General features: G+C 40.0%; 2 protein-coding genes and 1 long non-coding RNA gene across 12 annotated transcripts in view; all 3 read left to right on the forward strand.

Annotated features, from left to right (window-relative positions):
• Positions 1–4616: 4616 nt before the first annotated feature.
• On the forward strand, positions 4617–36793 carry TC2N (tandem C2 domains, nuclear). 7 transcript variants are annotated; one of them, XM_065685682.1, is made up of 13 exons: positions 4617–4790; positions 5186–5324; positions 20050–20176; positions 20817–21044; positions 24062–24226; positions 27057–27148; positions 27610–27685; positions 28766–28866; positions 29748–29864; positions 30816–31028; positions 32948–33062; positions 33534–33733; positions 36588–36793. In XM_065685682.1, the coding sequence occupies exons 3-13, from the start codon at positions 20110–20112 to the stop codon at positions 36696–36698; spliced, it is 1485 nt and encodes a 494-aa protein (XP_065541754.1). In that variant the 5' UTR covers positions 4617–4790; positions 5186–5324; positions 20050–20109; the 3' UTR covers positions 36699–36793. The 7 variants fall into 7 exon arrangements, with proteins under 7 accessions (XP_065541754.1, XP_065541750.1, XP_065541752.1 ...); XM_065685678.1 differs by having other exon boundaries at positions 4618–4790; positions 20814–21044; XM_065685680.1 differs by having other exon boundaries at positions 4618–4790; positions 5189–5324; positions 20814–21044.
• Positions 36794–55138: 18345 nt separating this feature from the next.
• On the forward strand, positions 55139–71295 carry LOC136017316 (uncharacterized). Its single transcript, XR_010613896.1, has 4 exons — positions 55139–55298; positions 63687–63785; positions 69116–69160; positions 70397–71295. It is a non-coding gene; the product is annotated as an uncharacterized LOC136017316 (long non-coding RNA).
• Positions 71296–100012: 28717 nt separating this feature from the next.
• PPP4R3A (protein phosphatase 4 regulatory subunit 3A) overlaps positions 100013–144179 on the forward strand; it is a 45682-nt gene continuing 1515 nt past the window's right edge. Inside the window, exons 1-15 of one of the 4 annotated variants that reach the window (XM_065685698.1) lie at positions 100013–100491; positions 101243–101392; positions 107811–107866; positions 117749–117847; positions 122063–122680; positions 131365–131442; positions 131546–131662; positions 132148–132264; positions 133545–133676; positions 133772–133874; positions 135120–135278; positions 136573–136742; positions 138526–138668; positions 141225–141415; positions 141943–142169. In XM_065685698.1, coding sequence (XP_065541770.1) covers positions 101251–101392; positions 107811–107866; positions 117749–117847; positions 122063–122680; positions 131365–131442; positions 131546–131662; positions 132148–132264; positions 133545–133676; positions 133772–133874; positions 135120–135278; positions 136573–136742; positions 138526–138668; positions 141225–141415; positions 141943–142169 — 2352 coding nt within the window. In that variant the 5' untranslated portion in view covers positions 100013–100491; positions 101243–101250. Of the gene's footprint in view, positions 101393–107810; positions 107867–111362; positions 111424–116227; positions 116293–117748; positions 117848–122062; positions 122681–126492; positions 126619–131364; positions 131443–131545; positions 131663–132147; positions 132265–133544; positions 133677–133771; positions 133875–135119; positions 135279–136572; positions 136743–138525; positions 138669–141224; positions 141416–141942; positions 142170–144179 lie in introns of those variants that run through there. The other 3 variants (XM_065685697.1, XM_065685699.1, XM_065685700.1) reach the window with 3 other exon arrangements.

Below are 144179 nucleotides of genomic sequence, written 5' to 3' on the forward strand. Positions count from 1 at the left end.
GAAAATACTGGAATTGTTTGGATCCAAATGACAGATTTGATATGCCAAGTGATTTTTGCCCAGAGCGTGCTCATTTTAAAGCAGGGATAGCACATCTACCTACAATTTTGCAAGTGTGAAAGCTCTAGAAAATATTTGAATGTGTCAGGATGCTGATAACATTTAATCTTATTATCTTTTTTCAGAAGGTGTGACAATGTCCTCACAAACCTTTGCTGGTCATTAAGAGCAGCTGGCTCTTAATGAAGCCAGGCAAGAAAAGGATGCAACTGGAAAACACTTCAAGGAGCATGTCTTGGCTCTATTTCATCCTTTGTAAACTGTACGTGAAAGTTTATGTCTCTCGAGTTTACTGGATTCATCATCTTGGATTCCTAGACAGTAGCAGCAGCAAGAAATGCAGCCTAAGGATGAAGCTGAACCGTTTGCTCCTGCATAAATATGCACCGACAGTCACTTCTGTTTCTCAGCCCAGGCTGAAGCTGATGGCCTGAGAAGTCCACTCCAGGTCCAGCACAGCACCCCTGTGCCTCAGTGATTGTCTACCAGGAACCTTAACTTGCCTTGGGCTAGTCTGTGGCTGGCAAACTAGCCAGGTTGAAGGTTGAAGCCTGCTGTGTAGTTCAGAAGCAAATCCTGCAGCCCACACAGATATGGGACTGGCTGTGGAGAGACAGAACCAAAGAGTTCTGGTGCATGAAGGATGAGCCTTCCTTGGATTTATTATCAGAATGTATTGATGTGTGTCTGTACAAAGAAAATCTGCCTTAAAGCATAAGGCAAGGCAACAAGCCAGCAGATGTCTTTTCAAATTCACAGTACATCAAATCTAGATGAGGTGAAGAGGGGGTCTGATTTGGACAACAAAGTGTCTCCACGCAATTGCTCCTCTAGGCACTGTAGCAATGTTTTCAAAAGATGTTGTGCAACAAAGTTGTTCTCAGTGCTTTGGGAGGAGGTAACTGGCTGCAATCGGAGATGGAGGACAGAATTACAGTGGTTGTATCAGGAGAGCGTGATGTTAAACATGCATTCGAAAAAAGCAGAAAACAAAACATAACAGTCACAGATTGAATTACAGCAGATTTCTATAACGAAGTGTGTGGACCCCACCCAGCATCTGTGGCAGAAGAGGGAAGGTGTCTGCTTGACTCAAAGGTTATGATGGGAATGGAAAAAGCCAGGCTCCAGCTGAGAGTAGCACAGGAAGGATGAGGAAACAGTTTCATGTTTCTCCCAGTAAAACCTCAGGGGATAAAGATTACTGCTGCAAAAACTTTAATGGTTGTAAAAGCCTCTGGCTGCAGAAGTTGTTTATAACAAAGGTGTATTAACCACTTAGAGACTTCAGCTGAAAAGGACTCTGTTATTTCACTTACATCTAAGTTGCAAACTCCTTTTTTCTCCTGCAAAAAAACTCCCTATCAGAAACTTAATTTAGTGGCTACACGTAACATATTGTATGCTGTGTGCTGGACTTGTCCTGATAACGCCCTGCTTTTAGGTCCTAACTGCTGAGCTCATCACTTGGCTATTGCAGTATACACTGGATTCTAGCTCTGACGGTAAGTACATCACTTCATGTTAGTTTCTGAAAACTAAAGTATTTCACAAGCAGTAATGTTAGATGCTTGCTTGCTCTGAAGGATTCCAGAGCTGGGGAAGCTCTTTGCAAGTGACGGCTTAATTGCATGTGATCTTTTGCAAACTAGGCAAGAACTACTAAGCAATGATGTTTTCCACTTTCTTGCTTGAAAGATTTCAGTGTGTTCTCTGCAAACATGATTCAACCTCTCTGAGCTGCTAGATCTTTTAACATGGGGGTTGGCATGACTCAGTACATGTGCACAAGTGCTGGGATCAGGGTTCTGATGCAAATGATTGTGAGGGAGAATTCAGGCTTGATTGATGCAAAACTGCAGCCTCTGTCAGCATTCCTGTTTAAAACTTTGTTCACTGGAGTATTTGCACAAAGTGAAGAAAAGAGTCTTAGTCTGTTTGAAAGCTTTTGTAGATAAAAAGGATTACTCAAGAACATTTGTATCTATATTTATACATGGGTGTTTTATTGTGTCATTATTTTACTTCCTAAAGGTTTGAGACCCAAGGACAATAACATGCACTCCTGCTTGCAGCTACTTTCTACAGCCTCCTCTTCTGGCTACTCTTCTTTCACTGAGAAAAACACTGGGAAGTTGTAATCCAATAGCATAAACAACCTCAGCAGCAAGTGAAAAAGTGTGCTGTGCAGAGGCTCAAAACAGATGAGACAAGACCTTGCTGGGGGATATGAGAGGTGAAACATAGCCCAGACTAATAAATTCTCCTCTGTTGGCTCTGCATGGGCCTACTCAAGTGTCTCAGCCCTGCACCTCTGGAGCTCAGTGCTGTGGTTTGGCACAGCCAGTCAAAACCAGGCCAGTTTATTAGCTTGGTCTTAGTACTGAGGGTGCCTTGGGTGGAGGCAGGATGAGGAGACACGAGCAGCTGCAGAGCACCAGAACTAATGAGGATGAGGAGCTGTAGTGACAGTCTGGTGTGGACACAGAGGAGAGGGGCCAAGAGCAGGCACCAGTGAGGCATGGGAACAGCACCAGGTTTCTCAAACGAGGTTTAGCTGCAGAAAGGTTACAAATGCTAGAGCACAACCTGGGGCACTCTATGCTGCCAGGAGGCTGGCAGGGAAGGAAGATAGTATTTGCAGCTGACAGAGAGGTCTAGGAAGCAAAGAACAGTGGCAAATTAATTTCATTCAGACTAGATTTGCTTGGGACAAAAATCTACAGGACGGTGGAGGCTTGTTTCTCACCCCAGCTAAAAAAAACTGCAGCACAGTAACAGAATCATAACTGTAAGATCATTTAGTTCCAACTCCCTTGCCATAGGCAGGGACTCCTCCCACTAGACCCAGTTGCTCAACCAGGCCCTGTCCAACCTGGCCTTGCACACTTCGGGGATGGAGCATTCACAACTTCCTTGGGTAACCCATTCCAGTGCCTCACCACCATCACAGTGAAGAATTTCTCCTTTATGTCTAACCTGAATTTCTCCTGTTTAAGTTTGATATTTAATGTTCTCCCCCTCCATACTAGGTCGAGTTAGTCATACCCCTTACCATGCACAGCTGTATTTTGCACTTACTGAAATGAACTCCCCAGTTTTCAAGTGGCTGAAAGCAGAATGGAAGGTGTGTCCCAAACCATTAAAGGAGCCTCAGTGATGTGAGAAAAGTCCCCCTCAAATTACAGAGGGCAGTCTTGCCTTGAGAAAGAAGGAAGTTGGCCTTACAAACTGCTTGTTCCTTTAACTGCCTTGTCAAAAATACCATTTTTAATGTCCTTTCCTTCATCAGAGAGGCAACCTGCAGTCCCAAAGGCTGGCTGCTACCACACTGCTGGCTCCAGCACCTGGAGAGCCACTCAGGCAGGACTGGAAGTCACTCAAGAGCCTGGAAAAACCCTTGAGCATGAAAATGCTGATGTAACTTGGTAGCAGCAAGCTGCATACAGGGACCTTATTGTAAACAACGCACTTTTGTGAACAGTGAAGATAAAGATGTTCAATCATGTAAATTAATTCAGTAAGACGCCCTGAAATGCTTGCTTAATGTGCGCACCAGGAGGACTCAGACAATTTTGGAAGCATACCAGGTTACTGGTATTTCTTTAGAATAGTGACCACACATAATCTCATGAGCTCCATTAGCAGGAATCAGAGCCACTTTGTTATGTGATACCCCAGCACTGTGTGACTGGCTCTGTGCAGAGATGAACACAGATGCTTTGTCAGCTCAAATATTATAAGTTGGTGCTTTTGGCAAAGCATCTCCCCTTACGGAGGCTCTGGAGCTCAGAGTAGCTGTGTTACACTGCATGATGACAACCACAAAATTTTTAGTTAGCAGCAGGTCCATGGTGCTATTAAATTTGAAATGAAAAATATTGTAATCGAAAAACTGCATTCTTGGTAGATGGGGAATCCACCAATATCTCACTCATATTTGCCTCCTGGGGTATTTTAACACTTCTAGTTCTTTATTAGAAACCGGAATTGAGGAGGAGACGGGAAAGGGACAGGAGAGCACCTTGAGTCTCACAAAACTTTGCTTTCTGCAAGGAAATTTCTGAACCAGAATTTCCTGATGAAGTTTCTGAACCAATCCCCCACATGTGATCCATAAATTACCCCTACAGACGATGCAGTCTGTGGCAGGGGCTTTCTCTCACGTGTCTATGTAAAACCTAACTCCACAGGGATCCATATTCCAGCTGAACATGCCATTTACTAAGAACACTGTAAAAAAAAGTCATTTTTCCTCTCTAAAATATAGGCCTGGTGTTGCTCCTAGCAAAGCAAGGGGCAGCGCTGGCACTGGCTTTGCCGCTGTAACAGTCTAGCAAGTGACGAGGAAAAGTTACTGGCAGCTATGTGGAAATAAATCTGCCCCTGCGTGTTGCTTTGGTGAGGCGGATGAGTCCCAAGTCGTCGGGGAAGTTGTCCCTCGGGATAGGTGAGTAAACGCTGCTGGGCCGCACCTAAGCGGCTATGCGGGTGAGGAGCCCGGCAGTGCCCGGCTGCGAGAGGCAGGCGGAGGCCGGCAGCCACCGGGCGGGAGGAGAGGCCTGGGAGAGAGAGGCGGCGAGTGGCCGGGCAGGAGCCGCGGGGCAGGGCGCAGCCCCGGGGCAGGGCAGGGCAGGGCAGGGCAGCACCGCGCCGCAGGAGCGGCGGGCAGGAGGCGGCCGGCAGCAGCCACGACCGGGCGCAGGAGGGGCTGGGCGCCCTCCCAGCAGGTACCGGGCCTGGGGAGCTGGGCCGGGTGGGAGCGGGGAGTGAGGGCCGGAGCCCCCAGCCGGGCCCCGCGGGCGCGCTGCCCGCCGCCGGCTGTCTGAAGGGAAGGGGGCGGTGGAGAGCGGCGCAAGCAGCGGTGGGCCGGCAGGTGCAGGCAGGGAGCGCCGGCAAGGCTGAGCACCGGCCCGGGCCAGCCGGAGAGCTGCCCCGGCCGCCGTGGGCAGCCCGAAGCCCCGCAGTGGTGGCTGCCGGCGGAGCCCGGAGCCAGGTGAACCGCCCCGAGGTGTCCCCTGCGTCCGGGCCCTCCTCGGACCACCGCGGCGAGTGGTGGAAGTGGCGGCTTGCTCTCCTTGCCTAGTCCTCAATGGAAGCGTAAAGTTGGGCTTTATATTTCCAGCAGAACCACAGCCGATCTCCATCAGGCTCTGTAACTCGTGGCACACCCCCATATAGCAGTGTGGGACGTCGGTCAGAGTAAATGCGAACACCGCAGCCGGGAAGGCTGGCTCGGGCTGTCTTGCTAAAGTTACTCTTCTGTATGTATCACCAACATGACTGAACATACGGTAACTGCCTTGTGTACTGATACTTTAAACATGAGTACATAATGATATTAGTGCTATTTGTAAATTACTACTTTCTCACTGTGCTCTTGAGGAACTAAAGAAGGCTCCTGAGAAACAAAAGTTAATGATCTTTTATACAAACCCTGATGTATTTCCCCCGATGCATACTGATAGGTATATTGAATGGGACAGTGTGTTTTTAAAGTCAGAAATCTTTATGGATGTCAGCATGTTGATCTACGTGGCTTTTCTAAGTAGGCTAAAACTGGACAGACAATTCAACTTGCAGAACATGAGTTGCAAAACGCAGTGTTTGTTATGGGCAGTTTGTGTTAACAGTGATGTGCACATCTATAGTGCCTTGCCACCAGGATACAGCATCAGGGATTTGGAGTGAAGACCTTTCAGTGCCTGCGGTTTGTTTGCTTCTGGCTGTATGAGTGTTAATTTCAGTGTGCTTCCGAGATTTGTCTGAGGACTGTAGTTTCTATCAAGTGACAGACCTGGAGAAATGGAGGGAGGTAGAAAAATAGTCACTATATTGAACTACTACAGAATTAAATCTTCATAGGAATTAGGTCTGAGATTAAATTGTATTTAAAACAGCTTTAAACTGGTATTGCTATAAGAAAATGTCTTTTTAAAATCCTGCTATTCTTGTGAATTAACAGCTAAGCACTTTCATAGATAAGAAACAACTAATTAGGTTATTTCCTTCCCTATGAATACTTCAGGTAATTAGAGGTGTGGTTTACTGAAACTCAGAAGGAAGTTGTGAATATAGCTAGAGAGAGTTTCCCTTCTGTACTTGATGAAATCAGCATCATTAAATACATTATATTTAGTGAAGTTATAACCTGCTGTGTCCAAGAGCACTGTTAAAGCAGCAGTCATGCTCGTAAGCAGTTTCAAACTGTCCTGTTCAAAAGCCACTGTGTATTTTTTTTTTTTAATGCATACCATACAGCTGGATTCCTGGCTGGTTCAGATCACTCTGGTTTTTAAACAGCATTCTGAAATAAATGTCATCTTAAATTAAGAATGTCTGATAACTTTCCTTCAATGTGAAAACATGCCCAATGTCTCATGCAATGCATTTCACTAGATAAGAACAGAAAGGTTGATACGGCCATGCCTAGAAGGTACACTTACAGTCAGTGCCACTTTAATTGTACAGGAAGAGAACTAGATCTCAAGGGATGTATGCTGGGCCACAGCTGGGAAGTGCTTGGGATGATCCTGTGGGCACCCTCACCTCCGAGCTATATCCTTGCAGTCCTAAGTCTCTGATCTGCGCAGGCTGGTTTTTTTTTTTCCAGTAATACTCACTAAGCTCATTGAGATCTGCTGCTTGATGTGCCTTTAGTTTTGACAGTGTTGATTAGTTAGCTGCCCAAGCTGTCCAGGGATCCAGAAGTGAGGTGTTCCTTGACAAGTTGCTCCTGAAGAGCCCAGGTGTCTTCAGGTTACATATCGATGATCAGGACCACTTAAAAGACATGCAGGCAACTATATTGATGTGTTCCCTCCTTACCCCTTTCTTATTCTTTCTAGGCTTTGTGTAGAGGTGTTACCCAGATAAGAAGAGCCAAGTTCTGAATTTGCATCTTTTATTTCTCAAGAGAGTGTTAGAGCCATAAACCTGTGTGTTGTTCTGGGCTGGTGGTCTCTGGCTCCCTACTTACGAAACTTTTTCACCTCGCTTTCAATACAGAAATATTCATTAGGTGAGCTGTGGTCCTACAATTCAGTGGCTAGGGCACAAATCCAGGAGTGGAGAAGTTTGATTTCTGGTCTTTTTTTCCAGCTGTAAATTAAATATTTAACGTATATTTGCAGACTACCTGTGGTCAAGCAATATTGGATTTCAGGAAAAATATTATTAAAGTGTCCCTTGATTCTTGCAAATACCTATAAAAATCACACCTACTAAGAGCACTGCACCCAAAGGGTATGTTGGACTCCACAGAAGTTCCATCAACTCCACTGCCCTTTCCTGCACTTAATTTAGGTGGTGGATCCCCTGGTGATTTAGTTTCCTTATGCTATGGAAAGAGTGAATGTGGGCAGGATCGCTCAGTCAGTTATGTGTCTATAGGCTATTAATTTACAGTGTTGGAGAAAAAACTCAGCCACTGGTCTCTTTTTCTTTGTCCTAACCATTAGGCTCAGTCATTTTACTTGTTTGTCCTGTCATTTCTGTTCTGTTTCATATCAGTTGGTTTGCTTTTCACTCGGCCTCTGTTCATCATACTCGTAGGTGTTATAGTTTCAGATGTACATTACTCTAAATGCACTCCCCAGGGTTGTGGGTTGGCTGTGAAAAGGGCAGTCCAGCAGTGCTCCCCCCCCCCCCCCCCCCCCGATTTCCTCGCAGCACACTGACCCCACTTTGTACACTCAACCACAGGGGGAGCTGGAAAAGTACTTTAAAAAAAAAATATTAAAAAAATGTTCATTTATTTTGGTGATTTAGTTCTGGATCTAATCAATGAGCTGGGCCAACTCATCATGCAGCTGCATGTCTACTACATCCAACAGGAACTGTCCCTCTTGGTAGCAGCCAGCCCTTTAGGCAAGTTCAGGACAGGAGGATGCAGCTGCAATGTGTGGTGGGCAGCCTCTGCTAGGAAGCCAGGATTTGGCTAGCTTAGGCCTGCTGTGTTCCTGTGAATCCTATCCGCTTTGGCTTGTGCCCTTTTGCCTTTGGTGGAAATGTTTATTGAAGTGGTTTGCTTGATTAAAGTGTTATTTATTTCACTTGGTGAATTTTGTGTGATGCATATACTGACCTATTGCCCCCCTTTTTGGACTCTCATTTCATTTTATAAAAGAACGCCTTTGTTTACTCTGAATTTCTGTCTCCCAAGATACCTTAAGTCTGCTAAATACTCTTTCTAGGCTAAGTAGGACAACAGCCATTCTCTGTCAGCAAAGAACCTAAGGTATTTTCACTTGAAGGGGAAAGGCAAAGGGGGCTTTGACTTTAAGTAGGATAGGCTGAGTTTGGGTTAAGCCATGTTGTCATCCTGGTTAGTAATGCTATTCAGGCTCCATCAGAAAGATTGCTTATGCAGAGAAAAAAATGTCGATAGCTTTTTGTGGCTGGGGTGAGTCTTCAGACCTAAACTAAGAAACCTCATGTGGGAAGAGGTTCAAATCTTGGATTTGGTTTGAGCTCATCTCTGTTGCATCATATTTCTTACTCATGTTGATACATCAAACCGTGCAGGATTGGTGAGGACACTTCTCTTAAGCTTAGTACTAGTGTTTGTTTGCCTGTCATCGCAGCTGAAGTTTACATTAACTCCGTGCCAAAATAGAAATAATGTCAGCTATCTCATGCTTCTCTTTCCTGTAAATTGTACACTGGTGATTTTGTTCTGAAGCCTTTTCTCAGTGGTCTAATATCCACACTCAAACTGGAAACAAAAGATGATTAGGCTCCAGACGAAGGTCCTTGGTGTTTGGGGGCTCTTGTGGTCACTATAAAGAGCTTTGGGTCTGGCCTAAAGAGCCAGTTCTGGAGGTGCTGCTTTGGCAGTTAAACTAGCTTTCAAGTCCAGAAAAGATATATAGAAGGAGTATGATCCAGTGGCCTCAAAACCTATACAGCATTTAAATTAATTTTGCACCTGTGCTTAGGAGCCTTGAACTTGGACACTTGCTCAGTGTGCTCCAGCCTGGGCAGAGGGATACCTGGCTCCCTGCCCAGCTCCCCTGGGCCCCTCCAGCCTCATCAACAGAGCGCACTTGTGTTATGCCAATGCACATATGTAGCACCTTGTCTTTGTCTGGAGCATGGAGAGCTAGAAGACTGCTTGGCTTTTGTGGGACAGCGTCATCACCAGAGCTGCAGGAGGGTCCCTTACACCTGAGGAATGAAACCCTTCACTCCCACAGAACCCTCATGCCTCCAGTCTGAGGGGGCTAGATGTGGCCCTGTCCACCCTGCTTGTTGGAGCTGGGCCAGCCTGCACAGCATCAAGTGGTTCATGTGACCAGAAAATAGTCCAACCCTTGACCAGAGCTTGGCAGCGGCTGGAGGGGCAGATAAAGGGGGCTAAGGGTGAGTTCTCTTTACAAAATTAAGGCATCCAGCCCACTGTGTTTGTACATCTTCCAATGAGGAAAGCGCCTGCCATAGAGAGAGGAGGGTTAGTCAGAGAACGAGATTTAAAAGTAACTTGAGCTAGCAGTGCTGCTGTGGGTAGCAGTGAACTGGTACAAAAAACCAGTTATGTGTCCCATTTCCAAGAAATTCATAAAATGTTTAGAACTGATCTTCTAGGTGACAACAAAACAATCCCAGGATCAGTTTCATTTCATAGTAGAGTAAAATTCAAAACATTTTAGTGTTGGGTTTTTGGTGTGGGGTTTCTTTCCCCACACCCCTCCCAATTTACTTTTGCAAAATTGGATTGTCAGCCTCTAGATTGGAAACTGTCTGTCAGTCTCCCATTCAGGTTGTCTGTTTGCTCAGCACTGACTGGAGTAGCTAAAAAGTTTCCTTTGTGAAACCTTGATTAAACACAGAACATCTCCATGAATCATCCTGGCTTTTGTTCAGTTCAGTGATATGTGTACTTCCAGATCTCATTTCACCAATGTGTGAAACCTTGGGTTGAAAATCTTGTGTGAAGAGTGTTGATTTAAACTTAACAGGATAAAACCCCCATACATTCATGGTGTAGCTATTGTTTGCTTTGTTGTTAGGCAAATCTGTCCTGAGGGGAAAAAGGGAATGGTAAGTTCATGCTGTCAGCTTCTGCTCTCAGGACTTCTGTCTTGTCAGAAGGGAGTGGAGCCTCACCACCATGCCCTGTAGTTGTAGCAGCAGTTGGCCAGTAATAAATCGGATATTTGATGCTCCCATCAAATTGAGACAGCTCTGATTTCTGCTGGTTTCTCCCAGTGTTGATGCAAAATTCTTCAAAAATACCTCTTTTCAGCAGTGCATGGTTTCCACTCCTCTGCCTGGGCAACTGCCAACCCCTCCAGACAGGCAGCTCTCTGAGAGGCACTGCTGGGGCTGTTAGAAGTGGTTGTGGGCCCCTGATCTGGGTGGATTTAAACCAAAACATAATGCATTGTTATACCTTATAAAGATGGGATCCTCCCGGACCTTTAAAATATGTTTGGGCAGCTTCCTGAGCTCAGTGCACATGCTGTGCAGAGCCATACACCCAGTGTATTTTGGATTTGAATTAATTCAGATCAATTCCCATTTCCTGTTCTCAAGTCATTTGTTTAATCTATTTCATATATGGGATGTCCTGCAGTCACCTGTTGCCTTTCTTAATCTCAGTCATAGTCTTATAACCTTCATTTATACCAATTGCTTACTTCCCTCCTCTCACCACAGTGCTGTAACTGGTTATAGTGACAGTGCAGAGCAGAACTGCTGAACAGGGAATCCTCAGCCTGTGGAAATTCCATATTTAAAAATTTTTGGTTTCATCATGAAACAGGATAATAATTATCTGTAAAATAACTATTAAATAATTAATGTAAAATAACTAATAAAAAACTGCTTCACCTAAACCAAAGCAGTGTGTGTGTGTGTGTGTGTATGTATATATATATATATATATATATAAAAAGAAATATTCCATTTGTAGGCCAACAGGGTTCCCTTAGAATTGTTTTAATGCTAATGAAACTGTTTTTCCATGCAAAACATTTGGGTTTTCTTTTTTTCTTCATATGTACAGGAGGAGCTATATTTTTGGTTAGCTGTCTGGATATTACATGTGTATCCATGTGTGTGGCTCCGTGGTCACAGCAGAGGTTGAGGAGCCCTGAATGCCATTCAGCGCTCTCTCTAAGTGTTTCATTGAGTTGATTTCTGAGGACCATCTTTTCAAAGCTAGACACACTTAACCATGTTAGGGAACTCCACTGCACAGGCAGATGCTCTTGCCTAAAACACCTTCTTTTTGGCTGTCCTGTTGAAAAATACATCCAGATGTTAACAGTTCTCTTTAGTATTGGGGCTTTAGAGGGACTGCTGACAGTTCTATTTTTGTGGCTTCCTGGCATTACTGCTGAAGGAGAGAATACTGGATTAAAACCTGACACAGAATACATAAAGTCTTACGTTTTGAGTTAAGTAATCATCGGTGACAGTCTTGATTTTTTTTCCTAATCTGCTTAGAGGAAAGGACTTATCTTATGTTGAATTCTTTCCATGTTCTCATCAAAAGCCAAGTTCTTTTTACAGAGATTTCAGTCTCTTAAATTTTCTTTTCTGGTGTCCTGACTTCAACTTTTGCTTTGCTGTTTTCCGTCTGAGTCCAAAATGATCTGTATTCCAACATAATGGATTTATTCATTTGTGTTTACTGCTCCAATACATACCATATTGTACATCCTTGTCCAAGTCAGTGAATTTATCTACAGCTCACAGGAACAGTGTTGTCAGTTCAATAACTGGATGAATTGGTTACTTGCCTAATGCAGCATTAGGAAGAAACACTATCAACTTTTCAAGCCCAGAGCATAGGGGATTCAGCATATTAAAATCCCAAGTTTTAAGCTTTATCATGGGATAGATTTATAATGTTCCCTTCTTAATTCAAATATAAATCTTGCATGAGAAAATTGGCTCAGATTTATGAAAAGTGTTCTTTTGGCCCTTGTAAATGATGTTATTAATCTTCTGCATACTGGGGCAGGGTTGGATTAAGTCTGCATCTAAGGGCTGCAGGTGCAAGGCTGTAATGCTAAGCCAGAGTCAGGGTGTCCCTGGGGGCTGTGTCAGAAGGATGGCTTTGGACTGTGTACTTGTGCCAGGGCTTATTCCCCTTCTCCAAGTGGTGCCTGGAAAGCAGAGGCAGTTGTTCCTGTAGCACAATAGCACAAGCACACACACCTGCTCAGCTTTATTTTTCTTCAGGGAAGTAGGCAAAAGCAGTTAGTTGTTCACAATATACTCTGTTTCGTGGTCTGTGCCAGGGCTGCATCTGCAGATGTGCTGAAGGCCATTTGGCCACCTCCAGCCTGGAGTCCTGGGAAGAAACAGCTGCTGAGCTGAGGGAAACCACAGCTAGATTGCACAAGTGCTTTTTCTGTAGGGTTCAGCTCAGGGCCTGCATGAAGAGACACATATATTAGATCATCTTCGTCTGGGCAGAGAAGCTTTGGTCTACTTCGCTTATTGAAGAGAAATGTAAGAGAAGGTTAGATCCTAATCTCTTAAGATCTGAATGAAGAAAAGAGATACTCCTGGTAATTAACACTCTTAATATAGCAAAGGGACATAAAAACTGGGAAAAAAGTCCCAAACAACTGCAAATAGAGTTAAAATATTAACAGTGAAGGTGATTAGCTATTGGAATATTTTCTGACATAAACCCCAAGAGTTTTCCTGCTTATGTTGCTCAGTGTAATGCAGGAGTAAGTGGTTGAAATCCAGTGGTGTCAGTATCTGAGGAGGACGGGACAAAGGCGCAATAATGGGCCTTCTGCTTTTCAAAAGGAAGATTCTGCTTTAGCAAACTGTAAGTGAATGAGAGGAGTTTGCAGGACAGACTCATGCTGGTTCAGACCAGTTGTCCATTCAGTTCAGTTTCCCATTTCTGGGATCAGTGAGAGGAATCAGTAAAGCTTTCCCGGATGGGCTGTTGTGCCGTCATTTACCAGTGTGGGAAGGTGCTTCCTCTGCCTAGGCAGTTAGTGGTTTGTTTGCATCATGGAGCATGACACTCTTCCCAGCAACTTTTTGCCATCTATTTCTGTTACTAGATTTAATTGTTTAACTACTTAAACAATGCCACTAGGCTCTTTGCACCAGGAAAGCTGTGCAATGGTCCATCATAAAATACCCATCATTTGAACTAGGTTAATGATGCATAGTCTCTTTCTTTCAGTTTTAAATATGAAATTATATTTTTTCTGCATTTATTTGCTGCACTGGGAGAGCTTTGCATCTTTTCATTATGTTTCTGTCAAACTGTTTGTAAGCTGCCTCTCACAATAATGCCTTTCTGGTTTTGTGCTTCAAAAGCCTTCTCATAACTTGTCTTTTTTCTGTTGTGTTATTTCAGCAACTCCTTTGCAATCCACTACTGTCAGGGTGAAATCCCTTTCACTTTCCAGGCACAAAAAGGAAGGAAAGCCTCACGTTTTCCTTCATTTCCTTAGAAGGCAGAACTGGAATAATCTCTGTACTCAAATTCCAGAGCTTTTATGCTTTTCCCTGAGTTACAAGCAGGGAACAAAGGTGTATGTACACACTCCCCCTCCAACTAGTTACTGCAGATATCACTATTGTGAGGTTCTTCTGGAACAGGCATAGATAGGAATCTTTTATCATGCACCTGGAAGGCATGTGTTGATACGACATTGTTTCCTTTTCTACTACTGTTTAGGTTTATAAATAGCAACAAAAAATTGTGTCCTGTCTTTTCACATGCTCAGACCCACTTGAAGTGCCTGTCTTCCCTGTATGGATGATGCAAGTCAGACCTGCTTACAGTCCACCCCAAAATAGGGCTTTTTTTTTAAACCATGGGGTTTATTCCCATACAAAGACAGGCTGAGAAAATCGGGGCTGTTCAGCCTGGAGAAGAGAAGGTTGTGTGGAGACCTTATAGCAACCCTCCAATATTTGAAGGGGGCCTACAAGGATGCCAGAGAGGGACTCTTCATCAGAGACTGTAGTGATAGGACAAGGGGCAATGGGTTTAAATTTAAACAGGGGAGATGTAGGTTGGATATAAGGAAGAAATTCTTCCATGAGAGTTGTGAGGCACTGGAATAGGCTGCCTAAGGAAGTTGTGAATGTTCCATCCCTGGTGGTGTTCAAGGCCAGGTTGGACAGAGCCTTGAGCAACCTGGTCTACTAGAAGGTGCCCCTGCCCATGGCAAAGGGGTTGGAACTAGATGATTTTAAGGTCCTTTCTAACACAAACCATTCTATGATTTTATGATTCTATGCCTTTAGCAAGTGTATGCCTATGCATGACACGATGTGTGTAGTTGGGTGCATGTGCTGTCCTTGTTTCTACAGTAGCAAAGTACCTGGAAGCAAATTTCTCAAAACCATTGAAGCTGTTTAATCATGTTGACTGGTTTTGAGATGCAGTGGTCCCAGGCACCCCTCTTCAGACAAGGAGCTGTGCTCAGACTGGTGAGCAGCTCCCAGACGCTCTTCTGCAGAAATAAAACTCAAAACAGCTGGCCACGGGAGTTAAACCTTTTGCAGCATCTGCACTGTCAAAAGAGAATCCATCTGACCTGCATCAGGAGCAGCTTTTGCTGTGCTATGTTCCTGTTAATCTTCTGAGACCTGCAGGGGTACTGTTATGCAATTTGAAGGATATATATGGCTGGGGTTGACTGCGTTTCCTGGATATGAAAGGCAGAAGGGCACAGAGGTAGCATAAATGTGCTGTTTGGCTGAGGTGTGAACTGGCAAGCTTGAGCTCACTTTCTTCACAGGGCGAGATCCTGGGATGTTGCTATGTATTGTGGCTCTGCTGGGGTTACTGGAGCTATAGACACTTATGTCATTTGAGGATCTATCCCAAATTCTGAATAACAACTTTTATACCTCCTGCTTTGTGATGACTTCCTGCTACTAGAAATTTTGCTGTGATGTGTTTCTGGAATGCAGATCTGAGAATGTGTTTCATACATTTATCACTGGCAATAAATCTCATCACGTTTGAAACCTCTGGCTTAGCTAACTTTCCCAGTTTGACATCAGCTATTTCACCTTTGTATCTGTTGCATAGTTTTAAATGTGTTACCTGGTCAACTCCTATGGAGCACTGCTGCGTCTAGATGCTGTAAAACACATCGACAGCCTACAAACTTGTTGCAAAACACAGGCTTTTATCATAAGGCAGCAAAGACCTGAACTGTTTTTTCAGACTGCTTTCAGCTTTTAATATTTAATACTGCGATCATTCATTTTCTACCATGTTCTTTTTATTTAACGAGTTGTTGAAAATATTTACTTTCTTCTCCAAACAGCTCTGTCTTGTAATCATCCTGGAGGCATTTGGAACTGAAGTCTTTGATACTTTGTTTATCTGATTTTAGCTCATTCAAAATTTCTATCTGAGAAATCTGGAAATCATTAAGATAATTTATGTTCTCCATCTAAACCCATTAAAATAGTAGTGATTGTAATTGTCTAGGCTCAGTGTATGCGTGTGGTTGGTTTTTAAACTTTGTTGTTTCCAGGATGTTCAAATAACTTGGCTCTTCTTCTGCCTTGGTGTGGAAGAACTATTGCTGAGTTACATTTGATTATCTTATTTTGGCTTGATACTGGGAAGAGAGAAATAAAAAAGCTCACTGAAATCAGTGGAAAAATACCAAGGAAGCCATAGAGTTTGAGACAGAGTGACAAGATCTGGGTTCAGTTCCCTCTTCCACTGCAAATGATTTGATTGCTTGATCTCATTTATTTTGTCTGATAATCCGGGATAATTCTCCTTTTCTTCCTATCGTTTTCTCAGTCTAGTATCTCCAAAATGGAGGATGTCTTTGATGTATGCATATTGCCTAATAAAAATTGACTTGAAAACTTAGAGGTGGGGTCAAAGAGTCCCAACTTCTTGTTAAGAAGAATGGTATTGCTGGAAGGTCAGTACTTTGGAATTTGGTGGTGCACCTAACAAACGTCTCTATAGTTCAGGTTTATTTGGTAAATTTCCAGGCAAATGCACATTAGTACAACCTTTTAACAACTCTTAAATGACACACTAAGGATTTTTGGGTAGCTGACACCCGCAAAAGTTTCTGGCATGTGGGAGAAGTGTAACCTTTGATAGAAATGTCAACCTCTGTCAAGATCATGAAATACTGGTTTAATTTTCTGCAAGATTTTTGTTCATTTTTGGTTAATTAAATATGCAACAGAACCTGATAAATTTCTCTTTGTCCCACGTGATTAAGATGAAACTTTTGCATGCAGTGAAAGTTGTGTAACTAACCTTAAGTAACTTGGGAAACAAAGATATGAGAAAATAAATGAACTGGATCCAAGCCATCTAATTTATTGCCAAGATGGCTCTTCCGAACTAAACCAAAAACCCTCATATATATTTATCTTTGTAGCTTAATGAAGTACAGAGATACTGTATTGAGACTATCCATGTTATGATTTCACAAACAAAGCAAAGTGCTCAAAGTGGAACGAGGGAGCACTGCATGTTGGTGATCTATCCCTCGGCAAATGCAGTCTTTTTTTTTTTTTTGTAATGGGGGTCTGGTAGAAGTCTAGGAACAAAAGCACAGATTTTGTCACTTAAACCATTACATTTTCAAGCTTAAAATATTGTAAACTTTTTTTTTCTTTTTTTTTTTTTTTTTTAAAAAAAGCCCTTTCTTGAAATGCAACAAGGGCAAGTAGAGAGTCTTGCATCTGGGGAAGAACAACCCCATGTACCAGTACAGGTTGGGGGGTGACCTGCTGGAAAGTAGTGAAGGGGAAAGGGACCTGGAGGTCCTGGTGGATAGGAGGATGACCATGAGCCAGCAATGTGCCCTTGTGGCCAAAAAGGCCAATGGCATCCTAGGGTGTAGTAGAAAGGGTGTGGTTAGTAGGTCAAGAGAGGTTCTCCTCCCCCTCTACTCAGCCTTGGTGAGGCCGCATCTGGAATATTGCGTCCAGTTCTGGGCCCCTCTGTTCAAGAAGGACAGGGAATTGCTTGAAGGAGTCCAGCGCAGAGCCACAAAGATGATTAAGGGAGTGGAACATCTCCCTTATGAGGAGAGGCTGAGGGAGCTGGGTCTCTTTAGCTTGGAGAAGAGGAGACTGAGGGGTGACCTCATCAATGTTTACAAATATGTAAAGGGTAGGTGTCAGGATGATGGAGCTAGGCTTTTTTCAGTGATATCCAGTGATAGGACAAGGGGCAATGGGTGTAAACTGGAACATAGGAAGTTCCACGTTAACATCAGGAAGAACTTCTTTACTGTAAGAGTGACAGAGCACTGGAACAGGTTGCCCAGGGGGGTTGTGGAGTCTCCTACATTGGATATTCAAGTTCCTGTGTGATGTACTCTAGGTTGCCCTGCTCTTGCAGGGGGGTTGGACTAGATGATTTTTTGAGGTCCCTTCCAACCCTTGGGATTCTGTGATTCTGTGAAAGGCAACTGTTATGACAGACTATTTACATTTGTTTATTTGCTTACATTAATGGCTTCAGCTAAATAGTTCTGGGGGAAAAAAAGATCACTACCATGAACTGAATCTTCTCTGATGCAGAAAAATCAATTTTTCCACTTTGTCTAGGTGGAAAGTGGGGTGGTTACTGACATTTTGGTTTCTTCACCAGCAGTAGTGAATAAATTCAATCTGGAAGTTTTGAAAGACTGTTTTGCCTGTGCAAACTGCCACTGAGGCTTATATATCATTGTTTCAAAGCTTAGAGCAAATGAAGCAGCTGTTTCAGCCCAGTTTAAACATGGTGAACAAGAGTAAAGCATGTTAACACCAGCTGTGTACTGATAACAGCTGGAAAGGAAACTCACTGCAAGGGAACCTTAAAGTAAACTTGTAGTTCTAGCAGGCTTAGGTATCATGAGCACGCCTATGAGGGAAGAGCAGCAGTGAAAATTTGATCCTTAGAAATGTGAAGAATGTCATGAGAAATTCGCTTGCCTCTTTTAGTGCCCCAGTATAAATGCAGAGCAGGTTCTGGAGTCCATGGCGTGGCCTCTGAAGATTTTTTGATGCAGATCTTGTACTGTACTTACACACATGGGCAATTTTGAGATCAGAGCAAATACTGAGTGCTGGATTCTGTTCAGAGTTATGGTGTCTGCATAGAAACTAAGCTGTAATCTCTTCAGTAGTATTCCCATTTTACAGAATAACATGTGCTATTCATATTCAGGCTACTTCTGAGGTTTTTTATGTTCTCTTGGATTTTGTTCATTTTCACCTATTGAGCAAAAAGAGCAGTATAAAACTAGAGGAAATAGTTAATGTCACTTAGTGGTAAAATCAGCAAAAAATATTCAGAGAAATTGTATTAAACCAAATATTCCCTTAGGTCCTTGTTGCAATAGAGTAATGGTTTACCTAGGTTTAGGTCTAACGGGAATACATTTTACGAATTGCCTTCTAATCAGTACTTTGTGATAACTCAGGATTAAGAATAATTCTGGAACAGTGATATAGTTATAATAATAAACCTTCATTATATTTCACATTAGTATTTTAAAGATACCAAGTTAATTCAAGACTTCCTCATGAAGCCACGTGCTCTCAGTGACTTTGCAAAACCTGTAAGGTAAAACATAACTAGCAATGTGGAGGTATTGTAGGGCGCGAAAGAGCAGGTCAGCAAGGATACGTTGTGTTTGGTAAGTATTTGCAAATTGATACATCTGTTGATAACTTTCAGTTGCTCCCTACCCATGGAAATAAATAATGTTAACACAAGAAAGCACATTTTCTAAGTTAGATGAAGTATCTGTAGCTTAATATCTCCACTTGGCATCCATCAGAATTTTGAGGGACTTTTAATGAAAGAAAAGTTTTGGGGATATTAGTGTTATTTCCACAGTATTTGTGTGGTTCCCTAGCTGTCTTTGAATACACATACAAGGAAAATGACGACACTGTTCAAGCTGCAGGTGGGAATGACTCCTGTGCTGGAGCACAGAAGCTTTCAGCAATTTCTTGCCATTGAGATAACTGAGTAAATGTGTCCATTTGTGTATAACTGTCATCTTCTATGCTTCCCCCCTTTCTCTTCTTGTTTTCTCCATCCCTTCAGCTAATATTTATGTGCTTCTTGGTGTCTTCTGACCTCCATGGAGTTGGAATCACATCTTGGGTATGTTCTACAAAGAACCTTGTGTACTTTAGGTACATGGAAAAGAACTAGACTTAGACAGCTAAAGTTTTGGACAGGAGGCAATGCAGCTGTCTTGAGTCCCTCTGAAAAGAGAACATAAGGATATGAATAAAGACATTTAAATGAGGCCAGTTAGCATTGTCATAAAGTTCTTTTAATGTTAACCAGCTGTTATAGATTTGTTCTCATTCTTTGGTAGATTACATGCCTCTTATTGTGCTGGAAGTCAGCGCTCTCTATTTCTGTATGCATAGCAGACAATAATATAATAAACCAAGTCTTCAGATTCATGTGTATACAATTATGAGAAAGCAGTAGTTCCTCAAAGAAGGCAATTTTGGCATAATTCATAACAAGTGTTTTTAAATGTGAAGATTGGAGTATGTTGAGTGAAAAATGTAAACGCGTACGGATGTATGTGCAAATAGCACATGAGTGAAAGAGGATGGGAGAAGCATGAACAAGGGGAATGGAATAAAAAGCACGTCTTGCAAATTACTTGACAAGACCAAATCAAAACAGCTGTAAGGCTGAATAAACTCCACCAGCCCAGTGATACACAGAAATATGAGAAGAATTTTAGTGTTCCCAAAAGACAGGGACCTGTCTGAGCAGGTCACTGAAAGTACTTGGATGCTGTATGTTAAACTTATCTCTTTCCTGTACTTTTACATAAAACATAATTTGTCTCGGTTAAGATCTGAGTAAATCTGATGGCTCTGATCCTTTTAGGACTGAAGTAACTTTCTCATTGACCCTGGGACTGTGTTCAATAAGCAGTCACGTATTAAATAACTGATAATATTGTATTTTGATTTCACGTATTCCCATCTGCCATAATTAATTAATTGGTTAATTGTGTTTTTCAGGTTTGATAGCTATACTGTATCTTTGATTGTGATCTCCTCTAAATTGCAACACTGAAAACAATGGCAATGGAATGTATAAAAGACTGCTGTAAATGGTGTTTCTGCATGGAAAAAGAAAAAAATTCTTGTGAGTTCTGACATAATGACATGAACTAAGGGTTTTGCTGTTCTGGCTTCATTAATTATGAGATTTCCCATTAGTAAAATGACTGTGTTACAACTGATAAGCTTGAATTCTTTTACGATATCCAAGATTCCTTCCATACCTCATCTGGAGATTGAACACACGCTTGTTAGTGTTGTGAACTGGAATTGGAACTGAAAAATAACACTTGTCTGAAGTCTGCTCCTTGCAGCCTAGAATGTTGTCCAAAAAAGCTAGCGTTTTACCGACGGTTGTAATTGTCTTGTATCTTTCAAACTCTAAGAGTGAATGCTTTGCTTTTTTTTTTTTTTTTCTTTTTTAAACTCTGTGGATTTGCACACATCTTAGATGTTCGAAGAACTCTCCTACAATACAAGTGTAGCTCTTGCGAGTAATCACTTAAGAGCAAGGTAGCTATAAATATAGAAGCTTGGAACAAGGAATTTGGATCAGTGCAGGTGTCATGAGGATGAGTATCTTTTCCAGGTGCTAGTCCTGAATACTAGTAAAACTGAACACTAGCAGTAAGGTATCAAGCAGAGATCCTGTGAAGTTCATAATATTGCTCAAAACTTAATACACATGTGGACTGTCTGTTTTTCTTGCGTTTTATTTTTAGCAGTTTCCATGGTGAAGGAATCTGAAGCAGCAGCCGCAAGCAAGCCAGCTATTGTAGAGAAGCCTCCATTGTCTTCCGTGTCAGTGAAGCGTCAAGTTGGCTGTTCAGAGGATTATCTGCTTTCTAAACTGCCCCTGGATGGTCAGGAGGTACCATTTGTGGTCCCTCCATTCAAATTGGCCTATGTACAGCCAAAGAAACTTCCTAGTATCTCATATGGAGGGATTCAAGGTAAAATATAAACAGCATTGCTGAAATAGTTGTTTAGCTTATGCTACTCCTTGGAAGTTGTCAAGTATCCCTACTGAAAACATCTGTTTGCACAACTTTTCTAGAAGCCTGCTCCTGTTTCTTTTATCTCTGGACACCCAGAGAGGTTTTGGGAAGGATGGCTTCCCACTGTGAATCTCTGTGATGTTGCATAAATAAAACTGAAAGAAAGGAAAGACCTAACACATCCTAGTATACAGATGACTCAAGTAAAGAAGGAGGGTGGTCTGGCTTTCATGTTTAATGAACTGATATGCTTTAACATACTAACTCATCTTCCTTTTCAAATTTTTGCTAATAGACAGCATATACTACTACATGGTGGAATTTTTTGCCCCTACTCTTTCCTGCTCTGTTGCTCTTTGGAAGGCCAAGGGTCATGGATCTCAGTGGTATAAGGTTGCACATACTACTGGAATTCTTTGCTTCACAACAGTCTTATGCTTCAACCTCTACCAGTTAGTCCCATGCTTAGACTGCCAAAATGATGTACGTGCAATTTAGGCACAGTGGCATTTTCAAAGAATAGGAACCTGGCCCAGTAACATGAGTTTCAGGTCATATGCTATTGCTAGGTTGTTGATCCTGCCAGGGTATGCTTAGAATTAAGTAAGGGAAAATTCTGGCACAGGGGCATACCTGAATGGTTGTTTTCTCTAGAGTTGCTTTGCTTCGAGGCTGTGGTAAGCTTTCAGTCCCATGTGGTTGTATTTCTTTTCTGAAGGTGGAAACCTTAGTAACTGAAAAAAAGTCAACCATATGTTGCATAATAACCAGTGCAGTACTACCTAACTGCTTTGTGTTTGTGTGATTTTACTGCCACACTTCTCTGTTCTCTCTAGGTCCTTGTTGTTGTTTCTTTTCTCCTCCTGCAAGGCTATTGCCAAACTGCCTCCTCACCCATCCCTGCTGGTAACAATGGCACCAGAACCAGGCTAATCAGTTTAGCAGAGCTTTTTGGTATAAATTGGCCATTCTGTATCTAATCTGGTTAGTGGTTTTTTTTTTTTTGTGAGGTCTGCTTCACCAGACATGGACACGTGACCTAATAGCTGGAGGTAGAACATGTGAGGCCCTCATCTCTGAGCCTGACCTCTGTTAGCCTCCTACTTGCCTGCTATTTCAGTAGCTGGCTCTTGAAAAAACCACCATACTTGGACAAGGTACAGGCATGCAGGACATGGTCCTGGTAATCCCCTTTCTAACTGCGTCTGGGCTCAGGCTCTGCCTTGCTTTGTCCAACCTTATCCTCAAGATAGTGTACAGAGAAGTCTGTCAGGACTGCGAATTCTGCTTTATCATCATTTCTGAAGGACCTGGTGAACAGAGTGGCCCTTAGGCTATAAACCTAGTAGATCTTCTAGCAAGATGACCTGACTGTTTATGATTGTCTCTCTTCAGCAAATATTTTAAATTCTTGAACAAATATTTGAAAAGTGGCTCTTATGTCAAGCAGGCAACTGCCATTCCTCTTTCCAAATATAAATACATCTTTTTTAAGCTTCATTAAAGTTCTGTTTAAAAAATGCAAAGTTTACTTTTTAGGGAGATTTACTAAACACATTGAAGTGTGCTGTCATTCTCTCTTCGTATTAGCCAAAGTGTATTAAGAAAATAAAAAATTGTGTTTGGAGTATTTGCCTCTTAGGCCACTGTTAAATGTCTGTAAAAGTCCAAGTTCTGCTCTCAGTTCTGCTCCATTTTCTGTGCATGTCTGACCATTTTCTTGTAGTGAAACTGAACATGCTCAGTGTTAATTCTTGGAAACCCTTCTGAAAGCAATTAAGCTCTGGCAGCTTTCCTCTTTAGTGCTCACTGCAGCGTGTCTCATGCTGTCACAGAAGTAAGCTAGCAGGAAGAAGTGTGCTCCTGGTCTGGAACACTGGCTTTTCCATCATCTTCTATGTAGCAGTTCTTTGTGGCCTCACTTCTAGCATTCATCCTGATTCACATCATACTCAAGCCCATTATACTTGAATTAATGCTTTATCCTCTCTCACGTTCCATCTCACTGTTTTAGTTATTCTTGGTTACTTACTTTTACTAACACTTGGTGGAAAGGATTTTACAGCAATAATAGTTTGCCTCTTATGGTACAACACACTTCCAGAATTGAAGGCACTTGATAATGGGGTAAAGAACTTTTTAACAGATGGGTTGAAGTCCAGGAAGGTGAAGTGAAGGAAGCAAATGCCAGAGCTTTTCAGAGTCCAGGTCACCCCATCCCTGTTCTCTATTGTACTGTTATATGCAGCTTATTTTTGCTCCAGACAGACAAAATGAAGCACTAGAGCAGTGTTCTTTACTGTTCTGCTGACTGAGACATGTACGTTTTTTTCCAAAATGATTATAAATAAAAGAAAGAAAAATAGGGCAGCTGTGCTGTAATGGGCTGAGTAAAGGGCTGGGATTCAAGCAGTCTCATATCTGTCTACTTGTGCCTCAGCCAACAATTCAAGTCATTTTGGACCAGTGATCTTACCACTGACAGACTTCCTATGGAAATTGGATGACAGGGAGACTGTAGTCACAAGTTGCATTATCTTTCCATACAAGACCCTCCTGAAGGTTTGGGGGTCCATTAGCTGAGTGGGAATGTACTGAGAGTAGGTAGCCAAATAAGTCAGAGGTTTTCTATACACATGGCCCTGCTTTTGCTGTTGATTTCTATCTTGCTGTCTGGTTTTGGAGCCTTCTGTATTTTAACTAGTTAGGCATTTATTGTGGAACTCCAAGACAGGGTATGCATAGCTTTTTATGGCCAATTTAATTCCTGTGTTTGCAGGCACACTGTGGAAATCTGACATACTGTGTATGTGTGTTTTCTTTACTTTTACTTCTTTCTTTCCTTTTCCTGAAGTAGATAATATTGAAATATTTTGTCTTTTGCCCTGAAGGCAATCTGCCTGCTTTCTGAAGCCAGGCAGCATGTGTTATGTCTGGAACTATTGCATTTGATATTTACTTGTGCACTGCAGAATCTGCCAGAGCCTCATTTGGTGACCGGAAAGCAGAAATGCACGGCGTGTACCAGTGGCCCCACTATGACGTGTATAACCCATTCTATTTGGAGCAGCGGGTTTCGCCAGATCTGATTAGGCGCTTCCAAGCAAAATCAGATAATAGGAAATTATATGGATCAGGTGAGAAGGATTGCACCCTCATTTTTCTGTCTTTCTCTCTTTCCCAGGGTTTACTGGTTAGAGAAAAAAGCCATTAGCCTACAGAAGACGTGTTTGGTTATAGCAGTTCTCAAACTAGTCTGTATGTTATAGATGCTTCTTGGTTGGTGAATCAGTCTGTGGAGCCAGTTCTGCTTGATTTCCAGCTGCACTGTTATTTTCTGTCTTTTGAGGGCTTAACAAGGCTTGCATGCATCACATGAAGGTAGACAAATTGGCAAGGCAAGTTAGTGTAGCTGCCTGTGATCTCAAACAGGATGCAGTACTGCATATTCCAGTTACCAGTAATAGGAGTGAGGGAGATGGAAAAAGGAAGTCAGGCAGTATGTTGAGTGGAGGAATGCATGAGGAGTGCATATGGAGAGAAGAACAAGCACCAAAAAAACATCCAGAAGTAGATTATAAGAACAGGTGCGAAATGGGAAGCGATGCTATATGCCAGCTTTTCTGTAGTTTGCTTTTGAAGGTGCAGAAATGTCCCCACTTCTGATTGCAAGTGTTTAAGAATGGGGGAGGGCTGTGAGATAGTAAAAGTTCAGCTAGAAAGTGTTTAGCTATCTAGGTAAAAGTTTACTTCTGTGCTGTTCATTAGTATATGTATCCTATAATGAATACTGTTTAGATTAAAGTAAATGACTAAGTGTTGCTTGCTGTAAGTGACTGCTAAGGCAAACACATTCAGAAAACTCATGCAGTCAAAGAACTCTACACACCTCTATTGAATCAGAAGCTGGCAACAATGTGCATTTTAAAAGATGTTTTAGTTAGAATGGTATAGCATGCTTCTTATACAGCTGGGGAAAATATCTCTGTGGCTTGTTTTAAAAATAATTCTGAATCACCATAGAGACTACGTGAGAAGACTACTCCATTTATTTTCTTTTTAAGAGAACAAAACGCACATAGCATTTCAGCCACCTCTAACGCATATGGTTTCGCTAGGCTTTGTAAGCACCTGTGGTGGGAGCCAAATGGGTTTTATAAACTGTCTTGAATTTTTCCTTCAGTTCATCATCTCTTATGTTTTCCTTCAAGCTAAGCAAGCGCTTCACTAGTTTTGCCTTAGTAAGCTTAAGTATAAGAAAAGTCGCTTAAGTGTGTCTAGAGCGCAGTTCTAAAAGGTCTTCTTCCTCCAGAGTTTTTTTGACAACTCTTTCAGAACCTACATGATTCTCTTCATGTGCATCTATAGACTAATTAAGCAAAACTCTAAGCCTGTTTTGTTGCAGCAAGTGCTATGATACTATTGGGGGGGGCGGGGCTTAGAAAAGAATGTGTTTATTTGGAAGGTATGAAGTGAAATTCTTGAATTTTCATGTGAAGCCCTCTCCCTATGTTCTTTGAAAACATTAAGCAGCTTTAACAGATGCAGCAGATTGTACTGTCTTTAAAGCATTTTGGTGATTTGTAACCTGTAGGCTCAAGTGGATGTTTCCCAGTAAGCTGTGAAAGTCATGAGTACTGAATATGGAATGAGTTTTCATCACCGTAATAAATTTCAAATTAACTAATGTGCTGGACTCTACTACTTGCTCCCATTATATCAAACAAGATTTCTAGGCTTCACATGATATTGTAGCGGTACTGCTACACCAGACTTCATGAACAACTCAGCCCTTTCATGTCATGCACGGAAGAGAATTTGGAGCTTGTGCCAGCCATACAGATCTTCATTATATTTTATCTAAATTATTATGTTACTTTCCTTTTCCTCCTATGAGTTCTCAAAATTATCTTTATCTTTTGTTCTCTTTTTCTTCCTTGGGAAAAGAAAGATTTGTTCTTTATTGTCATTATCTTACAAGAAGCATAATTGTTTTTTTCTTTTGATAGCAATAGAAAGGGAAATAAATTTTCAGTAACAAGTGATGTAATTCTGTTAAGCTATGATCAGTGAGTTGTAATGGAAGTCTTCTGAAATATTGTAACAATTCTGAAATACTGTAACGCAGCATTGCGAGGAAAAGCCATTCATTGCATCAGGTAGTCCCAGAAGTTAAACCATACTGCTTTCAGTTTTGAAGCTGGGAGGCTTTAAAAATCTCTTGAACATTATTGGAGTCAGCAAAGATTCCTGAAACAGTGGCACTAGTTCAGCTCTCATTTTCTACTGGTGCTACATATTACGCACAGACAATGTGCTCAAGCTCTGTGTTGCTTCGAGGTCAAAAGAAAACTGATAGGCTCTGTTTAACCACCTCCAACTGCTGAGGAAACGATCCTTCTATAAAATACAGATATTGCCTTTTTGCTGTAACAAGTACATGCTATCTTAGAGTTAAGACTTGCTTCACCTGAGATCTGGGAAGAGTGCAGGTTATGGTGCTCTGACACTGTGATCAGTAAAGCCAGGGAGATGAGGACAAGTTTAGCAGGCAGCATGTTTTTACACTGGGATGTTAACTGTGGAAAAATTTTAAAAAGGAGACGAAGCTAGGCCCAAGTTCTGGCTGACTATATTTAGAGACAAGGCTTTCTGTTTGGCTAAAGCATCTACAAAAACAACCAGTTCTCTTGAGGAAATAACTTTGAGGCAGGCTTCCCATTCCACCAGTGCTACCACTGTGACCAAGTAAGTTCAAACTATTTCAAAGATGGAATTGATTAAGATATTTTAATGGCTTGTTCTCTCTTGAAAAGGGGAAGCAGGGAAAGGTGCTGACATCCCTCCTTAGGTATTTAGCTAGTTTTCAATCCTACCATACGTCTACTTAAATGTTAAAAAAGCTTCTTAATTTTTTTTCTAGCAACATTGCTTACATGATTTGTATTGTTCGCTTTGTCTTTTTAGTGAGTGACTTGAGATCCAGTGCTTTGCCTGGATCACTTGATGTAAGTCGTTCAATGTTTGATCTCAGAAGCCCACCTCACCGCTTCATGAAGGTGAGTTCCCCTTGTAACTTAGGTTATACTGAAAACTCAGCTTACTTGGTATATCTGTTCCTGTTGCATTGTGTTTTCAAAGTAAACACTGATGGCCATTGAACTATGCACTGGAAAGACTAGGGGGAAAAGTTCAGTGTCTTGACCAACTTCAAGAGGCTCTTTCCTGATGTCTCCTCTGAGTACTGGTGTTTTGGCCCAACGGGCTGTTGAGAAACCTGAGTAGTCTGTTAGGCATGCCAAGACAGACAAGAGGTTATGGTTCTGAGCTGGCCATATGTATCCTGTCATTGTGTTAAAGTAGTAATTCCATGCTGCTGGATAAAGAGATCGGTAGGGAATGAGACAATTATTTGAAATTGGGTGTTGCTTGCTTTTTATCATGTCTTGTCTGAGGGTAGAATCTCTCTGGGTTTTTACATTTGTTGCCCAGAATGAAGTGACTTTATTTTTGCCTCCAGAGATACGATTCATTATCCAGTGTACCCAGCAGTACCTCTTCCAGGAAGGATTCACAAGGCAGTAACAGGAGTCTGGGTAATATTTAGTTTGTTTTCCTTGTAATGAAATAATTCCCTTTGCACTTGAAACATTAAGTTGTCTCTGCTGTTGATGGGAGAGAGTGTTTGTTTTGTGTATATTTTTTGTTTGAGGTTTGTTTTTTAGGGTTGGGTTGGTTTTTTTAGGTGACTGATTACAAGTCAATTTGGAGACTACTTCACAATTCGAAATGTAGAGTTTGGGACTTGCGCTTCCTATCATCAGGAGATTGAACAAATGAGCCTTCAAGGAGTTCTCAAATGCTTTTGAAAAAATCACCCCTGGGTTTACTACCTCAGTGAAGTGCAGAACTGCAGATGTTCTGTTAGGAACAAATGCAGCACCTTGGTCACAGTTCTAGTCCTTTTTTATGTATCAGTGTTTTTCTGTGCGAAGTACCTGGAATCCAATGCCCATATTTACACTGAGAATTAGGAAAGAATATTACATGCAAACCTAGTATGTTTATTTATGAAAAAATACTGAAGTGGAGATACTGCAAAATAAACCCTCAAAAATTAATCAAGTCAAAGCAGAACTGACCCTGCTGGCAGACAGAATTTCACCCAGTCTCCTCAAAAAGAAGACTGGAGGGGCAATGACCCAGTTTCAGTTATGCCAGAGAAACACTGGATGTTAAATTGTTCTTCTGACTTGGAGAAATGCACAATAGTAATATGTTTATTAAACTGGAACTGAAATCTGACAAAGATAAAAAGCAGACAAGTTTACAACCTGAAGAGTGGAAGTGATCGATCTAAGGGAAGTGATAAGATTATAAACGTGTCTCAAGCATATGCTTTTTTTCCCTTCTAAAAGTTTTCAGGTACAACACAAGTTACAGAATTCAATATTGATAACTGAGGTAAACATGAAGGCTTCTAGCTATGCAGGTCAGGCTACGGGACTTCATGGATATTTTGTCCTTAAAATGTAGGTATTAAGGTATTTCACCCTTATTTTGAGAGAAGTTTTCAAGGATAGGCAGTCCACCTACTAACAAGTTCCCTTATTCTTGGAATGAACTTCTAAAATACTGCATTACTTTCAAAAACACTCATTGGCTTTCTTCCATAGATACTATAACATTATCAGGTGATGAACGAGACTTTGGAAGATTGAATGTGAAGTTGTGTTATGTTTCTTCTGTAGAACAGATCTGGATCACAGTTTCACATGTAAGCAAATATAAATAACTTGATTGTTATTTACTCAAGTATCTATTTTACTAAGTGATAATTCTCATTAAATTTGCCTCCCTGTTACATTAAGGAATACTTCTAGGAGAAAAAGAAAATTACTTCTAAGTATTAATATAAAAAAAAAGTTCAGTCTAATGTAATATTGGGCTTCATTCAAAGTATCTTCCTCTCCTTCTCCCACCCATTTCCCCCCCACTCCCCCTGTTGCAATCTCTGTTCTGCTGCAATAAGTAGTAGAAAGTATAAAAAGTTTAATCTAACTCTGTATGTTACTATACATATGTTCTGATTGTGGAGTGAGGAACTGTTCAGCACAGGTAAGAAAGATGAGCTCGTCATAGGCTGGTCCTGCTATGGAAATTTGGAGGCAGCTAATTGGAGCTATTTTGGAGGCAGCATTTAACAGATTTTAACAGTTCCTTCAGGGCAGAACCGTAACAACACTTCGAGGACATGTAACTTCTTGTGGCTTTTTTGTTAGCTAATGTGATATTGTTTTGCTGGCTGGTTTATGATTTTCCAGGAACTATGAATAATTTTTAGGCAGTGGAAGTTTGAGTAGTCAGAAATCCTCATAACTACATCAAGTGATAAATAATACATAAGGGATTTCATGATTTATCTGTTGTCAAATCGCCACATAGTGAAATCATTAAAATCTACTGAACAATTTTTTACCCTCTGGTTGTAAAAAAATTAATTATTAAAAGATCTGAAGTGATGCAATCATTACATTGGCTCTGATTTACAGTCAGTACTACAGAAATTAAGCAGAGTTCTAGAACAGTGTAGAAGACTCTTGGTTCTCTGAAGGCCAGAGTCTTACGTTGTCTAAAATGACTTTTTCAATGTTACAGTGCAAAGACCTAAGCTGGCCTTCTAGCTGTGGGGAACATCCTCGTATCTATGTCAAGGGAATTCTCACACTGCCCAAACCAGTGCATTTCAAATCTTCTGCCAAGGAAGGGTGTATTGTAAGTAAAAGCAAGAAAAACCACAATGAAATCTTTTCCCCAAAGAAATCAAAGTGAAATGTAAATATGTTTGGTTTATGGGTTGGGTTTTTTTGTTTCATTTTTTGTTTGTTGGGTTTTGGTTTTTTTTTTTTTTGTTGGGTTGGTTGGTTTTGGTTTTTGTGGGTTTTTTTCACTCCTATGCCATATTTGCTGTGGTAGTTGTCTAACTTTGGGTTATTTCTCCCCACCTCTCCCAGGCCCCCTTCTCAAAATCCTGTTAAAAGCCTTGTTCCACTTCCTCCCCTTATATATCCTCTCTTGCATTGTACTGTTGCCCTCCTTCTCTCCCAGGTCAGCAGGACAGATATGCTCATAGGGGACTGAACCATGAGCTGCTGGCCTTGGCAACTCAGTTGTTGGGACTGGAGGAAGACTGGGCATACCTGTAGGTGCACATTCACCCCAGGGAAGGTAGATATAGTACTGCTTCTCAGGGCAGGAGATGAAGTTCATACTTCCTTTCTACAGAAGGTAGTAAGAATTGGTTGCATGGGACAAGACTCCTGCTAGTGTCAGTAAGTGAATATTAAGGGGGTGGAAGGTAAAGCAACATAAAACTCCCCTAATGTGAGTCAGAGGCAAAAGAAACAAAATTAGCAGGAGAGACAGAAGCAAAAGGCCACAGAGGAATTTGCTCTGACAATGTGTATATGCTGTTGTAAAGCTCCAGAAGAGATGGCCTCAACTCATTATGGTAGTGAAAAATAATAGAGAGCTTTGTCCCTGCCAGGGTGTGAGAATGAGGTGGTGAGTCTGTGGGGACTTACCACTGCAAAAGCACACTTTCCATAGCAACCTAAAATGGTAGCTGGGAGCAGTAGCTATAGGACCAAGAAGCCTTAGTTTTTAGGGTTTGAGTTGAGTGTGACTCTTATGGTGGTGATGTTACCCCTCTGTTTTTCCTTCTAGGATATGGAATTTATGGAAACTTTTGTATTTGCTATTAAACTGCAAAGCCTGCAGGCTGTCCGACTGGTATTTAAAATCCAGACACAGAGTCCCAGGAAAAAAACAATTGGAGAGTGCTCGTTGGCACTGCGGGAGCTCAGCTCGGAGGAATCAAGTCATTGGCTGGATATATCTCCTCCTTCCAAGGCACCTGTAAGTGCCAGTGCTGCAAAAGTATGTTGCTGTGTCAACTAGAAAGAGTTGCTGGGAATGAAAGTAAAGTAATTTAGTAGTAATTTAATATTAACACAATTGGGGGGGGGGGTGTCTCTTTTTCTTTTCTTTTTATCCTTTTTTAGGTTTTTTTCTTCCCCTCATCCCTCCTCTCCCCCGCCCTGTTCTTGGGGAAAGGCATTTTGATGGGGAAAAAATGCAGACTGTAGCTGTTCTGGTCATAAACTGCAGCTGTTTCTGGGAAAAGACTAGAGCAAGCTCTTCCACACCATGGCTTGCAGTTTGAGGGAGCAGTGTTCTGGGGAAATGTTCAGCAATGTACACGAGGTAATTGCCTTTTCTGACCCAAAAAGTGTCAGAAGATCCTTAGGACTCACAGCAAGAGCTCAGAGCAAATGGAATCTGTTTTTGTTATGGAAGAAAAGTGCCAAGATCTTCAGTGGCTTGAAACTGCAGAGATAGCTATATATTTAATGTTCAGATTCCATGCTGTGAAGTAATAATTCAGGCAGTTCATTTCCATTAGCGTAATAAGAAGCAGGTGGCTTTCACAGCAGGATTACCTTTCCCCCTACCCTCACTTTGTTTGTTTCTTCAACAGATTGTGTCTAGACATTTGTATTTGCAACAAATTAAACTTGAATTAGCAATTCAAAAGCAAATTTTATCTAAGTGTGTCTGGGTAGTATGAATGATACTCTTGATTTCTAACGTAAGTTACACTTGACATTTTTTAGTTCCAACAAGAATAACCATATTGCTTCAAAAGTCATAAGCTTAAGTGAAAGAGGAAGCTGTTTTAGAAACTGCTTCATCCCAGTGTAAAATCCTGTATCACCTCATGGTTTCTCTCTCTCTGTTGGCTTTCTTCACCATTGTTTCTAAGAGCCCTCCAGACACTGCTGGAATCCATCCCTGTACTACCCTGTCAGGCAGCAAGTACTCTACTTGCCAATAGAGAGCCAAAGCTCAGTTGAGTAAGTGGCTTCTTCTCAGGGTTACACAGAAGTTTTGTGGCTGAGCTGCAAAGAGAATTTGGGTCTCTTCGATGAGCTGGAGCCTGACTTCACTGTTACTGACCTGTTGCTCTCTTACTTGGTACCTTTTGCTTCGCTGCAGTCCATTAAAACTTTAAGTGAACTAGGCCTAGCAGAATCTTTTTAAATGGAGGTTGTCAGGAAACCTGGGTCTCCGTTGACCTTCTCCTGCTGTTCTTAAGTGCTCAGAGTACATTAGCATCTGACAGGAGAGTAATGAGGATGCCTCAATGCACCCTTGCATCTAGAAAAAATACTATAAATTATAAAATACAAAAATGCAGGCTGGAGCTTTCAGTACAGTCAGAGTGTAGGGGGTGTGTATGTACCTAGGCACGTAAAACCCAAGTACTTCCATAACATAGGAAACACCACAGCATGCAGTCACCCTTTTATTCATAACATTAAGTGATGGGGTCTCGTATCTATAGAAAGCATTGCTTATATTTGCATGTTGCAAAATTCAGAAGTTTGGGAAAAGAACTCCGAACGTTTTTTGCACTAGAGGAGTCTCTCACTTCCACACCCAGGTTTAGTAGAGCTACAATGGCATGTCTGGTTTTCCCTGTATGTGTCTGCACTTACCATTGAGGGATCTTTCCCAGGTGACTGTTTATCCAATGTCTCTGGCCGCAGCCCACTAGGGTCATCTGTGTGCTGCACGTAAGCAGTCCGTCAGTGGAGCACATGTACTGCAGCTATGACAAGCGCAAGATACACTTACTGTGCATCTGCAGGTTGTGTATACACCACATACTTTTATTTCTGTCCAGGAAATCCCAGATATAACTGTGGGAGCCCAGCATATGACAGAATTCCTGTGTTTCCTGAGTTTATATGCAACTTAATCCAGATGTTATAGCAACATTCTTTTGCTTGTAGGTGTGCTGTGCAGAACTTCAAGTAGGAACTTGTTTTCAAGCAGTAAACAGGAGGATACAGTTACAGATTCTGGAAGCACAAAACCTTCCAGTTTCATCTACACCACTGTCTTCAAGTAAGTTACATCAGCTGTCTCATGCCTCCTTTCTGAAAGCATTTGTAACAGGTAAATTGCTGCTCAAATGGGTTGGCAATTCATAACATTCCTTACAAACCTCAGACTAACATATTGTGCAGTAGATTTCCATTGCCAAGGCTTGTTTCCACAGATGTCTTACTTGATTACTTTTTGTTTGGTTTGAAGTTATGTGTTTATGTATTTTGGAAGGTTTGTATCCCAGTATTAATCCTGACATATAAGAGCATTAGCTTGCACTTGCTGTTTGCATACTGTGTTAATCAATTCAATATTATTGAACATACTCTTTGTGACTAGTCAGGAAAGCTATTACACAGTCCTTTGGCCAGACTTTTGGGAATTTATTGCAATCTGAACCATACATGTAGATATTGTCAGTTCCTTTTTGGGTGTGTTTGTGAGTAACCCTTTGTGTGCTATGCCTCTTTCCCCTCCCTTTTGTGCTAGATTTCTTTGTGAAAGTTGGAATGTTTACTACAGAAGGGATGATCTATAAGAAGAAGACTCGTCTTCTGAAGTCCACTAATGGCCAAGTGAAGTGGGGAGAAATGATGATTTTTCCAGTTAGCCAAGCTGAACAAGGAATTGGCTTTCTCATCAAGCTCTACAGCAGAAGCTCAGTGAGAAGAAAACACTTCCTAGGACAGGTTGGTTTCTGCTAACTGGCATGATATCCTTTAATTAAAATCCAGTTCCACAGGTTTCTTGGTATGAGTTTTAAAATACTTTAAATAAGGTGGCATATAGCAAAATAGTAAATGCTAATAAACTCTCCTGGATGTAACCCAAGAAATAATAGTACTGGGCTCTTAAACATGCCCTAACATCAGAATGGGAGTTGACACTCGATTTTTCTTTTAAGAAGAAATCCTTGAGTCATTTTTGTGTGGAGTACTACTATGTGGAAGATTCCTTCATACAGACAGACATACAATCTCCTCCTTGCCTCTAGGCTTTCTAAAGAAAACAAACCGTACTATCAGGAGTTCCACAACCTATACTGTACTGTACAGAAAAGGAGTGTGTTGGCTTACCATACCAATACACTTGTGTGTGAAAGGAATTATCAACAGCTACAATCAGATTGCCTTCCTGGGTAGAACAGTGCTGAAATCAGCACAATATTCTAAATGCATATGATTGAGTGATAGCATAGGTGACCAAACACAAAACTATGTTTTAGTTGAGTGCTCTCTCTCCTCATCCACTCTTTTAAACAGCTGGAACTTCAGTACTGTCTCTTTTGAAAGCATTCGTGTGGTCATATTTATTTAACCACCATAAAACTTGGTAGTCTGGTGTCTTTATTCTCTGTCCTCTTCCCCTTGTTGTTCTAATTTACAGTCATCTTGCCCCTTCTTTCTCTCCCACCCTATTCAGCGCTTGTCAGATCACACCTGGAATACTGTGTTCAGTTTTTATCTCCACTATACACAAAAGATGTGGACAGGCTGGAGAGGGTCCAGAGAAGGGCCACAGGGATGATCAAAGGACTGGAAAGCTTGCTGTATGGGGAAAGAACTGCATTCATTCAGCCTAGAGACAAGAAGGCTCAGGGGAGCCTTATCACCGTGTTCCAGTATTTAAATGGTGGCTGCAAAGAAGATGGAGACTCCCTTTTTACAAGGAGTCACCTGGAAAAGACAAGGGGTAATGGGCACAAATTACTGCTGGGGAGATTCTGACTGGACACAAGAGGAAAATTTTTCACAATGAAGACAATGAGCCACTGGAATAATCTCTCCAGGGAAGTGGTGGATTCCCCAATGTTGGACACTTCTAAGATTTGGCTGGACAGGGTGCTGGGATATCTAGTCGATGTTGTGCTCTGCCTAGAAAGATTGGACCAGATGATCCTTGAGGTCCTTTCCAACCTGGTATTCTATGATTCTTTTTCTTCTTGGTATAGCAAGACATAGCTTTTCTTAATGCTCTGTGCTTTCCCTGACTCAGCTAGGTTTAGTAGCAGAATTTTAATGTATGGTTACATGAATAATGTAGAATTGATTTTGAGACACCAGCTGTAATGTCACTTGTCAGATGAATGGCTGTGCTATCCTTAGGTACAGAAGGTGGTACTGTCCCATTCTGGTGATGTTTCTTGTGACTGTTGAAGACATGCAGTTGTAGGAGATGCTGATATGCTACATAAGTGATGTGCCAGCAAGAGTTATGTGCAGTTCCTCCATTTTATGAAGCCTCATGTCACATATGTTCCATCTTTTTGTGATTCCTGTTGGTGGAACTGGATTTGGAATAGGAAAAAAAAAACCAAAACAAATTAGAATTGTTCATCTTAGTTGTACTACCTTGGAGCAAAACTAACCGGGTATGATTTTGCAGTCACTTAGCAATATATGAGGTCATCTCAATCTGATGAGTTACATTTAATCACAGATCTTATTTTTAGGGGGAGGAAATGAGCTACTTCTGTTCCTCAGAGGTTATTTGGAAAGGTTGTTTCAGCTCATGCAGGCAGACATTGCCACATAACACATGAAGACATAAAATATGGCTCAGGGAAAAATGTACTTTGAGCAATTGGCTGGATAGCTGGAAAAAGATGAATATAGCTGGATCTGTTAATTTTGTTCTTCAGAGGGTGATTAATTGGATGCTGTTCTAAGCAGACAATACTTAGATTAGCCTGCTTTTACAGGCATGTCTTTAATCATGAGCAAAATGTATATTGAATCTCTGTGGACATGTCTGTGGTATTCTGGAAGACATTATTCTCACTTCTTGAGGACTCCATGCCTCAGCAGTGTAGCTTAAATGTGCTCCATAGTGAAGGTTTCTGAGAAGTCTTAAAAGGACTCATTCTTGGAAGACTTGAGGAAATAAGAGTCCTGTAAATAACGACACCTACTTACATAAGCAGAATTCTTTTTGGCAATGAGACTGGTGATAATGTTCAGAGGAAAATGTCCTCCTTGTACCTCATTTCCTCATTTAATGGCCACTATCCATTTACTGAATACTGAGAAGGAATGGACTCTTACTGCGTGACTATGTGTGGTATGGGCATGCTAGTAACTGTGGAATGCAGGTTTGGCCTTGTCTGTTGGAGTGTGCAATTTTAAATGCATATGAAAATGCTGGACAGCTAGCTGAGGATGCCAGATGGCTTGCAGCCAACTGGAGTATGAAAGCATAGAGCCATCACTGGCCCTCATGAGCCCTTGACCCTAGCACGTGCATTTGTGTGGAGCAAGGAATGCTTGACTTAAAACATTAAGCACAGAAACATTAGTATGTAGTGAGTTCTCTAAACTATTTTAGAGACTAAATTTAAACCCAGACTCCCTGTGTTCCCAGATGACAGCCAAAATATGTTAGTCGCAAGAGAACTGTATTTGTTGCTCTTACTCTTCAGTCGCAGTCTACATGTTGTATCTCATTCTACATTTCCATGGTATTTATTTGGAGCCAATAAATTCTGGGCCTCTGTGTTGTATCAGGTAAACTCAATTTTATTTTTGTTTTTGTTTCTTTCTGCAGATCTGGATAAGTTCTGATAGCAGTAACAGTGAAGCAGTAAAGCAGTGGAGAGATACTATTGCTAACCCAGAAAAGGTTGTTGTTAAGTGGTACAGCATTGGTCCATCTTGAAGACTGCAGATGAAACTCAGGACTGATTTTTCTACAAAGCTATTCCTACACTGTTTAAAATAGTATAAATAAAAAGAAAAATATCGTCTATACAAGTTCTTTGGAAGTTCTCCAATACATCAAACCTCCATGGTAACAGGGAAAACTCAGTTTCACCAAGAGGAATACTGGCTAAATATTATTAAGAGGAAAACTTAAGAACTGGAAAAGTGCTCATTCAATTTTAACAAATCCACATTGAAAAATATATTTTTGTCCCTTTCAGGCTCCATAAGAGCACAGGAATCCAATCTTGGAAAGAAGCAGGTTGAATCAGCATCTTCTTCACTAGTCGCTGGCTCTGTCCTCATCTGCAGTCTTGTCTTGGGCACACTCCAAAGTTCACAGGAATCAGTCCAGTCAGCAGCCTGATCCCACATACCTCTGAGCCTCTCGGGCTACACCCGTGCTGACACCTTTTGATCACAGTAGTGTGTGCCTGAGCAAGTGGGAAGGCTGTGGCAGTAAAAGGCATAAAGGGAACTTTGCAATAAGGCAGTATCCAAAGACTTTTCTAGTCTCCACCTTTGGTGAAGGGTTGTTCAGTTCCCTGAGATGCCTGCAGCTTGCGTTTCCCCCCATCCCTCTCTCTAAACAGAGTGATTGAAAGAAAAGAATTTCTCTGATTGTGATCTTTGCAAGTAGGGCCCTCTAGACTTCCTGTGTTTGGGTGAATTCGGGTTGGAATCAATGGAATAATAGAAACAGGCAACCACCCTCCCTTGGATCAGGGCTAGTATTTTTAGATAAATCTCTTGTATAGAATTCTTATGTGTAAACCACTTCCTATCTAATCAACAATGTTCTAGCATTTGCTTACACTGGTAAAACCCAGACTACCATGTACAAGGGAGTAAGCAAATATTTACTGACATAAGTGCTTTTTGATATTAATTAAAATGCAGCACAGTATGGAACTTAGACTTTGTTTAAAAGATGGGCTGCTATGCAGAAATATTTGTTACGTGTCTAGGATAGTGAAAAATTACGTCTGGGAGTATTTTTGTTACTTGTTTGTAGCAAGAAAAAAATAGCATATTTTTATTGCAAATTATATTTTTACTGCAAAATCCTATGATTATTTTTTCCCCATATTTTCAGGGGCTTATTCACAGTTATTTTTAAGGTGGGAAAATGCCATGTATATAACTGATCATATATACATCTAAAAGCACAGGCTTCTGCCCTACTTGAACTACGGGATTTGAAAAATATATTCTATTAAATCCACTGCTTACAGATTTACTGTTTGCTGTCTGGACTGTATAAATACATATGTTTGTATAGACACTGAGTAATTTTAGCTTTTTTTATAACTTGAATCCCATTCAAGCATTTAACATGGACTAGAGTGGCAGTGAGAACACTTGCTGCTTCAAGGCAAAGGAACAGCGGGGAGCAGAGAAAATGCTGTAACAGGAAAGCACGCTGTATTTCAGTGAAGAGCTCAGAGCATCTTTATTTTAACTTGTTTGACTTTGAGTAAGGGTAAAGAAAAAATGGAATTTCTTTGATATTTCTCTTTTATCAGCTGATAATTAAAGCTTTTAAAACTTCAACCATTTTTGGTTTTTAAATTTAATATTTTGAAAATAGGCAAACAAAAGCATTTTCCCAGGTTCTTACGTATTCTGCTTTTCACCAGTTTTATAAACAAACTGGAAAAGTTCTGCATGTTACTAGGAGAGCAAACATCAGTTCTAGCTCTTACTGACACTCTTTGCAGAGTTCCCAGTAGGCCTAAAGGATCTTGACTGACAGCATTAACTTCCAGACAGTTTCAACACTTGGGATGAGCCTGGCCTGTTGGGTAAAATGAAAAAAAAGAAACTGGACTGAGCTGATATTCTTGGAGTATCTTTACTTGAATATGACAGTCTTTTTATTCATTGTGGCTGAACTGCAGTAGACAGAAGTGCAAACTGTTTCCTTATGCAGAATGCTGTTCTACTTGAAAGAGAAGACAGGCAATATTCCAGTACTTTGGAGGCTTTGATTCTACAGGGTGGTTCTACAGAGATTGCCAACTCAGTGGATACTGTGTAAAATGGGCTTTTTAAGGCTGCTTAAGGACACCTAGCCCTTTAAAGGCCTAACTAGTAACATCTCTCTTTTCCTATGTTAATATTTAATCTACGTGTTTATAATAAAAGTTACAAAGAGAAAATATTCCATCTTTTTTTCCCACCAATTATTTATACCCATGTTTACCAGCATCTCAAGTCCTACCTTTTCCTCTGAGAAAATCGTAGAATCATAGAATAGTTACGAGTTAGAAAGGACCTTAAGATCATCTAGTTCCAAGCCCCCTGCCATGGGCAGGGACACCTCACACTAAACTATGCTCCCCAAGGCTCTGTCCAGCCTGGCCTTGAACACTGCCAGGGATGGCGCATTCACAACTTCCTTGGGCAACCAATTTGAAGCTAAGGCAGTTCTCCAACAAAGGAAAATGATGCATCACTTGAACACCAGGCCACAGTATAATTAGCAAGGAACTTTATGTACTCCAGGATACATGCAAGACGAAGGAAAAAAAGTGTCTCAGAGCACTCTTCTAATGGTGACAGCTGTATGCTGTCCTTTTGATGCATGTTCAGCCACTATTTTGATTGTTATATCCAAGTTTACTGTTACTGAAAATACTGTTATAAAAGCTGGTTTTGTCAGTTCACTTAATTTGCAGACGTAAAGCACACACGGTTTATAGTTGGATTTGCTGTTGCTTCTCGTTAAGTGTCTCACCAAGCCTCCCAGCTTGTAACAGTTTTGATGAAAGCAGCAAAGGTTCAGAAGCTGCACGAGTTTTATTTCAATCAACTCCAAAATGAATGTAGGTGAACTGGAAGACCAGTTATGATCTTATATTAGATGTTATTCATAGAGAGGTCTGTGCCTGCCATAGACTAAACTTGATGAGATTTTCCAGAATGTGTGTATATAACTTCGCTGGTAAATCAAACATCTATTTTACTTATTTATGACTAATAGCATTCTGTATGTAAGCAAGGCCAACAAATTTATTTTTCAAGTCTCAATTTATTTTTCATCTCAATGGCACAGCGTGGCATCTCTTTTAAGGAAGAAAAAAGTAAGATTCCACTTCAAAAGTTGAGTGGATGTAAAAGTTTGTAAACCACATTATCATAGAACATTTCTTGGAAAATAATTGTATTAGAGTATCCAATCTTTTGTGATCACAACATAAATAGTGACATATTGCTAAATCCATTAGACATCCCTAGTTTGTTCCTTTGTTGGCAGGACATTTGTTTAAAACAAAAGGTAATTTTAAGCATTCAACTAAGCACATATGCTCTTTGATTTAAAAGCTGCCCGTTGGAAGTTGCTTTTTAAGTTATGAGTTGATCTCACAGCTAAGGCATAAGTGTGTCTAGAAATTGGGGGCAGGCTTGTCCCAGTTTTTACTTTAATCCTGCCAACATATGTATGACATGGGCGAGAGGCTGCATAGTTGTTGAAAGCTTGGCATAAATCATGCTGGATATGGTATACCCTCCTTGTTTTTCCAGCTTCCTCTATAAAATTACATCACCATGTAAATACAGTCCTGTCCATGATCTCATTCCTGATGCATGGAGAAAGCCATCATTAAAATCAGCACCATGTTCCACAAACACTGCCCCAGCAGATTTTTTCCCTAGTTGCGCTGAGGGACAGGCAATCGTCTCTCACAATCTAGGGCAAAACTCCCTTTGTGTTCAACAAAAGCAACTTGTCTTCAAAGCTGTTTTAGTTATTTCAGCACTGTGATGGCACAGTTTTTCTAACAAAAGGTTACACACAGCTTAATTTTTTATATTTATTTTTAAATAGATAAAAATTTCTTCACAGTGATGTTTTTGTAGAAACTGAATTTCATTGAAAGTAGATCTGCATGTCTTAAACATAATGCAATTTTGCACATAGATTTCAGTGGCTTTGAAACAAATCCTCTGCGCTGATTCTTCCCTGTATTTCTGATTGTGTAATTTTCTCTTTCATTTTCCTGTAGACTGCTGCTCTTCTTCCTCAGCATAGGCGAGTCTTTAAATGATGTCCACTTTTTGCAATTAACTTTCTGCTTTTCTAGCAGTGTTTCCCTTCTTTTCCATCTAGAGCTGGGACCAGCATTATACATGTCCTAATTCTGGCATTTACAGAACTAGCTACAGGCAGAATGCTTTCAGTGCTAGGACTTGGATCACGTCCGATGCTCTGCATTTTTACACTACTTTTGCTCACAGCTTTGATGGCATGGTTCTTTTGGAGCTCCCTGAGTTTCGGTATTATCTACCACCACTGAATACAACAATAGGGTGAATCTTAGGTATATCTGGTATCTTCACTTGCCTTTCTCCTCCTCCAAAAATTACTTTAGGAAATCATTTTGGGTGGTGTGAAGGAGCAAGCTGTTTGTGCTTCTGACCTTTGAGGACAAAGTGGTTGTTTGACTGCTGTTATCTGTGATGTGAAACAAAGGAAGGCTCGAGGAAGAACTGTGAAAGGCTGCACCTCCAGGTGAGGGAGGCTTGTACCTTCTGTATATAAGATTTAGGAAATGCTTATTAGCCCGGGGACTGGAATCCTTGCCAGATGCCCAGAGGGAGGGGTTGTCATATTGTACTTTTTATCCTTATCTTGCAAAATTCTGGAGCTATGCAGCAGCTAAAAAGGGAAATTTTCCATAGGAGGAATCATATGGTTCACATATGAAGCGGAGCACTGACAGAAAGATCTTGGGAGTATTTAAAAAAAAACCCCAACCAAACAATAAACCAACCAGTCATGGGAATGTACTTGTTAGTTTTCAACATAGCCAAGATTTGTCACTTGTCATAGAAGTGAAGTGACTTCTTCATCTGTGAAATAGAGCAGAAGAAGAAAACAGAATGTACACCCAAAGCAGGGTGGAGTCTCCTCTGTATTGGTATTCGTTAGTCCTTCAAACACTGAGGTGGACCTAGACAAGCTTATCTGCCCCTTTTCCTGCAGTAAGTACACGTCAGGAGGGCAGTTGTTAAGGACAAGTAGTGAGGGGGATAAAATAAAAGCAGCACTTTTGTTTTGAAAAACATTGTTTTCCAAAGCAATGTAACGTGCCTGTAACTATTGACAAAGCTTTTATTTGACGTGACTTTAGATAGATGATGACGCATTTAGGTATTTGCTTAGGTTCTTTCAGTACTTCCTTGACATGAGATTGAATTCATCCTCTTTGTATTTAAATAATGCTTCATTCTGCTGTATTCACTGACCTTTGATCTGTTGACCTAATTATGCCTGATTTCCTATGGATTCGCCCTTCGTGGTTGCTTGACTTTGGTGGGCAAATAGAGGTAGATCTTGAATCACTTTGCTGCACATCAGGTTGTGATAAGAGTTTCTCTCCCAGATAGATTCTCTGATTTCTAATAAGCGGCAAGCTCATGACAGTTATTTCTTCACCTGGGAAACTGGGAGCTGGCTCTCCCCTGGCTACCTGCCTGTTGTTGGGTTTTATTGAAACCTTTGGAAACAGAACTATCTGTGACATCTATCATCAGTCCAATTTGCCTGCAATGACTAATGGGCTCAAAAATTATTGTGGGCCTTGGAGAGAAGGAGAGAAACTGTGTTGCTTCTGGAGCCTAGGGCTCAGCTGTGTTTTCCTCTGTGCTGCCACAGATCATTGATGATAATGATTCCAGCAATACCAGTTCCCAAGGCGCTGAGGTTGAAAAGCTCCATGTTCTACTGGCACACTACTGCCTCTGGCAGCTACAAACAGTCCTGAACCTTGGGATCAGGATCTGAGATTTCTAACCATTGCTTTTGGGTCTACCCTGTGACTTGTGCAGAGTATCAAAACCAAATTCACCAATGGCATCAGCTTAGTTTCAGGTAGTCTGACTGGCTTTTGGAGCACGTAACTGCCAGTTGTGAGTCTGTGGGTCTAGAATTACTGTACAAACATCCCCAAAGAACTGGACGATTTCAGGATGGCTCGAAAGTTTTTGTGGTGTTTTATTTTTTGTAAAGCAGGACAGATAAACACAAGGAATTCTGGATGCAGCAGTGACAATCAAATGTGCATTTGTGATTAACATAACTGGCTCAAACTGATAAGCCTATGTGGGGGAAAAAAGTGGGTCAGAATACCCATAAAATAAAAGTAGGAAAAGTTAGATAAAGGGCTGTGAAAATCAGGATTAATACACTCCCCTAATTTCAAAAGCAAGGAAGTAAAGTCTTAGTGATGTTAGGGGCACTTTAACTAAGCTCTTGTGCTAAGGTGAAATAGATCTTGGGAGTTGAAGTGGATCTCTGAGGCTCTACTCCTTTGCTGTGAGTTGTTAAGATTTCACTGTCTTTCCACATTATGCATTTTGAAGACCAACTGCAACCATGCTGATTACCATTCTTCAGTGCAGAAAAACTGCAGAGTGTGTATAAATTAAAGCCTTAAGTGTGATGGATTCAGAAGTATACCACAATGGGATTTCCAGTATTAACTCTGCATGTAATGCCAAAAGGCAGAGAGAAGAAAATATAGCATCAGTGTGTATTCAGTATTCTCTGTCTAGCAACACTGTTCCTTGCTGTGGGAGCAAAAACCATACAACTACCCTTTTTGAAAAGTACAGCAGGTGCTTATATTCTATTTGAACTGAGTGGTATTTATGGCATCCACTTGTTCTCAGCTACTTTACTTCATCAGCATTTTGTTCCCTTGCCCTGCCTGCACCTCTCTTAGTTGCCTAGGAGACAAAGCATAATCAAACACATCCAGCTGTTTTACTTCCTTTAATCAGCCCCTGGAAGGTCATCGGAATAACAAGTTTTTCCAGTGCTTCAGAAATGTATGTCAAATCTGTTCGTAAGTGTCCCTCTGTATGAACAGATCAAAGCAGTAGCCTGGTCTACAAAAGCAACGAGCATGTCAGCCATGCCAACTGCACCAACACTGCAGCAGGAGTTTTTGCAGAACAAGCCATGAATCTGATGTTCAGGTGCACATCCGCAGCTGGTGCAATGTAAACTGCACTGTGCATTGGAAAATCTGAGCCAGCTCATCTCAGCTCGGGTGTGGACACGCAAGCCACAGAAACTACAGTCTGCTAAATGGTAAGAAGATTGTGACTGTTGCTGTTCACCTCCTGGAAAGCTTCAGTAGACTGCACTGGGGTCTCGGAAGCAAGTGCTCAGGACTGGAAATACAGTTTCAGCAGCTCAAGTGAAAATGGGAAAGAAGAACATCTCTAGTCTGGACTGATGCAGAGTTAATCTCTGTCCTTCCATACCCTTAGAAGGCCAATATTACTTTCTCAGTTTTAGTGTTTCCTGATTAAAGTACAGCTTCATTACCAACTAATAAGCCTTATCCATTTGTATCTGTTTCACTAAATAGAATTTCTCAATGTGACACCACAAACTCTACAGTTAATTTGTGATAAAATCGTTGGACTTTGCAAAGTGGTGGCAGTCATCCAGCTCACAAAAGCTCCTACAGAATTACTAAAAGACAGAATATATGTAATAGGTGATCCAAAATGCAAAAAGAGACGGTTAAAGAATAAAGGCATGTAACACTAATGGAAAGCTCATAGGAAAAAAACAATGGCAATTCCCCATGCTGCAGCAAACGGCACAAGCTAAGACAGTGCTCAGCATTGCCATGAAGATACAAAACCTGCAGTCAATTGGGCAACCATACAGGAGTTTGCTCATGCCAGTACCGCATGCACAGATGAAGACAGCCGCATAGCTGCTACATGTAAATACTTCATGAGGAAAGGGTCAGGGGGCCATATTGTGACAGGTAAAGCACATGGTCCTCACAGAAACACAGAATAGTTAGGGTTGGAAAGGACCTTAAGATCATCTAGTTCCAACCCCCGTGCCATGGGCAGGGACACCTCACACTAAACCATGCCACCCAAGGCTTCATCCAACCTGGCCTTAAACACTGCCAGGGATAGAGCACTCAAAAGTTCCTTGGGCAACCCATTCCAGTTCCTGACCACCCTTACAGTAAAGAACTTCTTCCTTATATCCAATCTAAACTTCCCCTGTTTAAGTTTTAACCCGTTACCCCTTGTCCTATCACTACAGTACCTAATGAAGAGTCCCTCCCCAGCACCCTTATAGGGCCCTTTTAGATAATGGAAGGCTGCTATTAGGTCCCCACGCAGCCTTCTCTTCTCCAGGCTGAACAGCCCCAACTTTCTCAGCCTGTCTTCATACGGGAGGTGCTTCAGTCCCCTGATCATCCTCGTGGCCCTCCTCTGGACTTGTTCCAGCAGTTCCATGTCCTTTTTATGTTGAGGACACCAGAACTGCACACAATACTCCAGGTGAGGTCTCACAAGAGCAGAGTAGAGGGGCAGAATCTCCTCCTTCGACCTGCTGGTCACGCTCCTTTTGATGCAGCCCAGGATACGGTTGGCTTTCTGGGCTGCGAGCGCACACTGAAGCCGGCTCATGTTCATTTTCTCATCGACCAGCACCCCCAAGTCCTTCTCCGCAGGGCTGCTCTGAATCTCTTCTCTGTCCAGCCTGTAGCTCTGCCTGGGATTGCTCCCACCCAGCTCTAGGATCTTGCACTTGGCATGGTTACACTTCATAAGGTTGGCATCAGCCCACCTCACAAGCATCTCAAGGTCCCTCTGGATGGCATCCCTTCCCTCCAGCGTATCAACTGAACCACACAGCCTGGTGTCATCAGCAAACTTGCTGAGGTGCACTCAATCCCACTGTCCATGTCACCAACAAAGATGCTGAACCAGACCAGTCCCAACACTGATCCCTGAAGGGCACCACTTGTTACTGGTCTCCAGACGGACATTCGGCCATTGACCACAACTCTTTGCGTGCAGCCATCCACCCAGTTCTTTATCCACCGAGTGGCCCACCTATCAAATTGATGTCTCTCCAATTTAGAGACAAGGATGTCGTGTGGGTCAGTGCCGAACGCTTTGCACAAGTCCAGGTAGATGACATCAACTGCTCTACCCCTGTCCATCAGTTCCGTAGCCCCATCATAGAAGGCCACCAAATTGGTCAGGCAGGATTTCCCCTCAGTGAAGCCATGCTGGCTGTCACCAAGCACCTTGTTGTTTTTCATGTGCCTTAGCATGCCTTCCAGGAGAATCTGCTCCAAGATTTTGCCAGGCACAGAGCTGAGACTGACTGGCCTGTACTTCCCTGGGTCATCCATTTTCCCCTTCTTGAAAATGGGAGTTGTATTTCCCTTTTTCCAGTCATCGGGAACTTCACCTGACTGTCATGATTTTTCAAATATGATGGCCAGTGGCTTAGCAACTTCATTTGCCAGCTCCTTCAGGACCCGCGGATGGATTTCATCAGGTCCCATGGACTTGTGCACGTTCAGGTTCTTAAGATGGTCTCGAACCAGATCCCCTCCTGCAGTAGGCCCAAGGTCTTCATTCTCATGAAAGCACATGGGCGACTGACTGCTATTAAACAGTCACAAAGTGAAAGCTGAGAAACTAACGGACTGTGTTTGTGTTGGAAACTGGCATAGAACTGCCTGGATGCACCAGTCAGAGCCAGAGATGACAAAGAGGAAAACCCCCAATGCTCTGGAGTTCTGGGACTTGTCACTTGACATCATACACGCATTTACATGCGCACACACACATGGAGACACACACACATACAGACTGGGAGGCAAATTGTCTTGGCAGCAGCACTGTAAGAGGTGGTCCTGGTTTTGAGGGAGCTTGTTACTGTGAGTAGACATAAAGCAGCCAAAAAAGAAGGTGGCACTTTCTTCAGATCCCACATGGCTAAACTCCACATTCTGCCCAGGGAGCCAGAATTCATATCATCTCCCTTCTTTCTCTGTAAATATCAACCTGGCAGTCATTCAGTTCCATACACATAGTCCCCATGAGCCTTTACAGAATATTTCCATAGAACAGACTCTCCAGTGCTTCGACAGCACATCTTTTTGTTGTATTTGCTGTACACATAGAAAGAAGGTGCAAAATAACATGAACTGCAAAGGAGGCACAGCTCAGTATCATGTTTCTAAGGTCAGGTATGAGGACACTATAGACTCAGTCAACTATCAGACAAAAATAAAGGCACATCTTGGTACCACCATCCCAGGCACTGGGGTATGGTATAATGGCATTGATTCTTCATATTCCATTCAATGTTGAGTGTTCATTCATGTCAGGGATAATATTCCAGGGTACTGAAGTTAATTGCTTAATTTCTGTTTATCCAAGCTGATTGCAGACCTACCAAATTACATCAACTTTAAAAACATTGAAACATTTCCTGATGTCTGTAATAAATTAGCTTGTTGTTGGAATTTACGGGAAGGAGGCAGTAAAGGCAAACCTGTAACACAGTAATTTCTGGAGGTTCATACTGAAAGCAGAAATGGGCACAGTGCATATTTTCAGAGCTTGAAACTTGTATTTTGTGCTTCAGAATAAAGATATTTGAATTGGCAGTATAGTGCTGTTGCAAGAACAGGAAATACCATCCTGAGAGTTTTGCACAGATGACACAGAGATATGCATTACTTCACTTGGTGCTGGGAAAGCCCCACTTGGAAGACGGTGTTGAGCTGTTGTCACCATATTTCAAGACAGATATAGAAAAATTGAGAGAATTCAGAGGAAATTATGAGATTAAGAACAAGAAAATCTGACCTCTAAGTAAGTAGCAAAGGTACTGAGTTGTTTAAGCTGGAAAAGAGAAAGCATGGAAATAAAATTATAATATACTAATAGGCAAAAGCCTGTTGAAAAGGAGGACAAACAATGACTGCTCTCAATGTCTGCTAGAGATAAACTGAATGCTCACATCACCACAAATGAAAAGGAAGTTTCAGAGCTGGAAAATATCTGCTTCAGTCTTTTAGACTATGCAGCAACATGTTAACATCCCTATAAAATAACGAAGCAAGTAGAATGTGCTCAAATACAACCCTTGTATCTTAAAAGTTTTGATTATTGCTATAATGAACAAAAAGGTGTTTTTTAATTCTTTAATTTAAATTCTTTAATTTTTCTTTTATTTAATTTTTTCTTTAGTTTGCTGGCCTGCAGAAGAGTCTTTTAAAAACAGTTCATATCAGCGTCCAAAAATTCTATATGAGAAACCTTTAGTGACATTAAAATAATACCTCTTTTCATCTGTCTTTTTAATCCTTTCATGAAAGTTTGGCAGTTCTCAGAATTAAAACTGACAAAAAGTTAATTTTGAAAAGGGAATGTGAAGTACTCACCTCACTGATGACAAGGAAATAACCTTAAGTAATTCACCCATTGGGTAGATCTGTATTTCTGGTATGGTAATGGTTTACATGGTAAATATAAGGTTAGTATTACCATAAAGCACAAGTCTTAGCAAACATGTCATCTCTACCTTTTGTTTAATCCATTAATTCCTTATTGTCTCTTCTATCCCATAAACATTGTTTTGTAAAAGCTTTCCATTACATCAGGTATAAGGAAAAAGCTAAAACAAAGGTTCATTGACTTCCTCATCCAGGGGCCCCATCACGCATTCCTTGGGTGCCTTTCACTGCAAGGGGTGTGTCCAGTACAAACAGGGTTCCTGGTTAGGCCACCAGCCAGAAATATGGGACTAGAAAGTACTACTCAAAAGGTCTAGCAAGTGCTGGGTTTTGATCTCATTTTGGAAGCTCCTTTAGTGATTTTCATTGTCCAAGCCCACTTTCATCAGTTTAGTTGTTAACAATGACATTTAATGGAACTGGGTGAAGATACCTGCAATAAAATCATGGAGTACAATCGGAGTGGAATTTGTTCCAGTTCTCTCTCCCAGAAACAAGCAGGATCATACTGAAATCACTGAAAATGCTTTTTAATTTGTTTCAAGTCTCATCCCATGGTACCATCCATGTCTTTTTGGCTTAGGAGCTGGAATGTGATATGTCTGTCTAAGGGAACAACAAGCATTTAGTCAAAGTGAAGAGCTATGCTAATAATGTGGAACAAAACACTGGCAGCAAGAAAATATATTCTGTTCTTAGCTTAAAGCTGAATTTGCCTTAACTTGGTGAACTGGTGGCTGCTTTGAACTTGAATGCGTTTTGACTTATTAACATGTAAAAGGTAATAATTAAAAAACCCCCACATTCTATATTAATGGGATACATGCATGAAGTAAAGTTTAAGAAGGTAGCTTTTGCTTGATCTTCTCTAATGTTACTGTAATGCACAGCTGGAAACTCAAGCAGCACCGCTGGAGACTTCTAAATTTAATTTCTTTACATTTCAGTCCCAGCCTATTCTCATTTATAGTATAGGCTGTATTTCCAGATGAAACTGATTAAGCACATTTGGAATTTCAAAGCCCTTCTGTATTCACTCATATTTGTTAAGAGTTTGACGCACAAGCAGCTCTTTGCAGATTCCCGAACAAATCCAGGTATAACAGGACCGGGCCTACTATGACTTATGTTGATTTTCTAATTATGGTATTTTATTACATTTAATTTACACACTGAAACCATTCTTTTTTTTTCCTGTTACAGAATGTAAATGTGACATTGTGTGAATGGCATATAATCTTGACTCCTTTTGTAATATGTGTGGTCTAATGCCAACTTTTTGTTTAAAAAGGGTGTGAAAGGATTTGACCTATGAGAAAATTATGCTAAACATTAACTCTGACATCATTTGAGCACCTGTCTCATGAATAACCCAGATGCTCTCAAAGATGCAGAGCAGAACATAATTTTTTAAAAATCAGTTTCAGCAAGAATTCTGCCATAAAATGCGTGCATCCTTTCTGTCTTTAGTTTCTAACTCAGTAAAAGTTTCATTCTTTTTTCATGAACAAAGAATTTTTGGCTGATACTGAATACCTAACTACTATAACCTGTATGCTCTGGATAAAGGCCACATATGACAACCATAATTTGCCTTAATAAGCTTCTAATTAATTTCGTAAGCTGCTTCATGTGGTTATCAATTTCCCATCTCCACTTGTTGTGCAGCGTTGCTAGGTGCTCTTACAACACCCTGTGATTCAGCTCTGCTCGGCAGAGTTTCCCTCTGGGCACAGAAACCTTTTTAAATGTGTAGGTTGTGTTAACAGCAATAAAAACATCAGAACAGACATCATGAATGGAGACTTTTACAGATTAAAAGGCATATGCAGTGATCTTGTTTATTTTCTAATTACTTAAAACTTCTGCCTTGGAATGAGTGTTTAAATAAAAGACAGTGGCCATCAGTGGTTTGAAATGAAGCACTGCAGGAAAAATGGTACAGAATTAAGCGACTTGAGTACTTACTGTCATGTTCTCTTCAGAAGCTGTTTTCTTTTGGAATAGAAAAAGCAAATTATTATTCTTCAGCTCCAGTGTTTTGTTTTTTTTTTTTTTTTTGTAAAAGGCTTAGGTCTTAAGGAAAGGTCCAAGTGTGAAAAGCTCTGTCTTTCCATCTAGTCGTTATTGCACAGATTTCCTCTAAGTGCTTCTTTGTGCATAGTAGAGTAAGATTTTTTTTTTAATTGCACCCAAGCCTGTACGTCTTTCATTTTAAAACATTACATCCCATTCGAACAAAACAAAATAAAGAAGTTTTTTAACAATGAAACTGATGGAACTGCAGGTATACTACAGTGAGTGGGGTAGAAAGGACTTACTACATCTCGCCAAATCACTGGAGACACAGCTGAAGTGGTCAAAAGACAGGCCAAAACCACACTGCAACTGAATGTTTTTTGCATTTCACAGTAAATGAAAACTCCTGTAGTAGAACTGCCCCATTTGAAAACCTCCAGTGACTCTGGACCAAATGGTGGTCAAAGTTACTTTTCAGCTGAGTAACTGCTGTATGGAGGTGTTTGTCCTACTCTGTCAATGAGACTGAGGAAGGTAGTCCTTACACTCCATTCAAATACTGCGTAAGAAAGACAGCACCTTTTCTATGGGCATAATGGCCCTTTGAGAACAATAGAGTTACTTCTGAAAAGTAACTTTTAATGCTTTGCTATTCCTAAGGAAAATGTATTTTGTATTATGAAATTACAGAATCATCACTAATTTTACGTATTTTCTTGATATTCACTGTATCAAATACACTGCAAAAGGACAGAATAAGAAAGAAGCAGAAGACATGAGACTAAGCCATGCTCAAGTAAATACGTGGTAGTAGAAAGCTCATGTGTGCTTCTCTTCCTGTGTGAGTTTACGCATTTGGTTTATGTATATCTGTATTTATACAGAGGTACTCATAGAAGGAACTGTAGAAGAAAGAACTGAAAGAAGAAAGAAAAAGAAGAAGAAGGACTGCAAGACAGTTGTGTGCAGAGCAAGGCCCAGGGAACTACAGAGAAGCCCAAAAGGTAGCAGGCAGCTGACACATGAGCAGTACAGCTGAGCTTGGCTAGACGCTTGTGCTGCTCTGGCAATACCAAGTATTTAATTATTCAGTATGCTCTGGCTGCTTTGAGATGCTCTGGAGTAAATCAAACCAAATCCAACCTTTTTTTCATAACTATCAAGTTAAAGCATGAGATGGCAGAGACCAAACCATTTTTCATACTCAAATGATATATTTTTGTGTCTTTAATGTGCTAGGTCTTCATTAACCTTAATTGCTAGTTTCCTAGGTTTATCATGTTTAGTTTAGGAGTAGTAACAACACTCTAAAGTCATCTGGAAAAAATTGTCTGGATTTTGCTTTACATTATGAAATCCATTTTCAAGTAGTTTTGTCAGGGAATATAATTCCCAGTATTGGCTGAAACAGTTTTGGCGGAAAATTAGATCTTTATTAAATGCACATTTTGAAACAAAAAGCTTGCTTTCTGGGGAAAACCTTGTTTTCTTTTAAATTAACTAATTAAATATTCAGAACTGATCTTTTAGCCAAAAGCTGAAAAGCTTCACTTTGGAAATACTCTCATCTCTTCCCATGGGAGCTGTAGCTCAAATGCCTCGATGTCCTTTATTAGGAGTTGCTCTCTCTAAGGAGACTGCAACTCCAAGGAAGCACTGCAGGCAGTTGACATGACAGGAAACTAACAGACACAGTCGGAAGCCAACCATGCACCCTCAGTTACAGCTTCAAGGACCCAGCAGGATGACATATTCTAAACTCAAGCTTTCGGAACTCTTGGGGAATAACTGGAAATGTGACTTCCTTTTGTGTTCCAAGATCCAACAGCTTTTCTGCAACACAAAATTTCCAAGAGCAGTGAAAAAAAATTACTATCAGCTTGTCTTCCTCCTTGCTTCTTAGAAGGTAGCATTATTCATGCATCTGAACATGCGAACTATACAAGGTTGATGCTGTGGGTGTTTGGCACCTGGTAGTACTGGTCCCACTATCTTCCAGAACTGTCATCTGACAGTTAACTCATGTTATACCCAGTGTCTGTAAATTTGTTTGCATATACCAATTAGAATTTATATAACTCTTAATAATATTGTAAAGTTCACCCACAAAATATCCATCACTATAGCTTCATAAACAGTCTTATCTTACATTAGGCTTCTACTCTTTCCCATTCAACATATGGTTTCACTTTGAAAGAGCAGACTTACAGTAAACTGTATCATCAGTAGGCTGATAAATGCTGTAATTCATAACAATACGTCTGTTTGAGGAAGATTTCCCATGCCTAGTGAATGTTTAATGGCTTTCTAAAATACTTTCTTTATATACTTTGATACCGAGTACTGCATATAGGAAAAGAAATTACGGTTCTTGCCCATCTCCCCAAGAATTTTAGCTTTTATTTTACACATACATGGTGGTGTTTAGGTAGTTAACAAAGATTGTAACTTCAAGATCCTTTGTACTTCTGAGGCAAACGGGATCTTGATTCTACTCAATGCCCCTGGGTTTGCTGCTTTTATGTTAGAAGATCTCAGTAGCGTAATTTACATTTCACAGTGCAAGTATGGTGGGATTACCAGGTCCCACACTGTGTGTTAGAAGATTTCTGAAAGCCTACTGGCCCAGATGAAGACTTGGTACTGCCTGTAGGAAACATTTTGCTTGGAGGTCAGCTGAGGTGCAGAGATGACAGAAGTTCTTAAGCTTTTTGCAATCGTGAGAACAGCATTTCTTTTTACTCCCTCCCTCCAGTATATTTTATAGTAGTTCACAGATTATGTGCCAAATTCTACAGAATAAAAATTTGGAGATAGCTGAATAACTAAGCAGAAGTTTGGTACAGACTGATGACTGTTTATTTAAAGTGCTTCTCTGTTTTTCACTTTGCAGTGCACAATGAAAAACCAGTCTCAAAGGACTGGGAATTTAATGGGACCATGTAAGATCACATGAATGAACAGGTTTCTGTGATCTCAGTAAATTCAAGTAACTTTGGGGTTTTTTCTTACTCTAGGATCTTTTGTTTGTTTGATTTGGCCTTTGATGACTCCTTTGGCCATTGACAGATGGATTCTGGTTCCTCATTCCATGTACACCCAAAATTCTCTCTTGAAGTTTAGCCAGAGGATCAGTCTTGCAACAGTAATTTCTTGCAGCAATAGTGTCTTCAGTTAACCAATACTTAAGCTTTCTCACAGTTCTTCTTTCCTGTTTAGTTGCAAACCTGTTTAACCTGTAACCCGTGAAAAACTCTTGATTGTAGAAGTGAGGGACTTACAGTTTTACGCAGGTAGTCATCCTATCAGGACAGCTTAAGAGAAAACTTGAGTGAGTAAAGTAGCCCCATTGAGACTCATGCCCACATTTATATGCTGTAAACACATTCTACACATCTTGTAAATGCCAGGCTAAACGCATGTTGCCTTTCAGGACTAAAATCATAGTCATGTAAGACTGTACCATGAGAAATGGAAGACAAACATTCTGGTCAGTGAATTGTAGCAGATGGTTCTAATTAAGGCAGAAGTCTTCTCCAACCAAGGTATAAGGCACAGAGCCATTAAAGAATTCCTAAACATTCCCACAATGGGCAAATAGGAAGTGAGGTCATATTTGCATTCCTTGAATTTTCAGTTTTCAAGAGTTTCTATCAAAAACATTTGCTCAAAAATTGTATCACATTTCCTGAAACTTTTGCTAATCCATATGGGTGAGTTTGTGCCTTTTTTTTTTTTTTTTTTGTAGGTTTGGATTTCAACATCAGTTGTTCCCATGGTTATGTGCAACACCGTTCTCTAAACAAGTCTGGTTTAGAGAACTTGTTTCAAGTGTGTTTTGACAAAATGGCTTTAGTTAACAGATGTAGGTTTGGATTGTTTTGGTTTTGTCCTCTATTTGTGAATACTTCAGCAAATGTGCTGAGACTGTAGCCTATTATGCACACTACATCACCAACAATCATATTTGCATTTTATTTTGCATTACCCAACTGTTTATTTCTGTTGTCTACAAGCACACTGAGTTGTCACCATCTCTTCTGTGTTTGCAATGATCACACCAAAGAGGCCTTGACTCAATTCTGAAGCTATTCAAAGTTAACATGGAAAAAAAACCCTGCATTTTTTTATTGGAACTCCCAATCAGGACATATACATTCTGCCTGTAATTTCATTAAGCATCCATCTTAAATACTGAAGTGGAAATAATTAAAACTCTTCCTGTCCTTAAGATGTCTTTCTTTGTTGTTGTTAAGAGTGGATAATGACGTACCAGCTCTTCAGTGGCCAAACTAAACAAATGGAAAATCATTTTGGTTTGGGTAGAACTGAAAACATTTTAGTCACCCCAAAAGGGTTTCTTTTGGTTTCTTGTTATGCATCACCTGGAAAATAAAATTCCAAATGAAAATGTCATTTTAAAACCATTTTGTCCTGAGTTTTCAGCAACGACACACATTAATCTTGATTTTCAGGTCTTCAGAAAACTTCGAATTAAGTGGCATCTGACTTTAATAATTGTGACGTTCTGAAAAAATGGTTTTTCAAACATCTGTTTGCTACAAGCACGGTTTCCTACTCTGCTGTGAATACGGGTCAGTAAGTTCTACGCTTCTTTTAAGGCACGTTGGATTCTGAGAGGAAAAGCCATCTGATTTTTCTCCTTGTGCCAACAGGAACTCCCTGCAGCTCTATTTACCGCCTTCTACTTTTAAATTCAGCTCTGGTTCTTCTGCCGGCCGCGCCGCATCCCCTAGTGCAGGCAGGCTTGCTGCCCGGGACGGCTCCGCCAGCGCCCACCGCCGCTCCCCACACCCTCGACCGCGGTGGCCTCTCGGCACAGGCCGAGCAGGTGGGGCCACGCTATGCACGAAAACCCGTGCCAGCTGCTGGCTCTGCCCATTAACTGAGCGGGCTGCGCTCACCTGCACACTTTTGCGCCTTTAGAAGTAATTAACGGCCGTCAGTAATTAACGACCCTTGCTCCGCTCCCGCTCCACGGGTCCCTATAAACCGTCCGCCCCCAGACGGCAGACAAGATGGCGCCTGTCCCATACCGGCGGTTGCGGAGTGCGCTCTTCCCTCTTTTTCTCTTCAAAAAAATCATAGTCTTGATCTCTCCTGCCACACAGTGGCTACCGCGGAGAACTACCCGAAAACCGCACAGCAGACCTCTGCTACATTGGGAGACCGGAGAGGAGAGCTACCGCACACGCGTTTTGGTGAGCTGGAAGTGAAGCTAACTGCCCCCTTCCTTAGCTGCTGCTCCATCCGTGTGCTCGCACATCCGAGCTCCCACATGAACGCGCCCCAGACTTCTCCGAGGCTTTGCTTTACTGTGAGGGTGGTGCGGCACTGGCACAGGCTGCCCAAGGAAGCTGTGAAAGCTCCATCCCTGGCAGCGTTCAAGACCAGGTTGGACGGGGCTTGGAGCAGTCTGGTCTAGTGGAAGGTGTCCCTGCCCACGGCAGGAGGTTGGAACTGGATGAGCTTTAAAGTCCCTTACAACCCCAACCAGGCTACAGGTTCTAAGATCCTCGGCTGTTGCTTCCTTGTTTCTGTTTTTGTTTGGTTTGTTTTTTTGGTTTGTTTTGGGGATTTTTTCCCCGGGGGGGGGGGAGGGGGGAGGGGGGTTGTTGTTGGGTTTCTTTTGTTGTTTGGGTTTTTTCGGGGGGAAACGGAGTGGAAATATACAGTAATGATTTGATTTATTCTAACAAACACCATTGTTACATTGTACTAAAAGGTATGGCTGTGCAGATGTCCTGGTGCTGATGCCGTTCTGAGGTGGCAGGGCTGGGTATTGTCACCAAAACATGCAGTGCATCAGGACTGTTGAGCCCACCTCCACACTCACAAGAGTTGCGAACCTCCCTGGGATCTGAGCTGATAATCTTGCACTGGTGCTGAGCAGCACTGGGCTGTGTGGGCATGCCAAGTTCCTTGTTAGCTCCAGCCTATTTAAATGGAGAGCTATGCTGAATTGTTCTGAACTACATTGAAGTTCTTAATGACTTCTTTGCCTCAGTCTTCACTGGCAAAGGCTCTGACCCCACCACCCAAGTCTTGGAAGGCAGATGCAGGGACTGTGAGAATGAAGACCTTGGGCCCACTGCAGGAGAGGATCTGGTCTGGGACCGTCTTAAGAACCTGAATGTGCACAAGTCCATGGGACCTGATGAAATCCATCCGTGGGTCCTGAAGGAGCTGGAGAATGAAGTTGCTAAGCCACTGGCCATCATATTTGACAAATCATGGCAGTCAGGTAAAGTTCCCAATGACTGGAAAAAGGGAAATATAACCCCCATTTTCAAGAAGGGGAAAATGGATGACCCAAGGAACTACAGGCCAGTCAGTCTCACCTCTGTGCCTGGCAAAATCTTGGAGCACATTCTCCTGGAAGGCATGCTAAGGCACATGAAAAACCACAAGGTGCTTGGTGACAGCCAGCATGGCTTCACTGAGGGGAAATCCTGCCTGACCATTTTGGTGGCCTTCTATGATGGGGCTACGGAACTGATGGACAGGGGTAGAGCAGTTGACGTCATCTACCTGGACTTGTGCAAAGTGTTCGGCACTGTCCCACACGACATCCTTGTCTCTAAATTGGAGAGACATCAATTTGGTAGGTGGGCCACTCAGTGGATAAAGAACTGGCTGGATGGCCGCATGCAAAGAGTTGTGGTCGATGGCTCAATGTCCATCTGGAGACCAGTAACTAGTGGTGTCCTTCAGGGATCAGTGTTGGGACCGGTCTTGTTCAACATCTTTGTTGGTGACATGGACAGTGGGATTGAGTGCACCTCAGCAAGTTTGCCGATGACACCAGGCTGTGTGGTTCAGTTGATACGCTGGAGGGAAGGGATGCCATCCAGAGGGACCTTGAGATGCTTGTGAGGTGGGTTGATGCTAGCCTTATGAAGTGTAACCATGACAAGTGCAAGATCCTAGAGCTGGGTGGGAGCAATCCCAGGCACAGCTACAGGTTGTGCATAGAAGAGATTCAGAGCAGCCCTGCGGAGAAGGACTTGGGGTATGCTCGATGGGAAAATGAACATGAGCCGGCTTCAGTGTGCGCTCGCAGCCCAGAAAGCCAACCGTATCCTGGGCCGCATCAAAAGGAGCGTGACCTGGTTTGGTAATTTCAGCACATGTTGCCATCTTCAGTCACGTGAAGGAACCTGCTGCTTTCTTTATTGCCGAGGGTAGGAACAGGCTGCTTGCAGGAGGCCTCTTTTGATTTATGGTTCATAAAACTGGATTTATGGTGTTCACAGAGTGTTTGGTAAAGAGCACACTGAAACAAGGAGCCATCTGTTGCGTTTGTCTGATAAGCTGGAAACACAAGTTTAACCACAGTTTGGGGACACCTCAGAATGAACAGAGATTGGGAAAGGTTTGTCTTTACCACCCCAGCTTACCTTCCTAAAAGAGATACATACACAGGGAGACTGCGTTAAGCTAGGTCAGTTTTACTCCATTGCCCAAGAAGGTAGTGTAACTAGAGTCTTGCTTTCTGCCCCACTGCAGATACTACTTGGCAGAATGAATTCACAGTCTTCCTTCAATAGGAACTCCTTCAATTTCAGATTAAAAAATGTACTGTTAGGGTACTTTTAACTTACATTGTTAAGAAAAGTTCAGTTTAAAAGTATGGCTTGGTTATGCCATTTAATTTGCTGAAAAAAAAAGAGTTTCCATGTTACTTGAAAAAGGAAAATGATGGTTTAGCACTTTGAACAATTTACACACGTGCGTGCACAACATCTGCTTTCTGAGTTGGCTCCATCTTTCTAGGATTCAGGTTGACAAGAGAGACACTTTCAATCATTTTTATCCTTGCAATAAACAAGTAGAACCTATGAAACCTTCTCTTCAGGTATTACTCCCTGAGCAGTATTATATTACTGAAGAGTCTGATTCATTGTCCATTGAAACCAATGACAAGTTTTCCTTTGACTTACCCAGGGGTCACAGATGAGGGCAGGGCAGGGAGTAGTCCTTTCTTCTGCAGAAGCTTCAGCCAGACACACACAAAAAGGCAACACATCTCCAGAGAACTTAAAATCTAGGATAAAAGATAACAGTAGTCTGCCATTTCCTGCTCTTCATAGTGAACAATTTGAGGGTTCATAAATTTCAAGCACTTCAGTGCAAAAAAAAAAAAAATAAAGTTTTAATATAACTGTGCAAATGTAGTTCTCTGAAAGGGGCACTCTGAAAGTTTTCTCTCCCCATCTAACAATTGACATTTCAGTGTTACTTGAAAGACACATATTAGCACTAGAATGAACTTTGGAAAAAAATTAGTTTTAAATGGATGCATTCAGCCAAGCACTTTCTGTGTTGCCTCTGCTCATTCTTGAGCTAAGTGGTTTTGAATAGAAATATATCTCTTTAACCTTTGTTTTCTCATTTGGCTCAGTCTACAGTGATCCTGTGTTCTATGTTTGCAAAATGGGATTTGCTGCTATAGATTTACTGCAGGGTCAAGTATGATGGAAGAAGTATGTTGAGAGAAAGCCAAAGCCTTCTTAAAACACAGATGTCTTAAATACTACAGATGTCCTCCATGGTTAGCAAATAGAGTGGGGGATTGGATAGCTGATGAGATTGATGATGAATGATCAACTTTTCACTGTTAGACCACCTGTCCTAAACAAGCACAGAACGATGAGAATTACCTATGTGTTTTTATGTGATTATATGAAATATACTTGCTGGCCATTACTGATTTCACAGTGAGCAAATCTGCACTTAAATACCTACAGCAACATAAGAACTCATTGCCTTATCACAGATGCTGACTAGTATAAAGCCTTTTTAACTTCAGTGGCAGATCCTTCAGATTAAGATCGGGGAGAAGCATATATTGTCCTTAGCCTGCACCTCTTCTACTGCTGAAGAGTTCAGGCCTTGGGAATGTAGAGAGCACCCAGTACCAGTAGTAGCAAGAAATTTAGAAAATAAAAAGTCAGCCGAAACTAATTTATGGAAGCGTATAGAGATTAGACTTGGGGCCAGCACTGACCTTTAGATATTCTGTGATGCAAAGGGATTGTGCTATTCACAATAAGTATATTTATGATTGACTTTCTAGTGGGAACTGAACTTAGCAGAATATTATTGCATCTAGTGATTTATTTTCTTGGAATTAAGATTCTCTTTAATATAAAAGCTTCTTTTATTTCTGGTTGGTTTTGGTTTTTGGTTTGGTTTTTTTTTTTTCTTTTAAAATATACTTTATCTTCAAATATTACTTTCTGTTGTTTCAAATGGTAAGTTTTCCTTACGAAGTATAACTTTCCACTGCTTATTTTAATTGTCGTGTTTCACTGGCTTATCATTGCTTTTGCACCACAGTGTTTGGCAGCCATTGCTCTCCTGCAGTCATAATATACTGGTATCATAATGACAACATGGTTTCATTTTTAAGAGGCTGACCCAACAGCTTCTGTAACACATGAAGATCTTTGTACAGATTACAATGTGCTCTGGGACAGTGTTGAGTATCAGAAATTGAAATTCTGAGATCAAAAGTCTTTTCCTGGCTACATCAGAGATGTTTCTAATTGAGTTAGGGACAATAGTTTTCACCACTATATCGTATTTTCACCCTCTCTTGTGTGACTGTGCCTGTCTGCATCTCAGTAACGTTGGAACTCAGCTCGCTGGCATCTGTAAAATACTTTAGCATCTTTGCAAGTGTTTCTTGCAACTAATTCTATGAGCCTAGCAGTGTAATATATAGACACTAAGTTGTTCTAATGTGTATGTTCTGACAAGTTAGATTGTAAGACTTACTGCTGCTGTCACTTTCATAGCTATTGATTTAAGGGGCTGTTCTAATGTTTTATAAATACCCATATTTGTATGTATGTACGTACATGTATACATTAATACGTGCAGGGCATGTGTATGAAATTTAGACATGCTAATACCATCACCTGTGAATAAGGCTTTACTGCTGTTATGTATTTGGCTAGCCGATAGAACTGCCTACAGTCACTTCTGCAGTATATAGTCACATACTATATACGTACTATATAATGTATATAGTATACTATATACTGTATATAGTATGTGATACTATACTATCACAAACAGCTGTGCTGTTTATGGTACAGTATCTCGCATCCATGCTTGCCACTCTGTTCTGTAAGAGAGGGGAGAAAATGCTAAGCATTCAGAGCTGACTGATGCCATGATCTTTACTCATCATCTGTAGAAGGATAAATATGGATGCTTGTAAAAGAAATGGCATCTTTAAAAACTAGGGGTATTAGCTATTCTCTTTAGACTTTGTTCTTTGCCACATCTGGTCTGAAGTATAAGAAATCTGTCATAAGCCTATCGGAAGAAATAATGTAGCTCATGCAAATTAACAATATGATGAGATGATTGCAAGCAGATGTGTGAGGTCTGCTTCAGATGCTGCTAACCCCTTCATTGAGCTGGTTGCAAGCACTATAAGTGTTTGCAGGGTGAGGTGAGATGTGTTAATGCCCTTCGAGGAGAGACTGATGTCAGGCAGCCCTGGTTGTCAGCCTTTTTAAACTGCTAAGGGGAGAATGCAAATTGCTGCTGCTGGTCTTCACAGGGTCAAAAATGAAATGCGTGAACTTCAGCTGCATAGTTATTGAAGCCATCTAGGCAAGACTGCTGTCCAAGGGATGAAAGGCGACAGAGCTGACAGCCCTCAGGGTTGACAGACCTCCTGGGGAGGTCTGTGGCTGTCTTTCCCTGAAGGGGCGGGGGTGGTTGCAGGGGATGGTTGGAACCCCCAAGAGTCACCTCAGATAGGCTGCTGTGTCCTTGCCAAGGAGCTGTAGTGGATCATTGCCAGCACAGTAGAGCGTGGAGGAGGTGGCAGAGAGGTCTGATCTGGTGTTGTGGGGAGAAAGAAACACTTTTCTCCTGCTGCCGGTGTTGCAGCTGTGCTGGAAAGAAGGGTAGTATCTTAAATTCAGGGAATAACAGGAATAAAGATGAAGTGAGGAATGAGAAATGTAAACAGAGAGGAAGTACAGATGTGTCAGGGTGGACTGGCTAAAAGAGACAGAGCATCTCAGACTTTACATTTGTACTATGTCTTCTTACCTAGATCCTGAAGTGCTTTTTAAACAAAAGCTTCCTGTTGTTTCCTTAAATGGATGTGATCATGGAGAATAAATAACTTGTCCGAAGCCACACAAAGCAGAGAAACCAAACTGAATCCCTATTTTCATGTGCTGTTGGTTACCACTTCCTAATCTCTCCCTATTTCACCATATATAGCAACATGAGGCAGTGTCTGATAGGCAACATGGGTAGTGTAGGAACTGACTTGCTCACAGTCAACAAGTCTAAGGCAAGCAGAATTCGGAAGTCCTCAATTCCAACAGAATGGTGTTGTGAATATCCTCATTTCTTGTAGAGCTGATAGAAAGAAGAAGTCTCAGTACATGCTGGGGGCTCACTGGCTGGAAAGCAGCTTTGCAGAAAAGGACCTGGGGGGTTCTGATGGACACCAAGTTGAGCAGGAGCCGGCTGTGTGCCCTTGATGTAAAGAAGGGCTAATGCCATCCTGGGCTGCATTAGGCAAAGCATTGTCAGCAGGTGGAAGAAGGTGATCCTTCCCCACTCTTCAGAGTTGGTGAGGCCATACCTGGAGTACTGTGTCCCGACCCAGGCTCCACAGTACAAGAGAGATATGGCCATACTGGAGATTGTTCAAGGGTGGGCCATAAGGTGATTAAGAGACTACAGTGTTCCTCTAATGAGGAAAGGTGGAGAGACCTGGGACCATTCAGAAGACAATGTTTGTGGGGATCTCATTAATGTGTACAAATACCTGAAAGGAGGGTGCAAAGAGGATGGAGCCTTTTTGGTGTGTGTTGGCTGCTTTTGTTTGTGTGAGCTTTTTTGGTTTGTGGGGGGTTTTTTGTTTGTTTTCTTGGGGGGGGGGGGGGGGGTGTTGCTTTTTTTGTTGTAGGTTTTGGGGGGTTTTATGTTTGGTTGGTTTTATGTGGGTTTTTTTTTTGTGTGTGTGTGTGTTGTTGGGTTTATTTTCTTTTTTTTTTTTTTTAAAAAAAAGCTTTTGAGTTCTGAAGTTTGAACTTTGGCATGTTCACTATTTAATCCAGGTGTTTAAGAGCTCATATCCAAAGGAAGTTGACTACCAGCTGAAGAAACTTTTGACATGCAGTCAGGGCTTAATGGGACAGATAGAAAAGCATAAATGACTCCAAGGGTTCTGTGCGCTAGTGGTGTCCTGGTGTATCCCTACTGACTTCAGCTGAGGTAAACTCAAGGAATATTCTCTGAAGAATTTTGTACTCAGCAGCTTTTACCCTCAGTCTTAGTCCTATAACGGTGCAGTGAGTCATGGACAATTATACATTTAATTGGGGAAAGGGAAGTTTTTAACTGTAGCCTGATCAAGAAAGTTTTAAAGTCTCTTCTAAAAATTTGGTTTCATTTCTGAAACAAACTGGAGACAATGCAAATACTTGGGACGTCATTATTCACAGAGTAAACATTATGTATATGTATATATGTGTGTTTATATATAATACTGGTAAGAATTTTAAAATCATACTTTGTATAAATGTTTTTCTTTGGATACATTTGACTGTTTTTTCCTGTAGCTATAACGCTGTCCCATAATTAATTAACTTTGCTGCCTGTGTTCAATTCTCTTGATTTTGTTGCGACTCAAATATTTGCAGATTTTTCTTTTTTTTTTTTTTATCCATTTACAATGATGTTGTATACCCATGATATTCTGCAGGTGGTTGGTCTTCCGAAACTTCCCTTACAAATAAATTTTACAGTGCTTTTCTTTCAATTTTCTTTATTTTCCAAAGACACTGCTGGTAGGAGTGCAGTTAATGAATGAGGAACAAACTTGTTCATTGCTTACTATAGCAGAAGTTGCTGGAGTTCAGTCTTTATAAACTATTTTATAGTAACAGCTCTTCTGACTTGAGAGTTTGTGTCCAGAATCATGCTGGCTTATTTAGTTTCAAACTCCTGTGTTTTGTCCAGTAACACCCTGTTTCTTTCAGTATTGCTGCTGCTCATACTTGTGTCTTATATAATAGGAAAACCAGAGATTTTATTTATTCTTGCAGATTGCTTTAACTTTCCTAGACTGAATCCTTGATATATTTTTTTTTAATAAAATTCTAAGACCCTTAGCTGATTTTTCAGTGTTTGCTTATGCCTGAAAACTCTCTTGATTTAATATCTGCACACTTACATGCTACCATTTCCTTACAATATTGCAGATTTTTGAAGAAATCCACCTGGTACTAATCACTGTGGTATTGCATGAGATGCTGTCATGGTGTAAGCTGTTGACAACTTACTCTAGAGAAGCGGTTTTCTTAGTGTCTCCATTGCAGTGATAATGTTGGTATGCTGACATTGGGCTTAGGAGGAGTTTCTAAAATCTTTGCTCTTGTGCAAGTGTACAATTGATTTGAGGTTCTTGTTAGTAGTCTTCTCCCTGGTGTAGTGCTTGTGACAGGCATAATTTTGGATAAAACTCAGTGTTTGTGTATCAAAACAACAGGCTTTCCAAGCATTGTAGTTTGTAATTTTATTAATTTTTACTCTTTTCCTAGCTTTCACTTGATGTGGCCAAGACACTTCTGGTGTCTTGGGATAAGACACTTCCATGTTGAGGATAAGAGAACAGTATCTTTCACTTGTGAAATATCCAGGTATATTGACTTCTTGTATTCCTCATATTCGGCTAATTTTTCATATGAATTGTTTAGCTATACTTTTTTTTTTTTTATATCTATATACTGATGTCCTTGCTCAGTAATTACTTGCTACTAAAAAAGTGATCTGATGGCACAGGGAAGGATGTCCCTTCTATGAGTATCATTCTTCTATGGTATTTTATAGGATTTAAACATTTCATTAATACCAGCTTTGTGTGCAAGCAGACATATCAAAACCAGAGGCTAAAGACAGTGTACTATCCCAGACCTCTTCCTATTGAAATCTAGTCCCAGCCACAGCAGGCATAAGGTTTCAGATCTGACAGCTCTTAAGGTTAACTTTGCAATCGTTGTAGTGTTCTTTAAATACAGATGTATGTAAAACATAATTTAAGAAACAAAAAAGCTCTTAAGTTTTACACAGGTCTTTTTTGTCATGGTATGTGTGCTAATACTGCAACACAAACATGTTTAATGAATTTGAGCTCTCTGTGTTAAAAGCATGGTCTTATAATTCAATGATGTTTCTTTTCTTGATATGTTTGTTAATAAATGTATTCTCCCTTTCATGCTAGCGAAAAAAGCTATTTAATGTATTTTCTACATCCTCCTATCTATTATTTTTGTTGTCTTATTCCCCAAATCCATATCTCAAGGTTGGTTCATATTCATACAGCTTATTCATGCTTTATCCAGCAGTTTAGCAGCTGGACATTTCTCTCCCAGAAAACCTGTTCTTTAGTGGGAACTTGTGAAAAAATATGCCCTGAAGACCTTGATGCTGTAATATCATATTGTTAAAATGTGTAATACCACACTGTTAAAATCTCCTTCTGCTAATGATGTGGTAGTCATGGATCTCATCTGTAGTGTTACGGTTCATGGTAAGCATAGATCTTTGAATTTTCATGGATACTCAATGAATCTAACCAGTGAAAAGCAATGAATATGTGAAAGAACTAGGATGTTCTGAATTAGCTTCCGTAGTCTGCTGTGTCCTTTTTGCAATATTAGTTTAGCCAATGAAACTCCCTGGTATAATGCTTTAATTAAAGTTCAGACATAGATAATTAAGTAGAAGTATATTTGTACTTTTATGTGTTTTATAGCTCATTTATATATTTCCATTTTTCCTAGTGAGTGTTATTCCTTTGTTTAAAACAATGCAAGTTTTAGTCATGTTGGCCATGTCTGTCTTCACCCACTATTTTTCCAGGCGTTGGTGAGTTCAGCTGTGCCTTATGGACTGGGGGAGCCTAAGAGGCATCATTTGCCTACAAGATTTAGAAAATAAATGGCTAAAGAGAGAGGGCCCATTCACGTGCCAATGAGGGGGAAGTAACAACCTGTCCTTTAATAGACATCATGCAGAACATCCATACCATAATTCTGCCATCTCATTAAACTAATTGTGTCCTGTAACAGTGTGTTATTTAGAGGCATGTCTGTCTTTTATGTGTCTTATTGGCATCAACAACTTCAATATTTAGCAAGCAGTTTTATATACTGGTTTCCTATGATCTGCTGATATACAGACTGCAATGTCAGCAAAAGTGACTGCTCCCATCTAATGGGGGAAATGTAAAAACAACAGAAAAACAGAAGTACTGTACACAAATAACTGTAGACATGTAAAAACATATTTTCCCAGATTCAGAAAGTTCAAGGACCTAAACAGAGTAGTGAGTAAAAGAATCTGTAGGTAAATTACCAATTTATTTAAGAATATTTTTAACATGCTATTTAACAGTGTATTTAACAGATGCAGGTGATTTATCTGAACTACCATATGTTCTGTTGAAATTTACCTCATTTTTTCAGAATGGTTTTGCAGTTGCTTAATTATTAATTGCATTGAAAAATTTCTCTCTAAATGGCTGGGCTAGAAATTGAGGCAAAAACAGTTGTTAGGATTTCTTGTTGAATTTTTTTACAAGACCTGAGAACACTTCAGCTTTTCGTTACAAATCTCCACAAATTCACATGGAGAAAAATAGCATCTCAAGAGATGAAAGGCAGAATTAGCATGAGTGGCAAGCTCACATGATCATTAAATTCAAGAAACAGCTAGCTAAGAGTCTTTCTGCGTACACCTTCAAACTTTGTTTATCTGTGTGTGCATGTGTACATATCTCTTCTTTGTCCCTCCTTCTTCCATTCCAATATTTAAGTTCTTTTTAAACTGTTTGCTTTAAAGTTCTATTCCCACCATTTCTGAAAAGTACGTGTGCTGAATAAAAATCTTTCAAGACAAGCCCCAGAACAAGAGGCTCACAGCCTCTTAAACTGAATATTGGCATTAGAAGTTACCAGAATTTCCAGATATCATTCTACTGTTTTCTTTTCATGCTAATGGTGTTTTTACCTGAATAGGGAAGTGCTGTATCTGTTCTGTGAAAGAAAATATATTTCCTGAATGTGCCTAATATTAGAGGAGAGTTTGGGTTTGGTTTTTGTTAAATAAATCTTTCATGGCTTTTTAAAGGTGTCTGCGTAGGTGTTGGCTTACACTGGATTTGCGTATGAGGAAACCAAATGTTTCAATGTGACAAAATACCTGTGTGCCAGACTGAATGGTGGTAAATTTTGATTTCACAATGATTTAGCCAGGCAGATCTGGTGGGGACATTATACCAAGCTAATAGGATGGGGGGAGGGGGTAATACAAATTTATTCATTTTAGAACACATAGATGTTCTCAATATGAAACACAAGCAATGCTATTTTAAATAAAGTATAACCTGAGAACTGTTCCAATTTTAAGATGAGACCTTGAAGAAAAAAAAAAGGGGGGCTGTGGGGGGTGTGGGAGGAGTTTGTACCAGTCAAACCAGTCAAAGGGTATCAGTTTGTACCCTTCTGCTAGAGGTTCAGCAAAATAGCAGAAGTTGTAGGAAAAAGTATCATGCATTGTTCAAAACAGTATCTATAATTTGCTATATAAAGTTAGGAATATGAGCTCCCAGGTGCTTTTCCTGAAGTTATTTTATAAAGTTAGGAATATGAGCTCCCAGGTGCTTTTCCTGAAGTTATTTTGTAAGTTTCCTTTAAGAATCAAGACTAGAGATCAGCACTTAAATGATTGTACCCAATGCAAATAAATGTATATTTTTATTGTTTTAGTCTGTTTGGTCAATGGTTGCTTGATTTTATGAACATTATTTGCATGATGGCATCTGGATTACTCTATGAATATTGTGTTCTCTCTACGTATACCTGTAATTACAGAGATTTTGATGATTTGTGGGTGTGGAGAGACTTTACATTTGTTACTCGGCAGAGTCTTGTTCTGATTAGGGAGTGTCAATTCAAAGGAAATTTGCTTCTGATTCAGCTGCTAGGATGTTATTTAAAAACAGTGTTGGTGTGCATATAAAAAGAACTTCTCTGACATTGGATAGGGGAACCAATTTAGTTTGGATGTTTAAAACCTGTAGTAAGCTCTATTTTTAGTCATGGATCTTACCATTTTTGTGTCAGTCATTTGTAAAGCACTCTAGAGCAGCTGGTTACAGGGATAGTATGATCTTAAACTAGCCTAGCTGACTGCACGGAGATGTCCCTCCATGCCAGCAGCACATGATACCTGAATACTTTATTATCTATCCAAGGAGCATGCTTAGCTGTACAGTCTCAAGCATAGGTTTCTCTGCAGGTTGGCTTTTTGCATGAGGCTCCCCTCTAGTTTTGAGGGGAACTCCTGGGTGTTTATGTAAATACTCTAGGATAGACTTTAGAATGGCAAGTGATGCATGAAAGGATCAAAGCAACCACAGAATGTTATTTTTTTTTCCCTCCCCAAGGCTGTGATGATTTATGTATATCATCTTAACAAATCACTATTGAACAGTCCTCACAACAATGGGTTTATTTGTCAGTGAATGCCTATGCCATGCTACTGGAAAAATCTTAGGTATCAGGAAGTAGCTTTTTAACCCAGTTTTTTAAAACTTCAGCTAAATAAGAAGTAAACAAGTGTAACCATTTTCAGAGAGGTATTCTGGAAGTATGACACTTTCCATTTTCAGTCTTCTGCTTTCAGTTTGTGAAAGGTTATTTTTTCAGTTTCTCAGTAAAAGATAAAAGAAGGCAGTGAATAAAGACAATAAACCTAATGTTCATTTTACAAAAAAGTACATAATGTTGTCTAAGGAATAAATTTTATACATGAATTTACCATACCTCTGAAGTATTTTGAAAGAAGTAAGACACTACCAGTACTCATTTATTATTTTGTACCTCTTGCAGAAGGAAAAACTAATTTTTGAACATGAAATTAAGTATCTGTTTATTAATTTAAGCTGCCAAATCAGCCGAGTTTTCAATGGATTTTGTTGATCTGAGGGAGCTGAAATCCAGTTAGCAAGGTTGATTTGTTCTTATTCATTTTGAAGATATATTTTTTCTCCTTGGTACATAATCAGGACCTTTAATCAGAATTTTAGGATATGTACTTTATTATAAGCAATGCAAAGTATTGGGCACTGCTATAAATGTATTCCTGTATCTAATGTGATTTTCAAGTAATATTCTTCCTTGCATTTGTTTCCCGTTAATTGTAGGTCTGTTTCCTTTGAATTTTTCAGCATTTTCTTTCAACTTAGCCATCTCACATAGTCATTTCGTTGACGGAACATTTTAGAACTGACAATTCCATGTACAGAACGGACGATTACATTTGTAACTTGGGAAATACTACATTGCAAATCCTCATAGTGGGTATTAATGAGTACTGGTGATACTCATTGAGGCAGAAGTTGGAACCAGAGGTAATAACACCACCTCAAGAAGGGCTTGTGGTCCTCAGAGCCATTTTACTTCAGCTGAATTATTTGGGATAATAAAATATACACTTTCCATAAAAATAGCCTGTTTGTGCTCCTAAGCTATTACAAGCACGGTGACAGAGCTGCAGCAACAAAATTAACACAGAGTTCCCTGTTAAACAGGTACTGCTCTCCACTGTGCTGTCATGCCTTTTTCAGAAGAAGCTAGTTCTGCCTTCCATGCTGCCTGTGCCACTGAAGGCAGCAGAGTACATGGGACAGTCCAGGAAAACATACATGCAGCAAAATGCATTACCTTTCTGAGTCAACATTGTCAGGGATTACAGTTTCTTCAGTGACTTTTTAACTGTTGAAATTTAGGTGTTTTCTGAACAAATGAAAGGCTGAAGTTTGTTAGGTCCTCATAGGACAGCAAAAAGGTCATCCTTCATGCAAAGATGGTCTTCCTGCCAAATGTCAAGTCTTCCTGGAAAACATGGTGCCACAAGAGCTTTTCCATAAGTCACTAAATTTTATTTATTTATTTTTACTTTACAGAACTAGGACTAAACGATGTAATTTTTACTGGCCGTTTCCTTAGAGGTATGTGAACATTTAGCTGTTATTTTCTAAGTTCTGGAAACATCAGCCTGAGATAGAAGACTTGCAGATCTACAATACAACACCTCACTAAAGGATAACATTCCATTACTGTAGCTTATTACAGTATTACTTTTTGACCTGATAATAAAAGAAAAACAACAACAAAAATGGTAGAAAAAAGAGCAAGAAAAAGTGTAGAAGCAGCAGCAAATCTCTTTTACTATCATTACAATTTGTGCTATCTTTACTGTGTGCTATTTTTATCCTTCTGAATTCCTTCCTTTCCGAGGTGTCTAAAGCAAGGCTCTGTGGCTTTGAAATTGTAAGAAACCTGGAAATATAATTTGTTTTCAGTCTTTGTATTTGCAAATCTCTTTACATGAGTGAATGTTTCTTTGAAAGTATTTGAAGTGCTTAACATCTTAATGCAGAGATATTTTAGTGTAAGCCAAGATATTAGGAATATACAACTTCAGATTTTTACTCTGGAATTTAGCTGCATCTACTTGAATTTGGCTGGGATGTTACCAGTGGATATTCTTGTGAGAATGCAAAGGGATGTTTTTAAACAGAATGAACAAAGCTTTGATATTTTTATAACCAGAATACTTAGATCTCCAGCAGGTAACATTGCTGTTGCTGCTGTTTATGTTCAGACATTTCACTTTGCTAACTAGGAGAACAATCCGTGTGCCCTTGGAAATCTGACCAGATTTCACCTTTCTTGGCTTGAGATCAGTCAAGTTTAAGTGATCTAGATATATCCAAATACGAAGAATCATTCATTTTGCCTGCCTATTGCTGAACATAAACTTGTGTTATTTATAGATTTATCCTTATGTCAGAGGAGGTACAATGACTTTACTGATTTATTTCTCTTTATTTCTCATGGAATGATTATTTCAGTGCAAATGTATGGTATAACCACCAGTGCTTAGCTAACAGAGAAATCTGTGAACGTGAAATATCAGATTTTAAATCTAAGAGGGAAAGTAAAAATAATAAAAATCACAATAAAGTCCACTCAGAAGGGATTTTTCAGTTTATCTATCTCAAAATCGTGAAGGAATTCATATCCCACTAAACTTGCACAGAATTTGGAGACCAAGCTCTCTAGTTCGTGTAAACATCTCTAGTCTTAATTGCCAAGCATCTGTTTAATTTTAGAGCTGTTTGATATCTTAAATTTTATCCTGCTTCTAATATTCTTCCACATCTCTTTTTATCTGGCGAAAGGCGCAGAAACCTATGATTTTGACATGCCAGTACGGACAATGGAAAAGCTGGACTGCAAGAATCCTGCGCTTTCCGGCTGCTCCATACAGCACACGTACCTGTTAGCATGCCGGTTGCCAAGAGCACCACCTCGTGCACAGAACGCAAAAAGCACGCACTGTGACGATCAACACCGGTAAGGGGCAGCGGAGGAGCTTGGCATTACTCACGTGAGGGTTCTGTCTCGGCTAGTTCCTGTAATACTAATATGAAACGGAGTTACTCGGCTCATGATGAAAAAATGATATTGCATCTCGCATGCAAGTCAGTAAATATAGCCAAGTATTTTAAAAGAGCCATTTGTGTCACACATCATTTACACGTATTTTGCGCAGAAAGGTAAGACATTAACATACAAGTGCTTATTTTCTGACAAAATTAGCCTTTGTGAATACAGCACTATTCCTTGTCTCATTGAAGAGATAACTAGGAAAGAACTCAAATCATGACCAGTTCAGAAAAAGGCCTGGGGAATTTTTCAAAGTACGTATCTCAGTTTCCGTTTCCTTCACCATGCCCAAATACTACACTAAATGGATGCTAAGGTCATGCAGCAGATTATGCTGGAAACTCTGCTAAGGCAGAGGGAAATTAAGGACAAAGACATCTTCCAATAGTGTAATAGCATTTCTGATTGCTTATGAGCAGAATACAGAAATGGATATTTTTATGGTCCAGGTATGTTATACAGACAGGGACCATTATATAAAGTTTATAAATTATGTTAAGTTCTTACTTGTCATTCTAACATATTTGAACAAAGAAGGTTGCATGATGTTGTTGAGAAGTTTAGGCAAGAAACTTCAGTCCAGGAGATCTTGGTGGTATTCTCAGCTTCTTCATTGTACAGGCAAATTGCTTTGTTTCTCTGTGAACCAATTTTCCTATTTCTAAGTTGGGGCAATTTGCAAGAACTTAGAAGAATCTGTTCACATTGTGAAATTCAGTCTGAAAAGACTGAGGAAAGGTTTGCAGGGTGCAAATGCTTTTCTGGTTTATGCTGTACTATTGCCTGATAGAGAATTTCTTCATCTTTCAATTTGAGAATCTCTGGCAGTGATGCCTTAAAAATTGTAAAATAGGAATGATGTGTTTTTCTCTTATTACTGTGCTATTTCGTCCTTCCCATACGCAGGACCCCAAAACTTAGGTGACACTATCTTTCCATCAGCACAATTATTTTGATTGGAATGAAATTTTAGATTCAGCTGGAAACACAGTCTGCTTCTGCAGGCTTCCCACAGATTCAGCTACAACTGCTTTGATTAAGCTACAGCACCTTTCCCTCTTAAAAGCTTTTCATCTTCCAAACACAGGAAAAAATATTCTTTCTGGAATATTACAGGTGACCATGGAGTACTTGTATTTGACTGGATAAAGGAAATAGACATTTGAAATCAGATACGTTTAACATTTACTGCTTTCTTTCTTCAGCATATGTGTACTGTTTGCTTTCTCATGACTTTAAACTCATTCCTAGCTTGTGTGTTGTTTATTCCTCCTTCTTTGGTAATTTATATAATATCTGTCTAGCCATTGTACTAGTATGTCAGCTATTGATACCTAATGTGTTATTTCTCTTCAGAAAAGTCAGTGGTTGCTGTTTACAATAAAAGATAACAAACTGTATCAGAACCCAAAATTTCCAGTGATTGTATTTCCAAACACCAGTTTTTTGCCACATGGAATGTTTTTCCATCCACACAACTGTTTCCTCTGTTTATGGAAATGAGGTATGTGTATGAAGATAGTGAAGTTGAATTTGAGAATAACGTAAATTTTTTTGTAATTTTTTTTACTTTATTCATTTTTTATTTTTTTTTAGAAGTAAATGGTCCTAATCTGTTGTTAGAACTGCTTTGCAAAGTTCTTGCTGATTTCAGTGGATTCAAGCTCAAAATTATTAGTTTAATGCATTTTTCAATTACTGGCCTCACTTTTTTGCAGGGTTTGTACCATCTCTGTCAATGGTCTCATTTAAACTTTGAGACTTTCTGAAGTAATAGTTATCCAGCATCAGTACCACTGGCAGAAATTGATCTTTAATGTTTTCAAAACCACCTAATGAGAAACAGAAGTTAGATGGCATCACTGAGTATGGTGTATTATTAGTAGCAGTAGTACCTAAGAAAAGATCTTAGTTTGCCACCACTTCTGTCGTATCTATCATATGAACCTAGGACGCCCACTGACAAAATCAGTTTGACAGTTATTGTAAGAGATGTCAGTGTTATGAATGGAGTGATGCACTTCACTCATAAGAGAGAAATAACAGTATATATATTGACAGTAATTTAACAAAGTTTGATAGTAAATGAGACAGTAATTTAACAAGATTTGATGGCAGGGTACACTTAATTATTTACTGCAGAAAGGACGGGGTCAGACAAAACTGTCAGAGAGACCTTCCCATTGAGTCATGATGTTCAGAAACAACCCCCTTACTTTCTAAACATCTCAGAGAGGAGTCTAGGTGCAGCTGGATCCAAACTTAGCCCCAAACTTGGTCAATGGCTTATGTCTAAAGGATTATGTATGTGAAATCAATCCTTTATATCACTTAGCTAAGACTTCCAAGTTTGGCATGATATTAATCACTTACTGAGTATCAGATACAGTAAGCAATCTCACAACCTCAAGAAGTAATTTGCAAAGGTGTCCCTACTCAAGGGGAGATCCACTGCCTCCCACTGTGCAGGAGAGCTCAACAGGCCCTGTGCTCCCCACTATTTGTGGAGCAATATAATTAGCTCATCGTCACATTTGCATACCAACCACAGGAGTTAAGTTTTTTCAAAACTTGGCATAAGTCAGACCAAGATTATCACTGGGGGGAAGCATGTTGCTCACATTAGCCCTTGGCTGTTGTGCTGTTGTCCCTCCCAATCTACTTGGAGTTTGATGCAGCCCTCAGGACACAGACCATTACCACCACCACTAGTGGTTATCACTTGAGCAGATCTACAGGAAATAAAGGTCAGGTTTGGTGAGGAGAGGGGCACATACCACCACAGACAGTCAGTCCTGAAAAATTTGTATGCTTAGCTATCCCTTTCTAGGAAATAATTTGAACTATTCCGAGAAGCTGCACAATAATAATACAATTTCCAATACATGGTCACTCTACTGTTTCCACCTATCTTGTATATCTACTTTTCACATCCTTGTTTACTAAACATGTATTTCTCCTCCTCAGGAGTTCACTGGATTCACAGACATGGGCCTGTATGAAGTAATTCTTCAAGTGTGTCCACTGTTAAGCTGATCTATTTTACCTTTCTCCCTAGCAGTATCAGTTAACTGTATTCCTAATTTTCATAGGTAGGTGGAGGTAGGAAGAAGCATGGAGGGGAGACAGGGCATTCATTCCCATGCTGCATTTAAATGTAATTATTGATTCATGTGTAAATCAACAGTGTAAAAACTTTGTGGTCTCTCAACACTACTTCTCTACCATATTCTGTCTTCCATAAGGTTTACATGTGCACCGCAAACTAACCTTCTTTATAATATTCTAAAGATTGGTTTGCTTTTTGGTTTGGTTTTTTTCAGAAATTCTGTCATTTAAAGAAACAAATTCCCACATCTGTTGTCTTCCCTAAACCACAGTTCTGAGGAAATGGTAGCAATTACTTTCTATGTTTCAGATGTCACTGTATAGAAATTTCTTATGTTCTTCGCTGCCTTTACTGACCTGTTTAAGGACCAGGCGATTTCAGCTCACGTATGTGCCACCTTGTATGAATGTGTGCTCCAAGACACATCTTTCAGAGGCCACAAGGCAGATTGCTGTGCATTTTAGCAAAGAAATAGCAACTTCTGCTGTTTCTTATGAGTACTCCGTAAAAGAGAGAAATTGTGGAATCCCTATTCTGCGCATATGTGCATGTATGTATCATATCTATGTATATGCATATAGACAGACTGTAAGTCTGTAAGTGATTTTAGTGTGTTTCTTAGTTTGATAATGCTGTGTTTCCCTCACTGACCAACTCAACACCTTTTGCCAATAATTATGTCAGTAGCGGCAGAATATATGGACAAGGCTACAGACAACTCTGTCCACTAGAAGGAAGGTAAGTAATTGCTATTTGTCCTTTTCAGCAGGGAGGCAAAGGGCATACAAGTAAAGAATCTAAGCGACTCCCACCAGTTCGTAGCATTATGAGAACCTACTTTCAAATATCATTTTATCTGTGCAAGTCACCTGGTATTCACATCTGGTATTTGCCAGATTGCTTTCACTTCTGAGACTTTTTCTTTAGAATTTGTAAAAACAGTCTGAAAGACACATGCTTTTTACTTACAACACATTAAGAAAATTATACTTCTTGTCTTAGGCCAGTTGGAGCAGCTCTGATAGTCAGTGACTTCCCACTGCGACATTCTTTGCATCATTGCCCAGCAACGTCATGAAGCAGGTCCTTCTGGAAACTATTCTAAGGCACATGAACAATAACAGGGTGATTGGTGACAGTCAGCATGGATTCACTAAAGGCAAACTGTACCCAACAAATTTGGTGGCCTTCTATGATGGGGCTACGGCAATTCAAGCCTGAATTGTGATGGAGTGTATGTCTCCAATTCCTAAACTTTGGCTGATTAAAATTAATAATCTTTAGTTAAATTTTATACAGTCCTATTTAAAAATTGTTCATTATAAAAGCTAAAACTAGATTAGTTTTTAAAGACAAAAAGCACTATTATTATTCTTATGTTACATGAATGTGTAAGGTGATTTTGTGTGGCTTGCTTAACAAATTTTATGCTACATCAAAAATTATTTAAGTATAAAAACTAGAGCCAGACCTGACTCTTGCTGCAGTGCACAGAGCAGAGTTTGAAGTGACTTCACAAGGACTGTGAGAGGCCCAAAAAGGGCCTATTTTTTTCATTTCTTGCCCATGTGTTGGTCAGAAAGGCAAGCTCAAATGAAAATAAAATTGAAAATAAAAACAGCTTTTCTGTAGTAGTGGCATTGGATTGGTGTTTTCAGGTAAGACGGTTTTCTTTTTTCTTTTTTTTTTTATGAATTATGGAATATATTCTGCAATTATATAACTTTAGACATTGTGTTAAAATGTAAATGCTGATTATGTCATAGATTCTACCTCTAATGGTGTGATTGCTATAACTAATATGAATTTGTTAATCAATTAGGAATTTTACCCAGAAAGCTTGTTTATGAACATTTTAAACTGAAGTTATAGAGCAGATTGTGTTGTTTTGTGGTCTTTCAAATAGCAAAGATGAGGAATTATCCAAAATGAAGGTCATGATTTGGCCGCAGAAACACAATGCTAAAAATTACCAAGCAAACTTTAACTCTTTGTTTTCCTTAGGTAAAACTAGATTTAGAACACTGACATGGAAAAGACAGTAGTGATTCTAGGGAGCTTCCTAATCGCAAGAGTTCTTGACAGTAAAACTGCAGACCCCACCATGCCTGACAAGGTGCCTTTCGACTGGAGCTTTGCATCCAAGCAATGGTTCTTGCATGACTTTGGTACTATAAATGGAAAAAAGGGGACCTGAAGTTAGAGGAGTGCAGATATTTGATGCAACACTATAATAATAGAACAAAGAATAGTATCAAATTCTTGGATCTGAACTCAACTCATGCCTTCAGATTCAGATCATTACTTCAATATACAAGTAAGACACTGTCCTGGGTTCAGCAGTAGCAGTCATTTTTCTCCTTCTTAGTAGCTAGTGCAGTGCTGTGATTTTGACTTTCAGCCTGGGAACAGCACTGGTAACACCGATGGTTTCAGTTGCTGCTCAGTAATGTTTACTCTGACCAAGGACTTTGAGTCTCATGCTCTCCCAGGGAGGAGGAGAAGCCAGGAGGAAGCAGAGACAGGACACCTGACCCAAACTAGACAAAGAGGTATTCCATACCACAGCACGTCATGCCCAGGATGTAAACTGGGAGTTACCCGGAAGCGCTAGATCACTGCTCGATCAGGCTGCATATCGACGGGTGGTATTGTATTCTCTTCCCTTGTTATTTCCCTTGCCATTATTATTATTGGTGGTAGGAGTAGTGGGTTTGTATTATACCTTAGTTACTGGACTGTTCTTATCTCAACCTGTGGGAGTTACATTCTTTCGATTCTCCTACGCGCCCCTCCAGGAGCAGGGGGAGTAAGGGGGTGGGGGAGTGAGTGAGCAGCTGTGTGGATCTGAATTACCAGCTGGGCTTAAACCACAACAGTTCTTTGTGGTGTCCAACGTGGGGCCCAAAGGGTTGAGAAAACAACAGATCTGACCAGAGTGTGTCTAATCATATTTGTGATATTCATTTATTGTTTTGGATTAATAGTCACTGGTCAGAATGCTCATTTATTGGCTCTCAAAGTTGTTGCTCTTGATCTCAGAGTTTCAGCATGTCGTACCTTACTTACAGCTGGTATTTGATGATTTAGTGTTTTTTGGCTGGGGGGCTTGGGCTAAGGTTCTTGTTTTGCTGTACTTTATGGTAATGACTTGTAATACAGTAGGATCATTGATCATGAAACTGATCTGGCTTGTGTTTCCAGTGTGGTCATCACCTCTATACTTTTGGAGGTATATAATGGAAGCGTTTAGCAATTACACATATTTTTTTTCCTTCTCTGGTGGTCAATCTATGAAGGAGACATTCCCTCACACGCTCTGCTCCCCTTCCAGACTATTTACAGCATCATTTGAGAGTTCTGAAGGTTTTGAATGGCCTTTGGATACCCTTGAGACCTGCCTGCTGATTGTGATGAGCATCACCATGTTGGCACACATAAAGAGTATGTTTTACCCGTGACCGTTTTGTCTGATCTCCAAAGATAAGCAGAGTCGGGTTTGGGTCTTGTCTAGTGTTAGATGATATAGGAGGACCAAGAGATTTCCCCTGAGTCTGGACAGCCATAAGTGGCAGGGTGTGCGGGATAGTATGGGCAAGTATCTAGGCCAGTGGGTCCCTACAGTGCTTTGGAATTTCACCACTGAACAAGTGCAAAATCCAGAAAAAATTAGTAAAACACTTAAATGAGGTGTGTTGTCATTCTGGCCACAGCAGAGAGGGACAAATCATGGCAACGTGCTGGGGCTTGGCCTATGCTTACAGAGCCCTGTTCAACACTATCCAGCACCTTCAAAGGGAAAAAAATGTCTCTCGATCTGATGGCAAAGAAACAGACAATGCAGCTACTCCAACTCCAAATACAGCAGCTAGTCAAGCTCTGACTACAACAGGCAATGCAGCTAATCAAATTCCAAGCACAGCAACCACACTAACCCCAACGACAAGTACAGCAGCTACCCAAACCCCTACAGCAACAGACAGCACAGCTGCTGGTGCTACTCAAACCCAAAGCACAGCAGGTGCACCAACCCTGACAACAAATACTGCAGCCACTCCAGCCACAGTGATAATCACTGCAGCTAAACCAGAGGACCAATTCGTGCCAGTATTGGTTGCCCCTGTACACAAGGGGAAAAGCAAACATGAGGCACAAAGAGCAACTCATACAGTGAAGAAAGATGAAGAACCAATGCACTTACTACATGGGACAGCATCTGATCAAAAGTTATTATGATGTGAATCGGAGGAAGAGGAAGAAGAAGAGGTGACTTCTCAACCCCGGACTTCAACCGAGCTTCACAATATGAGAAAAGATTTTACCCGTCAGCCAGGGGAGCACATCATCACCTGGGTGCTCCAATGTTGGGACAATGGGGTCGATGGTCATGAACTAGAAGGTAGGGAAGCCAAGCAGCTGGGATCACTTGCTAAAGAAGGGGGAATTGACAAAGCAATTGCAAAAAAGAAACAGACTGTCAGCCTTTAAAGGTGGCTCTTGGCAGCTGTGAAAGAAAGGTTTCCGTACAAGGACAATGTTGAGTCATTCAGCCAACTGTACCACGCTAGAGAAAGGCATCCAGTCTCTGAGGGAATCAGCCATTGTAGAGATGATCTATCGCAGGCCAGATGCTGGGAATGCACCTATAGATCCAGGTGAAGTTGAACGTACATGACCCATGTGGCAGAAATTTACACGGAATCATCATATGCCCACTCATTGGCAGCAATAACCTGGAATGATATAGTACCACCAACAGTGGATGAAATAATTTGTCAACTCCGAGAGTTCGAAGACAATCTCACCACCTCCATCATTTCAACTGTGGAAAAACTGTCCCAGGACATCAAACGATTGATGTCTCAGCTATTAACAAAAGGCGTCCTACTGCTTGAGAGAGAAGATACAGAAGGTATACGCCACGGGCCACCCTATGGTTTTACCTGCAGGATCACAGAGAAGACATGAGCAAGTGGGATGGAAAACCTACTTCAGCTTTGGAGGAACGGGTAGGTGAATTGAAGAGGAGAACAAAGGTCAAGGCTGATCATCCCATGAAAGCTGCGGCTTCAGTCTCCGGTGAGCAGGTTCCCAGATGGAGTGGAAGAGCTGGTTTTACTCCAGCTCCTGTCATAAAGAATACTAATCCCTGTCTACAAGATGTAAGTGACCAATGTTGTGATGACTATTAAAGGGGCCCTGCCTCCAGCCAGGTGGAGGTAGGGGATGATCGGGTTTATTGTACTGTGTGGATCAGATGGCCTGGCACATCGTTCCCACAGAAGTATAAGGCTCTAGTAGATACCGGTGCACAGTGTACCCTGAAGCTATCAAGCTGTCAAGGAGTGGATCCCATTTGTATTTCTGGAGTGACAGGAGGACCCCAAGAGTTGACTGTACTGGAGGCTGAAATCAGCCTGACTGGGAGGAAGTGGCAAAAGCACCCCATTGTGACTGGGCCAGAGGCTCCATGCATCCTCGGCATAGACTACCTCAGGAGAGGGTACTTCAAAGACCCAGAAGAGTACTGGTGGGCTTTTGGTATTGCTGCTTTGGAGACAGAGGAAGTTGAGCAGCTGTCCACCTTGCCTGGTCTCTCAGAGGATCCTTCTGTTGTGGGGTTGCTGAAAGTCGAAGAACAAGTGCCAATCGCGACCACAACGGTGCACCGTCGGCGATATCGCACCAACTGAGACTCCCTGATTCCCATCCATAGGCTGATCCATAGACTGGAGAGCCAAGGAGTGATCAGCAGGACCCGTTCACCCTTTAATAGCCCCATATGTCCAGTGTGAAAGTCTAACAGAGAGTGGAGACTAACAGTAGACTATTGTGGCCTGAGTGAATCACAGAATCAGAATAGTTAGGGTTGGCAAGGACCAACCCCCCTCAAGTTCCAACCCCCCCGCCATGGGCAGGGACACCTCACACTAAACCATGTCACCCAAGGCTCTGTCCAGCCTGGCCTTGAACACCACCAGGGATGGAGCATTCACAGCTTCCCTGGGCAACCCATTCCAGTGCCTCACCACCCTTACAGTAAAGAGCTGCTTCTTTATATCCAATCTAAACTACCCCTGTTTAAGTTTTAACCCGTTACCCCTTGTCCTATCACTACAGTCCCTAATGAAGAGTCCATCCCCAGCATCACTATAGCCCCCCTTCAGATACTGGAAGGCTGCTATGAGGTCTCCACGCAGCCTTCTCTTCTCCAGGCTGAATGAAGTCACCATTGAGTGCTGCTGTACTGGACATGTTAGAACTTCAGTATGAACTGGAGTCAAAGGCAGCCAAGTCGTATGCCATGACTGATAATTGCCAATGCATTTTTCTCAATTCCTTTGGCAGCAGAGTGGAGGCCACAGTTCGCTTTTACTTGGAGGGGCGTCCAGCACACTTGGAACCGACTGCCCCAGGGGTGGAAACACAGCCCTACCATCTGCCATGGACTGATCCAGACTGCACTGGAAGAGGGGCAAGCTCCAGAAACCTGCAATAATACACGGATGATATTATTGTGTGGTGTGATACAGTGGAAGGAGTTTTTGAGAAAGGGAGGAAAATAATCCAAATCCTGCTGAAAGCCGGTTTTGCCATAAAATGGAGTAAGGTCAAGGGACCTGCACAGGAGATTCAATTTTTTGTTAGTTACTGGACTGTTCTTATCTCAACCCATTGGAGTTACATTCTTTCAATTCTCCTCGCCATCCCTCTGGGAGTAAGGGGAGGAAGGGCATGGGGGAGTGAGCAAGCGGCTGTGTGGTTCTGGGTTATCAGCTGGGCTTAAACCATGACAGAGACTTAGCATTTAGTCATTTTTTTAAGCATATAGGTCGAATGCAATACATTAAATGGCCATTAGCTCATTTGTATGACTTTGCACAGCTCAGTCTCAGCAAATTTAAACTTTAGGTATGTCTATGAAAATATTTCCTCCTTATTTTCAAACATTATCACCTGGGAAATGTGTCCTAAGTGTTTATATTCAGCCAGAAGTGAATCTCACCAGATTCTGTCTCTCTTGTCTTCCAAAAAATAAAAGCACTTCACTTTGGCTGTTATGAAATCTTCTAAGTCTTTTTCAATTTGGCAGTATCCATACATGTGTTATCTTTTGTCAAATACCTTAGCACTGACAATTTAAAGTCTGAAGATAGCTATAAATGTGAAATCTGTAGGTTCACCTGTAACTTTGATTTGATGTCTTAATATTCATTTGAGAAGTGGGTACCATTCTAGTGGTAATATATGTGTATGATCATGTTATATCAGCTGCACAGGATAGGACTTGGTCTCTATATAAGTGAGAGTTGAGATTTTCAAATGTGCCTTGGAGGTCTAGGAGCATAAACCTCTCCAGTTTCCCAGAGGGACCCGTATTCATGAATGTTGTAATCTTTAGGAAATATGTCTTTGAAGGGCTTTGTCCTCCTGATTATGTCAAATTCTTATCTAGATGCTGTTTTCCTTAGTGAGTTGAACACCGCTAACAACACAACCATGTACACGTATTTTCAACAAGTGGCCAGTTAGGATAAAGTCCCAGCTTCAACTAGTCAAGATGAGTTACTTCAGAATTACCCTTCTCAAGTTTGGGTGAGAGATGTTTATCTTGGTGATTAGGCTAATCTCCTAAACAACTTTACCATGCAAACTTTTACCAATAACTTGCTTTACAAGACAAGTCTCACAAAAATCTGCAGTATTTTCCACACAATTAAAATAATTGTGTGAGCTACACCTAACCTACCTGGGGAGGCTGGAAAGAATTCGAGGTATTCTTGACACTGCACTACTTGATCCTATGCTGAGCAAGCACCCTGCTGATATTGGAGAGTAAGACTAAGATTTATAGCTGATCATGTTGGGAGTAGGTGACCTATCAAAATGCCTACATAGTTCCATAAGAAAATTCTTTCATGGAAAAACTATGCATACCCTTCAGGAATACTAAAATCTTGACAGTCAATTTATTAGTTTCAGGCCCAGTTATTAGTTTCAGTGGTAGCTGTTTGACTTTCTATATCTTAAAGGAAAACCAAGCAACTGTGCTACTGCCATTGATGCTTGTGTACACTGCAAATGTACTGACAATCTTGCTCTGACTGCTGTGGCCTGAATTATTCCCTCCCATAACAACCAAATGAGTCCATCATCTGCACATAAGCCTGTCGTTCTGGGTTTTTACTTCACAATGACTTGCAGCTTAATAGTTGAACTCTGGTCTCTGATCCCAAGACTATTGTTATTGGTCACTGGGGTAAGAAATCAAAACCAGTTCCAGCCATCAGCCAGGAACTTGGAACTCTATTTTCCCCCTTGCAGTACTATTAGGTTGAACAATCATGCTCCCCCATGCATGCTGTATTTCTGGCATCATTTCCCTGTGTACATGGCTAACAGCAAGTATTTCAGCATTAGGGGAGACAGCAACGTGCACACCCAGCTTTATAATCTAACAGTCAGGGTGCTCCCTTGAGAAAAAGGTTTGGATTTAGGCTATGACAGAAGTTGAACATAGGGTTTGTGCTTTCTGAGTGCTCTGACTAGTAGACTGTACTGCCAATGATCAGCATGCCTAGCAACAGCTGGTTTTGGAAAACTGAAGTAGCTACATGTACATTTTAAAACTTGAGAGGCACTTAAGATTCCTTTTAACCTGACTCTATGTTCCAGGCTGACAGATCTTAGGAAACTGATGTGCCACTCCACTATTAACTTATGAGAGAGCTGGGTAGTTACTTGCATTGGCCAGAGCAGCCTCGTAACGCTCAGAAGGAATGTTGAAAGAACACAGCAAAAGCAATGGTTACAAAAGGAAACACAGGAAATTCCATTTAAACATAAGAAAAAAAGTATTTTACTGCGAGGATGGTAAACCACCACCTGTGGTCTGTGAATAGTGAACAAAAGAGGAAAACATCACAGTACTGTTGTACCATTCATAAATCTCAAATACATGTGCTTCTGATCATTTGTCTCAAAGACCAAAGTATAAAAGAGACACAGGGAAATTCAACAGTAGTGATCAGAAACAATTATTAAGTTCTATATAAGGGAAGCTGAATAGGACATTCCTTCATGGTAAGAGATGATTAAAGGTGGATAGGGCATAAAATCAGGAGTATAAAAATGATGATTCATTATTTCTCAGAAGTGCAGAGGTTATACAGTAATCTGAAACAAACAAAAGGAACATTTTTTTTTACAGATTGCTTAACTGAATTGCTGAACATTGCTAGAGGATGCTTCCAAATTAATAGCATAGATAGTTTTAAAAATGGACTAGACAAATACATGGAGGATATGTCCATTGCTCTTGAATTCTACGGCTCGAAATGCTTTAACAACTGATTGTCAGAAATAAGGACCACTTTTTATTATGCTGTTTCTCACGCTCTGTCTCAGAACAGTCACATCTGGTCATTCTACAGAATGATGAAATAGATGGACCTTTGGTCTGACCAGTGTGGCAGTTCTTACAGTCTTGTGATAGACGCTTTCTTTGACTGTGTTCAGTGTTATGCTGAGGCAACATCAGTTGAGCAATATGAGAAGTTCGGTATAAAAATAACATCCTTTCAAAGTATTCTTTCCGTTTGTATCTACCATCCCTCTCTACTGTGGCAGGCTTTGCCAGTAGCTAAAAATACACAAGCTCATAAACAACATCAACACCAATCATGTGTGGCAGTGATCCGCTTGTACCATACTTGTCCGCATCATTTCTGTTATCAGTTTTACCAATTAATAATTGGCAACTGCTTCTCCCAAGTTCTCTGGTAGAAGTACAGCACCACCACATACACTGAAAAGTAATAAAATCAGGCTTTGTTCCTTTAAAACTAGAACTATAAATTCTTAGTCAAAAACTCCTCACTAAGCACACCAGAATTCAAACAAGTCCCTTTATACCCTTGCACTAGGTTAGTGAGGCAAGAGGAGCAAACTTTGCAACACAGATATATCTATCAGTGCAGACATTGTGTTTACTACACATTTTTAATGGTTTTAATATCTTTGTTTTGGGAGTGCTAATTTATTTGCACAACAATAGCTGTGATAATCCCAGAAGCATTGTGTATTTGTGGTACAATAACATGTATTACAGCAGTGAAGAGTGGCAGCATATGTGAGAAATCAATTCATTACATTTCTCTAATTCTGATGGCTGCTGGACTGTGGCTACAGAATGATACAAAAGATGAAAATGGTTTTCTTCTCATAACGGAACTCCCAATAAGAAAACTAAGCAGCTATCAGGTCGTGTCTAGGAACTGGTATAGAAACAGAAGGACTTCCTACCTTGTGCACTCATTTTTGCAAAAGAGCCAGGAGCATGTGTATACTTACGGGCATGTTTATCTGCAGAAGTTGTCAACAGCAGCCTACCAATTTCTATAGCAAGAATGCATTGTGCACAAATAAATCAACAGACTAAATCAGACACTAGATTTAACAAGTGCATAAAATGAGTCTATTTTTAATATATGCTAAAAAATATTTCTTTTGCTATTTAGGTTGAATATATTAAACTGGTACTTTCTACATAACTCCGTGACCTCTCAGGGGTTTTATTTTCAGTACAGTGTTTTGAAAAAAGAAAAAGAAGAAATTTCCCTCAGGATCCTTAAGTTCTTCTGCTGTGAAAGATCTGAACTGAGGTAGCTGGAGGCAAGAAACAGCACAGTTCCAACTTATGATACCATTCACTGTGCTACTATTTGAAAAGTACTATTTCATTGTCATTCCATAAACATCTCCTGTTTGAATGGCTGAAGATTTCTTTTGCTATCAAGTTCTTGTTTCATTTTGTAAAATGCATGGTCTTGAGTTTGAACTATTACAAAACTACAAAATATGTCCTGTGTTTAAAATGCAACTGATTAACAGAACTTGTAACTCATACTAAATTTATATTTCTGATTTTGTTCCACAAATAAGACATACTTTGTTCAGCTCTTTGATTTAAGCTTAAGGCAAGCCTGTAAAAATAACATATATGCGAAAGACCTCCAGGGTTCAGTCATGGTGGATTGAAAGCATCTGGTGTCTTTTGAACATGGTTTCTGAGCAGTCTCAGATGGAAGTGAGACATCGCCTGAAAATCCTGATTCAAAAGGACCCAGTCAAGAAATTACGGCCATATATTTAATCACATAATTCATATGAGTAGCAAACACCTTTTGGCTCAGTTGCCACTGCCGAGGTGATGGCTAAGAATGAAAAAAACCAAACAATTTCTTTTTCTCTGAAGGACTTCCTGGGAACTGAACTATTTGATACAGATGAATGGCTTCCTTTGTTTTGTATGCTTTGGAGCTTAATACCATACCATTACTTGTGTTGTGTTACCCTGACATTAAGTTTTTATCTTCCTTTCTGCACAACAAATGTGTACTTAATCTATGTCCATCTGTCTTGCGGTACATCTATATGCAAGTAAACTACAGATGTGTATCTGAAGAGAGAATTGGTATTCCACTTGATGAAAACATTTATAATTCAGGTCCCAGAAAACTAAGATCAACAAATTATCATAAGGATTCAGAAGTAAGTCTTCTGTAATAGTTTCATGGCTACCGGACATACCTTAAAATGAATTCTTTTACTATTGTTTATTTCATACACAGTGTTCTTTGTTTTTCCATAACGTACTTTAATAATCAGCATTTTGAAAAGCAGACTGTACAGACAGGACAGTTCAGTGGTGTGCTTGTTGGAGCTTATTTTCTTTCAGTTAAAACCTTTTGATTACATGCTATTGGAGGATACGTATTTTTACATCATACTCTGAAGGATAAATATTACATTAACAGAAAGGATAGACAGTGGGGCAAAACAGGAATTGAAATATAAAATCAGGTAACTTCAATGTAAATGCTTCAGTCATAGTCATTAATGAGGAAAGCACCTGTGTCAGAGTTTCCACTTCAGGTTTATTTTCATCACCACTGGCAGAGGTACTGATAAGATGTCATGAGTTAAATTAGAAAGACGGGAGAGGACATCTGTAAACCCAGCCAAGACACTGTTATTATAACAACTGTCATAGTGTGTCAGCCTTGATAATTCTGAAAATGTAACACATATGGGCTGAAAAAATAGCTTTTGCATCAAAGTTTTCCAAATGAGACTTTTAAACAGATAGAATCATAGAATATTTAGGGTTGGAAAGGACCTTAAGATTATCTAGTTCCAACCCCCTGCCATGGGCACCTCACACTAGCCCATGTCACCCAACACTGCATTCATCCTGGGCTTGCACGCTGCCAGGAATGGAGCATTTCATGTGTTAATAAGCCCAAAAAGTTAACAGAGTTGATACCATACCAAGAAGCAGAATTTTTCCTCTATGAAAACATCATGAAGAATGTGCTTGCAAGTATTTTTTTAAACTCATACCTACTTCTCCATGTTCTTGGCTTTTGCCTACACTACAAAAGGTTTCTAACTGTAAAGATCTCCTCTTTATAGACTTTCTAGCAGCTATAGCATAGATTCACTTTCTGCTTGTCCCAGGAAAGGCCCTATATATGGCTTGTCACTATACTGTCAGTGTAAAGAAACAGAACTTTGGCAACGAGATAAGATGGAGCTGACTAAAGGCAATCTCAGATGAGCAGCTGGGTCATTGAGGCAGGGCTAGCTTAAGGCATGAGTACAGAAAGGAGTTGCTTAGCCCAGACATTCATGGGGGCAGCAGAGGAGCTTCCCCAAGACTCTCCTCCCCAAACAGCTTCATTAGTACCAGTAGGCTCTGGACTCACTGCTTATGCCCTTGGCCCCCATATGCGTATGCCTTTATTCCTGCTCCCATGCTACTGAAGGGAAAGGCTCATGCAAGTAGCAGTATTTTATCCAGCAAGGAAAAGTAGGAAGATGGCATAGAAGCTCGTGTTTCCGCTTGCATTCTCTTCTCATCCTTGGTTTCAGCAGGGGGAGTTGGATCCATCCAGTGCTGTTCTTATGGTTTCCAGAGAGTCTTTTAGGAATTTCAAACACAGCTCATTTTTTCTCCCCTAATGGAACAATCTTCTACTGGAAAATCCCATCTCAATAAAAGGAAGAATACTGTCAACACTTTGACAGAAAATTACTGAAAGTTTAAAAGGTCAGAATTTTTGGATGTAGTAATATTAGTGGAAAAAATAAAGTACAGGTGAAATTTTTAAATATTAACAAAAGCATTTTGTAAGTCTGGAAAAACTTTTTTTTTTTTTTTTTTAGCATCAGATTCTTTGAAAAATCCTAAGATGAAAGATTTTTCCTGATTAGAAGTGTAATAAAATGTTTGCCCTGATATCTGCTGGGATCTGCCAGGATCTGCCTTGTAGCAAGTATCATTATTTTGAAATCACCCACACCATATAGTAATAGTGGCATTGGTTTACTCATAGCTTCTTCTGTAAGGTCTGGTATTCAGGATTTAGTCAAGAAACTGAGGTCAAATTAGTTTTCATGCCCTTTCCACAGATTCATGAATTGTATAAGAGGTGTACTGGACGAGGTGTACAGTTGAATGCAGTTACATTAATGTCAAGCTGAATGCAACTGTACCTTAGCTGAGAACATGTCTTCACTTTTGCTTTCTCAGAGTGTACAGAGAAAGTAATAAATAAAGCAGAATTATCAAAATTATTGTCTTTAACCTAAATTCTGGTATTTAGCTAGACACACAAGCAGTATTAGTGTAAGAACTGCACAAGGAAGATTGTTCTTGAATTGAAAGGAGACATTCCAAACCACCACAAAGGCTTGAAAAGCTTAATGAATGCCTGAAATAATCAGAGCATTTTGTCTTCTTTTTTTTTTTAATGTAGACATATAACAATATACAACTTAAATTTCAGGTTCTAAGAATGATGTCTCCAATTACAATGCTTCCAATCCCTTTTCAATTTAAGCATTTCAGGTCCATTAGAAATCTTCCGTTTCCTTATTTTGTCATGGTTACTGAAGTCAACCAGAAGACAGGCTGGGAAGTCAAAGGTGAGGATAATTTGAAATTAGAAATTATAAAACATTTTTGATCCCAATATGTCCATGGGAAAACCCAGTAATTTCAGAGAAACCACGAATCACAGTCTTTAAAGGTCATTGCATTACAACAGAAGCCAGAAATCTTTCAGAGTATTACTCTAAGAAAAGCATCCCTTTTCCCCCAAACTATGCCTGTTCTCATGTATGTGCTTGCACTATAGTTTGTGATTACAGTGGGTTCTCTACCCAGTTATTTTGCAACATTAATTGGGAATCATTCTCCCCTTGCCACCCCCCTATGAAGAAGCTAGACTGAACTAAATTACAAGCCTGTGTGCAGACACTCTTAAAAAGTCACTTCCTGCAAAAACTGAGAACGGCATTTGCAATGTGAAGAAGAAAGGGTACTATAATAGGATAAACCAGAGGCTGATTGATAGTAGAAGGCATTCAAGGCTGTGTAAGACAGGAAGGAGGATAGTAAAAACACTAAGAATGTATTTGGGTTGAGGGAACCAAGTTGTGTAGGGCCTTGCAAGTAAAGAGATTAGTCCTATTGCAGCAAACTAGTGCTGGGTATGAGCAGAATGGCAGGTGAGAACATAACCTAAGCACAAATCATTTGGGTGTGCTGAAAGGAATCAGGAGGAATGCAGTAAAGATAGACAGAGGGCAACTGCACAAGTAAAGGATGGAGATGAGCTTGACTGGATCTATGGTTACCTAGGTGAGAAGGTCAGGGAAGGGATTTAGTGCTGTTCCATGTGATATATAAAAGGTAACAAGAAAGCATAAATCATAATCCTAGTGATACGGGATTATGAAAAGTGAGAAGCACAGAGGAAAGCAGGAAGGGATCAGAGCTGCAGCTTTGCTCACTGGAATTAGCCTTGTTTTCCTTTGTCTCTAGTTGCCCTAGAATTCTCTCATGCCTACAAAGTACTGTAAGATCTTTAGGTGATCATGGATCTAGTGTGGCATTGTCTCCAGTTTCAGGGGACCTCAGCAAGTGCCTACTGACAGCTGGCAATTCTGTTGTCCCCATACATATGCATTAAATTGAATGGTTATGGTACTAAATATTTGAAATACGAGAGAAAGTCTTGGAATCAGTGAGCCTCAAACACCTAGAAAAACTCAAAAGCCTAATAGGCAACAAATAGAAATGAGTAAAAAATCAATCACAGTTTTTCTATGAACTGCTGCAAGAATGTGAAGAATGCATGTGACATCTCCTGCTGCTGTTTATATTATACTATGCTGTTTATATTATACTATTATATATACTGTTATATATATATATATAATACTATGTTTGCCAAATGAGTGGGGGTTAGATTGCTTATCCAGCTTACCCTCCAGTACTGGGCTCCACACAGGTTTGATAGCATCCTGAGCCAGCTGCTGACCTAAAGATACAAGTCCACTGCTACTGAAATGTCTCAGTAGTATGAGTAACATGTATAGCTGCTTGCAAGGAATTTGGGCTTCTTTTGTAATGGGTCTCAGGACTGTCCAGCACTGATGATTCTTGATCAGATTGAGCTGGAGAATACGAATGATAACTCAAGAGTGGACCATGGACCCTGCATGACATGCTGGATTTTTGTTCTCTTTCTTGTGAAGCTTGAGTTTATATGGACAATCTCTCACAGTCAGCAGCTTGATCCTGATCCTTGGGCATTGTATTAAAGGCAGGATTCTAAACAATTCCAAATGCCTCTGTCAGTGGTGAATGTAATCTGTCACCTAATGGGAGACAGCGCTCAGTGCCTCACAGGAATCAGATAGGGGAAAAGTTAGAGGGAAAAAAAAAAATTAACTCTTTTTTTCTATCTGTGAAACCGACCCCTACATTCAGTGCATCCAATACATCTGGGAAAACAAAAATTTGAAAGTATTTTTTAGCTGGTTTTTTGGGCCTTCTAATTTTACAGATACTGATGAAGTGCCAAGAATATTAAAAGAACAAAAGACTGTTCAGGAAAAATACTCCAGACTACTGTATATAACCCAGAGTCGATGTTCTTCAACACAGCTGAGTCTTATAATTTAAAATTAAAATAATTATTATGACCAAAAAATGGATATAAACCACAGTTCCAGAACTAAACACCATTTACCCTTAAGGCAGTTTCAATATAAATTGAAATATCTTTTCAACAACACATTTATATTTTATATTTTGGGAACATACCTGAACAGGACAAATTGGGAGTTATATTTTCTGCATCACGTAATCTTTTAAGCAGAACAAAATTTCTTTTGCTGAGCTCCCAGATTGTTCCCATCTGAGAGAAAAAGGCCATAGCCTTCTGTCACTGTGCTGAGAACAATTTAGGTTTTGAAGCAATACATTCAATGCATTAAAACACTGATACAGAATTTTAGTAATAATTGAATAACACATTTTAAATGCTTTCTGTTTCAGATTTATGTTGAAGATGCTGTGACCTTTTCTGGAAAAAAAAATTATTTGGATCTTAGCACTTGTATTATTAGTGGGCATTATCTTTGCAACATCTCTGAGACAAAATTATGATGGCATCATAAAGAACAAAGAAACGTAAAGTCAGGGGGAATAACAAAGGCTCACCATTACAAACTTCAAATACTGCTATGGCTACTTCTGCCTAGATGTAGGAGCAGTCTTTCCAAATTTCATACAAGAAGATACCCAAAGAGTATGTTATTTCTTTTCCTGTTTGTGTTTCTTGAACCTCTTATATATTCTTTATGTTAAAATTAGCTCCTGATTTGATAATATATTTCTAATTTTCTGAGAACTTTTACATATGTAAAAATATTTACATATGTAAATTTTCCATTAAAATTTGAGTTATCATTCCCAAATTGGTTTTGCAATATCCAAAGTACATGATTACAAAATATTTTATACTGCCAATTTCAGAGAAGGTAAATAATTCTCACCATACTGTTTTAGTCAGTATTAAACACAAATAAACAGGTAGAACCAACATACATTCTTAGAGATTTAAGACTCTCTCATTATTATTTTCTTAGCTTCTATCACCTATGAGAACTGAAAACCTCATAAATAAATACTGCATGTTAATTAGTGTAGACAATTGTTCAGTGTACACTTATGTATGAAATGGTGTACACTTACACCTTTAGTAGCAATGTCCAAGTGTGCTCTTAGCCGTGTTTATTTACCTCCATTGGTGTGCATCAGGCAGCCACACAGCAGAGGCTTTAGGGCCCTGTGGCATGTGTAACTACATTCACACTACACTTCAACGCACTGGGGCGTGAAAGCTGCCATACCCCCTTTGCACCTCACTGCCACAGACCTTACTAGCATGCACACTATTCCGAGCCTTCTTCCTCCTGCACATCCGCTGATAATCCCCACATTCCACTAATGCCTTTGCCCATTAGTCACAGAAAGTCTCTGACTTCTGAGCTCAGCTTTGAGGCTGTGCATGCTGCACATACTCTCTGTGAGACAGCCTGGTTGTAGATTAGTACATTGGACTAGTATGCTGGACTTCAGCACCCATGACACCTTGCAGCAGAGCATTCCATCACCTTCTTCAATGCGGTATGAAAAAAGACCTCTTTTTCTTGCTTTGACCATTCCATCCACTCATTGGACCTCTTGATCCTCGGTTCTTGTATTGGAGAAGAGATTAAACTGACCATTGCTGACTTTCTTCATGCCATTCAAGATGTTACAAACATCTGCCACGTTCTGTCGCTGGCATGATGCAGAAAGGAGCCAAGATGTTTGGAAAATCAGAGGACTAGGCTGGGAATGTAGAATCAGGAGTATTTCAATGTGACTGTTGAGGCACAAGTGTTCTAAAACAGTTTAGGTTGTATTTTCTAGGTGACAAAACCGGCAAAAACTCCGATTTTGCATTTGGTCTACTTAGCTTCATTTTTGGCTAAAGAAAAGCAATATGAGGACATCTGTTGGAGGGTCGGTACGGCCTGGCACAAGCAATCCAGGAGGTTCCTCGATTGTGTGGAAGACAACCTCCTCCTCACAGACAAGGAGGGATGCCATGCTTGACTTCATGCTCACCAACAGGGAAGGGCTGGTTGGAAATGTGATTCTCCAGGGCAGCCTTGGTTGCAGCGATTACGAGATGGTCGAATTCGAGATCCTCAGGACAGTGAGAAGAGCTTGCAGCAAGCTCACTGCCCTGGACTTCAAGAGAGCAGACTTCGGCCTCTTCAGGAGCCTGCTTAGTAAGGTTCCATGGGATATAGCCGTAGAGGGCAGGGGGGCCCAAGACTGTTGGTTGATATTCAAGGATCACCTGCTACAAGCTCAGGAGTGTTGCATCCCAACTAGAAGGAAGTGCAGCAGGAGGGCCAGGAGACCTCCTTGGATGGATAAGGAGCTGCTGAGGAAAATTCAAAGGAAAAAAGAGTCTTATAAAAGGTGGAAGCAGGGACAGGCAGCCTGGGAAGAATACAGGGATGTTGTCCAGAAAGATAGGAACCAGGTTAGGAAGGCTAAGGCCCAGTTAGAATTAAACTTGGCCATGGATGTTAAGGATAACAGGAAGGGATTCTACCGGTACGTGGCAAATAAAAAACAGACTAGGGACAACGTGAGCCGTCTCCGGAAGCCATTAGGAGAACTAGCTACACAGGATTTGGAGAAGGCTGAGGTTCTTATTGACTTCTTTGCCCTGGTCTTCACTGGCAAATGCTCTGACCGCACCAACCAAGTCTTGGAAGGCAGACACAGGGACTGTGAGAATGAAGACCTTGGGCCCACTGTAGGAGAGGATCTGGTCTGAGACCATCTTAAGAACCTGAATGTGCACAAGTCCATGGGACCTGATGAAATCCATCCGCGGGTCCTGAAGGAGCTGGCGAACGAAGTGCTAAGCCAGTGGCCATCGTATTTGAAAAATCATGGCAGTCAGGTGAAGTTCCCAATGACTGGAAAAAGGGAAATATAACCCCCATTTTCAAGAAGGGGAAAATGAATGACCCAGGGAATTACAGACCAGTCAGTCTCAGCTATGTGCCTGGCAAAATCTTGGAGCACATTCTCCTGGAAGGCATGCTAAGGCACATGAAAAACAACAAAGTGCTTGGTGACAGCCAGCATGGCTTCACTGAGGGGAAATCCTGCCTGACCAATTTGGTGGCCTTCTATCATGGGGCTTACAGAACTGATGGACAGGGGTAGAGCAGTTGATGTCATCTACCTGGACTTGTGCAAAGCGTTGGGCACTGTCCCACACGACATCCTTGTCTCTAAATTGGAGAGACATCAATTTGATAGGTGGACCACTCAGTGGATAAAGAACTGGCTGGATGGCGGCACACAAAGAGTTGTGGTCAATGGCTCAATGTCTGGCTGGAGACCAGTAATGAGTGGTGTCCCTCAGGGATCAGTGTTGGGACCGGTCTTGTTCAACATCTTTGTCGGTGACATGGACAGTGGGATTGAGTGCACCCTTAGCAAGTCTGACGATGACACCAGGCTGTGTGGTTCAGTTGATATGCTGGAGGGAAGGGATGCCATCCAGAGGGACCTTGACACGCTTGTGAGATGGGCTGATGCCAACCTTATGAAGTGTAACCATGACAAGTGCAAGGTCCTACAGCTGGGTCAGAGCAATCCCAGGCACAGCTACAGGTTGGGCAAAGAAGAGATTCAAAGCAGCCCTGTGGAGAAAGACTTGGGGTATGGTCGATGAGAAAATGAACATGAGCCGGCTTCAGTGTGCGCTCGCAGCCCTGAAAGCCAACTGTATCCTGGGCTGCATCAAAAGGAGCGTGACCAGCAGGTCGAAGGAGGAGATTCTGCCCCTCTACTCTGCTCTTGTGAGACCTCACCTGGAGTATTGTGTGCAGTTCTGGTGTCCTCGACATAAAAAGGACATGGAACTGCTGGAACAAGTCCAGAGGAGGGCCACGAGGATGATCCGGGGACTGGAGCACCTCCCGTATGAAGACAGGCTGAGGAAGTTGGGGCTGTTCAGCCTGGAGAAGAGAAGGCTGCGTGGAGACCTCATAGCAGCCTTCCAGTATCTAAAAGGGCCCTATAAGGGTGCTGGGGAGGGACTCTTCATTAGGTACTGTAGTGACAGGACAAGGGGTAACGGGTTAAAACTTAAACAGGGGAAGTTTAGATTGGATATAAGGAAGAAGTTCTTTACTGTAAGGGTGGTCAGGCACTGGAATAGGTTGCCCAAGGAACTTTTGAATGCTCCATCCCTGGCAGTGTTTAAGGCCAGGTTGGACAGAGCCTTGGGTGGGATGGTTTAGTGTGAGGTGTCCCTGTCCATGGCAGGGGGGTTGGAAGTAGATGATCTTCAGGTCCTTTCCAACCCTAACTATTCTGTGATTCTATGACATCAAGCATATCCCTTCATAAATGCCTTGCCGCTGTTAACTGCAGAGTCATCCACAGACTGCACAGACTGGGCGCCAGGTTCTCACTTTTACTTCATTAGTTTCATATGCAAAAATGAAGATCCTAGAGCCAACAGATAATTAGTAATCTCTCTAGTAGCTAGATGTGCTCCCCGTCTGCCTGCTATTCGTATTACCTAGTTGCAACTTGTACCACAATTAGAATCATAGAATCATAGAATAGTTAGGGTTGGAAAGGACCTCAAGATCATCTAGTTTCAACCCCTCTGCCATGGACAGGGACAAAAATTGTCCCTGCTCTGTGTGTCTTGAATTATTTGCATTTTTAAGGCCATCATTGTCACAAACACTGAAGTGACTCATAACTTTTAAAACTGAAAAAGTCTATATTTGAGTTGCTGTCAGCACAATGGCTGATTCTAAAATGCTTCCTTCAAAAAACTCATATTCCTCCTTTTTTTCCAGAACTTCTTTTCAGGTTTCTGACTGGTTTTTTTAATTACATTTTTTTTATATATAGAGAAAAACATTGTTACTTTCACCAGCTTTTGTACAGGAACCTGATACTAAACTTACACAGTTCAAGCCCAGTCATTCCAGATGACTGCCTTAAGTAAAAGTACCAACCTACGGAGGCCCTGTGTATATGTATAGCGATGAGAGTCTGTCTGTCTGTGATCACATGCTTCTGTGTCTTGCTCTGGCTCTGACAATGTCCCTTCTCCTCCGTTTTTGGTCTTTCTCCCTTTTCGCTCTAAATCCACCTATTTACACAAATGGGAACAGCTTTAACAGTTTCCACACTCACCTTAAGATGCACTAAGGTAATGAGGAATTTATTTTAATGAGAGTATGCATTGCTTAGTAATTTTTTTATATGATTAGGTAGAAACATCATAGGAAAATAGGGCTATCTTTTTCTCTTCTGGATTTTTAGCGGACTTTCAAAGCTTCTTGGAAACAAAGTTACGATATGGATCAGATACTTCCTTCCGCTCTATCCATCATTTTCTCAAAGACCAGTAACCACATGGGTTTAGGAGAAGCCTGTTGCAGTCTGAGTTACAGATAAAGTACTGGAAATCTTGTGAAAAAAAACCAAAAACAATAAAGAGAAACATACAAGGAACAGAAGTTAGCAACAGAACTCTACCACAGAAAAAAGGAAAATAGTCCTCGATAACGTCTTACTAAAGGGTTTACAAATACAGCCAACAGACACAATAATAAATGTAAAAATAGAAATACACATTTCATAGTGACAGCTAGCGTAATTCAGGTGTCTTAGAGTTCCTCTCTCAGAAAAAGGGGCATTTTCACTATCAGATGAATAAATGACCCAGACATGTTCTCTGCAACCAATAGCTTCAGCAGTGCTTTGAAATTCTTCAGTCTTTGATGATGAGGCGTACACATTTAAAGAGTAACATTTCCAGAGGCATATAGGAATTCAAAACAAACACAGCCTGTGCACAGCTATGCAGTTGCACAGAATTCTCAAAGGAAGCTCTGCTTCTAAGACTAGGGTCTTTTCAGCACTGTGAAAATTAAGATGACCATATGGGTTGAAAGAAAAGAGATGACATTTCTGCTGAGGGGATTTGTATGCACATTTTGTAGGAAGAAGAGTCACAGAATTTTAACTGCTGACCTTCACAGGCTCAGGTTTGTGGTTCAGGTACAAGAACAGGGCTACTGCAGCAGGATGTGAAAACTGAGCAGTAACATCTGAAACATGATTCATAGAACATGGCATTAAAGCTACTTTTTAGTCCTGAAGTTATATTATTATAAAGTTACATTCTTCTACAGCTTGCTAGCTTACTGTAGAATCATAGAATCATCACAGAATCATTGAATGGTTTGGGTTGGGAGGGACCTTAAAGATCACCTTGTTCCAAACCCCCTGCCACAGGTAGGGATGCCTCCCACTAGACCAGATTGCTCAAAGCCCCATCCAACCTGGCCTTGAACACTTCCAAGGATGGGGCAGCCACAACTGCTGTGAGCAGCCTGTGCCAGAGTCTCACCACTCTCACGGTAAATATTTCCTTTTTATATCAAATTGAAATCTATCTCCCCTCTTTCAGTGTAAAACAGTTCCCCCTTATCCTGTCACTGCATGCCCTTGTAAAAAAAGTCCCTCTCCACCTCCCCCTTTAGGTACTATGGTAAGTACCTAAAGGTATTAGATAACACCAAAAGATATTAGATATTATACAGACAGTGTGTTGGGTGCAGCTGAGCTTCTTTCAGAGCTGTCTTACTATTTATACCCATAGGTGTGACCTTGTATTTGGCTGTATCTAACTGGTTCCATTTTGGAGGTGTAAGTCAGAGCACAACCAGGCCATCCGTAGCTGACCACGGCATCCTCCACCCTTGCTGGCTAAGCTGGTCGCCCATCAGCTCTTGCATCAAAACTGTTTACGGCTCAAAATTTAAAGTACTACTGTTTGCCTTAAAAATGCAGTAATGACTGGGAGGTGCTTATGAACTCACAGACACCTGTAAAGCAGGAATAAGCCAGAAGCAGCTGCCAGTAACCTTCCCAGCTGCCTCAGGCTAAGCCATTCCTTCTACCTCCATCACAGTAGGTGAACCTGTCTGTTTCTGACCATTTTGTCCTCAGCCATGCATATAAGTCTTCCAGGCTCTTTTAGTCAGACACAATTTTTATTCACAGTTTTTTCAGACATTTTTCCAAAAAAAAAGCCACATCAGCTGCTACTGGTGTATTTCCAGCTCATAATTCCTTACTGCATCCTGTATCAGCATTTGTTGTCTGTGATTGATATCAGATAAATCGGTCTATTATTATGTGTTCTCATTTGTCCGATTTGAATACTTGCAGTCAGTCTTCATGTCCAATAATTTAAGCTTTATTAAAAATTAATATATTTCATGCTTTCTGAGATCACAGTCCTTTAAGATTCCTGTAGATTCAAGTTCTTGAGGACCTGTGTACTTTAAATGTTTCTCTTTAAGAAAAGTTGTTCAACCTCCATCTTAATAACCACCAGGAAGGCATTCAGTCATTGTTCATATGATACAAATACATCACACATTCTTTCAAGTGTAGAACAAATTTATTTACTAAACAAACAAATAAACTTTTTTGAATCAACATTTTTAAATAATCTAGATAGAATAGGCCTATAACAGTGTTAACATTTAGAAAACTTGAACTTTCCTAAAACTTCCAATCATTCACATCCTTTGAGGCCCTCATCCATTTTTCTATGCTTTAGAATTTGCAATGATTGCTAGGTTTGCCTTTTTTCTATTTCTTGTCTGTATTTATTTCAAACTGCTGTGTTCACTTCCTCACTCAACTAGAAATTTATTTTTCAAAATCTCCCCTCTTTCTTGATCATAATATCCTGACTTCTTTAGAGACATCTTTATAGGCTCCCCCTGCTTTGATACAGTTTTTCTGTGTAATTTATCTTTCCACTCAGTCATTCATTTTCCACAGCCTTTTTGGGGAAAAAGTCAAAACATGTGTCTTGGGAACAAGAAGATGTAGCCAGTATCCATGTGTGTACATATAGTATGGATTGTAATCCTGTTTGCACATACTGAATGTAACCATATCAAAACACTCGGGCAAGCTCTGACTAATATTCTAGCAGTTAGCTTTACATAATAAAGTCTGAAATTGTTAGTTTCCCCAATATGTGGGTTTGGGTTTTTTTTGTCAGAAAGTAATTAGCTAGGAGTTTTAGGAACTCTTAACAGTCCTTTAATGCATAGCTCCAAGTTATATGTCTGATCTCATTATAACAATGTCATTTTCTTTCCCCAAATTAGAAGCAGATAATGAAAGAAGTTATCTTGCTCTTGGACTGCTGTGCAAGAGGCCCTTGTTGGTAAACCCAGTTTAGGCTTATTCTTATTACACTGATCTACATGCAGTCACTTTCCTGTGAATATGAGAAGTTTAAAACTGTATTCAATACTCCATTTCCTCACTTATTACACAATTCCTGGTGGGCCAAAACCTCTGCCAGGGCATGGTCCTCTATTATTTACAGGAACTAAGGAGCTTAACCTTTTAACTCAGCTCAGAATGGCCTCTCACAATCCCTGAAGATATTTCCTTCTGGACACAGTCCATCAAACCCCTGGGAGCAGGGGGAAGGTACTGAGGTATGACCTGACACATGTTTGCCTTCTACCTCAAGACTCTAAGAAAAATAAACTGAGTGGGATTTTCTTCTTTCACATCTGCTTTCCAGGATGGGTAGTTGCCCTTAGCGCCCACCCTTTCTTTTGGAAGCACTGGGGTGGAAATGTTTGAAAAAAATGAAACACTTTGCTAAATATAACGAGAATTGGGATAAAACTCTGACAAGTGGGCACTGTTGTTGGGCTGAGCATTTTTCAGACTGATATCAAAATAATACAGGGCCAGTTAAGAGAAGCTGAACCCAAAGTTTTCATATTTCAAACTATGTAAATTGAAATCTGATTAAACTTCTTGTTTTCAATTCACAAGAAACACTGAAAGAACCAAACTGCAGTTAACAGTGTAGTCTATGCTTAACCGCCGGCCACAAGAGGGTACAATTTGTAAATTGTAAATGACTGTAATGGTCCCACGGAGGTTTCTCTAAGTGTCCTCATTCCTTTCTGAAGTCACAAGAATCCATCTCCAGAACTGCCTGAGAGAAATTCTGGCACAGCACTTCCCAGGGCAAGCCCCACAAGGGCTGCACAGGTTGTCAAACAAAGGTGACAAGTGCCTTTCTGTGCATATGCTGCCTGAGGTTTCCCTTCATTCGGGCCCATAACCTGCAGTTCTGACAATCAAATCTTTTCAAAGCTTTCCTTGCATTAGCCAGCACAACATGCCTTCAGCTACTTTAAGGGCACCCAAACAATACTCTGAAGCATCTGTGTTCTTAAGTAGTCCTTAAGCAACAGAGCCAGGCCCGAAAGCAAAGGCCGAATGTTTTACCTGAGCCACTGTGAAACCAAGTACCAGTTCTGTAGCTGGGCACTGACTTAATCACATGGCAAGCAAACTAGAAAGTGGAGAAAGGAAAACAGTGCTTGACTGGAGGCCCCCTCGTGAGTGTAATGAATTCTGGAGTGCAAGCTCATCATCTGTGGGTTTGGCTCAAACTAGCACTGGTATAACTCACTTTGATAAATATCAGTACTTGCTTTAAAGTATAAAAAGAGATCAATCTGATAGAGTATATAAATTGCAATGAGCTCCCGTGTGTGTAGCGTACCTAGAATATAAGGTGGACTCACACAGTGGTGCATCCGTAGGGTCCCAAATGACTACTGTGCTCGCGTATTTTAGGGAGATCTGTCAAACATATGTTCAGATGTTGGCAGCAGTGGCAAAAGCAGAGACTCGACAGCTTCTGTTTGTTACTGCGATTGTTAGATCCTACCTCTGCCTACGGAGATCCAAGAGCCGCTCAGACAGAAGCTGTTTAACTTCAGGCTCACTCAGCAATGCGTGACAGCAAAAAAAGGACGGAAGGAAAGCACCCCCCTGCGGGATGACCACCCCGGCTGCGCTCGTACAGCAGCCACACAAGCGCGACCCTGGGTGAACACAGCCCCCGGGCGTCTCCTGCGGGGGCAGCCGGGGCTGCGCGTCTGCCATTGCCGCCCCCGCTCCCGCGCGGCTCCCGGAGACCCCCGTGCCGCCGCGACACCGGGCACCTCCGGCCCGGCAGCGCCCTGCGCAGAGCGCGGGCAGCGGCGGCGCCGCCGCCGGGGGCGCTGCCACCCTGTGCCGTGCCGCCCCTCCCTGGGCCCAAGGGAACGGCCCGGGCAGGGCCCCACGGCTGTCCCGCCCGCGCAGCTCCGGCAGCGATCCCGGCAGGGCAGGGCAGGGCAGGGCAGGGCACTGCGCTGCGGGGGGGCAGTGCGGGGCGCGGTGGTGCCGGTGCGGAGCTGCCAGCGCTCTGTGAGGCCACCAGTAGCGCGCCGTGCCCAGAGAGACGGGCCCTGCCCGCTGCCCGCTCGGGGCCGCTGTCCCTTTAAGCACTGGCGGGCGGCCCGTTCCGCCGCTGGCTGGGAGACCCCGCGCCTCCAGTGAGAGGTGAAACCAAGATGGCGGCCGCGCAGTGACTGAGGCGGAGCCGGAGGGAGCCGGGCTGGATGGGCCGTATCGCGCCGTCGCTGCTCGCCCCTTCCGCAGGACAGAGCGCCTCTCTGCTGGCCGGGCTGCTGAGTGCCTGGAGCGCAGCCACGTCGCAGGGCGCGCAGAGGAGTCGGGACTGAGCCACCGCAGACCGGGAGGAGGAGGAGGAGGAGGACGAGGAAGAAGAACATGGCGGCGGAGTCGTACTGGGAGTGAAGCCGCTGCCTGCGACGGGAGCTCATGGGGGAGACGAGGTGCTGAGCTTGCCCGCCCGCTTCATCCTGCTCCGGGACAGGCAGCGCCCGCAGGCCCCGGCCAGCCCCGGCGGGAAGGAGGGCGGCTCCTCTGAGCCCTGCGCTGACGGACTGCGAGCGAGGGGCTTCGGGCCTGGGCAGCTGCGGCACAATAGAGCCAAGCTCCAGGCCCGAGAGAGCGGCCCCTCTCCCGCCTGCCTCCCCTCGTCTGCTTCACCCCGGCCTCGCCAGCTTCCCGCCTGCTTCCCTCGCCAGGGCCCGGGCCGCCAGGGTCGCCTGCTCTTGTCACCCCGGGCTGGCTGCCCTTTGCCGCCCGTGCCATCTGCTCTCCACCGCTGCTTCCACTCCCGTGGATCCGCTTCTCCTCCAGGAGCCCTTCTTTACCGCCTCTCCTGCCTGCCCTTCACCCTGCAAAGAGCCTCTCTCCTCTCTGCGGCTCTCCTCTGCGCAGGCTTATTCGTCTTTTGTGCAGCGCCTTACGGTGCCTGGAGCAGCTCCTTTTTTCCATCTCCACCTCTTTTCTCATTCCCCTTTTTCCTCTGAGCCCCCCCCCCCCCCCCCCAACCCTATTACCCTCGGTAATGAGGAGTCCCTTGGAGCACTGAAGAGGAGTAAGGAAAGCTTGCTTGGTGTGCCTGCGTGGGGCTACTACCTTGTCTCCCGCTCCCCTCCTTTGAGGGGGGCCTAGCCGCCGAGTAGCCTCCTGCTTCTCCAGCAGTTGTAAGCCAGAGTGGTGGCTGTGTTGTGGCAGGCGGCAGGATGACTGACACCCGGCGGAGGGTGAAGGTTTACACGCTAAATGAGGACCGCCAGTGGGACGATCGAGGCACGGGGCATGTGTCCTCTTGCTACGTGGAGAGGCTCAAGGGCATGTCCCTGCTAGTCAGGGCAGAGAGTGATGGTAAGTGTGTATGTCTGACGGTACAGTCTTTCCTTATCCTACCCAGAAAAGGAACTGGGCTTAATTTTGTGTCTGTTGCCTTAAGGTTTTGCTGCGTAATTCTAATGTGATTTCTAAAAGCAACTAGGCTCTAACCATAGTTCATTCGTGGTAGGCCAAGTGAAAGACATGAAAGATTGCCATGAAGTGCAAGCATAGTAGGCACTTAGTGAATAGTGTGTTGCATACTAAATACTTGAAGCTCGTATTCTAAAGCTGGAATGAGTTTGGGGATCTAGTGATCACTATATGCCGAATGTACTCCAGTTTCAAAACTGATAACTATGATGTGTCCTTCCTTAGATGTTTCTGGAAATGATCTTCTCATGAATGGAGTTGTTCAAAACTTAGATCATGTTTTTAGCATAAATTTTTGAAAGGTGATTGGATGGCTAACACCTGTCCACCCCCCCCACCCCCCCATCCTCCCCCTCCACCTTTTCTTTGGTAGCAAGAATTATGCAAAGCATTCTAAAAGCTATCAACAGTTTTCAGAGCACACTTGTTACAGTAGTAAAGACAGTACAGTGGACAGAACAGCATTTTCAGAGGTTTTGTTTTTTTTTTTTTTTAATGGAATGGTATTTCTGAGTCCTTCAATAGTTCTAGATCTTCCTGTAAATAAATTTAAAACGATAAATTATCAAATTTCTTCATATTTTCTGAGCAGCATGTGACAGTTGTGTAGGTTGAGTAGTAAGTAGCATCTACCCCTGTAGCTACATGTTTGGGCTAGTCTTGATTATTGGTTAAGTGACTTCATGACTGGTATGATAAGAGTAGATTGTAAAATATATACTTTGCAGTATCTAGCATGTATCATTTTAATAGTAAAGTCTGTCAGTGCCTGACTTACCACTTCATTAGATACACTGCTGGCTGTATCTAGTGACTTGTAGATCTAGTTGTAGCTTGTGACTGTCAACAGACCTTGTAATTTCCTTTATTTGGCTTTGTCATTATAGGAACTAGGTTGAAAAGCATCTTGAGAATCATTACCTCTTACTGTTTGAGAAAGTACTTTGTGATTATACTTTAAAAAGTTGAACTGATAACTTGATTTTATTTTTCACTAAAGAAGTTGCATTTATAGTTTGGCCATCTTCATAGTATAACAGAAATTATTCAAAATGGTAACAGACTTAGTTTCATTTAAGCGTGAGAAGGGAAGTAAAAAGAATGTTATCACTACGTTTTTTAGGCTGATCTTTATTTTTTATTGTAGATACAGTTGCTGTCTACATAGTTGATGTGCTTGTGTTTAAAACCTGTTATGTCTTCTACACACTAAATTTCCTGTTTGTTTCGTTGTTTTTTTTTTTTTAATCTTTTTAGAAAAGAAAGCAAAAGAACTGCAGTTCATAACCTGCCTGTGAAGAAACAGCCCATTCAAACTAAAATCCCTTTATTGACTTTTTAGTTGGATATGGATACTTAAGACTGATTAGAACCTGAATTGGGCTGTTGTTGCCAGCTTCTTTGTTGTAAATGAACATCTGTAAGAAAGAAAATACAGAGTGGTATAAATGATCCCCAAAAAAGATGAAGTCATTATTTGTGTTGCATAGCTAAGATATTCTGTCAAAGCAAAACTGTCTCAAACTTACTAATAGCACCTAATACATGGAAGTATGTTTAATGGGACGCTCGCATTAGACTTCTCTCAAACAGCATCCACGTATTTCAAGAGTACTGAATAATATACAGAGCTTAAGTTCTTAATTTAGTAGGTAGTATCAGTCCTGGGTAAATGTGCACTCTATTAATAGGCTGTTTTTCTAACTTGCTTTTGTAAGCACCTTGTAAAATCGATTTATTTTGTTTACTCTACGTGGCAATTGTTTACAGGCTGATTTTGAAGGCAAGCATAGTCATTTTTACGTGTGAGCAAATGTTTTGGGAAAAGGTAACATCAGACTAGTGTTTTAGGTACTATGCAATTTGTGCATTCTCTTGCATGCTTTTTTAACTAAATGAAGTAATTCGCTGTGATTTCTCTTACCCCTCTCTCCCTCCCACTTATCAGAAACATAAAAGTACTGGGAACCTGACCTTATACATCATTTGTCTTCATGTTTCTATTGCGTTCTTGTATTGTCTTTCTTTGTCAGCTCCTTCTCGTTCCACAATGAAACTTCTTCCTTTCTCCTTTTCTAAACCAGCTTTTCCTAGGGTTAGAGCTGAGATTTATCCTGTGCGTGCTGCTGTGTTCTTACTGACTTACTTCAGGAAGCTGACTGAAAACCTTGGGACCTGCCTAAGTTAAAGGCTCTGTTTCCTGAGTGGGGGAGGCCATGGGGGATGTTAGCAGGAATTCTTGCTGTGGATGAGAAATTGCCGGTCATGTGAAAGGGCCAGTTCGGCTGTGCATGGAGTGACAGCAGAATTACCAGAGGTTCGTTTGACTGACCACTGGGGCTAGCACGTAGTTCAGTCTTTTGATTGGGCAGCTGTGGCTTGGTGTAGCTCCATAGCTGCTTTCCGGGTGGCTGAGATTTTATGGCAGGGTCAGGGAGTTCAGATAAGGGAGCTACAATCTGTATGCCAAGTCCAAGGTAAGCGATCATTTGAAATTGGAGGAGTAAGAGTGTAATTTTTTTTTTTTTTTTTTAATTTTTTTTTTTCTTCATCTATAGGAGTAATTGGGTTTTGGTTTTGTTTGTTTGTTTTTTCTTGGGTTGGTGGTGTTTTGGGGTTTTTTTGTGGGTTTTTTGTTTTTTTTTTTTTTTTTTTTAACACCATCTTAAGAATTGAGAGCAGTTGAATAATTTACATTGTTATCTGAGATACCTAGTGCTCCCAAGGCACTAAACTTTAAGAATCATTGCAGGCTATTTGGAGTAATCTCTTACTGTACAGAAATAGCATAAACTGCTTTCAGATCAGATATATTATGCTTTTAAACAGGGAATTGGTTTTGGATTTTTACACTTAAACAGCTGTTAATTTTTTTACTTAACACCCTGAAAAGTTTCTCTGTATGATTCCTAGTTGCACTGTATGCTACAGGAGTTGCAATAGGGCAACAGTGAACTCTTTTCTTAAAAATAATCACCTTCCATGTGAGTTTCTGTGTGTATTTGGAAGCCTTTGGTTTCTTACCTGTTTCTCACGTGGTATTTGACGCTGTGGTGGCCTCCCTCATTCTTGAAATGTCTGTGTGCTTCTAGATTTTAACTGCATAGTTTCAGATCACTTTTTTTGTTCTGAGCCCAGATGCATGAAGTGACCTCTGTAATGAACTTTTCTGTTCAACTAAGTCATGTTAATTTGAGGGCTTAAACTTTTAATTGAAGCTTGCTAGTCCTATAACTAAACTTTCTGACAAGCCAAAGTGAACTCCCCCATTGGAGGCCATGTTTAATGACTTTAGTCACAGGGCAGGCACCCGCATCCTCACTCTTTCTTTAGTCTAGTTATCAGTAACTCTATAATACTGGCAGAAGGCTTAGCCAAAGTTTGTCTTAAGTTTGTTTTACCTTGCTCTGAACTCAAGGGTTTAATTTTGTTTATTTATAGGAAAGCGACACCAAAAAATTTGTGGTTATGTTCTTACTTTAGGTTAAAATACCTAAAGGGGGCCTACAAGAAGTCTGAAGAGGGACTCTTTACAAGGACATATAGTTGCAGGACAAAGGAGAATGGGTTCAAACTTAAACATGGGAGATACAGGTTGGATACTAGGAAGAAATTTTTTACTGTGATGGTGGTGAGGCCCTTGCAGAAGTTGCCCGGAGAAGTTGTGGCTGCCCATCCCTGGCAGTGTTCAGGGCCACGCTGGATGGGGCTTTGAGCAACCTGGTCTAGTGGAAGGTGTCACTGCCCATGGCAGGGGATTGGAACTAAATGATCTTTAAGGTCCCTTCTAACCCGAACTATTCTATGATTCTATGAGAACGACACCCCTTACCCCTCAAAAAACCCAAACCAAAACAAAAATTAGCCAAACAAAACCATGGGAGTTGGGTGTGGGGGTGGGAATTTTTTTGTTTCTTTTCTCCTGGTTCTCCCCTCTCCTTAATGTTTGGGTTTGACCCTTCAGAAATATGTTAGACTGATGAATAGTCTCTTACAAATGCAGAGCGCATTCCTGGACCTCAGTTTGAGCTGTTTCCTGTATTTCAGTGGATTGGTTTCTGTGAATCACTAGCAGCAGAACTGATCACAGAGCTTAAACTTCTTTGTGCATCTTGCAGAAAACAGCTCTTGAGTTGAAGTTTTCATTTAAAAAAACATGTTTGTACTGGTGCGGGGAGGTGAGTGGCACTGTACCTTTTCTGCTTTTGAGAAAGGATCCATTAACAGATGGGAGAGGAGCAGTGTTCCGTATCAGCAGGTCTTTTCCGTATGTATATGTATAAACAAGTCTGCAGATTTGTTGATGAAGACTACTGGCTCAGAATCTTTGAAAATAGCATCGTATATCTGTATGTAATCTCTTTTGAGCAAGTTGTTCTCTGTACACACATGCCTTTCTCAGCATAGAATGGTATAGTTACACTAACAAAAAAACCCAGCTGTGCCTTTTTGTGTTACAGTGGCAAATAAGAGAATTCTGTAAATCAGTGTTTTCTTCTTTATTAAGTGGCTTCAAATGTTACTTTCTGGCACCAGTGTTTTGCAGTTACCTTTATAAATTCATTCAAGGATATAATTAGATCTGCATAATTTGGGGGAGTTTATTAAAACCATAGCTTGTATTAAGGTGAGTTTTCAGGTGTTACGTAACTATAGATACTCATTGAGTCAGTGAAGATGAAATGTTGTTGGTGTATTTTTATAAATTAGGCTGGATAATCTTAATGTATTCTAGCGTAGTGCCAAAAGAAAAATATGTACAGAGAAAGTAATTGCTTATGACAAATGCGAGATTAAGCATCTTGATCCATGTTTAGGAATCAGTACTGATACTGACTTTGAATGGAGGAGAACTTTGGTTTTTGTATGTTGAATTTCTGTAACCTTTTTCCAAAGTATGTATTTGTGTTACAGATGTCTGTTACTGTTGCCTGGTTCATGGAAGCGAATAAGGGAGACCTAAGACTGTCTCATACCAGCAAGGGGCCTGACCCTGTAAAACTTAGTATAGGAAAATAGGCTCACTAAACTAACTAGTAGAATAGTCACTGATTTTTGAGTAGTTGAACATTTTAGGAGAACAAATTGCACGAGTGGAACATCAGATCCTGCAGAAGGATGGGTTGGGTTGGTGCAGTTATTAGGTGTAGGGCACCCCTTTTGCACTTCACTGTGTTTCTATTTCCAAATTTATGTTTTTCTAGTTATGAATTGCAAGTGGTGAGGAATAGGTTGAATCATGTAGTAATGAGAAGCAAGTCAAGCCTTATAATGCTCGATTTGTCTTTCCTGCAAACATCAGGTTTAGCAGAAGAGAAGAAATGTTCTTCTGTGGTAAGTGTAGTAAGGAGGTCATTCTTTGGTGTTTCCTTCTAGCCTGGAAGATGAAATGTCTTCATTCATTGTCTTCCAAGATTTTTATTTATTTTTTTTTTTAAGTATTTTGTCAAACGTGGTGTTCAAGACTGCTAATTTCAGGATTCCCATGTCTGTAGATGTGTGTTCAGCAGTTAAAATATAATGTTGAGTTTATCAGTTGCTTTAATTGCGATTCTGATTTGTATTTGCTGCTATTAAATATTTCTAGATAGTAAAGAATTTGTAGAAGTTAGTCAGCTGGGTGAATAGCTGAAAATAATATTCTAAAACTTCATGTATTTGAAGCTGAGGCTTTGAAACTGAAAGTAAGATTGAAGTGAAATAGTGCCTGTAAGAGATGATTATAACAGAAAGGGAATGCTGGTTTTAGGTGTTCACTAGGCAAACCCAAAATGCAGAGCTCAGGACAGTGGCCTAAGTACTAGTATATTGGAGTCATCAGTAAAGCTCATCTAGGATGTTTTCCTTCTCTGTCCAGCTGTCACAAGGGTTGCTACTCTAAGCATTAGTTTCTGTATATACTTTCCAGCAAAATAATGTGTTTTAGCTAAACTTCAAGAACAAACACCACATGATTAGCAAATTTCATACAAAACAACTGGGGGTGACCTACGAAATACAGTTATAATGTTTTTTGTGTGCTGATTTTAAAATCTCTGAAAATGCTCCCTGAAAAATCGTTACTCTGAATAAGAGGTTCAAAATCCAGTCCTCAAAACAGGCTTGAATGTTCTGTACTATGTGAACATTATATTTGAGGGAAAAACAAAATACAAAGCTGTAGAATGTGGTTTTCACAGGCTCGTTGTTGGGAGGAAGGGTGTTACTACTTGTGGAAAGAGTGATCAGAAGATTCATGTTGAAATTAGAATGTAATACACATGTAAATAGTACACATGTAAAATGGAACTTTTTTTTCTAGGTTCTCTTCTTCTGGAGTCGAAAATTAACCCTAACACTGCGTACCAGAAGCAACAGGTAAACATACTGCTTTTTCTCACATTTGAAGGCAGGTTCTTTAACCTCAGCAATAGTTGGTTGGGTTTTTTTACTTCTATTTCAAATTGTATTTTATGTTTTTGTACCAAAAATAGGAGACAAAGTAGTTCTCAGCATTTTGTACATTTCATGATATACGCGTTATTTCTCTGCAGTGTTTGTGAAGTTATCTATATAACTTGCACTCTGTTTTACATCAAAAATTGCTTTGGGAGAGACAGGCAAAGCATAGGTGTGAAAATCACGAAGTAGCTGAGGTTCCTGAGGATTATAGTATCAGAAAGAATATCATCTGGCTTTTTTATTTATATTTCAGACACTACAACTTGTGATGTGTTTTCTTTAAGACTAGAAGGCTTTAAAGCAATTTACATATTTACCTTTGTTTTTTGCTTCAAGATGGATATAGGCTACTAAAGCTTTAAAGCATTCTCTATACACAAAAGCAGCTTCTCGCCTCTAGTTTGCACCTTTCTTCAGTTATTGAAGCCATACATTGTAAGCCCTGAAAGAAAGTTGCTGAGATGGGTGAGAAGTGAACTGTAGGTCTTGAATTTTGTTTTCTGTTAATCTCTGATGGATGCTGAGAATTACCCTTAGAGGTTTAGAAATGTTAAACCAGATTGTATTTTGTTGCCTGTCTAGTCAGCTCAGACTTGCTAAAATCTGGTAAGGTGCAGTTAATGTATTAAAATACCTTTCAATCTTCACCTTTAATAGTTTATTATAAGCATAGATGTACTTTAGTTTTGCTCACAGGCAGACCCAGTGGTTGTGCAGCTGCTTGTAGGATTTTATGTTGAACTGAATGAGGAGAACCAGTCTGGGTTAAAATACCCTTCATTGAAAAATTTAACCTCTGTCAGCCCCTTGGTATAATTTGTAATGCACCATATCAGCAGTCAGTACTGAATAACTGATAAGGCCAATGGAGAGTGGAAAATCAATTGCAGGGAGTAAGAAAAGACAAGACCAGCAAAAATGCTGAGCAAACTATCTCTTGGTTGTAATCCTGACTGGCCTGAGGTCATGGTTCTATGATACAGTACTCAAGCTTTAGGACTCCTAAAACAGTGTTGAGTATTTCACAGCTTTATGGGAAAAAGTGCTGTTCTAGTGTAAACTTGCTTAGCTGACTCAAATCTGTCGAAAAAGCATTGAGGGGTGAGCCTTGTATCAATAGGCTTTATGCCGTATCAAATGTGAAGCTTACTTAAGTAGGCATAAAATTGTCAGATCTGTGCAAACCCCCGCGCCTGCTTGTGAGCGCAACAGTGTTTCACACCTGTGGTCATGGCTACTCTGGGTCAGAGTCAGTCATGCGGTGTGATCTGGCACTGCACAAGTCAATACTGGTGATTGTGAAACTGTGTTTACTGAAATTAAAATATTAAACTTGAATCTGTCCTTTTGAAACAGCACTGTATGTGTTCTGTGCAGGAGAAAGAAAATTGCTGTTCTTAAAGCTTTCAGATGCTGCATAGACAGAATTTATATTTGTAGGTGGATTTTTCATAATACATAAGCCAAGCAGCAACTAATATAGATTGAGTGTAGGGTTCCACTCTGAGCCTTAGAAATACCAAATCTTTCTTGGTGTGTGTACTAAGCCTACTTTATAGCACATTCTCCTTTATGTGAGGCCTTCTTATATTTTCCTTTAGTAAAAGACGAGTGCAGAGTTTAAACCTGATTCCATATGAGCTAATCTTGGAAATTTAACAGCTGAAAGGAAGAGTTGCTTCTTTACAGCTGCTCTTATAGAACTCTGAACTGCCTAAACTCACTAAATCACTATACTCCAAATTCCTCTTCAAAGACTCCTAACTGTCTTCGTGAGCAGAAGTTTCAAGCAACCTCACACAATATCTGTTTGTGGAACTGTGAGATGGAAGAGTGAGAAATCTTTCCTTTTTGGCTTCAGGATGCCACTTAGGTCACCTAAGCTACTACGGAAATTGCAGCCTGAGGTGGACCTTCGAGTTTGCCTGCCAGTTGTGCTCATAAAATTTCAAGAACGATCTTCTAGAAACTAAGACTTAAAACTTCAAAGTAACTTCTCAGGGTTACGGTCTTACCAGACTTTTATTTTGGAATTTTGTTGTGAGGGTGAGCCTCCATTCCATTTTAAAGAAGTATGTAGCAGTACAGCTGTTTTTACTGTGACGTACTTAGCATGTGCCTTGTTGGCCTTCAGATGTCTAATTGAACTAATGGAATCAGTGGATAAGGTCTTTGGATGACTTGTCTCGGCTGACATGAGGCTTGTAAGAAGAAACAATCTTTTATTGGACCAACTAATATAATTTGTGATTGGAAGGAAGGAGAGGTATGATAAGTTCTTGGGGAAACTTTCAATGCCAGTTGCTTTGGATTCTTCACCAACCCTATAGGTAATAATAGGATTGTAATAAACAGTGTAATAAACAGTGGAGTTCTTCTTCAAGAACTTTGTAATAAACAGTGAAGTTCTTCCACTGGTGAAAGAACCTTCTACCTACTCTGCACTGTTAATGCCACTATGAAAATTATTGTCTCATTAATTGTTGGTATCGAAAATGATGCAATCTCAGGGTATATGTCTGCATATTTTAACGATAACTGTCACAGCTCAGAACATTATTTGTCAGAATGATAGTGTGAAGACCTGAGTACAGGTTTGCCTTCCTGCCACTTTTGTCTTGGTGTGTAAGACATCCACGGAATAACAAATAAACCATCCCCCAAACAAACAACAACCATGCCAAATAAACAAAAAGCTAAAACAAAACAACAGAAGCCATACCCTGTGAACCTGACATAACATTTTGTCAAATTGCCTGCTTTAGATTTCTTGGGGTTCAGGGGTGAAAGCATTGACTGCCCTTTATTGTGGATTAGTCAGGTCTCTGTGTGCATATAAATATTGATCTGATCGGTGGTAGATGAAAATGTCCGCCCTTTGGAAAGGAAGAATACTTGGTAGATCTTGGGATCTGCCTGGGGACGCATTTTTCATACATCAGCACTGTCCTGAGATACTTCCCCTGTCTTCCCAGACTTACCTGTCATCTGGAGGTTTGGAATAACTTGTTAGAGAGTCAGATAAATTAGATTAAGTCAGATAAATTAGATTAAGTCTTTCTGTCACCATGAAGAATCATTCTGCTGCGTTCATGAAGAAAGATGTGTCTGTGAACCTGACCAGTGGAAGTGTTTGGATGCTCTGATCTGCATACTCCCTGGCAAACTCGTCTTTACTTATACTAGAACTAGAAGAAAGGAATCCGTGTGAGAAAGACAAGCTGGAAAGAAAACATCTTGAAAAACTAATGCTTTGTGGGTCAGAAAAAGGACTAATATTTCTTGTTTTAAGGTATGATTTCTAGGCAGAAGATTTATTCTGAAGAAGTAAAATGTGCATCAGTATGACTCAGCCTCCTGACTTTTTTTCTTGTTTAGGACTGTATGCTGAATTTTATTATTATTCTTATTTTTAAATGTTACCATAATGATGATGATAAGTTCAGTATGGAATATACTGAATTTAATTATGGGTAAGTAGCACAGAGCTTAAAATCAAATTTTGTTTGGTAAGGGGAATTTAATTATACAATAGTTGCTGGACGACATACAATACTTAGTTTAACTCTTCTGGTGTTGTATTCTTAATATACGAGTAAAGGTAGAAGATACTTTAATTGTAATGCCCTGGTGAAGTCAGTTTTACACACACTTCAGTTCATGCTCTGTTTCTTACATTGTTGTGTTTTTTTTAAAGTATTAAAATGTCACAATTCCAGAATGCTAGCGACAGAGGTGCTGTTCTAAAGTGAACATTCTTCAGAAAATGAGTAATTGCATTAGTATTTTAGGACATTTCCTCCTATGCAACCTTAGAGGAGAAATAAACTCTATATACTTAGCATTTATCTAGCAAGAAAACTGATATGGGTGTGGACTGGGGTATATACTTTTAAATATACTTTAAATATTCTTTGGCAGCGCTTTAGCTATAGAACAGTAAAGACTTAAATTCTCAACTTTATTTTAAATACATCCACATACATCCTGTAACCCAGTGATGAAATATGTATTGCATCCCCTTTTGTGCCTGAAACAAGGAGGACTTGAGTTGCTTCCAGCTGCAAAGTCTTGCCTCTGCACTAGAAACTTCAGGGTCTTGTGTTCTCTAATTTTGCAGCCCCTTTTTCATTTCCTCACAAGAATACAAAACTTACATTCATCTAGAGTACCTTCTATTAACTACGTAGTTCAGAGGTGGTTATCCTTGTATAATGGAGAGCAGACTTGCTAATAACAAAACTACATTTTGAACAGATCCAAAAAGGCACTGGCAGAATACTCTTGAGAAGATGAACTTCCTGCCCTTGCTGTCAGGACAAGCGAGCCAACACAACAGTGAAACTATTTCAATAAAATTTGTGCCTATTGTAGCTAAGATAGTAAGGAAGAATGTGTGGTTTTCCGGGTTGAGAAGAGAAACAAGGAGAGTGACTGCTCTTGGGTTTGGGTGGGTTGGTTCATCTATTTCAAATGATCATGTGTTCCATTATCTTCACACATTTTCCAGTGAAATCCAATTTTTCTGCTGTTTCTGGGTATGGTCGCTATGCTAGTGAGTCCCTTCTGTTACAGAACTAATAAACTGGTTTTTATTTCATGATTCATGGGAATGCAGCTATGAAATTGATAACTGAAAAGTCACATATGATTATTGAGCTTTCATAGAAGCTAATAGAATACATTCTGCTGTAAGACTGAGAGTGCTTTGGTACGTTATCCCAGTTTTTGGGATAACATTCAGATATTCCAGTTTTAGGTGAATGAATGCACAAAACCAAATGCAGAAGTGAACCTTTATATTACATTACTAGGATGGGATTTTATAGCCAGAAGATCCCGATGTAACCTAACATGATAGCTGTATAAATAAACTTAAAAATCTTGGCTAGCACCTGTAGTTTATTTCTGAAGCAGAAAACTGCTCTAGGAAATTGTACTTTTGATTGTAAATATTTAGCTAGCAAGATGCTGAAAGGTGGCTTGACATGTGGAAGTGTCTGCAACTGTTTACAATGTAAGGGCTCTCTGATAAGGAAGACAGCAGTCAGGCAGTCCAAGAGGGGGAGGAGCAAAATTCCTGTGTTGAACTTCCAGTGGGATCCAGGAAAGTTTCACAGGCCTAAATCATTTGATGACTAGTAGGAAGATATTATTTGCTTCTTAAGACAGAAAGCAAGCATTTATGAAAGACCTGTGTAATTTGGGAATCGCTACTTCTTGAGAGTAGCTTGAATCTCACAGGGATGCCAAGAGAACATTTTAGAGCTGCTGTGAAGACTGATAATCATTCTCCCTGGATATGAATACTAGTAGGAGGCCACTGTCAAACAATAGTAGTTTTCTTTATTTTACCACATTAGGAAAGAAAGCTTAAATCAATTTTACAGCAGAATCAAATCCTGAGTACTGATTGCTCTGAAATTCTTCATTATGAAATCCCACGGCTTGCTTTGGAGATTGTATGAATACTGTACAATGCACCTGCTGATCAGCTTGCTAATAATTAACTAAAACTGATTGAATATCTAATAAAAGTGTGACCTCTGCTGAGTGTTAGTCAAGAACTTGAGATCGATGGTGTGTATTCAACAGCCTTTCTGTTAAGGAAAGTGAGACTTTTGGTAGTAATTTCAAAAAAAATGTGAGGGGAATCACATGGTAGATACTAAGCCTCATCCATCTAAATACAATTGCCACTGTATTCTGGCTTAAACTATTGCAGTAGTGGTTTTGAAGTTCAGTTTTGTGGAAGTGAAGTCTTAAATAAAGCTGTAGCACACAGTAGTGCTTCCCTGCAAACCCCTAACTGTAACCAACAAAACTTGCTCCATGTGGGTGTGATACAGTGAACGATCAGACGAGCAGCAGAGGAATCCCCAGCTGTATTCTGAAGAAGTTTTGCCTCAGGCTGTATCTTTATAAGGATAAGAATGCAACCTCTTTAGTAGAAATGATATATGCCTCTTTATGGGAATGTTATATACGCAGGTCTTCTAACAAGAGGCCATGATAAGAATTTTTCTTAAAATTGAAAACTCCTGGTTATATGTGAGCAGTCATAATGAACAGTAACGTGGAAGGAACAATAATGAACACAAATTTATATAAATGGTCTTAAGGAGACAGCAAATTTTGTATAGGCTAAGAGAGTGATGATCCATTCAACTGGCACTATTGTCAAAATATTTTTTTTGTGAAGCAGCAAGTGATTTTCAAACAGAATAAGGTTGAGAACTCTATATAAATAGTTTCCTGATTATCAGCCTATTTAAAGAAGATCTTGCCAAGAACTCAAATGCATCTTTTAAGAATGTTAAGAGCTGGAATGCCAGGATTCTGGCAAAGCACTCAGTATAAAAGCCTTCAATGATAAAACGTGTCCATGTTTATGGCATAGTTCACACAATATAGCTATGGTTTAATACTGTAGTTCCACATTTTAATTGTTTTTAATGCCAAGCTAGACAAGAACAGATTTCAGATGTTTGTGTTAGTCATCCCGTCCAGTTCCTTGTCTAGAGACTAACAGTTTGTATGTAATGAAAAAAAGGGTATGTTTTTGATCAAACTGAGCCAGAACTGCTTTTATGAATCATACAAGATTGAAGATTTTATGCTCAGAAGGGTAATGTGCAAGACTCATCTCCTTACCTCTCTAACTCAATAGCTCCTTTTCCTAAGCGTTTTTATTCACACTGCTGTTTTCTCTCTGAATGGGAGAGGCAGTCTTGAGAAATTTTGGTTGCTTTTTTGGAGTTGCAAGAAGTAATGTTTGGCATTTGGAAGCAACAGATAGTCTTATTCCATAGCTGAGAGATCCAGAGTAGATAGTGGATTCAAATTACACTGAGGAGATTTCAGATCAAACACATAGAAAGATTCCTTTAAATAAAACAAGCAGAAACTAGATTTTTATTAATGCTTTTTTTATCTATAACTGCATCTAGAATTCCCTTTAGTCACTTCTCGCTACATATATGTCTTGTCATGCTCTTCTTTTTGATGATTAAAAGCTTTGTATGATTACGGAAATAAAACTACATTAATAACTGCGTGCATTTAACAGTGAATTTAAACTTTGAACTGTATATTGCACACCAGAGTGAAGTGGTTTTTCTCACTTTGCTTTCTCTTTAAAAGCCTTTTAAGGCAAGGAAGAATGTACAAATACTCCTACTAAAGATCCAGAGAGCAGCAATTGATAGATTTCAGTTGAGGCACTGATAAGAATCTATGATATGAAATCCTTGTGTGCTAAGACAACAGATAACTAATCATTAGAAATTTTTAATGTTGGCAATTGGAAAATACTTTTCTGATACTAATATATGGAACTTGAGTGTTACGGTTTTGTTGCTCAGTTTATTTCAGCAGGTTTTGGTTTGCTTTCCAAAGAAGGAAAAAATGAAAAATCAGAATGTGTAGAGGTGAAAAAAAGTCTGAATTTCCCTATATGATAGTAGATGATCCTGTTTATAGGAACGGTTGCTGTACTATAGCCAAATGCGCATCTGTATATCTGTGACTATAATTTTCAAAGCAGCTTTACCTTTGTGTCTTCCCTTTCATTTTTTTCTGTCTTTCTCCCTCTATTCCACCTGTCCCCAGAAGAAAAAGACAGACCGACCAACTGACCTGTCTTGGTCCTGTGCTGGATTTTATTCAGAGACTTAGAGCTTTTGTTTATTCAGTTTACCACAGTTAATATTATTAACACTGTCCTTATTTTTGTTCTTTTAGTAATTTCTCTATTTGTTAGTCATGTTTTTATAGAGAAAAAAATTACATTTTTATCTTCTTTTGGAAACAGCCTGCTTAGAAATTTAACCACTTTTACTTAAATGGTGTTACAATTAGATAGGAGCGTTGCAAGTTCTGCTAGGGTCTACTTCAGCTTTAGCGTCAAGGTTTGGTTTTTTTAAAATTAAGTAAGTGCTACTCAGTGGGAAGCTGCTGAGGCAGCAGCCTTAAAATTTCTGCAGTATGAACACTAATTGCAGAGATTAATGTATTACAGTTTGAACCTGATAGTTCCAATGAATACTGCAGTAAGGGACGTCCTGTTTTTAACAAATGGTTAAAAAAAAACCCACCACAATTTTCTTTAGGACCTTCCTTTTCTAAATTTTTGTAGCCTGCTATTTTTCTGGTTCTGTAAGAGTCAGCAGTACTAGGTGCTGTCAATCTGTTATTACCAGAGTATTTGCACCATGACCTGTCTTGTAGAGAATAAAGTATTAATTGTGACTTTCTTCTTCCTTTTGTATTTTGGAGGTGGTCTTCCTAAATCCCTTTCTTCTGTGTACCACCTCTTCCTCAACCCTTTGGAAAAGGAAAAGGTAAACTATTTGCCATTTGCAAGGTAAAGCCATTAGTGCCTCTGAAGCAGTATAGCTGCTCTGGTAATGGCAAATTGATTATATTGTATTGCTTGACTGAATCCTAATGGAGCTACCTTATTGTGCTCTTTAGACTATAGTTAAAGGAGTTTTCTAGTAAGTGTATATCAGAATCTCAGTGTAAGTTTTCTCTTTATCCTCAGTGTTAATTTTAATATTTGAAATAAATTAAGCCTAATTAATAAACTGTCTTAAACTTTATCGATGTCCGGCAACTTTTAGTGCTTTTGCAAATATTTAAAAATAATTCCTTTAGGAATAATCACTGTAAGCAGAATTTATACATAATGATGCAAAAATACTGTAAGTTATGGCTCTCATTGAAATATAAGTAGAAAAATTATCATGTCTTGTGCTAGTGAGTAAATGCATGCTTTAGCATTTAATTAAAATAATGCAGTTGCATATATATGTTTGATGGGGCTGTATTTCAGCTAGCTGTTACAGGAAGACAAGAGACAAACTAAAATTGATTTGATATGTAAATAATGCAGATTATATTTTCTTCTCTTTTCATGTTTATTTTTTATTCTAACAGTTGTTTAGCAGACTCTCTGTAAACTACTCCATCGAATACCTTATCAGTGTGCGATATCACTGTTTGCAGCATCAGCTTCCGCTTCCATATATTGTTTTTGCATGCAATATGAGGGCTCTGGTAAACTCTTGAACTATTCTAGTAAGTAGATGAGAGCTCTAACTGTCTGGGTAGTAAACATAACTACTCGTGGTCTCAACTAACTTGTAGAAATCTAGGGCAAAACATCCTTTCAGAATTTGGAATGTGTAAAAATGGTGCGTGTGGTTCAGTGTAATCCGTATGCATACTCCTAGGCAGTTAGCTGTGTGCATATTGAAGTTTCTGTTCTCATTTACAGTTTGTAGGCATCTTGGGGCTGCTTTTTAAGCAGCTGTTCTGTGCTTCTGCACAGTGACTTCTGGGGCTTGTAAGAATGAGAAGAAAAAAGAAAAGGATCATAATTTAGTTCCTATGAAAGATGTGCGGTTTTATGTGGTCCAGTTGAAACAAATTAAAAAAACCCAGGCAAATCAAAACCAAAGCCAGTTGCTTTTGTTACCATGTTTTATCAGAGGATTCATTGGGGTAGAAGTACTTATTCTAGATCAACCTTTTTAAGATTTACAGTATTATGGTAATTTGTATTAACTAAACCTTTCAGTATGTTTCTGGAACTTCCTTAATTTATGCAAAAATGTTTGTAATTCTGAGAATCTCAGAACTTATAGAAGTCTTGAACAGTACGAGATTGTAGTGTATTACTCTCCTGGTAGATGTTAAACTGTTTTTATTTTAAATTTTTACACTTTATAACACTCTTCAGATTTGCAAAATCTGAAATAACAGTGCCTTAAAATACTTTTTGTCTCTTTAAAGGATACCTTGATTGTGTGGTCTGAAGCTGAAAATTATGATTTGGCACTTAGCTTTCAAGAAAAAGCAGGATGTGATGAAATATGGGAAAAAATATGTCAGGTAAGTTTGATAAGATTGAGACAGCTTAAATCATCTTAATGTTTGTGTTCAGAATTTTTAGACTGTTCTAAGAGATGAATCTGAGCACAGTGGGTAGGAAGTACAAGCTATCATTGTAGCCACCTCCCCCAAATTCTGCATTTGTTGAGTTTGAAAACTTTCTTCTTCCTCCAGAAATTTGTTATGAACTTAAAGTATGTCTGCAGTGGTTTTTTTTAGAGTATTTTCAGGTCTTTTTAGCTCTATTACTGCCCAAGAAACTTTAGCTCAAAAATGAGTGCTTAAAAAGTTTCATAACAATTTATTTTGTAATTACGTTTTCCCAGGATGGCCAAAAGGGAAGAGGTTACCTGTCCACAGTTTTGCTGTAGACAGAAGAATGTATGTGAGCTGTTAGTGAATTTTATAACATATTTCTCATAGACTTAACCATATCTTACTCACATTTCTGTTTCTACATTTCTCGTTCTTCTCTTCCTCTTATCTCATTCTACTGTTTCAGGTGAGGGCAGTATTGAGTTTCTCAATAGAACTTTTCCATGTAAGTATGACAGTATGCTTCTGTTGACTATCAGAGTATGGAAGATTGAGCTGATAGTTCCTCTGAAGTAAGAGATAGCTCTATTCCTTCATTATCCCCTCAAAGCTATAGTTCTTGCAGTTTAAAGAAATGAACCTATTTATATATAGCATATATGTATTTTAATATGTGCTAATTAATTAATTGTGTTTTACCACTATGACCAGCTGACTATATAGTCACTGAATCAGTGTTGTTTCTGGGTAACATTTGGTCAGGTATTAACTGTTGACCAATACCTGGAATATTTTAGTCAATGTATTCACTTAATTCATTTTGTCAGTTCTTGTTTAGGTTTTTTTTCTTCCATTCCAAGCATTACAACTTCTCTCAATTTCTGTGCTACATTAGGTGGCATTTCTCAAAATTTGTCTCTTTCTCTCTTTATGGACTCTTCTGTTCTTAACAAACCTTGAGCTCGCTCCACTGTCTTTTGGACTTTGTTCTCACTGATTTCAGAAAAAAGCAAAAGAAATCTGATTTTACAATTGCATGTGTATAGATCATTCATTTTTTTAGAATTTAAAATTAAATCAGGAAATAAGTACTACTTATGTAAATGAGTACAGAAACATTTCCAGGAACCTGAACAGTCAAAAGACTGAAAGTTGGTGAAAGAAACAAATCGGGGGAAAGGGGAATTTGTGTTCTTGGGAAGCATGCAGATAAGATGCTCAGTTTCATCAGCCTCATGTAAAGATCTAGTATTTTTGTAAGAAACCAGTGTCTTTACATCTTGTTTTGAGGCCATGCTATTGTATTGTGTCTAGTGTAAAGCTTTTAACTTTCCTCAGTTGGAATCACAGAATCATAGAATAGTTATGGCTAAACCATGTCACCCAAGGCTCTGTCCAACTTGGCCTTGAGCACCGAGAGGGATGGAGCATTCAGCACTTCCTTGGGCAACCCATTCCAGTGCCTCACCACCCTTACAGTAAAGAACTTCTTCCTTATATACAATCTAAACTTCCCCTGTTTAAGTTTTATCCCTATACCCCTTGTCCTATCACTACAGTCCTTAATGAATAGTACCTCCCCAGCACCCCTATAGCCCCCCTTCAGATATTGGAAGGCTGCTATGAGGTCTCCACGCAGCCTTCTCTTCTCCAGGCTGAACAGCCCCAACTTCCTCAGCCTGTCTTCATACGGGAGGTGCTCCAGTCCCCTGATCATCCTCGTGGTCCTCCTCTGGACTTGTTCCAGCAGTTCCATGTTCTTTTTATGTTGAGGACACCAGAACTGTACACAATACTCCAGGTGAGGTCTCACGAGAGCAGAGTAGAGGGGCAGGATCACCTCCTTCGACCTGCTGGTCACGCTCCTTTTGATGCAGCCAAGGATACGGTTGGCTTTCTGGGCTGCAAGCACACACTGCCGGCTCATGCTCATTTTCTCATTGACCAACACCCCTAAGTCCTTCTCTGCAGGGCTGCTCTGAATCTCTTCTCTGCCCAACCTGTAGCTGTTCCTGGGATTGCTCTGACCCAGGTGTAGGACCTTGCACTTGCCATGGTTAAACTTTATAAGGTTGGTATCAGCCCACCTCACAAGCGTGTCAAGGTCCCTCTGGATGGCATCCCTTCCCTCCAGCATATCAACCGAACCACACAGCTTGGAGTCATCGGCAAACTTGCTGAGGGTGCACTCAGTCCCACTCTCCATGTCACCGACAAAGATGTTGAACAAGATCGGTCCCAACACCGATCCCTGAGGGGCACCACTTGTTATTGGTCTCCAGCTGGATGTGGAGCCATTGACCACAACTGTTTGTGTGCGGCAGCCGTTCACCCAGTTCTTTATCCACTGAGTGGTCCACCTATCAGTCTTGACATCTCTTCAGTTTAGATACAAGGATGTCATGTGGGACAGTGTCGAATGCTTTGCACAAGTCCGGGTAGATGATGTCAGCTGTTCTACCCCTGTCTGTTAGTTCAATTATCCATCCAAGGAGGTCTCCTGGCCCTCCTGCTGCACTTCCTTCTAGTTAGGATGCAACACTCCCTAGCTTGTAGCAGATGATCCTTGAATATCAACCAACAGTCTTGGGCCTCCGTCCCCCCTAGGGCTATATCCTATGGAACTTTACTAAGCAGGTTCCTGAAGAAGCTGAAATCTGCTCTCTTGAAGTCCAGGTCAGTGAGCTTGCTGCACGCTCTTCTCACTGTCCTGAGGATCTCATCATTATTATTTAAGTTATTACTAAAGCTTCTTTTAAAAAGAAAACTTTGGTACTACTTATACTGGAAGTGGTTGCTGATGTATAAGCAGAACAGTATGTGGAATTTGACAGCATTCTGGATTTCACTGTTAAGTATAGGCTTGCTGCAATCCATGAAGATTTTCAAGATGAAAAAGAACAGTGACTTCTGCCAGTCTACACAGCAATGCTTTTCTGGTTGTGACATACCAGACGCCAAGCAGATACTACAATAAAGATGTCATTAAAGCTGAAGCACTGGTGCCCAAGCATCTGTTTCTGTTTTCTTTCCTCACTAATTTGTACTTTACACAGTTTCCTTGGTGTATCTCTAGAGAGATCTTTGCAGGTCTTGTGCCTTGTTTTGCTGACAGCTCCAGATTTCCACTACTCTTTCGTTAATGTTGGTTTGGTGCTTTCTGTTCTTAAGAGGGGATTCTGTACCTCTGTTGAGTATTTAGAAAGTATGAAGAGCAGTTAAATAGCCTATTGATAAATGTTTAAAGTTATAACTGCAATAATACTATACTGGTTTGGATTTGAAAATCTGTCTGCAGAGAATCATAGAATTACTGATTGTTTTGGGTTGGAAAGGATCTTAAGATCGTCTAGTGCCAATCCCCCTGCCATGGGCAGGGACACCTCACACTAAACCATGTCACCCAAGGCTCTGTCCAACCTGGCCCTGAACACTGACAGGGATGGAGCATTCACAGCTTCCTTGGACAACCCATTCCAATGCCTCACCACCCTTACAGTAAAGAACTTTTTCCTTATATCTAACTTGAACTTCCCCTGTTCAAGTTTGAACCCATTACCCCTTGTCAGATTGCTGCAGTCCCTGAAGAAGGGTCCCTCTCCAGCATCCTTGTAGGCCCCCTTCAGATATTGGAAGGCTGTTATGAGGTCTCCATGCAGCTTCTCCAGGCTGAACAGCCCTGATTTCGTCAGCGTGTCTTCATACAGGAGGTGCTCCAGCCCCTTTATCATTCTTGTGGCCCTCCTCTGGACTTGCTCCAGCAGTTCCATGTCCTTATGTTGAGGGCTTCAGATCTGCACACAGTACTCCCAAGTGGGGTCTCAGAAGAGCAGAGTAGAGGGGCAGTAGCCTGTTAGAAAGTTGTCCATACTAGTAGTTATGAATTTCCTTTTTTATTTGGAGTACTTGGGAAATGTAGCTTTTCTCTTTATTCTCTCTCTTCTTTTTGTAGAAAATAAGTATCTAATGTAGAAATAATTTTGTAAAGCCTTCTGTTTGCAGAAATCTTGTCATAATCTTTTACTTTCCAAATCAGTTGTACTCAGTGTCAGACTTATGTTTGCACTTCTGTTTTGGCCAAAGAAAAAGTGTGTGGTGTTTGAAATGGTATTTTTATAAAAGCCTTCAGGTAGCCATAAACGTTAAACTCCACTTTTGTGAATGCATCTTATTTTGTAGGTTCAAGGCAAAGACCCTTCTGTCGATATTACTCAGGACCTTGTCGATGAATCTGAGGAAGAGCGTTTTGATGATATGTCATCACCAGGTCTAGAATTGCCATCCTGTGAACTAAGCCGGCTAGAAGAAATTGCAGAACTTGTGGCATCGTCACTGCCTTCACCATTACGTCGTGAAAAACTCGCACTAGCGCTGGAAAATGAGGGCTATATTAAGAAGCTCTTAGAAATTTTTCATGTGTGCGAAGACTTGGAGAACATTGAAGGACTACACCACTTATATGAAATTATCAAGGGAATTTTCCTTTTGAACAGAACTGCACTATTTGAAGTCATGTTTTCTGAGGAATGTATAATGGACGTAATTGGATGCCTAGAATATGATCCGTCTTTATCACAGTCACGGAAACACAGGGAATTTCTGACTAAAACAGCAAAATTTAAAGAGGTGATACCTATATCTGATCCAGAGCTGAAGCAAAAAATACATCAGACATACAGAGTACAGTATATTCAAGATATGGTCCTACCCACTCCCTCAGTTTTTGAGGAGAATATGCTATCAACACTTCATTCTTTCATCTTTTTTAATAAAGTGGAAATAGTTGGTATGTTACAGGTAAGTTTCAGAATTTCTCAGTCTCTTTATTTGTTATTTGTGCCTGTGCAGAGAAAGTTGGATAATTTTTCTTGGAAAGATTGAGATGCTTCAGTGGAACCTTCATTTCTGTGATTCCAAAAGTAATTTTGAAGTATGACATAAAAGGCATGGATTCGAGTACTGAGCTGTTATGTTCTTAAATTTCAGATACTGGACTAGATTCTCTGTAACTGATCTAAATGGAGCAAAACATATGTGGAATCCTGAATGAGGTTGTTTGGAATGAATAGTGCTGTTTGCATCTGGCAGGGTTGATTTTTTGTAGGGGTTACTGGGTTTTTTCTGTATTTTTTGGGACTTTCCACGTGCTGCAGTTAAGGATAATTTTTGTCATGCTACCATGACAAGAAAAAAAATATCAAATTACTTCACCCAGATTTCACAAATACAATCTCATACCAGGATAAAACTGTTTCTGATTTGGAAGTAAATTAAGTCAGTTGTTTAGAAAGAACAGGTTCAGAACATAACATTGCTTTAGGTGCTTGAATGTTTTCTTAGTTTGTCTTTTAAATCCCTAAATAATACTGCTTAGAATTGCCAGGTTTTCATGATGTATGTCTTAATGCAAATGTAAAGAGATTAGATACCTTGCTTACATCTCTTAAATATGCTGCACCAACCCATGAACTTCCCAAACTCTGTAGAAATAGGTGGAATATGTCTGCAATAGGAGCTTCCTAACGCTTTCAGCAAGCTCAGCAAAGTGTTACAGCACATGTATTGTAGTTTGTTAATTGTAGCTATCTTAATTCTTCTAACATTTCATGAATTCATAGCCACTGTCTTTGTAAGGGCTGTCTTATCTGGAGAAATGTGCAAAGTGCTAGATGCTACTGATGACCTTAATCATATTTATCTGAAGTTGAATCTCAGCATACATCCTGTTCAATTTTATGGAATATACAGCAAAGGAGAGTGAAAATTCCTTTTACAAGCTCATAGCAAAACCTCCCAACCTTCCATCCACCACACTCAGTTGATTGGAATACCGATATTATTTAGTCCACCCTGTTGGAGCTTTAATCTGTTATATCCACACATGGAGTATTAGATAAGCAGGCAGATGTGCATGATGTCACCCAGGCCTAGCAGCTGAGGCATGTGCCTTTTGGGCAGACCGTTACTTCCTGCAGCAGCTGGTGGAAGGCTGGTAGAACACCAGGGGCCTCTTTGTTAGTGCTAGACCTCAGTTTGCACCCAGCTGAACCATACTCTTCATGTCTGTATGTTTGTCCTTGATAAAGTCCCAAATGTGAATCTGAAACAATCAGAAGGCCTTAAGCATTTTGGAGTGGCCATTTTGAGAAAGTTTACAAGTCTGACGTTGCGAGTGCTGAATAATTCAGTTAAGGGAATCTCAGCTTAAGTATCCAGTATGACCTGTGTCTCTAAAATATCTTGACCTTTTTGCAAGGGTTGCTAAAAGCAAAAGTCCTGAGGATCATATATTTTAGCTTGAGGAGGAGGAATGGAAGAGTTATTCAAAAGTGTTGGTGTTAGTGGCTGATTCTGAGAAGGCTCTTGAAAAGGAAGATGGGCAAGGAAAAAAGGGGACCTGATGCTGCAAAATCATTAAGGGTGTTTTTGCCAGAAATCTTTGGGTAACTTGATTGAGTAGCTGATTAGTTTCCTCTTTTTCTCTCTCTTGCGTCTTATGTTAGGTTAATAGATGTAAGGTAAGCTTGGGTTAGAATATCAAGGATTGGTGCAGTTGAAAAACATTTTAGTTGCGGTTTGCAGTTGAAACAGAGGCTCAGGTCTGATTTCAATTTGTTGTGTGACCACACGTTTCTGAGCATTATTGTCACTTCTGTTGCTGTTGTCTGGGGTTGAGAATAAAGTGTGCTTTGTGTGCAGTGGGGCCAGAATAGTTATCACTGTATAACTTTCAAAGTTAAATAAATACTTCAGATTGTTCAAGTGCTTTCTACAGTTCTGAGCAGCCACAAGTGGTAGCACAGGAGGAGGAACACATATTCTGTGTTATATTGCATTTCCTAGACCTTTCACAGTACAGCTGTATAGCATTAAGTGGTTACTCTCTGAGTTTATAAATAAGACTGTTGGAAATTACATCATATTCATGATCAGTTCTTTGTTTTGAGGGAATTAAAAGGGGCTATAACAAATTATACACCCATTGCATTTCCAAGAAATTAAATGGCTTGATTGATCAGTTGGTAGATTGATTTTTCTAGTTCTGACAGTGTAGCTCTAAACCAAGGTTTAAGCCTACTTACCTGACATTTATTTATCCATTTATTTATAAAGCAATATGTCAGGTTGCACTTTTCTGTTATCTCTGCCCTCTTAAGTTTCCATTCTTCCCTTTCCTTTCTCCACCACCCCCATTCCTACATTCTGTGTATAAAATGTATGGTTCCGTTCCTTTTCATTTCTTTAAGCAGAATAAATAATGTTCTGAGAACAAAATTAAGACTGCTTCTGTTGATTTAACTTCTGTAACTATTTTTCAAGGTCTCTTATTAGTGTATAGTTTAACATGCATTTATGTAATTGGTTCTATCATAGTATTTCAGTGGTGGGGGGTGTTATTTCATGAAAGATTTAAACTTGTCTCTGGAGTTTCTGGCATTCATTGTTTTAGATCTTGTGAGATCCCAATGCTCACTAACTTTACATGTGTACTTAAGAAGCTGGTGTTTTATAAATCATTATTAATTGAGGAGTTTCTGGGATGCTTCCTGGTAGTTTGTTGAGACCTGTGGATGAATCTCGAGTTCTTAGTTGATGTGTAGTGCAGGTTGTTAATGCTTCAGCTGTTGACTTTAGGTTGTCTCTCCTGGACCACTGAGAGGAGAGTGATATCTTTAGGAAATTTTACCTCTTGGGTTAAGAGTGAAGTCCCTGAGCAGCTGATACCCTGTGACATACTGCAGCTATTGTGTGTGCAACTGACTTGTTTTATATTCTGTTCTTTTCTCTCTTACTGACTGTTAAGGAAAGGACAAGAAAAAATGTAACTTCCACCAGGACAAAACAGAGAAGCTCTACAGAGCCCTTCTCATGTCAGGCTGTGTATTAGCTAAAATGGCACACTGCACTTCCCTCGTTTCAAATTAACTGAGCCATGCCTTAGTTACAGAGAAGTGACTAGAAATTCGTACAAGCATCTGTGCAGGTTGTGCCGTATGATTTTTGACAGGCCAAGTGACTTTCCTCAAAATTACCGCTGTGTCTTATTTAAGGTATTTGGTGTCAACATAGGACGTGTAAGGTCAGTTTTTCAGTATAACTAATGAATTCTGTAAATAAGAATATGCAGATTCTTAAGAATTGTGGCTTTTTTAGGGATTTTGGAAAAGGAAAAAAAAGTACATCTGCAGTCATGGAGGATACCTTCTTCCATGATTTTGCTTCCTTCGGTAGGTAAATAACTTCTGGCTGTTCTGTGGTAAAACAGTAATAATAGAGAATAGAGCACCTTTGGCACTAAGGGTTATGAACTGTATTCCTCTCTCCTGTACAAGGGTTAGCTTTTCTCATAATCTTTATGTAAATGTTTACACTGATGGGCTGTCATAAGAAACGGAGGTTAGTTTATTTGTGATTTAATTGTCTAAGATCTATAATTTTAAGTAACTATGTGGAGATCTCACTAAACTAGATACTGTTGTTCATGATGGATAGTAAGCCCAGTGTTTCCAGTCTATAGAATTAACTGCTCTGGAAACCTCTGCAATTGCAGGTTTTATGATTCGCTGTACATGAGATACGAAAGAGGTATATAACATTTTTTTCCAATTTCAGCCCCTCCTAATATGCTCTTACTGCTTGGCGTCCAGTCTGTTCTAGTCTTGAGATGTCATAGCCACCAAGAAACCTCTCTGAAACATGGAGTTCGCCAAGTTTTGAGAGTGGGGGTGGGACAGGTAAGTGGTGTTTCTTGCTTTATATGACGCTCTTTTGCAATTAAAAAAATATATACTAATGTTCACACTGGAGGCCACCAGTTCTTTCCCTTTGTATTATTAACTAGTTCTTAAAAAAAAAAAAAAACAAAACAAAAAACTTGCAAAACTGCGCCATAGAGTGAGCAAACACTGTTTCCTTCTGTTCTATTCCCCCTTTCTCATTGGCGTGCTCTTTTTGCTAGCAAGGTCCTGCAGTGTTTTACTTTCCACAATACAGAATATTGTTAGGATTACTTTGGGGTATGTGCTTTTAGACTTCTTTTCAGCGTCTTTTGAGGAAAGTGAAGAGTATAATGGGAACATTAGACATATGTTAAAATAATTCATGTGCCTAGGAGAGCAGTGATCACATGGCATTACTGCACTGGTAAATTAGCATTTTTAAATACAGAAATCACTTTGCTGTTAGTCCCTATATCCCTTTTTAGTAGCTAAAAAATTGTAGGCATTAAAGTACACTTAGGTATATACATTTAGGTATATTTTGCTGGATTTATATATAACAACAGGCTGGTTATAATTTTGAAAGTGGTTTTGCAGGTAGTTACTGATTCTTTACAGAACTCCATGGATGCAAGTGTAATTATCTGTAATTGTTTTAGAGAAAGAATTGTGTCAGTGCATGTGGGTAGCTTTACACAAATGTATTAGGACTGGAATGTCTCTGCCAGTCTGTTGGCTCAGGAGTAACTCTGGAGAGCCACTCCCAGCGAAATTTACCTTGCAAGTAAGGTGTAAAAAGGATGCCACTTTCTGGGGAAAATGACAGTGAAAGAAGTTTGCAAGTGGTGCATGCTAATGATTTCTGAGATAAACTTCTACATTGTACAAAATTATTGTCACTGTCTACAGAAACTCCAAACGTGAGAAATGGATCCTATTGCTGTTTCAGCATGCTGTTTCAAGTGGAAATAGCTTATTGATAGCAAATGAAGGCATGTGTGGGAAGGTAGTCTGAGGTAAAGGAGACTTGAAACAGTTTTTAAACTATAAAATCCTCTGTTGTGGCAGCAGGAAGGAATGTATGTTTGAAGCTGTAATTCTGTTTGCTGGTAACATTTAATGAAACTTTCTTGGCTGAAATACTGTTTCTGCTAAAATTGAGTATGGAGGTGGAAAACAGGATGGAAAGTGTACTGTTTTCCAGCTCAGGTATCACAGAGCTTCTTGAAAGTTTTTTTGAGAAAGGCATGTTTTCTGTCATTTATCTGTAATCACAGGCATGAAGGATCTGATAAGTGCAAGTTAATTACATTTAGGAAAGGCCTGCTTTTGAAGACTGCTTTTTTAAGTGCCTACTAGTAGGAGGGGGAGGACTGCTTTGAAAGCTGAATCACAAATATAAATAGTGTCGTTTTTTGTGATCCTACTCTGTGTTTTTTCTTGTTTTTAAAGTCATAAATGATTGAGTGCGTAGATAGCCTGGCTTAATTTTATCTTCATGAACTTTGAAATATATTAAATCCAATGAGCATCTACTTGGATTTTGCAGAAGCAGAAATGAATACACTTAGGATTTGGTATGCATAGTTTAAGTATTGCACATTTAATTAATTTCTGTGCATGGGGAAAATAACTATTCTACAATTGCCTCATAAACTATCGTTTGCAGTTTTATTTTCTTAGAAAGAGTTGTGACTTTCATGGCTTCCAAGATAACATCCAAATGGATTTTGGTGCTTGTCTGCATGAAGGGGCCAGATACTGCAAAGAATTATGCATTTGTGCTGTGTTCACAGCTGTATTTTGGGGGATTTTTTCAAGTTGGAAAACACCCCAAATGGGAAACTCTTAAGCTTGTGGAATTCTAGCATTTGGTGTTGGTGCTTTGTGACTTCTAATATACGTGAACTCTGCTTTAAGACCGTGCATTTCCATAGGTTCTGGTAGTGTTGTCCAGGAGTGTATCTGTAGGTATGTTGCCCATGTCAATAATTTTACACCCTGAGAGAGAGAATCTTATATTTAGATTGTTCACTGCAATCACAGTTTTCTATAATATAGGAGTGTTGGGAGTTTTCCCATCAATAACAACCTGTCTACCTTTCTTTAAGCATCCTGGAATGAGACAGTGCCTAAAACACATTTCAGAGCTGAGACCTAGCTGCAAAGTTAGTAACAGGTTGAGTTTTGTTTTCTTTTTTTTTCCTTGGAATAACTGCCATTTACTGCATGTTATCCATGTAAGAATGGGATGTTTCAAATCACTCAGATTCATCTTAATTTTGTCTGATTTTAAACTTCTAAATAGAATCCATAGTGTTAGAAAGTCCCTTCTGCAAGTCCCAGATGTTTGCAAACCCAGTAACAGGGTGAGTGGGTTGGCCTCTCCTGTAGACGGCCTCCTATTGAACCAGGCAGGAACGTGATGACCTGTCAGAGAGCTGAGCTGGGGTCCTGCCCAGCAAGGCCCTGCCTGTCAGGCTCTGCTGTTAGTGCTGGAGGTGCAGCTTCCCTGGCCACCTCTGTCTCTGAGGCTCCACAGTGGGTCACAAGTGAGATCCCCCATGTCACCAGCGCCACAGGGTCTCCTCCTCTCCTTCCACACTTGATTTAAAAAAAAACCCAACAAACAAACCAAACAAAAAACCCCCCAACTTTGGGTAGTATTGTGTAGCCTTTTTTATGCAGAAGCACACTAATCTTGGCTCTGACATACTGAAATGCTGAAATTTCTACTATTTTTTCCTAATGACCATTCTAAGATATTTCTGTGGTATTGACTTGCAGTTACTGTCAAGTATTATGAAGGAAGTAAAAAGTTCATTTCACAGTGAGACTGGAAGTGTAGGGGTTACACTTTTCCAGTTTGGATAAGCATGCATCTTCTCAATAGTTTTGATAAGAGACGAGGTTAGTTTTACATCTTGACTAAAAATTGCAAAAAGATAAATGAAAACAAACTACTTAGCCTGTTCTTAAATACACTGCTAATCATGGAGAACAACTTACAGGCTCTTCAAAAAGATCATTTACTTTTTATACTTTTTATGCTTATTGGGTTTTTTTTTAATTTTGGTAAAAAATGTTGGTATGTGTACTGTGAGTTTGTCATGCTACCTGTAATGTCTAATGGGTTAGATATTAGAATAGAAACCTTACCAAGCCATGTTACTGCTGGATAGCAGGTAGTCAAACATCCTTGTATTCTTTCATCACAGCTGAAGTCATGTTTCTTGAAATCTAAGACCTTAATAGTTGTTCAGATCATGTTTGACTGCTGAAATCTGAAAGTCAAACTTTGCATTTCCAGTACTTGTTCCTCCAGAGTGAATTTCAGTAAACTTCAAATGAAGCCTGTCCTATCTCATTTTGATTTTGAAGCAGCCACAGAAATAGCACCTGAAATTGTGTGCAGAAATGATTCTTCTTTATTATCACTAAACTGTTGGGTCAGGTTGGAAGCACAGCACAGCATCAAACAAGAGGAAACAGGTGGCATATCCCAAATACAGGCTTTGCCTTGCAGTGTGATGAAATGCCTTGTAGGGTGGTAGCTCGTGCCAACCTATTTGGGGTTTATATGTGTTGTGAGTGCCATGTAGAGATCCTGGACTGGGTCGTGACAGTGTTACAGCTTCATTAGCATGGTGTGCTATTGGAACTGAGGTACTGATTTTCTCAGCAAGGCTGCAAAGTGACCCTGGGTGAGGTACCTAGATTATCTGCAGTTTCAGAAACTTTATGTGGATGTATCTGAAGTACTGTCGTGGTTCTCCTTTATGCTGTGTAAACGTAAGCAAGGCAGTTTGGTTTTCTAGCACTGTGGTTTTAGGGTGGAGGGATATTGCACGTGGTGTCACTTGACTTCACAACAAATAACACTGGCAGCTTTTTGAAAAAAATCTATTCCTATCTGATGCACAGGCAGCTTTTTCAAGCGAGTGCTGTCTTATAACTGTAATATTGGGCAAAGGATGGGGAAGGTTTATTTCCATTTTAATGATTATGTAGTTGTTAGGACCGTGATGGTTATGGGAAGCTACATATTGCTGCTTTTTCAGTCTAAATAAATGTTTGTAATGTGTTGTCTGCTGTTTGTAGTTTTGCTAAGGTACAGCAGCATGAAAAATAATGGAATGGTTTTTGATTGCTGCCAGCCAGAATGCCCGGTAGATGCCTTACATAATAGAAACACTTTGATTTGGTTTCTGAAGTTCACCCTTCTCACAACATTGGGGAGAAGGAATCTCGCCTCCTTCCTGCTGTTAGGAAACTCTCTCTTTGTAGTGTCTTTGTCTCCTGCAAAGATCTCAAGGTTCCAAAGATATATGTATGTGTAGGGCTGAGTGGGAGGTCATATTTATAAATACATGTAAACAGTTGAAGCAAAGGTATTATACTGTGGTTTGGTTGACAGGCATGTGACAAGGGGGAAGGAAGTTAGAAAAGTCATGAACAAAATTACGAGATCGGCAGTAGAAAATAGAAAACAGACAGCCAAAGGCAATACAAGATACGTCATAACTGAGAGTGAAGTGTTGGGGTTGGAGTGGTGTTGAACATCATAAAAGCACAAAACCAGATTGATATTAATTTGTTTGAAAATTGAGTTAGAAAGTTGGTACTGGTGTGATTAACTACAGTACACAAGTGCATATTCTCTCAAGTTACAGGAAGCATGGTTTAGAAGAACTTTCTGTTATACTTGGATGCTTTTTTGATACTGTCAAACAAACAAATGGTATTGTTTTGCCTTTGTAGGAAGATGAAAAATTTCTGACAGACTTGTTTGCACAGCTAACAGATGAAGCCACAGATGAGGAGAAAAGACAGGAATTGGTAAGAAATATGTAAAACATACATGAAAGGGACAGTTACTACAAAGTGAGGCATGCGTCTGTTTTTTTTAATTACTAACTAGTACATTATTCATGTTTTTCAGGTAAACTTTCTGAAAGAGTTTTGTGCATTCTCTCAAACGCTGCAACCTCAAAACAGAGATGCGTTTTTCAAAACTTTGTCAAATATGGGCATACTGCCAGCACTAGAAGTTATATTGGTCAGTTCCATTTTATTTGTGATAACAATTTTATGTATGTCCAGAGAGGTTGTTTTAAAAAAATAAGCATGCCAAACTTCAGACGTGCGGTTTTCTGAAGTGTTTGCTTCATTCTCTTGTCTTAGCTTGGGTTAAAATATTTCTGTAAAACTTTAAAGCCAGTTGCAGTATGACATTGGTAAGTGCCCTGGCATTCTTACGTTTTTGTTTTCTTGTTTGCTTTACATCTTTATATGCACTTTGGTGTACTATTAAGTTAGAAAATAGGGAAATAGGTCAAAGAGCAAGGAAAACATGTTTTTTTTCCCAGCAGTTGTCAAATGTACAAAGAAGAGGTTACAATCAATACAGGTTTAGAATACAGTTTTAGTAATAGTTAGGTATGACTTGTAAGTAGGAATTAAAAGCTATTTGCTTTGTGTTTTTCATTGCATGTAAGCCTTTTCTTTAAAGGAAACGTAAATGATTTTATTTGACTTCTCCAGGGGATGGATGATGCACAAGTACGAAGTGCAGCCACTGATATATTCTCATATTTGGTTGAATACAACCCATCCATGGTACGAGAGTTTGTCATGCAGGAAGCGCAGCAGAATGATGATGTAAGTAGAGGGTCCCTAGAAATGCGTGTATTGTTTTGTGAAATTACTATTTTATATTTACAACTCTGTTAAGGACATGAACCCTAGTTCTGAAGAAATATGCAATATAGTCATGATGGTTACAGGATACTGAACTGCTATGTTTTCAACAGTTCTGTTTGGTGAGATGAATGCTTGCCTGTTTACATATTCTTGTTCCTTAAAACACGTTACCATAAACCACTATTTTGGTTCACATAGCTGTCATACAAGCAGTGCAGAATGGTTTTGAATGATGGCCTCCTTAAAAAGCAGAATACAAATTTCAGTCTTGATCTTAGCATACACGTGTTTTTAATTTACTTGTGAGAAACCTGTGTTTCATTTACTATCTCACATGTTGCAAGTGGAATGATGGTCCTGAGTGTTCATTATCATGTTTCAACAGAGATTTACGTTTCCCAGAGATCCTCTCTAGCTGATAAATACAAAAGGCAGCACACAACTAGTAGCAAGAAGGGTATTTCAGAGTGGTGTTCAGTGGAGAAAAAAACATTGTGCTGCCTTTTCACTAGAGGAGAATAGTTAATTAATGTCTTTTCTCCTATCTGTTAAAAACATGCCAGAGAACAGGAAGCTGCTGGTGCTGCTACTTCTGTACTGAAAGAAAGGGCTAGCTGGGATGGGCAATATTGCTGGTCTTTCCAGCTACTTGAATCTGATGACTGTCTTCATTCATGGGGGACGGTGGTAACCAAGCAGTTTTAGCGTAGGGATTCCTAAATGTAAATATTATTTTCTACTTTTATGTGTATTTCTTGATTTTTGCAAATACATTCAATAGCATTATAAAATGTACTGTTGTATGCTTGTAGAAGTAAAACTCTTGGTATGTATTATAAAGGTGGGGGGGAGGAAGGGATGTGCAAATAAAAACTGTGCTCTGAAAACACTTCCAGAAATCAGTTGTATTTTGAGACTGTTAATTACCTGTCTCTACTTTTTACCTTTTGACATTTAAGTTCAGACTGAATTCAAAATTAGATTGTTAATTTCAGAGCCATTTTCAGTTGCTTTGGCAGATTCTTCAGTGTTTGCCTTCTTAATGTTGAACCACTGACCAGGATGCATCAGTGGCCTGTAAAGTTAAATTGTTTCTGTTAAGTTCGGATTTTTTTTGCAGAATTTTGATAGAGCACCATTTTAACCAGGCACTAACCCTTTTGGAAGATAATTTGGAGTTGGTGCAAGGGAGGAACAGTAGGACTGATTTTTGCATTTTTTTTTTCCTGCCCTGTTAGGATATATTACTCATCAACCTCATTATAGAACACATGATTTGTGACACAGATCCAGAACTCGGAGGGGCAGTGCTACTAATGGGTTTGCTTCGTACTTTAGTTGATCCAGAAAATATGCTTGCCACTGCCAATGTAAGTAAACACCTTAAAATGAAATTACGTTTGGTTTGTAGATTATTGGTGGTATGTGTTACACAGATTTTTTTTTTTTTTCCCCCATTCTTTAGAAAACAGAAAAGACAGAGTTCTTGGGTTTCTTCTACAAACATTGTATGCATGTTCTGACAGCCCCTTTACTGGCCAATACTACAGAGGACAAGCCTAGCAAAGGTAATGCCGCTCTGGATTTTGAACATACCAAGGCTGTTGAATGTCAGTGTTTAAAGTAACTGTCAAAGGATGTTTTCTGTTTTAAAGAGTATCTGAGTCTATGATACATCGTTCAAAGTAAAATGTTGATTCATTATTTAGTCGTTTAAATAATTTATAATTATAAAATTCAGCAGAGAGGTGATGTAAGAAATGAATTGCATTTGCTGCAGATTTTGTTTCGGCAAAAAATGAAATATTGTATAATTTTTAGTAACTCATAGGGCAGACTTGTAAAAGCGTAGAAGTTTTATAAGGTCAGGGATTACTAGAGAGGATGCAGAATTGCCCCTGAGAAGGTGTGTATCACAATACTGTGCTGAATTTGAGGGTGTTGTTTCTAAATCAAAGTAAGAAAGCAGAGATCAGTAATGCAGTAACTGTTCTTGCTGGCTACTAGCAGCAGTACTGTTCGTTAATAGTACAGCACATCCAGAATGGATGTAAAAGGAGGTACGTAAATGAGACATAAATGTTCTCTGAAATTCTTAATTTATTGTATGGTTTTCCAGGGGATTAGTTAAATTACTTAAATTACTGTTAAATTACTGTTTTATCTTAACTGTCATCCAGACGGATCGAAAGTGAGATTTTTTATTATTTAAATTACTTCTGTTCTTTAATGGTCAGCTGTCTGGCAATACATTTTAAAAGGTAGAACTACATTTTTTAAAAAAGGCATTAAATCTAATATCTAACTTACTATTTTTGTACTTTAATGTTTTGTGTATGGATATGGTTGTCCTAGAAGTATTAAAAGAGGCTGAGATTCTTCTTGTTAAAAGACATAATAGATCATATTTTTGGTGCAGATGTAGTCAAGGCACTACATATAGGGCAGTACTTTATGATATAGGCATATGGACATCATAATGAGATTTGGTTAAAAAAAGCCTGTTGGTTGTGTTACTGTTACATTCTGTCCTCTCTGAACCTTCAAACACTGAGTTAAAACAAAATGTAATTGTTTCTGTAATTTAAGAGGGTTTCCTGCCATATATATATAAATAGAAAATACTCTGTTCATAAGAAGATTGTTCAGTTTCTGTTTTAAAGACTAAACATACCCTGTGGCGTGTTTCCTAAACTGGGGGAATACAGAAGAATTTGTAAATGTTTACCAGACTGCAGCTGGATATTTGAAGTTAACTTCTGAAGGCAATATCCTAAATATGCTTAATGATTTTGGTTTTGGTTTTATTACAGATGATTTTCAGACAGCCCAACTCTTGGCATTAATACTGGAATTGCTAACTTTCTGTGTAGAACATCATACTTATCACATAAAGAACTACATCATAAACAAAGATATCCTGCGAAGGGTACTCGTTCTCATGGCCTCAAAGCATGCTTTCTTGGCATTGTGTAAGTTGGAAAGCTGAAGGATAAACTAGTATTTTGTGAATGTGAAGTGTTGCATGTCGTCATTCTGCTGGAAGTAGACTGTTCACAGATGATGGCAGTTTGTGACTGAATACAGGAATTCTGTTATATACTCTGTGTTACTCATACAAATTTCTAGCTATGTCAGTAGTATTAGTGAATAGTTTTGCATTTATAGATGGGTTTCTTTTTTTCCTAAAAAGCAGAAGGATTTTTCTTAATCTCAGTCTAGAGGTGAATTTAGAAGATGGTACCTCAATATCGAATCTACTGATAGCCATTGTAACTTTTGACATTTTTTTAGTAGAAATTATCAGAGGTATTTGATTAGAGATTAACAGTTCTCTAATTTGGAGTGCATTATACAGCACAAAAGCTCTGTGTGCTGCTCTTCAGACTCTAGTAACCATTTTATTGACGATGCTCAGCACAGTAATAATAAAACAGTGTGACTTTATTCTGGAGGCAAGTAAGAGATTTTTTTCATAATTCCATTGTGTACATAGAGTAAAACAAAGCCTAAAGTTGACTGAGCAGTACCATACAATAAGAAATTACCTTTTAAATATGTAAGTGAATTGCCTGAGTTAGGTTTTAGAACCTTTGAATAATCTTTTTTCATTTACATCTAGTTGCTAACCAAAATGTGATGCCTCGTATTGAGTTGAAACTCTACTTTCTGTTTATACATGGACATTCACATACTTGAGTACTCTTTGGAGTTTTAGTAAGAGCTTTAAACTGGATGTAAATTAAGTCTTCGCTTTACTGTATGTGTGAAGAAGATGTCATTTGCTCATTTCAAAATGAGATAGTTTGCATCCTAATCAAATAAGGACTGAAATGTAATCAAACTTACATTTGAATAAGTAAATTACAATTCACTTATTACAATAAGTAAAATAAATGACAATTTAATAAGCAAATTTTCTAATTCTGCTGAGAAAATACTTTGTCATATGTCATTTAAAAAAGCAAAAATACACCTTTATATTAGAATAATTAAACAGTAGTATAATATTTCTTCAGTGAACAGAGATGGCTTCACTCCTACCATTATGATGAAGGATTTCTGTATGATAAAGTAGATGAGTAATCTTCAGCAGTATAGTCAAGACTGTTGAGAAGCAGAGAATAGCTGAATGTATTACCTGGTTCTAGTAATTTAATGCTGTGTAAGAACTGAGGTTGCAGATTGTCATGAGTAATGCTGAATAATTTCTAGGGTTTTTTTCTTTTAAATTTAAAAAATATTTTGGTAACACTTCTGTTTCAGGTGCTCTTCGTTTCAAAAGAAAGATAATTGGGCTAAAGGATGAATTCTACAACCGTTACATAATGAAAAGTTTTTTGTTTGAACCTGTGGTCAAAGCATTTCTAAATAATGGTTCCCGTTATAATCTGATGAACTCTGCCATAATAGAGATGTTTGAATTTATCAGAGTGGTGAGTGCTGTTACATGATGAAGACAACTACTATATTGTTTAATCTTGTAATTGAAAATGACTTTTCTTTTTACTTGTACCTTAAGTAGTGCTATCATAATGGGACTGTATGATACTGTATTTAAATCAGCTTTCTTTTATATCAGTGTTACATATTTGTATGTGCTTTCTTATGTTCAAACAGTACTGTGACTTGAAAGTTAAATTCACTCAATAGTGTGTATTCGCAGGTGTGCAAATCACGCAGATTGGATGGGCCTGTTATGACAGGAATGTAATTTAAGACTACTGCTACAAAACCGTCCAATTTAGCTGTGCTCTGTAACATCAACTGAACTAAATATGGAAACATACAGAAAAAATACCAGTCTTTTTCGCTTGTATTAGTAGAGTGCTGCAAAGTTCTTTCAGTGGGGAGTCTGCTAAAATATTCGCGCCAGTTTGGCTGTCAGCACAGTACTGTTTCCTCACTGTTGTCTGCATCCAGATTCTGACAAGTTGCTGTACAGACCCTAAATGTGGTAAGTGGGGCCAAGCTAGGGTGCAGTCCGTCGTGGACAAGTAAGTGGGTGAGGAAAAAAGGAGGCTTGGTGTCACCTCTTGAAATCTTCTGTGCTAATGACCTCTTTTCTCTTGGAGCTGAGACTCAGGGTAATTCAGGACTGAGATGACCTGATCATCATGGAAGAGTTGATTTAAAAATGGTTTTGTAGCAGTCAAAAAGTTAATCCATATGGATGGCCCTGATTTCTGTGCTGTGGTCTTTCAGTACTCCGCGAGATTTGGTGCTGCTTCTGCAGTTCATGCTGTGGGGAAATAAATTGTCTTTTATTTTGTTATCTCCCTTTTCACATAGATTCCCAGGTTGCATTTCCAAAATAGTTCTTGGTGTCTGCAAATTTTGTAATTTTTTTTTAAATCCAGTCTTTTTTTATAAAGAGAACAAATTTTTAATGTGTGCTTTTATTGTTACTAATGTATAACTGTTCATAAGAGGAGACCTTTGAGCACATAACCAAAACCAGTGTATTAAGATTCATGTTTCTTTGCTTGTCCTTATTAGCTGGTAATTAAGGTGTTTATTCTGAGGTGTATTCCAGGGGCTGCTAAGAAAGCCAGACAATGCCCAGGAGCAGTTTTCCTGCTGCAGGATGCAGACCTGTGCTAGTCTCATCTGCCTAGAGTGGCTTTGGGCAGCCACAGCCCTAAACTGAAATAACAGAACCATTGGGAGGGTTTTGTAAAGAACCTTGGCCAGCACTGTATGGCCACAGAGGAGAAATTTCATGTTATTTTCTGATTAAAAATACCTTCCTTGTTCTCATCCTGAGCAAATAGATTGAATAATTATTTTTACGTAAGTAATTTATTTGCAGTGAGGAAAGAAATAATATGAATGCTACATATGTATCTCATAAGTATATATGTAATTGAATTATGGCAACAGATATCAGTGATTAACTGATACAAAAATATTTATAAGTTACAGTGGTAAAGACCTTTTAGAGTTGGTTTTGATATAATTTTCTCTTGGGGTTTTAGGTTCTGTTCATGAGTTTGGAAGGAGATACTGCTAGAAAATTGCTGCTATTATGCCTGTTTAGCTGATCAGATATTTGAAGCTCTAGATTTTTAACTACACTTGTACTCATTTTTGCATAAGCTAGTTAATATGCTACTTCCTTTGTAATGTCTAAAATCATCTCTCATTTCAGTTACTTTTTATATTAAATAAAGTAATTTGAATTAAAATAAGTCACTTTATGTTTGTTCATTCCTATAGGAAGATATAAAATCGTTAACGGCTCATGTAATTGAAAATTACTGGAAGGCACTGGAAGATGTAGACTATGTGCAGACATTCAAAGGACTGAAACTGCGATTTGAGCAACAAAGGGAAAGACAAGATAATCCAAAACTTGACAGGTAAAATGCACTAAATACTCTTAATAGTATATTAGTGTTATAACTCTGTTTTGAGAATATTGGTGAGTTGTACTGCAATAATGGGAAATTAAATACTTTAGACTCCTGCTTGCATCTTGGGCATTGTTGAATTTACCTGATTAGAAGTGTGATTCCCAGATGTGTTCCTTCAAGCTCCTGATCAGCTTTCAGCTAACATTAGTTGCTGGACTCCCAGTAATAATGCTGAGTTGTCATATCCTAAACTTAATGTACACCGTTGCAATGAGGGTGAAAGCCTATCAAGTATCGGAAGTTCATTTGCTTAAATAATTAATTTCCATTGTTTAATGTGAAAGATTGTTCAGTTGTGGATTATCATTCAGTGGATTTTTCCTCCAAAAATTCACATCAGATTTCCCTTTATTTTAGGTAGCTGTGGGAGTAGATGTTTCAAGCTCTACCAAAATGACTGAGAAATAAAATATACAAAGAAATTGTCAGAGGATGCTTTTTTTATCACTGTTAGATTTGCTGATGGAGTAAAAACCGATCTGATGCAACACTTGAATCACTTCTTTTTGCCAGAGCAGAAGTTCCCTTCCTTAATACACAGTGGTTACCAAAGGTTGAAAGGTTAGGGTGTATAAAAATAGGAAGTTTAAGACTTTTTACTCCCATTTGTTTTTGGCAAATAATACTACTTTTATATGTCATTTCATTAAAACAAAATGGACTGTTTGCATGAATTAGATGAGTTAATCTTCAGAATTGTTAGCAAGACCTGTTCTTGTTGTCTTGAACTGGTTTGAAAACACATTAAAAAAGTAATTCTGATCAGTCATACGAGGACATCTTGAAATTTCAGACTTCTGAGTTATTTCCTGCCACAAGATTTCTTAACCAGTATTTAAATATAAGACTTACCGCACAATTAAAATTAGAGTATAATCGCAGGTTGGGCACATTCAAGAGTATACGTTAGATCTGCAATTTTGAGTACTAATGTTTTACAGGTGAGATGTTCTTTTGTCTTGTGTCAGCTAAGCTTATCGCTTACCTGTTAAATTCAGTATAATGGTTACATTAATGCACGTATTGGAAGGAACACCCAGCTACTTCCTTCAGTAATTTCCATCCAGTTTAGGAAGTAAAACATTAGTCTTAGCTTGGCTTAAGCTGAGCTAAGTGATTTGTGTATAGTTGTGCTGCATGAGTTTATCCAACAGAAAATTACGGCTTCAAGAGCTTTGTAGCTCAACGAGCCCAGTTTTTGCCTTCTTCCTACACATGTTTTTTAGTGGCTGCACAAGCCCTGTCACAGCCCACATAATTTCTGAAGTGAAAACTCAGAAATAATAAAATGCAAGGATAGCAAGAATCTGTTCACACACTCTAGTAAAGAATAGCTCAGTAAGGAAGGAGGCCAAAAATTTTGTTGATGTGGGCCACAAAAGTGTTCGGAAGAGTGCCACCTAGGTGTAGCTTTGCACTATTAACAGAACTTGAATTTAAATGCAGTGTAAAATCATGCAGTATGTATACATCCAGATGATCGTTTTGGCAAGCAGATTGTTCAGAATTAGATTTATTTTTAAAAGTATGTTTAGTGTTCTTTTTTAATACCTTGTCATCTCCTGATTTTTACCTTCTGGCTTTTTCCTGCAATCAGTAATGCAAGATTTTTTTGATGAATAGAATAAACCGAGATTGTATTATTAAAATTTTAATTCCAGTAACAGAGACTTTATGATAAACATTAAATCTCAGACTTACGTTGGTGGCCAGTAAATTTTGAAGAAGCACTACAGGAAATTTGTCAAAGGTTTCAGGCTTTTGCTGGAAATTGACTGTTAGAATCAACATCTGGCAATGATTCTATGTTCTTCAAGGGTGCACATTACTGTCCCTCTTCTCCAAGGCCGTAATACTGCTTCTGTGAGAACAAAAGGAAGGTGGAGCTGAGATAGACCAACACTGATAATAGATCAAATGGAGAGGGACAAGTAGCACTTTGTGTCCAGGGCTCTGAATGGAAAATACTGACAGTGACCAAAAGTTGCAATAAGTGGATGTGGCAGGAAGAGATAGCTGTCTTTTTAGTGTATCTGTTTTAAACTGGGGTCATATTCAAGTTAGATTGGCAGAGGAGGAGGTTGTGTGCTGGGTTTTTTTCCTTTTTTCTTAAACACATTGGACCCTATATACTGATGCGTTATAAAGTATTTTCAGGAAGAAAAAAAATTAAAAATCTATAGTTTCTAAACTCTTTGGTTTGCAGCTTTTTGTTTACCTATGCAAACTGTTAATCCAAGCCTGAATGAAACACAGTTTCGGACAGAGTAGTCTGAATGTGCTATGAGCAGAATTGTACTTTATTTGATTCTTTATAAATAATGTTTTTAATGGTATTTGCATTGAAAATACAAATATTCACATTACTGATTGATTTGCTGGTATTTTTGTTGCTCTCTAATACTAGTATCTCTAAGCTGTCACTGTAAATGTTGAGTAGAAGTTTTATTATTAATATGAGTTGGTTTTTGAATCAGAAATTTTAAACTTACTGTTCGGCAGCATGCGGTCCATTTTGAGAAACCATAGATACAGAAGGGATGCAAGAACCCTGGAGGATGAGGAGGAAATGTGGTTTAATACTGATGAAGATGATATGGAAGATGGAGAGGCAGTGGTGCCCCCTTCTGACAAAACTAAAAATGATGAAGATATTATGGACCCTATCAGTAAATTCATGGAAAGGAAAAAATGTAAGTGATGAGAAGAGTAATACCATATGGCTCATGCAGAAGCTATAACTTGTATTCTGTAGTCCAAGTGAAGGATTTGCATATATTTGTTCTGAAGTTCTTAGATTTCGCGACTGTGACACCAAGTTGTTGGACCACCCCTTCAAAACAGGTTTTGTTGTCTTTAAAAGCAGCATGATACAAAATACCATTACAGATTTCTTTAAGCATTTGAAAGGCAATCTTAGCTGATAGTCAAGTTTTCCTGTGTTTTATTCAGGTTTATAATTAAAAATTTTCTATGTAAATGTTCAGGTGATTTCATTGGTAGAATAAAAGTGTCCATTCCTGGCCAATGACAACAGCTGGTAGCTAGTATAGTAGTATGAGGAAAAAAAAAAGTCTATGATACTCACTTTACCAAGTAGTGCATAAAGTGCTAAGCCTTTTCCCACACAGTAAAGTGATTTGTAATTAAATATTTTGCTAAATAATACTGCTCTACTTTTGCTTTTTTTTTGTGTGTGTGTTTATTTTTCTCTCTCCAGTAAAAGAGAGTGAAGAAAAGGAAGTTCTTCTGAAAACTAACCTTTCAGGTCGTCAGAGCCCAAGTTTCAAGCTTTCCTTTTCCAGTGGTACAAAATCTAACCTTACCAGCCAGTCATCTGCAAGTAATCTGCCTGGGTCCCCAGGGTCGCCTGGATCGCCAGGGTCCCCTGGGTCTCCAGGATCAGTTTCTAAAAGCACATCTCAGATGGCAGCTATCACAACTAAGGTAACTCTGAATGGACGTAGATGGAATTAATTGTTACAGACTAGTGATTTGCTTTATCATCTCCCAGGTTTGAGTGAATTCTGACAGGTTATGCGATAATGGACTGTCTGGTTTGTGTGTACATTTTGCCTGATTTCTAGCATTTTTAAGGAGATCTGACATGTATATAAAAAGAAGAAATAACAGCTCTTTTAATGCCCAAACTCTTTAAAGTATGAGCCATAGCACTAGCTGCTGTTTGCAGTGATATTTACGTTGAAATACAGGCGACACTTTACTTTTGTTGAATTGCACAGGGTATTTGGCAGGTAGAAATACAGAAGTACTTCGGAAGCATTGCCAAATTTTGTCAGATTCCACAATGTCCCACCACCCCCACTGAGAACTTCTGCTGTTACCATTTTTAATACTGTTCATAGTGATACAACTGGCACATATGAAAGAAATAAATTGTGTTATGTAGCAGTGGTTTCTGTTGCCGAAATGTAAACAACTTTTAATGTCCTAGCGTGGGTTTTTTTATCTTTTGAAATAACATATAGTTTTGGGTTGGAACATACTGAAGTAGAAGAAGAAATCCTGTTTAAAAGAGCTGCTATAACTTGCAATGAATATCCCAAACCAGCATTTTTTGTATATTTTAGAACACTGGTTGGATTTTATTGTATTTTTGGCTAAAGCTCTGTTTAAACTTATTTAAGTCAAGGAGACAGAGTGATTGGTGCTTTCTCAGCAGCGGGGAACAGATAAGGTAGTGTTTGTACAGTGTAGTTCAGGTAATGAGAATTTACTTTCGTAACAAGAAAGGACAGGTTTGTATCTCAGTTCTCATGCAGCCTTGGAATAACTCTGTTCACCTAACTTCTAGTAAAGGTAAATGGCATTTTAGGGCTTTTCTTTCTTATAGTTGAACATAGTTTAACAGTTTATTTGGATTACCTTCTGCTGACAACGCCTGGATAAGAAGAGTTTAGCTGATGGAAGAACTAAGGCTTACATCTTCCAAGTCCTTCTGTGAGGAAGGGAAGCAGATTTATTTTATTTATGAGGAAAAAAAATTAGAGAGTCAAGCAGTTTTCAAAAGGGATAGAATTGGCTTGGAATTTAGTTCAGTCTCTTCCGCATTTCTGCTGGAGGCTTGTTCTTTCGAAAACAGTAATTCCTTGATTCTGAAATGGGGTCTACATATGGAGCATATTGCAAATAGTATTGGTTCCAAAATTTCAAGTCGTGGTAGTAAAAGAAAAATGTACATTGAATATGCAGTGCACTGAAAAACATTCATGGATTCAGGCATAAGCTACCTCCTGTCAGTAAAATTTACACTGTTCATGAACGTGCTACAGCTGCAAACCAGAAACAGTATTGAAATTGGGTTTTTCATTCATTATCTGATCCTGTTATGTGTAGTATACTCAGTGTTATGTTGTATGTGACTGTACAGAATGTATGTAACTATTTATCAAGTTGTATTTGGGTAGCCGGTTGGCTGAAATTTTCTGGTTTGGATATCTGTCATTAGACACCTGAATAAGTAATATGATCTTGCAGTAAAGTACCAGTAACCGCCATTGAAGTCAAATGCTAGTCAGGCTTCAGAAATTAAAACGTACTGTAGTTGGAGGAAATTTTAGAAGTTTGTGTCACTTCTTTATGGGTCCACAGCTGCCTGCTCTTAAAATTTGTGTTCATTTGCAATACAAGGCATTTCTTAATATTACTGGATATGCTTTAGTTTTCATCTGCCAAGTTTTTACATTCTGTAACTCGTACACCTCATTCAATTACATTACACAAAAAAATTGTTCAAGTTACTACACATTTAAACTAGCTTTAGTTGGGACAGACTGTGCTCTAAAAGTATCGTCATTCAGAAAGTCAAATTGAAGGATACTCTTTGTTTGTTTCTGAGGTGCTTCCAGATTGCTTGTTGCTGCATTCAACCGTGCTCCCTAAAAAAACATTTAAATCTTTACAGATAGAGCTGCAGTGACATATAGAAAAACGAAG

Source organism: Lathamus discolor, chromosome 6 (assembly GCF_037157495.1).
Source record: "Lathamus discolor isolate bLatDis1 chromosome 6, bLatDis1.hap1, whole genome shotgun sequence".
Lineage (NCBI taxonomy): Eukaryota > Metazoa > Chordata > Aves > Psittaciformes > Psittacidae > Lathamus > Lathamus discolor.

Coding starts and splice junctions, on each gene's coding strand:
- TC2N (XM_065685678.1), top strand. CDS start 20,110: ATGGCAATGGAATGTATAAAAGACTGCTGTAAATGGTGTTTCTGCATG. Junction 24,227..27,056: donor TAGGAAATTATATGGATCAG/GTGAGAAGGATT, acceptor TTGTCTTTTTAG/TGAGTGACTTGAGATCCAGT. Junction 33,063..33,533: donor ATCTACACCACTGTCTTCAA/GTAAGTTACATC, acceptor CTTTTGTGCTAG/ATTTCTTTGTGAAAGTTGGA.